This window comes from Danio rerio, chromosome 3 (genome assembly GCF_049306965.1).
Source record: "Danio rerio strain Tuebingen ecotype United States chromosome 3, GRCz12tu, whole genome shotgun sequence".
In the NCBI taxonomy this organism is placed as follows: Eukaryota; Metazoa; Chordata; class Actinopteri; order Cypriniformes; family Danionidae; genus Danio; species Danio rerio.
Window position 1 is genome coordinate 55,939,652 of NC_133178.1, and position 113,142 is coordinate 56,052,793.

General features: G+C 36.7%; 5 protein-coding genes across 24 annotated transcripts in view; 2 read left to right on the top strand and 3 right to left on the bottom strand.

Annotated features, from left to right (window-relative positions):
- The window catches only part of camsap3 (calmodulin regulated spectrin-associated protein family, member 3), an 84,533-nt gene extending 48,657 nt beyond the window's left edge, over window positions 1-35,876 (top strand). Inside the window, exons 3-18 of one of the 16 annotated variants that reach the window (XM_021474746.3) lie at window positions 17,221-17,361; window positions 19,065-19,148; window positions 19,372-19,404; window positions 23,215-23,353; window positions 23,443-23,582; window positions 27,966-28,056; window positions 28,182-28,227; window positions 28,381-28,445; window positions 28,826-28,898; window positions 28,983-31,029; window positions 31,108-31,232; window positions 32,121-32,404; window positions 32,495-32,588; window positions 32,676-32,788; window positions 33,484-33,602; window positions 33,721-35,876. In XM_021474746.3, the coding sequence (XP_021330421.2) occupies window positions 17,221-17,361; window positions 19,065-19,148; window positions 19,372-19,404; window positions 23,215-23,353; window positions 23,443-23,582; window positions 27,966-28,056; window positions 28,182-28,227; window positions 28,381-28,445; window positions 28,826-28,898; window positions 28,983-31,029; window positions 31,108-31,232; window positions 32,121-32,404; window positions 32,495-32,588; window positions 32,676-32,788; window positions 33,484-33,602; window positions 33,721-34,023 (3,897 nt within the window). In that variant the 3' untranslated portion in view covers window positions 34,024-35,876. The remainder of the gene's footprint in view (window positions 1-17,220; window positions 17,362-19,064; window positions 19,149-19,371; window positions 19,405-23,214; window positions 23,354-23,442; window positions 23,583-27,965; window positions 28,057-28,181; window positions 28,228-28,380; window positions 28,446-28,825; window positions 28,899-28,982; window positions 31,030-31,107; window positions 31,233-32,120; window positions 32,405-32,494; window positions 32,589-32,675; window positions 32,789-33,483; window positions 33,603-33,720) is intronic. The other 15 variants (XM_021474747.3, XM_021474748.3, XM_073945041.1 and 12 more) reach the window with 15 other exon arrangements.
- Window positions 35,877-42,594: 6,718 nt separating this feature from the next.
- nr5a5 (nuclear receptor subfamily 5, group A, member 5) lies at window positions 42,595-52,712 on the bottom strand. Of its 3 annotated transcripts, none has more exon segments than NM_001077272.2 (7): window positions 42,595-43,173; window positions 43,251-43,398; window positions 44,820-44,939; window positions 46,999-47,738; window positions 49,796-49,937; window positions 50,014-50,124; window positions 50,632-50,858. In NM_001077272.2, coding segments are annotated over 7 exon segments (1,536 nt in total). In that variant the 5' UTR covers window positions 50,659-50,858; the 3' UTR covers window positions 42,595-42,925.
- Window positions 52,713-61,520: 8,808 nt separating this feature from the next.
- soul5 (heme-binding protein soul5) lies at window positions 61,521-71,572 on the bottom strand. The gene is made up of 8 exons (XM_001921984.8): window positions 71,526-71,572; window positions 71,350-71,409; window positions 69,153-69,237; window positions 68,946-69,066; window positions 65,354-65,493; window positions 62,219-62,382; window positions 62,038-62,133; window positions 61,521-61,961 (listed from the first exon to the last, which is right to left on the bottom strand). Coding segments are annotated over exons 1-7 (651 nt in total). The 5' UTR covers window positions 71,528-71,572; the 3' UTR covers window positions 61,521-61,961; window positions 62,038-62,054.
- Window positions 71,573-77,484: 5,912 nt separating this feature from the next.
- On the bottom strand, window positions 77,485-93,436 carry shfl (shiftless antiviral inhibitor of ribosomal frameshifting). Its single transcript, NM_001105527.1, is given in 10 exon segments — window positions 77,485-77,890; window positions 78,402-78,559; window positions 82,465-82,568; window positions 86,478-86,633; window positions 86,736-86,771; window positions 86,872-86,931; window positions 92,517-92,555; window positions 92,713-92,762; window positions 92,889-93,030; window positions 93,314-93,436. Coding segments are annotated over 10 exon segments (984 nt in total). The 5' UTR covers window positions 93,341-93,436; the 3' UTR covers window positions 77,485-77,678.
- A 2,234-nt stretch (window positions 93,437-95,670) lies between these two features.
- Window positions 95,671-109,677, top strand: zmp:0000001048. Of its 3 annotated transcripts, none has more exons than XM_679384.7 (7): window positions 95,671-95,782; window positions 96,755-96,859; window positions 97,245-97,406; window positions 103,432-103,611; window positions 103,695-103,788; window positions 107,211-107,394; window positions 107,484-109,677. In XM_679384.7, exons 2-7 carry the CDS (start codon window positions 96,763-96,765, stop codon window positions 107,697-107,699), a joined length of 933 nt encoding a protein of 310 aa, XP_684476.2. In that variant the 5' UTR covers window positions 95,671-95,782; window positions 96,755-96,762; the 3' UTR covers window positions 107,700-109,677. The 3 variants fall into 3 exon arrangements, with proteins under 3 accessions (XP_684476.2, XP_005163825.2, XP_009298065.2); XM_005163768.6 differs by having other exon boundaries at window positions 95,671-95,778; XM_009299790.5 differs by lacking the exon at window positions 97,245-97,406 and having other exon boundaries at window positions 95,671-95,778.
- Window positions 109,678-113,142: the final 3,465 nt, after the last annotated feature.

Sequence of the window (113,142 nt, forward strand, 5' to 3'; positions counted from 1 at the left end):
TAAATTTGTTATGTTTAAACTGTGCTTTAAGCATCTTCAGTGTAAGAAAAAAACTATAGCTACAAAAGTCCTTCAATCAATAGCAGTGAGGTATTTTCTCCTTTTGTTGTTTGATTAATAATAAAAACAGGCTACAGCAGGAATATTGAGAGCTGTCACTTTAAGAATAATGCGGCTCTGATATGGTTTCTCTTTCTCGTATTTTGATTCTCAACTTGTTTGTTTATTACACAAACGAGGGTTATTATGAATAAGCACTAAACACTGCACTCTGACACAAATGTATTTGACCATTAAAGCACTCACATTAATATGGCATTAGATGTGTGTGCTCTGCTCTTCTCTAAGCCTGTCCGAGGCTAAGCGCGGCGTCCCGTGCTGCAAAAGTTACATTACAGCACATACTTTTAGTCATTTTCACGTGGAACTGAGCTTCACAGAGCAATAAATGTGTACAACTGGAAAGGGGGCGGTATATGATGCAATAATCATTAATCTCGATGAATGGTTTTTCATAATCGTTAGAAGCCGAAATCGAAACAAGATTTTCGATTAATTGCACAGCGTTAATGTGCGTAATTTGGCTTTTGCTTTCTGCTGCTGTCTTTCGCTTATGTTGTTCGCACTCACAGAGCAAGAGAAACATTCTATAAGTTATTCTTGAATCTAAATGACACTGAAAAACTTTACTATGTACTAGGAGAGGACGAAGTGACTGGTCTAAACTGGCTGCAAAATATACCTACATCGTTAGTAATGGTTAATCAACACATTTGCCTTATTTAAATCTACACATTGTACAATCTTGTAATTATTATAATTTTTTGAGATATTGTTTGTTTTTATTGCTTTTTCTGTCATTTATTTCTCATTTGCTGATTATTTTATTAATGATCAGTCAAGATATCATTAGGCTATATTACATAGGCTATTTTATATACACATCTAACATGCTTTGAACTTGGCTCCTGAATAGTCTAAATTGTAAGGTATATAGTCTATTTCTTTTTTATTTTAGTAGTCTTTTTATTAAACCTGTTAAAAAAACAGTGTATAACAGAGTAATATATATATAATATATAAAAAATAAAATTGTGTTTTGTTTGTGGCAAATAGTTAACTATTTATATGATGTGGGTAAATGGTTTGTTCAAGTCCGGCTACCACCGCAAGTATATTTCAAACCCGTGGGAAGCACTGCTCTGATCATCCAAGATTAGATTTACAGTAGATTTTTAGTAAAACTGTTCTTTTTAGTAATTCATAAATGCAAGTCAACAGTTACATCCACTTTGAGTGTTAAACAAAAACATAGAGGACAACTAAATTAATACCCGTTGTGTTTGATGATACAATGTTTGTCTTATGAAGTGAATCAATTGGTCTAAGCAAGAAAAAGCAGCATTATTACCTGTTATCCACAGCCTCTACACTACTGAGCTAGGGCTGGGCCATTTGGCAAAAAAAAAAAAAAATCTAGGTTTTTTTATAAAGTTTGACCGATTCACGATTTCGATTTTTTATTTTTTTAATTTTTTTTTTTTTTTTTTTATTGTGTTACTAGTCAAAACATTACAACAACCTGACTGAAGTTACGTTCTCATTAAAATTAACTTAAACCATCTGGTTAAGGAACATTGTAGTTTTAATGGCCATGTCATACAAAAATCTGTCAAGGTGTAAATAAATGTAAAACAAATTCACGAGTTAAATAGTGTTGCTGAAGATTTGAATAAGAAATATTTGTGTAAATATTGAACTTGCAGAAATTCAGAGGTATTTTTTGCAAGTTTTGCTGGGCCTAGGAAAGATTGGCTGTCAGCTCGGCTTTGACTTTGTCTTCTGATTTAATGACAGGTTGTAATGCTGCTGCCTTTTCTAAAAAAGATACAGTGGAACCAAAGGACTGAACATGGAAACTGTAAAGCCTAATTTAACCCAATGTGTGAAGTTGTGGACGTATAGCAGGAGCAAATACAAGCACCAGATGTTTGTCTAATATAAAATAATATATTAAATCTATTTTTCTTTTTCCCCCTTTTAAATACCGATCGTTTGATGCGCTTTGCTCCACTCTCTATTATGCTGGCTGATCTGTCTGGTTTTCAACTAGGTCCGCTAAATGACGTCATGGGGGCGGGTACTTTCATTTTCACTGCTACAGTCCCTCACCTCTGCTTGTGTTCAAACCAAAAGATCAGCGCGGTTTTTCACATGGCAGGTTTTTAACGTTCTTCATACATGTTGAGATCGAGTTTATCGACTTGATAAGGGACTATGTCTTGACAATCCACACAGACGTGCAACAAGTAAAATCCTACATGACTTCACGCTTTAACAGGCAGTCAAGCAGGTCGCACACCAGAAGCGCCGCGACACGGCGCGCAAATGACAGATTAAACTATCACACATCAAACGCGCACATTCGCATGATATTTACATGAAACTAATCAGATGGCGCTCTGTGGCGCGGCTGAAATATGACCTGCGTCCTGAATCGTGGTGATGCGCGGCGCGTCACCAAGAGGCGCTTCTGGTGTGCTTCCTGCTTCATACAGAGTGAACCAAAGCGCATTGGTGCCATTATAATGTATTAAATATATATATATTTTTAAATCTCGATTTCTCGATTTGATTCAAAATTAAATTGTCTGAAAACGTAAATTCGAATTAATCGGAAAAATCGCCCAGCCCTATATTGAGCTTTACAGCAGTCTGTACAATTTCTTGCACAAACCCAACATTTTACTTCATAAGACCTCAATGTATTGCCGAGAGCCACGGGTGATCATTTATTTTGACCTGTATATGTTTTTTAGCCTTTGACTTGCATATTATGAATCAGCATGGTCCATACTTTCACCTAAAATTTTATTACCATTCTTGGTTTGCTATTGGGATGTCGGTGAGCACCTGTCAGGCTAGTTTTTTGGTGTTCCACCCGAGCCTGAGAGTAAAAACTGAACTGAAGAAACAAAACAAAAAAAAAGGTGCAAGTTAAGAGGGAATGCAAAAAAACCGTCTGTGATTTCATTTATATATTTGCAAACAATATGGATTATCCAACATTTTTCACAAGCAAAAATGCTATATAAGCTGCTTTGTTTACGGTTTGTATGTGTGCAGCACTAGTTCCAGTGTCCTCTTGTAGAATGACATTACAGATACTGCCAACTGCTGGTGCGGAGAGCTACATCCTCTTTTTTTAGTAAGCTGTCATCCATTTAGTGTGTTTTTTCAAAGTGAGGAGACAACACAGTTGGTTTTTTATCACCACTTCTTTCATGTTGGATCGGTTTAAAGGTGTAGTTCACCAAAGAATTTAAACAGTCATAATTTACCCACCCTCAAATTGTTTACGTCCTGTATAAATTTCTTTGTTCTGCTGAACACAAAGGAAGATATTTGGAAGAATGTATGTAACCAATCAGATCTCGCCAACTATTTCCTCTCATAGTATTTATTTTTCCAGCTATTGGAGTAAATGGGTGGCAAGATCTGCTTGGTCGTTCTTCCAAATGCTTTCCTTTGTCTTCAGCAGAACAAAGACATCTATATAAGGGCTCCAACAGTCCAAGACTTGTTAAATTAATAGCAAATTCGAAATTACCCCCTTAAAATATTCTGTTATGAAATTCATTCATCAGGAAGCAGATCTTGTTTAATGAAGATCATTGAAAATTAATGCTTTAGCTGCATCCCAAATCGCATACTTTTGCACTATTCTACGCCATTTTATAGTATAAATAGTGTAAGTAGTGCGTTCACACTGAAAACTCTAAAAAATAATAAGTGCACTTTAATTACCCAGATGATGCACTCATTCAGCCGCTAAAATGAAGTGTGTAATGATGGACACTTCACGCACTCAACGACCGCAGGTTTGCTTTCGTAGCGGAAGGGGCGGAGCTATCGGACGCACATGTTGAATAACTTCATTTATTTTGGATGGTGAAAGCAAAAATTTCCTACGAGAGTGATTATAGCGCCTCCCGATGGTGAATGCAGCAATACTCACGGCAGGTATTATTTGATAATTCGGTCGTTTATTTCACTGATTTGGCAACCGTCAAACGTCATCAGGGAAACGGTTTGAATTTCCGCTTAGTAAAAAAACATTAGTGTGCCATTTGGGACGACACTACATACATATACTATCCTGTTGAGTGTGTAAGTGCATAAGTACATAGTGCATGAGTGCATACTGTATAGTGTGCCATTTGGGACGCAGCTTTTGAGTCCAAAGACATGCAGTACAGGTGAATTAAATAAGCTAAATTGGCCGTAGTGTATGAGTGTGGATTGGTGTTTCCTAGTACTGGGTTGCAGCTGAAAACGCATCCGCTGTTTAAAATTTATGCTGGATGAGTTGACGGTTCATTCTGCTGTGGCGACCCCTGATGATTAAAGGGACTTTTTAAAAGGGGCTGAAGGAGAATGAATGAATGAATGATTTTGTGTAACCAGAACTGCAAGTCAGATCCTCTGAGAGCTGCACTCTGTTTATTGTATGATTGCTTGATTTTATTAATAACACAATTGATTTCCACATCAGAGATGTTTGTATACATCTGTGTGTGCTTGCTGAATGAGTTAATACCGTCCCGGGCTGCAGGGCTTCCTGTAAATCACCCCCCGCTGTGCCTCTGGCCCTCTTATCCCCCTGTTTGTGGCACACAGAGGGCCGGGGGTTAGAATAAGCTTTCATTTTCCAGCCAGTTATAATAACCACGTTGAACTCTGTTTGGCTTTTGTCCTGTCAGTGGAGAGTGTTTTGGGCTTGTGGTCACTGTAGAATGTCATCAGGACTCTCTGCTGTGTTACCTCAGCATCTTCAGCCTCTGCGCTCTAAGCTGCGGTGAGGTGCATTGTGGGTCATACCGGTTGTTATGGTGATTTGGCAGGCCGCTTGTGCTCTGTGTCCCAGTGTTGGTCCCGCTCCTCTCTCATTAGGGAAACTTGTGATTCGGCTTAGCGAGTCCTGGAGTGCCGGGACGGGAAATCCAAGCCCCCTCCCGTCTCCTCTGGCTTTCATTCCTCTCTTTTGTTGTGAGCCTCTCTCGACTCCCTCTTTAGTATAATTACGATAGCGCATAACACAGCAGAGCTGGTGACCGCCGCAGCTCAGACTGGAGAGATTCTCAATGATCGCACAGAAACATCTGAAGAATGACTTTGATTTTTTTAATTATTATCATTGTTCACTTGTTAACCACAGCTGTAGGGCAAGTGTAGTCAATTTTCCATATTTATTCATATCCAGGTTTGATTATTATATACATTAGCATTCTGAGATTTATGGTGGGTTTGATTTACCTTTGATTTGTTTACCTTTTCATTATTTATTTGATTTGTGGTTGTTTTTTGTATATCTCCTAATCAAAAGTCTTTATCAAAAATACATTTAGTTAGGATTTTGTTGTAAGGAATTGCGCCTGCTTGTGCAAATAAAACTGTAATAAAATTAATTTAATTTATTTTAAAGAGAACCTATGGTTGGCTTTTTTACAAGATGTAAAATAAGTGCACTCTGTCCCTATAGTGTGCGTTTAAAGTTTCAGCTCAAATAATCTACAAACAATGTTTTATAACTCTGAAACTACTTTTAGGCTTTGATTCAAATTATGCTGTTTGCATGACTGTCCCTTTAAATGCAAATAAGATTGTGCTCTTCTTTCAAACTGTGTAAGCATAGTGGCAGATTCAAAAACAAGACTACTGCTGCGTTCACACCAGACGCGGCACGCACGTCAAGCGCGAGTGATTTACATGTTAAGTCAATGCAAACGCGCGAATAGACATCCTGCGGTGCGATACACGCGAATGGTGCGGCGCGAATAACGCAAATTGCGCGAATGGCATGGGGCGAATTGAGCGTTTTGCGCGTTTGACGCGCTTAACTAGCGTTTCACGCGAATCTCTCAATTTCGAAAATCTGAACTTCACCGTACATTCGCTCCGCGTCAACCAATCAGAAGCTTGCTCTTGTGGGGGCGTGATTGTGACGTAGAACCTGTTGTCGGTTTCTATTGGAAATCCTCCAGCCTTCACCGACAACAGTTCATCAAACTCGGCTTGGCTTAGTCAGAAGCACCGCTGAAAGCCTCTGTCATCCAGGTTAAGTTTCTGGAGGAGTTTATGAGCTCACAGAGCTGGATGCACCTCTGAAAGAATGTAGTGGACTCAGACACAACCCTAAACGTATCGACGCTGTTTTTCAGTCTTCATAAAGCACATAAACACTGTTATTTTCTTCATTAAATCCATGTTAGCCATTTAGCTATGAAGCTAGAGTCTTCGGGCAGACAGAAGCCTTGCCCATCACGCGAATCTGCGTCTGTTCTGATGTGAATTTGACACGCGAATGAAGCGGGGTTTGACGCGCGTATGAAGCGAGTTAACTCAAATGTTCACGCAGCTATTTACGCGCGAATAGCGCGATTCATCCGCGCGTTCCGCGTCTGGTGTGAACACAGCATTACATCCTATGCTGAGGAGGGAGAGATCGACCCTCATGGGCAGAGCTTTCACTCTGATAACACGGACAAATGGAGAAAAAAAACATTACTTCGAGTCAAATAATGTCAATTTTAAAACTATAAACTTCAAAAGAATTATAACTGTAGTTTAACTGTTTAAAATAATTACACAAAAACAACATTAGTGACAAAAAAATGACCCTTAAATGTTAAATACGAAAAAAAAATTATGGAAGCATTTATAAAAACCATAACATTATAAAAAATGAAACTACATGTAAAAACTGAAAATTATGAAAGTGGCACAGGTTATAAAAGCTACAATATGTAATTTCACCTCTTTAACCATACTATTGCAAATTAATGCATTTCAGACCATCCCGACACACTTATTGCCACTAAATCTGGTACTTCCGTCACGGTCCTGTTTGGCAGTGCACCAGAGCATCTGTTCTTACACCGGCACAGAGATCTGCTGAAGCCTCCCGCTGTGGCTCATCCCTAGAAACATGGGCCCCTGACTGAGGTATAAATGCCCTCTGACAGAGGCGCTCTGCAGACCTCAGCACATCAGTTCATGCTCCAAACACACCACCGTTCAACTCTGTCACTACACTGGACTCAACAAATGCAGTACTGGGTCATCGCAATGGACGAAACTGCGTGTATAGGGTGTACCACTGGCTGGGACAGATTAACATTAGCTGCATGTAGTAGAAAGGCGGGACGCATAAGGGAATGTGTTCGTTTGACCTGTTGGAGAGTTAATGATTATAGCAGACTAAGCGTGGCCAATATAGAAAATAGAAAGCAGCGTTTACAAAACAGCACTGGATTATCATGATTTTCAATATATAGGAGTGAACATTTGAAGTAGTTCAACTTTTTTTTTTCATTGAAGTTGTCTCAAAACCTTTAAACAACACTATTCTTGTTTTAGGGCAATTTTAAAAAACGTTTTTCAAATGTTGACTACTGCAAATGTCCTAAAGTTCAAAATCATTTTTAAAAAGTGTTAAATTAACTTTTTTTTTTTTTTTTTTTAAATGACATGTCTACAGTTGAAGTCAGAATTATTAGCCCTGCCTTTTTTATTTTATTTATATTTTTTTTCTTCAATGGTGTTTAACAGAGCAAGGACATTTCCACAGTATGTCTGATAATATTTTTTCTTCTGAAGAAAGTCTCGTTTGTTTTATGTCTGCTAGAGTGAAAGCAGTTTTTAATTTTTGAAACGCCATTTTAAGGTCAATATTATTATCCCCTTTAAGCTAATTTTCTTTCGGTAGTCTACACAACAAACCATTGTTATAAAATAACTTGCCTAATTCCCCTAACCTGCCTAGTAAGCCTAATTAACCTAGTTAAGCCTTTAAATGTCACTTTAAGCTGTGTAGAATTGTCTTGAAAAATATCCAGTCAAATATTACTTACTGTCATCATGGCAAAGATAAATAATCAGTTATTAGAAATTAATTATTAAAACTATTATGTTTAGAAATGAGTTGAAAAAATATCTTTTTGAGTAAAAAAAAAATACAGGGGGGCTAATAATTCAAGGGGTTTAATAATTCTGACTTCAACTGTATATTATAGGATTGTGCTATGATGTTGAAAAGTATATCATATTGTTTTATTTGTCTTTCCAGAGACTTTGTTATTGTTTTGTCACCAATATTAATACTTGTAACTTGTTTGTTGTTTTCCTATCTATTCATTTATTTACTTGTTTTCCTATTTTAAGGAATACTATAATAATCACTAGGGTGGTACCTTTTTAAAAGCTACACATTTATACTTAAGGGGGTCCCTAATAAAACCTCGAAGGTACATATTAACACCTATAATGCACTAAAGTGTACCTCTTAAAATGTTTAGGTACAAATATAAGATTTTCAGGTAGCAATATAGACCCTTTAAGTACAAATGTGTATCTATTACAAAAAGGTACCACCCCAGTGACCGCTCTTGTACCTTTATCTTTTTTAACTAAAAGTCTAGTATTCAATTTTAACAGATTTAGATTGATTCTAAGGAATCTGACAACGTTTAAAAATAACAAATTAAATTAAGTCAAGAGGTTACAAACAATAATAAGAAACTTCATCATTATTATCATTTTTGAGAGCGTAAAGCTACCTCTAAAACTCACTGAAATGCTCCCTTTTCACAAATAGTATTCACAGTGTGCACAAATAAGTCCAACGTTGTAATGCAGGTCTTTAATTCATTCAGAATGTTCTTAAAAAGGTCTTAAGTCTTAAATTTGTCAAATGTCTTAAAGTTTCCACTATCTACATGTTGAAGTCAAAGTGTGTTCTATTGATTTTCTTTCTTTTGTTTTAATCTTAAAATCGTGAAGAGAAGAAATCAAATGGTTGTGGCATTGCTCCAGCTGATAGTGAATGATTGGCTCTGGCTTTGTTTATCTTAGTAATAAACTGAGAGGAAAACTGCCGGTTTTGTCCTTGAACGTCCTGTGCGTACTGTAAAAAGCCTCAGGCTAGTTTTGACTGTAGAAGGAACATTCACTCTTGTATGGAGTCAAATGTCCACTAGCCATAACAAAAACACTCTAGTGAACTTGATGAATAGCACAAATAAAATGGGTCAAAAAAATCGTATCAGTCAGCTAAACCAGTGCTTAGTGCTGTGCTGAACAAAAGACAAGAATGTAGAAGATGCAGCACTGATAAACCTATCCCTGTGGAGATCATCTGTCTTTTTAAAGACACAGCTCAAAACATCTTACCTTTTTAGAAAGAAAATATCAAGTTCAAATTGTTCATTGTTAAATAATTGAAATAACTTGAATATTTTAATTCAAATTTTGTATGTATTTAGTGTAAATTCTATGTTTATTAAAGTCCTTGAGGTGTCTTGAAGAATTTTTTTGCAAATTTTGAAGTTTTAAAATGTGCTACTTCTCTCTTTATTTTTAAATCCAGGCTTAAGAAGCATTGTTATTCTAACAATAGCCTTTCCAAAGCTATTAATCTTTAAAGTGTATTGGTAATACTATGATTTGATTACATCTTAGATTTTATTCTATTTTTTTTTGTTTGTTTTATTGGTGGTGGCACGGTGGCTCAGTGGTTCACACTGTCGTCTCACAGCAACAAGGTCGCTGGTTCAAGTCCTTTCCGGGCCAGTTGGCATTTCTGTGTGGAGTTTGCATGTTCTCCCTGTGTTGGTGTGGGTTACCTCCGGGTGCGAGAGTGTATTGATGTTTGCCAATACTAGGTGGAAGGCGGCTGGAAAGGCATCCGCTGCGTAAAACATATGCTTGAATAGTTAGCGGTTCATTACGCTGTAGCGACCCCTGATATATTAGTAACTAAGCCAAAGGAAAAAGAATTTTGTTTTGGTTTTGTTCAGTGCAAAACAAGTTGAATGTGCTTTAGAAATAAACTTCACTCACTTGCTCTACTATTTTACAGTATATCAACACCTTAAAGGTCTAATAGTGAACAATTTATGACATCTTAATCGCAACATTAGACATTTAGCAAATTATTTCAGCAATACTGATCTCCAGAGAGAAATTACAGTATTACAGTCGCTGTTTTCTGTCTAAAGCAGAGAAACTTTGTGCTTACAGTTCATGCAGTAATGTTTAATTACTCACCATATTCCCACCTAAAATGAACAGCTGCACTGCTCTGAATGTTGCGCAAAGCTTTTTATGCTTAACTTAAACAAGAAAAGTTGTTTGTGCCAAAATATGAAAAAATTGTTAAAGGAGTGGTTGTTAAACCACTTTTATATTTTAAAACAAGTGTGTAAAATATTTATTCAAATATAAATAAAGGGTTTGGGTTTTCTGTTTAAAATCAGTGCTTTAGTTACTATTTTGCAAGACAGAACTTTGTAATTCCAAGTCTGCATGAAACATTTACAATGTTTATTTTGTTCTTGCACAGTTATCTTTATTTTAAACAGTCTTTATTGATTTTAGGAACTTTTTCACATGAACTAAAGAAATCAAAACCAAACATACAAAAAATTAATTAATTAATAATAAATAAATGAATGCATGTACATACACATACAATATAAAGGTATCAAAACAATGGTATATCAATAGTAGGTGATACAAGATTAAAGTTATACAGATAAAAGATTTGTGTCAGCTTCCTTTAGAAATCATAATAGGGCATTCCATATTTTGAATTACTCCTTACATTTGTTATCTTTAACATGAACAATTAATTTGTGTTAATTAATCCTATCAAAATAAAAAATAATAATCATAAACTAACCATTTACTTCTGCTCTGAAATGGCAATCCTTCTCCGATGTCAGTTTGACGGCTTGGGTAAAATATGCTTAGCCACGCCCCTCTAACCATTAGTTTGCTGTGAGTGAATGATAAGAGGAGGAGTTAAAAAATAACCCCCACCCCCTACTCAATATTCAGTTTCAGTTGGAAATAAATCATCATGCTGAAGTAAATGGGCTCTATTTTGACGATCCAAAGTGCAAAGCGCAGGGTGCAAAAGCATTAAGGGCATGTCCGAATCCACTTTTGCTATTTTAAGGACAGAAAAATCCGCTTTGTGCCGTGGCGCATGGTCTAACAGGGTTGAGCTTATTCTCTTAATGAGTTATAGGTGTGTTTTGAGAATAAACCAATTAGAGTCTCATCTCCCATTGTCTTTAAGAGTCAGTTGCGTTGAGCCATAGCGCATTTGCTATTTTCATGACGGACTTTGTAAGTGAAAAAACTGAACATTTCACTAGCAAGAAAACAGTTAAACAGAGCATCTGCAGAGCGAGAATGAGAGAATGAGCCTTCTCATTATTTACTTTCACTCTTGTGGATAGGGGTGTTTTGATTAAAAATTGAAATCGATCTAAATTTATGCTCAATTTCGATTATTAAATCAAAAAATAGAATCGTCGATGCTGCCACGCCCCCATGTCACGTCAGCTTGGCTTGCCAAGCGGGAAAAAAACAGGCTTGTTGAAGTGCTTGTTAAACTACAGAAGCAGGAGACCTGTCCGATAGACAACACCGGCATTGCAATCCTCCGCCCGCCCCCGTTGCAAATCCGCTCGTGAAAAGTACACACTCAGGCCCTGTTTACACTGTCTTTGTTTTTAAATGGCATTTTAGAACGACAACGATTTGACATCCACAGTGGCGTGTAGCATTTCTGAGCAGCCCTCCTTCCTCTCTACCTCCGAAAATGCACAGCACTCGAGGCAGCAGGTCCAGGCAGTCAGAGGACTGCTTCAATCTTTCACTCACTTGTACTTAGTCATTTTAGCGAATACCTCAGATACTGTTGGCTGGTTCCTGTTGGTTGTGGGTCTTTTTTACTGACGCCATTATAACGACACAGATCACTGCCTATTCATGAGTCCCGCAGAAAAAGTGATTGACAGGTGGTAATTCAGTGTGTAACTTGCCTTTATTCATTTACTGTATGGTTTGTTTATGGGTAAAACAAAGACCATGCAAGTCAGGTAGTTTAAACGGTAGGCTACAAATAATTAATTGGTCATTAATTAATTAATTATTCATAATCGTAAATCAAATCGTGCCTTTAGAATCGCAAATGTAATCGAAACGAGGATTTGGAGGATCGTGACACCCTTTCTTGTGGATAGGGAAACGTGTTGTCAGACATCCATTAGCCTATACATAATTAGTTTTGGTTGTTAAGCGCAAAGATCTGTTTCAAAACTATTTCTAAATTCAGTTCTAATTTCCAGCAAACGAATAAATGAACAAAAATAACGGAGTGTGTTTAAAAAACTGAGTTATATCCTAATACACATGCTTTGCCCCATACGGTCTAAAACCTGACAGGTGGACAAATCTAAGCTTGCTTTAAATAAAACAAATATTAATATGCATATAATAAATAACACTACTACTAATAACATTATACAAAAGCAAATTGTTATGAATAAACTGAATGAAAGTTCAAAAGTTTTTGAAGTTTTTTATATTTATGTAGGCTAGAAAATAATATGTTTTGTAATATTTTAATTCTTTAATTCTTTTTCATTTTTAAAGATTTGCGTATTGCTGTACATCCTGTGTGTTTTAAGCAGCACTCTACGCTGGACTTCAGACCTGCATTAATCTGGTCTATTTTAGTTTCTCAAAATCGTGCCAGCAATGCGCCTCAACACACCTCCTTTTTTAGACCAGAACGCCTTTGGGCGCACACATGAGCGCAAATGCATTTGCTATTAAAACAGCGTTGTGCAAAACGACAAAATGACTCTTGCGCCAAGCTGAAACTAGCAAACAACAATTGCATCATGCCTTGCGCTGTATTGCACCAGGTATATGATAGGGCCCAAAGTCTTCAGCAGCTTCCTGCTCACGTAGAGTTTGCCACAATTGTACAGTCATTTACTGCAAAAATGCTCAGATAAATACTACATGCATTCTTTACAGTTTATTACTGGAATATGCACTGCATTGTGTCATTTTAAAACTTCTACAGTAACTTACTGCATATTAGGAAATTGCGGTGTTCTCCTGTAAGCAAAGTAGTCAAGTATTGCTACTGTAGGTAAAGACAAAAATTAGACTGTTAATGAAAAAATAGTAAATACTAAAAATAACGGTTTTTTACATACTGTAAAATTAAAATGTGGTAAATGGCATCTTACTATAAAAAGAAATTGCGGAAGGGGGTTTTACTGTAAAAAAAAAGGAAATTGCAGTAAGGCCCTGCTACTGTAAAACACATTTACAGTTAAATTACTGTAAAGGGGCTGTTGCGATAACTTGCATTGCTTTAACAATAAATTGTCTAACAGTGTAGACTCTCAAGATGAAAATTTCATAGCTGCTTTAAATGCTGACAGAACCATATTATTCCAAGATGGTGGTTTATTCAATTTAGCAGAAATTAAAATTAATTTTAGCATCAAAATTTAACCTAGACTGTTTTGTTCTCTTCACCTGTTTGTTAGACGGTAAATTGCTGTTGATCAGTGGTTTGGGCTGCAGGTACTAAACGTTGTCTTGATGTTGGCGTAGTAAACGTTCCTCAGTAAAGCGTATAGAGCAGTTAATGGCTTAACCCTCTTATCTGAGCTAAGGTGCTCTCCTGACTGAGCTGATAATGTGGTTGGCTTGTTTTAATGGGTTTGGGTGTAAGTGGACTCACTGTAATAGGCTGGGAGGATGAAGGTTATCCTTTCTGCTACAGCGTCTGAGATGATGCTGTTATTGGACACTGTCAATGTTTGGAGATGGCTTTGTGTGCAGGGTCATTAAGTTAACTAAAACTAAATTGTGTGATGCTTGAATATATATAAATGTAAAAATTAAATGCATATAAATGAGGGGTTTAAACTCACATGGAATGTTTGCACAGTAAAAGGCCTTTAAAATGCATGCAAATTCTAAAATTTTATCCTGTTATTGTTAAACACTAAAACTAGTCCAAAAAAATCACATGCGTTCTGAACTGAGGTGCCTGGTCAGCTGTGTTTCCTACTTTCGCAGTGTTGAGCTGAAAATATACACAGTTGCCATACTAATTAATAACCTATTAAAAATACTAAACACAGTTAAAGAGTTAGTAATAAAAATGTTAAATACCACTAAATAAACGAATAACCAAAGGACTGTCTCAAATGTTTATGATATAATTTACAGTTTTCGATGAAACTTGAGACAAGTACTCGGATATATATTTTTTGGCAAAAAATCTATCACAAAATTCTGTATTTATTCAAAATTATTTTTTAAATGCATTGCTATTTCCTCTTGAATCGATTCTGAGCTTAGATTTTTACAGTAGACGGCGCTCTAGGCTAGTTTTTAACAGAGGATGACACTTTAGGCAATTGTTTTTTTGTTTTTGTTTATATATATATATATATATATATATATATATATATATATATATATATATATATATATATATATATATTTTTTTTTTAACAGAGATTAGATTGCATTCTAGGCTAGTTCTTAACAGAGGATGACACTAGACTAGTTTTTAACTGTAGATGGCATTCTAGTCTAGTTTTAACAGAGGATGACACTCTAGACTAGTTTTTGACAGTAGATGGCACATACTAGGCTAGTTTTTAAACATATGATGACATTCTAGACTAGTTTTAAACAGTAGATGTGCTCTAGGCTAGTTTTTAACATAGGATGACATTCTACACTAGTTTTTAACAGTAGATGGCATTTCTAGGCTAGTTTTTAACATGACATTCTAGACTAGTTTTCTAACAGTATATGGCATTCTAGTCTAGTTTTAACAGAGGATGACCCTAGACTAGTTTTTAACAGTAGATGGCACACTCTAGGCTAGTTTTTAAAAGAGGATGACATTCTAGACTAGTTTTTAACAGTAGATGTGCTCTAGGCTAGTTTTTAACAGGGGATGACATTCTAGACTAGTTTTTAACTGCAGATGGCACGCTTTAGGCTAGTTTCTAGCCGTATACATCAAATGCAATAATGTAGACTGCTTGTTATAAAATTCGTTTTATTTTTCTTCATTCAGAATTTTCTTAGATTTCATGTATTAATGTGTTTGATTTTGTAAAAAAAATTATAGAAATTGGTTACATTTATTTTAGACAAAACTGGCCAGAAGCAGGCTTTTATAAAATCACATATGAGCATTCAAAAGCGGCTTTCTACCATGCAAATTAGCTATAATCTTGCTATAATTAAATTTAAGTAGTAATAATAACTGTATAATATAATATAATATTCATTCATTCATTCATTTTCTTGTCGGCTTAATCCCTTTATTAATCTGAGTTTGCAGCACTGGAATGAACCGCCAACTTATCCAGCACATTTTTACGCAGCGGATGCCCTTCCAGCCGCAACCCATCTCTGGGAAACATCCACTAACACTCATTCACACACACACTTATACACTACGGACAATTTAGCCTACCCAATTCACCTGTACATGTCTTTGACCTGGGGGGAAACCTGAGCACCCGGAGGAAACCCACGCGAACGCAGGGGGAACATGCAAACTCCACACAGAAACGCCAACTGAGCCAAGGACCGAACCAGCGACAAAGCAACCTTCTTGCTGTGAGGCGACAGCACTACCTACTGCACCACTGCTTCGCCCATAATATAATATAATATAATATAATATAATATAATATAATATAATATAATATAATATAATATAATATAATATAAAATAATATAATATAATATAACATAACATAACATAACATAATATAATATAATATAAAATAATATAATATAATATAATATAATATAATATAATATAATAAAGTTCCCTCACTGTGTGTTTTTTTTAAACAATTCACACACAATATATACTTGTTTTAGTGGCTTATGAGGACTAATTGGCATTTTAATTTATGTATTTTATACTGTAATTGGTTTATTTTATCGGGGGTTCTTAAACTTTTCAGCCCACGACCCCAAAAATAACAACTCCAGTGACTCGCTATATATACAATATATACAAATATTGCACACAATGTTGCACACACACCAATAGGAATTATATAAACACAAGCATACTGACAACTCAAAGTGCAACAGTCTAACAACCATATAATTTTTTTATAGTCATTATCTGTTTCTTTAATTTAATATTAACCTCACTTAATGAGAATAGTGGGCACAATATTTACAGCACAAGACTATTATTCCTGATACAATTTTGAAGACCACTACTTGGACATCATCCTCCATGTTCAGTTGGGGGCTTTATTTTTAATGTTTGCGAGTGCCTTAAAGGTGCCAAAATTTAACATTATACCATAAAATCAATCTGCAGTAACTCTATTGCTGTTGCGTTAATCTATCATAATAACCCCAGGGGTCGCAATCCATTCGAAAAAAATATAATTTATTTGCATGTTGTTGTTTTTTTTTAAATGGAACTATTAAATAATAAGTATATATGAAATATATTTCCAGTTAAAAACTATATCATCTGTAGGTTATGGATACAATATGGTAATTCTAATAGTTTAATAACATATGTGAGTGACCAACCACCCAAATACCTCCCCAATCAAACCCTCATTGCAATTTTTGGATGTCAAAAGACACTGCTAAAGATTTTTTCAAACGTTTTGAATTACAAGGACACACATGTTCTCATAAACCACCTCAACATTGTAATACAAGTCATACCAACAGTATTATACAAATCCCTCATAAACCACAAAAACCAGTTCACACACACACTGACCCGCACACACAAACTGACCGCAACATAAATGTGGAATGCTGAGGGTTTGGAATTGCAGTCCCCATTGAGCTGTTCTGCAGCACAGCCCTGTATCCTGGAGTCTGTCACCCATGAGTCATACTGCAATATATCATGAGAGGGAGGGGAACAATACCGCTGCAACATTTAAAAAGAGAAAAGGCACAACAGGAAGTCAGTGCTCAATATTGATCCACTTTTCTTGCTGCTTGACTGCACTTCTTCAAGGATGAGTTATGAAGCAAAACACTGCATATGCATGGTAATCATGCAAGGTTTCTATTGCTCTGAGTAATTCACCCTGAGTACTGTCTTTTGCTCTTGTGTCACCCACACTTGTGCAGGAAACAAAAACACTCATCTTATTTCTGCAGTAGAGACTCTTCTGTGCTGTAGCCTCGTTTGCTGCTGTTCTGAATGTTGCCGGACAGCGTTATTGCATTAAGCGCATTAGGTCAGTGTTCATAATGACAGCTGGGTTTTCTCCATGCTCTGATCGTGCTGTTTGTTTCCTCTCATTGGTACAGAGTGCCCACTTGGAGTTGATAGATGCCTTAATGGCAGTGGGTGCCATGGAGACGGTGAGCACAGTCTTGGCGAGGAGCGGATCGGAGTTATTGGGTACAGATACGACATGGGACAGAGCCCTGCTTTGCTGGGTGAAGACGGTGAGTCTGGTAAAACACAGCCACAGCGCTTCTTCAGCAGCTTGAACATGTCATAAACTAATAAGCTTATCTTAACTTCCATTCACAATCTTTTAAACTATGGTAAAATGTACACATGATTCATTTTTATGATATAAAGATGCAGTAATGGTATATTAGTGTAGGCCAACCTTCATTTTATTGAAAGAATCCCAGTATTGATTTTCCTTTGGCTTTTAGTTTATGTGACCTCCAAAAGTTTACAATTCTTGCATGTATACAGTTAATCTTCCCAAAAGAACACATCTTTAGCCAAATTTTGAAGCTTAATTACAATCGCTATGAATTAAAAGTTAATTGCAGGGTAATATAAACTCACACCACTGACCACCATTGAGCTTCCAACAATATTTCTCCTTAATATTTGAGTTAGTCTTGTTTGAAAGACTGTAAATGCGGCTATGAAGGTTAGATGAGGTTTGACTTGATGTGCCTCAGCACTCCCATTTAGACACTTATTAACGATCACCATTTTGAAAACCTTAGTAAATGCTTAATTAAAATCTTAAAAACATGGGGGTATTACTGAAGTAATTTATATATTTTTAATAATATTTTTGGATCTGGAGCTTGTTGACCTCAAGTCTATATTTGGGCATTTAACTAACTAACTAACTAACTAACTAACTAACTAACTAACTAACTAACTAACTAACTAAATAAATAAAAGTATAATAATAAAATTGAATTAAATAAAAAAAATTAATTAAAAATAAATAAATAAATTAAAAATAAAATAAAAGTAAAATAATAATAATAAAATAATAATAATTCTAATAATAATATTAAATTGTGTGCATATATATATATATATATATATAAATATAAATATAATATAATATATATATATATATATATATATATATATATATATATATATATATTAATAAATATATATATATATATATATATATATATATATATATATATATATATATATATATATATATATATATATATATATATATATATATATTAATTAATGAATAAATAAATAAAAAATGAAAGAATAAATGAATAAATACATTTACTAGAGGACGATGGTGCCACAATAGTAACTAATTTTTGGGTTGTGGCCTACAAAAACATGTCATGCATTCGGCACTTTATCTGCTCACTGTCATGCTTTACCAAACTTTTATGAGCTTCGTCTTTGGAGGGCACTATTGGATTCTTAATTCAATCTAAATATTTTTGAAGAGAGAATGTATAAAGTTAAAATAAAACTCTCTCTGCTTACCAAAAAGCAGTCGTTCCCTAAAAAAACCTGGATTACTTTTTTAAAACCTTTTTATACCTTCTTGGAACTTGAGGGTCACATTGACTTTAATTGTATTAAGAAAGCTATTTCTATTAAAGCTCTGCCCCATGTAGGAAAGTTAAACAGATTTGAAACTACATGAAGGTTGGTAAATTATTCCAGAATGTTTATTATCAGGGGAAACTGTACCTAAAATATTTACACTGTTTATATGTTGGCTTACTAATAATACAAACCCATAATATATTATACAACTGATCCTAAAATAGAACCCTGTGAACACCTTCACAAAAATAAAACCCCACAGTGGGCATGACTCTCAGCAAATAGCGTCATGTACACTTCTTTGACTTCTGGTGTCATTTCATTTTCATAACATGTCTTTTTTATTCCTTTTGTGTAGCTGAATCAAAAATTGAAGGAACAAACTGAAGGTACACAAATCGACACATCTCAGTCTGCTGAACCACAGCCTGTTCAACCCTCGGTAAGAAACTAACAAGCTTGACAGACTTGCCAGAAAGCTCAAAGGCCACATGTGTACGATAACTTGACCCCTGTACCTTTACACAAAACAGTCACTCATTTCCTTAGCAGCCTTATCTTTTTCCTCAAGGTCTGCTTTGCTATCTAATACCTATCCTATCTTCTGTCGTCTTCTCACTTCCCCTCGTGCCTCTTTCTCTTGTTCCTTCACTTCTTTCTGACAGTGTCCCACCCGCTGGTACTGGAAACTTGTTCCTGTAAGTCTTTCTCTGGTCTTCCATTCCATTTTCCTTTCCTCCATTTTCCTGTCCCAAGCCTATATCAACCTGTCCTCTCTCGCCCCCTGCTGACTGCATAGCTTATGTAGGTAGAACATGATTCAGCTGACCTGAAGTCAGGTTAATCACATTTTATGACCTATACATTGGCCGACACGTTATCTCCATGGCCAGAAATTTGCAGAATTTTAGCCCATTATTTATTTACTTGTGTAAATGTATGTTTATTCAGCTTATAAATTAATTTCAGTAATATTATTGACTAAAATGAACATTTTCATTTCATTTATTTACAATACAGGTCTTTTAGTAGAGATATTATGTGAGAGACTTGCTTTGTTCATCAAATGAGTGAATCTAATTGGATTTGGATTGTAAACATTTAATAAAAGTTAAAAGGGTATTACTTTTTATACAAAGTTTTTAGTTATGATACTCCCAAAAGCATATCACCAATAAGTATGCATATTTTTCTCAAAATTCTGTGCAGAAATGGACGCAGATTATTTTTGGCCATGACAAATGAAGTATAATGATTGTAGCCTAAATATTGTTTGGATTTTACTTCTAGTAATGCAAAACAAACAGGCTGGACAATATTTAAAAAATGTGACATTGCGATTTTTTGTTTTTCTACGACATACTTTGCAATATGAATCACCTGTTTCACCAATTTGACTTGAATAGCTTTAATTTTAAAGAGTTTAAATTTTAGATTGATTAGCATGATACTGTAAGGGAGTGCATCTCCATAAAATACAATAAATAAACAATCTACAAACACAGAGCAATTCAATTATAACATGTATTATTAATTTTTTTATTCATTCATAATATTGTGTTTATTTATACTTTGATGCATTTATATAATTTAGTATAATATTTGTTCATTTTCGCTTTAATCTGTGTTTATTTGTTTTCCTTTACATTTTATACATATTTTAAATCTTTTGAAATAATTATTAAATTGTTATATTTAATATTAATTTAAATGACTTCATTAATGGTAGTTTGTACTAACTTGTCTGGTAAAAATGTGTATTTTTATATTTTCTATTAAAATGTATTAAAGTACTTAATTAAAGTACTTAATATTAAGTATATTCACATTAAGTACTATCATTATGGTGGTACTTGGAGAGACAATTTTTTTCTGAGGTGTACTTTGTGAAAAAAGAACCACTGCAATAGAGCAAAAGCAGTGTTGGAAAAAGTTACTTTTGAAAGTAATGCATTACTATGTTGAGTTACTCCCCCAAAAAGTAACTAGTTGCTTTACTTAGTTACTTGTTAAAGTAAGTAATGCATTAGGTTACTTTGGAGTTACTTTTGTGTTACTTATCACCTTGCTGAGGCTTGATCTCTTTCAGAACTTGTTTTTTTTTTGCATTGTAATAGAGGAGCTCTGCATTTAACACTGCACTGTATAACCAACACATACATTTATCTTTAAAAAATACACTTAAAAAAAATCCATTTTACGATAATGTTATCTGAGAACTTCCTCCCCGGAGCTATACATGCCATACATACAGATTAATGAAAGTTTAAAACAACGTGTGTTTGCTATTTTTGTACTATTTGTAAATTTATTTTGTAAAATTTGTCTATTTTGTCTAGTAAAATCACTGTTCATTGAGACGATAGCAATTTCCTTTTCTTCAATGCACCCAAAATAATGAACACATTCTCTCATTGATGCATTGTGACTACTTAAATTTTAATTTAGCAATTTATTTTTTAAAAGCTCATTAATCAAACTAAAAAGTGACTAGCATTACATTTTTAAAAAAGTAACAAATATTATTACTATTTTTTTAAGTAATGCGTGACTTTACTCGTTAATTGGAAAAGTAATATTATTATGTGACTTGTGTTACTTGTAATGCATTACCCCTAACACTGAGCAAAAGATACAAATGAAATAAACTTTGTTTTATGGTTACAGGTACAGAATTTGTATAATCAAATATTAAATGATATTGCATAGTCTTCACTGTATAGATAAAGTCAATAAAGTTACACTTTCAAATGCCTGAATGCTTTTAAAATGTGGATGATAAACTCAACAAATATATACAAAACAAATATCACACACACACACACACACACACACACACACACACACACACACTCACACACACACACACACACACACACACACACATATATATATATATATATATATATATATATATATATATATATATATATATATATATATATATATATATATATATATATATAACGTATACGTAAACAGTTCTCAGCATATATAAGTACACCCCTCACAAATCTATCTTTTATTTATTTTGTATATATTTACTTTTGTTATTCTCAGAAGTGCTTTTATTGAACATGTTAGTTATGAAACATGCAGTGCAAATAACAAAACAAACAAAAGCCGTCACACACATATACAGTACACATTTAGGGTCTATAAAATATCTTAACAATTTTAAAATAAAATACAAAAGAACAATCATTTTAAGTCAAAGATACAAAAACATTTTGAGAGAGAGAGAATTTACCTCATTTTAACAAAATTTACCTCCATCAGCCTTTTTTTTAAATGTATGTATTATTGGTATCTAAAGGAAGCTAATATTATATTTGTGCATCTACAATCAGATTAGTCAGTACTGATGGCAAATCTGCAGCTTATCTAACAAAATAACTTAAGATAATAGTCTAAAAACAAGTACAGCCAAATTTATGTTATAGAAAAATATGAAATACACAATTTCAAAAAAAGATTAAAAATCAAGAGAAGCAAACAATTTGAAAAAAGTTTTTTAAATTTTGTAGGTTGTAATTTATTTTTGCAGTATTTTGCTTACATTTAATTGTATTATATTTCTATTTCTAAATAAGTTTGATGACTAAAATATTATTAGAATAAAAATATCTGTTTATTAAATCTGTTTTGTTTAAATGCACTAAAATACATTGCCTATATTCACTGAGAAATTAATACAGATATTCATTTTGAAAATGGGGTCTACTCAATTATGCTGAGCACTGTCTACTGCTGTTTTTGAGGATTATGTAGTTTGCAGTCCTTGATCCAGCACTGTAAATATAAAAAAATACACAGATCTCTTAGAGGACATGATGTATAATTAAATATATAATCTAAGTAAAAACAATATTGTTTAGTTTAGTCTTCTGAGAATATCTTTTAGATTAGAGGGCGTCTATTGTCTCAACCTTCTTCATCATCATTTGCATTACAAAGAATACGCCAGAAATAAACATGGCATGTAAATTCTGTCGATAACCATGGTCATCGGTGGTTAAGTAAATATAGTGTGTCTTTGTGATATTAGTGCACTTCTCTGCTGCATGTTGTGTGGATCATGTATCAGGTGTTCCCTGTTCACACAGCTGCCTCTGTTCATTTCTCTGACCTGTTGAAGACTAAGTCTCTCGAGTGTTGGCTGTCCCACTTCCCATTAACAATGTCCTTGCTGTTTCCACAGCTTGCATCTCGTTCGCCTTTGCTGCATTTTTGTCTTCAATGCACTGCTCGCATGGATTTTTTCATTTTCATGTCTAAGTGTTCAGTCATTTAGATGTTTGCTGCTGTCTCTGTATGCATTTCTCATGTAGGATTTGGACTCGCACACAGATTTGCTGATTGCAGATTTGTAATATTGTCCTGTTATTGTATAACAAATGCACTCTGTCAATGAAAAGCAAACAATTTCACAATGTCAGTGTTGAGTAACAGCCAGCATAGCACTTTTTTCCATTCCTGGAGTTCAAGCCAATATTTCTCTTGTTCAGATCCGGTACAGGAAGGACAGGATGCAGTCTAAGCTCAAACCTTGTTTTCCTGTGGTAAACGAAGTGAAGGATCTCTCAAACGGATGTGCCATTGCTGCTGTTATTCACTATTACTGTCCTAGTCTACTGAGATTAGAAGGTACGCTCGCATCTCAGATCTTCATCTGTTAGCTTATAAATGAAGAAGAAATACATTTCAGGGATTGTTTTGTTTATATGTGTTTTCAGATGCATGTATGAAGGACTCCATGACTGTGGCTGACAGCTTGTACAACCTACAGCTGATTCGAGAGTTCTGTGACAGTTGCCTGAAGAGCTGCTGCCCTCTAGTGTTGGAAGATTTACTCTACAGCCCCTCAGAATTAAAGGTAAAGAGACTGACATAAATTAAAAGATTTAGAACAACGTAAAATAGTACAGTTAATTCAATTCAATTCAATTCAGTTACTAAAATACGCTACTCAAACTTTTTCTAAAGTGCGTGTTTTTAAGTATGAAGTAGGCCCCTGCTATGTTTTTATTGTGGTCATGAATCATTTATTTTTAAATACTTTGTATGTCACTTTTAAAAGGATTGTTCACCCTATAATGAATAGTCTCGTCATTTACTCACCCTTTTATACAGTTAATCTAGGGCCATATATACTTGCAAAATAAAATAAAGTTTTGCAAACAAAAAATATTGTATTGATTAAAAAATAAATGCAAATCTCCAAAAAATCGCAGAGTGAAAATGTATTTTTGAGAAATAAAAATTTATTTTGCAAAAAATCAAAAATAAATAAATAAATAAAGAACTGCAAGGAAAATTAATGTTTTAAAAAATATAAAATAAATTTGCAAAATAAAAAGCAAAAAAGCTAATAAAAATCAAGCAGAGCAATAAAAATCCAAAATATTTGCCACAAAAACCCCATACATATATATATATATATATATATATATATATATATATATATATATATATATATATATATTTTTTTTTTTTTTTTTTTTTTTTTTTGCAAAACATTTTTTATTGCATTGCCTTTACAAAAAGTCGATTGCAGTGGTCATTTCGATTTGCTTTTTCGTCAACCGTTTGCGATGCTGTTTTCACTTTGCATTTCACTTTGTGGCCCAGGGGTCCGTTCTTCGTACGTGGATTACTCAGTAAGCTGGATTTGGATGTTGACGGTTTGACACAATCCAGGATCGTTTCGTTCTTCAAAGCTGATCCGAGAGTTGTTGTCATAGCAACAGTTCTGCTAGGTCAAACCTGATCGGGAGCAGGTTCAATTTATATAAACAGGATTAGATCGGCTCAGTTCAAGCAAAGATAATTCAGAAAGTATGTTCCGAATTCTGATATTTTCTTACAGTAGTAATATATACACTTGGGAAAATGGTACATATTTTTTAACTAAATATATAAAGTTATAGTCATTAATAAAATAAATAAAGTTATACATATTAATAAAACGTATGCAATCTGCACCCTCGAAATGAAAGTACAAAGACTACCTGGTGGTGCACAGAGATAACTTATTGAAATGAACTATTTAGATCGCTTTAGTACAAATTGTGTATAATAGAAATGCACAATATGTGACTTTTTTTTAAAGCAATAATACATTTATGCAGTCATAAACATGTTTTGATAGTTAATATGACAGTGATTTGATGCTTCACAAAAGTTGCAGACGCCTTTACCAATATGAAAATGCTTTTGTAAACAACCAGTTATTCTTTACACCGATTAAAAAAACGGCTGCTATAATAAAAAAAATCTTTTCTAATTGTAGAACTAAATACATTTGCATTGAAATACATGATGAATACTCTTGTCTTGACACATGAAAGTGTAAAGCCTGCAGCTCACAACAAATGTGGAAGGTTATTGCGTGTCATATTCAACAAACTGTTTACTGCTAATTTGATGTAATTTTGCTCACATGGATAATTGAATATTAATCAGATGATGTCATTACGCCGCTATGCCGTCAGCCAATCGTTGCATTGCTGATCATGATTTCGAGGATCGATAGATCTGTCCTTCATAACACACGCAGCGATCTCAGATCAGTTTATCCAGACATTCTAATCTGATTCGCGAACTTGTTTAAACCAAATTAGCGAGAGATCAGTTATCAAGATTAAAAGATCCAGGATCTGCCAAATCATCTTAGATCATTTAAGCGAGGTACGAAGAACGGACCCCTGATTAAACAAGGGGGCAGTGTTAAGGGAACTTGAGTGTTTATGGCAGACCTGCCTCCATTCAAGCGACATCATCACCTGAACACAGTATCACCGAGGTGGTCTTACAGCCCAGTAGGTGAACGCCTGATGTAAACGGCCAAGTTCCCTTGACTCCGCCCCTTTGTCAAATCAGGACCACAGAGCGAAACACGCAGAAACGTGAAGTGCAAAAAGCAAATCAAAACGAGTATTGCAATCGACTGGACAGGTTTTGTACTCCAAATTTTTGGAGACTTGAATTTATTTATTTTTTTGCTCAATACTTTCTTTTTTGTTTACAAAACTTTATTTTAACCTTATTTTGCAATAATATACAGTTGAAGTCAGAATTATTAACCCCCCTGAATCATTAGCCTCCTGTTTATGTTTTTCCCCAATTTCTGTTTAACGGACAGAAGATTTTTTTAACACATTTCTAAACAAAATAGTTTTAAATAACTTTTAACTTAACTGGGTTAGTTAGGTTAACTAGGCAGGTTAGGGTAATTAAGCAAGTGATTGTACAACAATGGTTTGTTCTGTAGACTATCGATAATATATAGCTTCTAGAAAATATAGCTTGAAGGGGCTAATAATTTTAACCTTAAAATCTTTTTTTTTTTAAATGCTTTTATTTTAGCCGAAATAAAACAAATAAGACTTTCTTCAGAAGTAAAAACATTATCAGACATACTGTGAAAGTTTCCTTGTTCTGTTAAACATCCTTTCGCAAATATTTAAAAAAAGACAAAAGGGGGTTTAATAATTCTGATTTCAACTGAATGGCCCTGGATTAACTTCATACCCTTCACTTGTTTCAAACCTTTATGAACTCCTGTTGAACAAAACAATATTTTGAATAAAGATGAAAACCTGTAGCTAAATTATTGACCTGGTACATAGTGCTACTTAGTACAGGTTTACCACGTCTTCAAGATATTTTCTTTTATGTCCAACACAAGAAAGAAGCTCCATAATAGTTTGAAGCCACTTGAGTGTTTAAAAAATCTTAGAAATAATTGTGTTTTCAAGATTAATAGTAATAATCAGACGTGCATTTCCTTAAACCATTGTTAGCCAACTAAGGTCGCAAGTTCCATAATTACAAACATAGTTCATTGATTTGACGTTTCCCAAATCCGTCATTCCAATGAACATTTGCAAACTGCGTCGCAAACTTGTATGCTTGCAGCTACGCCTCTGGAGCTGTAGTTCCTGGTTGTGTTCTATTCCCAGTGATCCCCCCTATGCCTATCATTTAGAATGTTCTAGCATTTAAACTTGGAGTGCTTAAAAGCATTAAAGTCATCTCTCTTAGGTGTAATTTGCTTTCAAAATATTTATACAGTTCGGTTTTAGCGATCTTCATGTTTACAATTGTGTTGCCTTTGTAGTGCGCTTCACTTTGAAAACATTGATGTCATTTTAAACACAGCCGTGGCTCATGATGAAAGCTACTGTATATGTGACCTATTATTTAAAGGCGTAATTAATGTTACGTCTTCAAACCTTGTGAAAACAAAAATATATAGCATACATTACTGGTTTTAATGAATAGTTAATATCAAATAGTAGGTTATTTATTAAGTATCTTTACTGTAGATAACATGGGCCTGCTGGTTAGAACATTTCTGCAGTGGTTTGCATGTGCCAAATTGTAAAAGTAGACTTAAAAAAATTAAAATAAACAATATCATACTTATTAATGATAATAATCATCATCATCATCAGATATTATTAATATTATTATTAAACTATGATTTATTCATTTCCTAATAAATAAGAAATATAAAATTTTATTTAATAATAAATAGCCTCATTATTTTTCCTTTTTATGATTTATATATGACATTAGAATATGTGTTAGCTTTTGTAAGTGATGTTATGTTTAAAAATATAATATGTAATGTTTTCAATAATATTTGTAAAGGAAACACAGGCTCTATATGTTCCATTTACATATATTTCAATTAATATGGAAAATGAGTGCATGTTTTTACCAAAACTAATATTGGATTTTTTTAAATGCGTGTAAAACAATATAATTTGCACAAAGAAATTAAGGGGTTCTTCTCTAAAGAAGTTGTTACCAGCCCATTTACAGCATCATCTTGGGCATTTTATGTTATAACTAAGGTGGTTTAAACAGATCTGCAACAGAGAAACTACAGTTTTGCAAATCACTCATCACTACATTGTTCTTTACCCAAACGATGCATCATACTATAATAGTTCAGCAACAAGTTACCTCGTTGTTTGGGAAACGCACCCCAGTTTAGTTTGTTGCTGCATAAAAGCCACTAATACAAATGGTAAATTCATTAAAATACTGTTTGCAACTGTTATGATTTGAGGCACTAAACCCACTTTGTGTATGATGGGTAGAATGCAAATCGAGATTCAGAATATAAAAATTTCTTCACCTCGTTTTTGTTCAAAGACTTTGCAGATAGAATAGATGAGGCCTTTCCTAATGTTTGTCCTAATCTTATTCCTGTGGTGTTTTTTACACTGTTTTCCCCTCTCCCTAGACAAATATACTAAGCTTTCTGGCAGAGCTCTTATATTGGTTTGAGGTCTCAAAGCCAGAGTTTGTTCAGCCCCTGCAGGACTCAGTGACTGGTAAGTGAATGTCTCAATGATTGAATGAATGCTTTACTTTCCTCTTGGTTTTATTTTTAGTTTTGGCATTTACATTGACTATGTAAATAATGGAAATGTAAGATAAATACTTTTTGTTGTTGCAGAAACTTCTGGAAAGATCAATAATGGGAACAGTGGATCCAGCAATGGGTATAACAGAAAGCAATGTTGTTGTTTAAAAGCTTTATTTATGATATTTATAAAGTATAAAGTAGTTTAATACACAAAATTATAATTTAATTATTTCTAAAACTATTATAGATTTTATAACTAAACATTATTAACTTGTTTTTTATATGCTAGTGGATCACCTTCTATCTTCAAAAAGCCTTTCCTCCCCATCTCTTCCCCTGTGACTGTAGCAACAGGTGAGGCCAACATGCAGTCACTGTGTCCTGAGTCATCAAATGTGTCTGTGCTGTTCTTTCATTGTATATGTGTACACACTGTTTATTCTCATTCAAATAAAGCAGGGGTCACCAAACTTGGTCATGGGGAGCTGGTATCCAAAGGAGTTTAGCTTTAATGTCTCTCAACACACCTGCCTAGAAGTTTCAAGTATACCTTATAAGACCTTTATTCGCATGTTCAGATGTGTTTGGTTAGGGTTGAAGCTAAACTCTGCAGGACACCGGCCCTCCAGGACTGAGCTTGGTAGATCCTGACATAAAGGAACAATCACATGGTCTGTGTTTGCATGTTGAATGTGTCATCCAGTCTTGTGTGTTTGTGTTGTCTCTATGATTAGGATCTCTGACTCAGTCTACCTCAATGTCTCATGTAGAGGCAGCAGGACGATCATGGAGTAAGAAACCACTTAGGTAAGGTATTTCCATGTCGCTTGATGTATGTAATTTTTTAAAAATAACACTTTGACTTAACAATATTTTTTTATGGTCCTTCAGTCGTCCGCTGTCTGCTGTGTCCTTCAGTATCCCCTTTGGTCTGGATAGTGATGTGGACATTGTAATGGGGAACCCTGTTATTACTCGGTCTGTCAGCTCGGACAATCTCAACCCTGGTGGCCAATCCATGACACGTGTCCCCTACACGCCTCCAGAGGACCTTAGCCACTTGCTGAGTAAGGCCCCTGGGCCTAATGGCCCTCAGAGAGCTTCCTGGGGTACTCGAACTCGTCCAATGCTGGCTGAAGAGAATGGCATTGAGGAAAGTGAGACGGGAGAGCTTCCAACCATTGAAGAGGCTCTGCAGATCATCCACAATGAAGAGAAGATGGAGCCTCGCCTTCACCCTGAGGGGGCACCCGATGGTTTCTATCTGCATTCACCAGATGATCCAGCTAACGCAAGACTCAATGGCAGCCCAGTGACTCTCAGCTCTTCAGCCCCATCCCGCTCAGGAATGCTCTACCACAGAACACCAGGAGTCCCCCCAGAGCCCAGCCGCACCAGACATCCCTCAGAAGGATCAAGAGATGACGACTCTGTATTAAGAGATGGAAGCGTGGATTCAGATGCTTCCGAAGATCTTCCAAAAACCCACTCCACCCCTGTCACACCCGCTTCCGGTCCTCGCATAACACAACCTCGTGGTGAAGAGACGACGGACAGCGGTGTGAAGATGACAAACTTTGCAGAGAGAAAGAAGAAGCTGGTTCCAGAGCAGGTACGGCCCAGTGAGCCAGAGGCACCACAAATGACAACGTGGGCCAAGAAATCAGAGGAGAGTCCCAGTAAGAGTCCTGCTCTCAGCACTGAAATGTCAGAGCTAGGGGCCAGGCTGGAGGAGAAGCGGAAGGCCATAGAAGCTCAGAAGAAACGTATTGAAGCCATCTTTGCCAAACACCGGCAACGGCTTGGAAAAAGTGCCTTCCTACAGTTAAAGAAGGAGCAAGAGGATGGAGATGGTGAAGAAGGACATCATGGGGGTGGCAGTGCCACCTCCGTAGAAGACGACCTTAGCCGTTTAGCACTGGAGGAGAAACTGGCACGTTTGGAGAGGGAGGAACAGCAGGAGGAGCAACAGGAGGAACAGTTGAACAAGGGCCCATTAGTAGAAGAAGAGGGGAATGTTAAGCCTTCTGTCAAACAGGACAAGCATGGAGAGAAACAAAAACCTGAAGTAGAAACTCCTGGAGGGAAAGGCACAGCCCCACTGGGTGAATATAACAATGCTGTTTCTAAACTAAGTGCTGCACTCAGTTCTCTTCAAAATGATATGCAGCGCCTCTCAGAGCAGCAGAACCAGCTGATGAAGAAAAAGGCAACTCCTACCAAGCAGGCTTGGGTCATCCCACCCAGCTCCAAACCTTCAACGACTACACCTCGTTTGTCAAGAGAGTCCACTCGTGACCTTTCCTCAGCCACCTCCTCTCCTTCCCCCTCTCGAAAGATTTCAGGTCACACCGGTCCCCCAAAATCGCCTGGAGCCCATCGTAGGGCACAGTCTGCACCTCCGAAGAGCCCCAAAGTGCATCACCACCCTCGACCTGCAGAGCTCAAGACACCCATTTCCACTCGAGTCATAACTCCTCCTCAAAGTGTGGACAACATTCCTCATTTACGAAGAGTGTCTCCATGGCACTGCAGGGATCAGAACTCGTCCTCCTTCAGCATAGGTACACCCAGTCAGAGTGAGTCCCGCTCTGCCTCATCCCTGGCCAGACCAGAAGATAATTTCTCAGACACAGGCTCCAGTGAAGACCAAACCATCTTCAGTATGGACTTAGATGGTGGATCCTCACAGGTTCTGCCCCGAAAGGAGCGTCAGGGTGGTGGCAGCAGCTCAGGAGCTCCTTCTGAGTGCTCTTTTGAGAGTGATATTCCTGTAGCAGCTCTCAACGGAAAGCGCGGTAGTCTTATCGAGATATCATTGTCATCTCTCAAAGCATTAGATGGGGAAGAGGCAGATCAGAGCCAAGATATCTTCTCAGACTCTATGAGCGACCAAACAGAGCCAGAAACAAGGGGTGGAGTTGGATTCTTCTTTAAGGTGAGTGCAGAATCAATTGTTTAACTTGTAGCCTAAAAGGTGTAAACATTTATTTAACAGTCTGAAACTGTTTTGTAGCAGGATGAAGCTCGACCAGAGGATGAGATGGAGAAGAGAAGAGTCGCATTACTTGAGAAACAACAGAAGCGAGCAGAGGAGATGAAAAGACGAAAACAGGAACAAGAGAGAGAAAGGGAGGCAAGGTGAGGCTTACCAAAAACCAAGCTTGAGGATTTTTTTGCTTCAGCAAATCATTAGGCTTACTACCTTCCGGCATATTTTAGTTGCAACCATGACCAGGCACACCTGAGGCAATTAATTAGGACCTGAAGCAGCACTTGATAATTATAAACAGGTGTGTTTGATCAGGGTTGCAACTGAAATCTGCTGGAGGGTAGTTCTCCAGGAACAGGACTGGTGACCCCTTTTCCTACACATAAAAATACCATAACATGTATGCAGATATTTGAGAAACATGCTACGTGAATACACCTGTTTATTCAAAAACATTACTAAAATCAGTTATTTTCCTTTGAGAAAGTGCACACTGTGTCAGAAAGTCTTTTCTTTGGTCTGTGTAACACCACACATTGCCAGTTTCCCATTTATAATTCTGGGTTGCCTTGATAGAAAACACAGTAATTTCAACCACCTGGTGTCAACCCTACACACTGCACCTTTAACCTTGACAAATAATACCAATTTAAATGGCATTTGTGCAAATCTAAAACAAACAAGAAATGATGTGCTCCTAGAGCAGTGTCACCCACATGACGGAACTCATCGTGAGAATTGGGGAAAAAACTAAACGTGCTAGACTTTCTGCGATGGTGTCGTGAGGCGTCGCAGGGATGGTATTTGTTGTCATGGACTATGACACATTACATGAAAAGAAACAATTAAATCTTTATTTACGATGCCCATTTGTCATTTACAAATTCCCATGAGACCCTACGTCAAGGAAATCATTCCCAAATAGTAACAAATTCATGTGAACTGACCGGGGCTTTAGTTATAACAGTGTAATAACCAATTGTGTCCATAATCAATGTTCTGATAATGAATGTTATCAATATCTATAAATGCATCAGCAGGTCATCTTCAGTGGATGAGCCTCGCAGAGGAGAGGAGAGACCCCAGACACCTTCTACTCCCCCACCTCCCCGCACCCCTCCACCAGAGGGCACTCCTCAGCGGCGTGGTGACTTCACCCGCCAGGAATATGAACGGCGGCACCAGCTGAAAATAATGGAGGATCTAGATAAAGTCCTCCGCCAGAAACCCACTACTGTCAGAGGGGTCAAGAAGCAGAGGCCCAAAACTGTGTTTAGAGATGACTCAGACCTCTCCCGCAGCCCTGCCAAAGGGTTTATGGGTAAGTCATAGGTCCATCGTTAGGTTTCCTTCCCTTTGATTTGTATATTAATAAAGCCCCACATCACGTGTCTACTTGCCTCTCTCTCAGGTTCAAGACTAAATAAAGTTTACTCCCATTCAACAATGAATCTCTCCTCTATGGCCAATGACAGTGGGACATTAACTGTCAGAAAATCTCCAAGGTAAACTGATCTGCATGTATTCTCTTGATAAAACACGTCTGTTCCTCCTTTGTGAACTAATCTACAAACATTAAATTATTTCCACAGTCGTTCTCATTCACCTTCCAGACTGCTGTCTCCAGGACGTCTTGCTGCACAGAATGGGGACTGGGATAATGCATCTACTATTTCATCCCCAGCCTCCATCCCAGAATACACTGGTAAGCTCTAAAAAAGGACACCATTTGCAGTTAGTGGTGCTTGCTATGAGAGTTGTTTACAGTTGTGATTAGGTATTTGAACAACCTCGAGAATTTAATTTGATTAGCTATGATTTGCACTAATTTAAAGGTCTGATTTCTGAAGCATGGCTTTGCTTAAAGAACCACCAAACTAATTATGCAACTCATGTTTAACCATTTAATGTCTCTTACTTTCCTTTTGTGGTATTGTAAACAAAGAGGAAAGTACTTCAAAAGCAGTAAAGCAACAGACTTCTAAATAATTCTTCTCAACATGATCTGTATGGTCAGTATGTTTTGACGGTCAAAAAGGATGCTTGATTTCCCTTTCTTCCTACACATGTAACTAATCAGGCACAGTAAATAAATGACTCAACATGTGTTTTAATACAAAACGGTGACAGAATACTGTGTTTAAGTATGCTTTCACACAACACATCCTATAATTTTCTCATGCCTGTCTAAACACTTTCGGCCGTTTGAGCAAAGCAATCAGATCTAATGTAATTTTAGCTACCTCTGGAAGTGGTCAGGGGTGGACAAAACCTTGTTTACCCGCTTTATTTAGCTTAGTCCACTAGCATAGGGATTGGATTGTGGAAAATATTTCTTAATGCCAAATCTAAACAGCCCATAGAAAGATCAAAAACCCTAATGATGATCCCTTTTTTCAGGACCTAAACTCTACAAGGAGCCAAGCTTCAAGTCCAATAAGTTCATTATCCATAATGCCATCTCGCGCTGTTGTTTGGCAGGAAAGGTTAACGAACCACAGAAAAACAAGATTGTAGAGGTGAGTGACCCATCAGTCAACATCTTGGTGCACTCCGGGCTCTCAGACTCCAACAGATATTTGCATGGCGCATTTGAATGCATGATGTAATGGTATGTTGTTTCTTCTATGCTAAAAGGAAATGGAGAAAAGTGCTGCAAACCATTTCCTCATCCTGTTCCGGGACGCCAGCTGTCAATTCCGGGCAGTTTACACCATGAACCCTGAGACAGAGGAGATGGTTCGGCTCGTTGGTATTGGCCCACGGGTAATCAGTCCCATCATGGTGGAGTCGATCTACAAGTACAGCTCTGACCGCAAGCAGTTCACAGCCATCCCGTCCAAAACCATGTCCATGAGTGTGGATGCCTTCACCATTCCCAGCCACCTCTGGGAGCGCAAGCGCCCGGGAACCCCAAAGAAGCTCGGGACCCCAAAATAAACCTTGCTGGAAATACCAACAATGCCTGAGCTGGCCACGTCACGCCGGGTTTCTGTCCCGTCTTTAGTAGAGAAGCAGGGACACGGTGACGTGCTTGCCAGATGAAAAAGTGGGATAACAAATCAAACAGACCCTAATACAGAAACCCTAAAATGAAGTGCCCTCAGAGGTGACCGTGCAAAGCCTCTTTGCGCATAACTACACGTCAGGTTACAAAGATCTGTTCATAAAACTCCATTGCCATTTTCTTCAGGTAACTCAAGAGATCTCAAGTCATGTTTAGAAGAAAACAATACTCAGCGTTTGAACTTGGCGAATCTTCCATTCTCGTAATTTAAGTACCATGAATGTCCTCCACAGCGCAAATAAAAAAAAGAAACGCTCCTCTTGTTTGCTCATTGAGCTTAAAGGTTTGATGTGTGAAAGGATGCCGCGGATGAAATCAGATCTTTGATGAATGTAGGGCACAAACCAACACAAGCCTTCTTATCGTCTGTTAATTGTCAACAGCCTCTCAGTCTTACCTGACTTGACTGTTGAATTGTATTACAAATGGGCGCAGCAACTTAACCTTTATGTGACGTTTTAAGAAAAAGTCCCCTGCTGCTGTGCGTTTCGTGTCTGTCTAGCTCTCTAACGAAACCGCCCCGTTATTCTGCCTTCCTAAAGTCAGTCATAGACACCTGGATGTTTGTTTTCTTACTTGGGAACTAATCAAACTGGATCTCTCAAGCTTTTGGAACTCAGGAGAGAGCATGTTGAAGATCTTTCCTCCCCTCTTGCTTTAATTAAGAATGAATGAAAAAAGAAGCAAAAAGATGCCAGAACGTGCTTTCGATTTCCACTTATATAAAAAAAAAAATGAAGGATGTCTTTGTATTCTGTTTAGCTGTACCTGAAATAATAATATAAGAAAAAAAAATTCCAAGGCTGATTTAATATACTGTATATTTGAATGCTGAATTCTTTCCTTTTTGACGATGATTTGTATATTGTGGAGATTTGTAAGACATGAATAAGCTACCCTGCTGCTTCACTAGTAGAGCTGGATGTGCTGTTGTGAATGGGAGTGTGAGCGGGACGGAATGAGACAATAATACGCAAGTCTAATCTTGATTCTCGATTACGGACCTAGAGCTGAGTGAACAAGTGGTCTTGTTTGGCGTAAATTAAATGTACACACTGAAATGTGACATACCAATAGCAAGAAACTCTTAACAGAAAGTGAATGATTGGGCAGATGAGCCGCCTTTCTAATGAAGGTCTATTAATTGTCTTCAAACTGTCTAACTTGGCCTTATTGGTTTCTTGAATGGCTCTAGTTGTCTTTTTGTAAAGAAAATAGTGGCATTTAATCTGTTCCTCCTCATCAAAGCACTAATAGAGCTGATTCGGTTAGGCTGCTGTCTCCTGTCGAGAATCAGACTAACTTTATGTACATATTTTTGTAAAGAGCAAAAAAAAAATCATTTTTGAAATGGTTGAATGATGTTTCTGTGTCAAATGAGTGGGAGTTGTGTAGTCTGCATGTGATTGTCTGCTGGGTGGAACGTGATGGTTTAACGTAACTGGATTCTGTGCAATTTTGTAGTATGTTAGGTCACCTGAGGTGTATTTATTTGGGTAAGGATGAGCTAGAGTTTTCTGTTTAGTCTCAGATTTATTATTTATGTTCTGGCAATTGTGGTGATTCACTCGTTCATTTCAGAAAGCACATTGATGTTTTGTATATTTTCCTTTTGCTGTTTCCATGTTCATGTCGGTAGATTTTGTTTTCTCCTAAGTTCTTTTGATTATGGATCATTCCCATCTGACAGGATTAGAAAAATAAAATCATTTTTAAATAATCTCAATTATTTCTCACCATCATCACTAAGTTTACGTTTTGTAAGTTACGTTCATTAAATCAGCTTTTGCCATTTTATATACATTTTCATTTTACTTATAAACTAGGGCTGCGTCTGAAATTGCCCACTCAGTAGTTACTGCATTTGAATTTAAATGTACCACTTGGCCCTTAGAAAAGTATCTTCTATACCAGAGATGCTCAAACTAGGGCTGGTGGGCCAAAGTTGCCCAGTTGTAACCTTTGATTTGGCCCACCATCCCATCTGAGAAAGGTGTGCAAATGATGGGCAGGGTTGGGGTGAATACTTTGAACCGAGATTGTCATTTTAAGTTTAAAGTAATCTTTTTTTTTTTTTATTGCTGAGCTACAAAAAAAAAAAAAAAATCCAACTGAAATTAAAGTTTCTTTCATTAATTCATTCATTTTCTTTTCGGCTTAGTCCCTTTATTAATCTGGGGTCGTCACAGCGGAATGAACAGCAGCTTATCCAACATATGTTTTACGCAGCGGATGCCCTTCCAGCTGCAACCCAACACTGGGTAACACCCATACATTCTTGCATTCGCACACATAGACTAGGGGCAATTTAGCTTATTTAATTCACCTATATTGCTTGTCTGTGAAGGGAAACCGGAGCACCTGGGGGAAATCTACGCCAACACGGGGAGAACATGCAAACTCTACACGGAAATGTCAACTGACCCAGTCGGGCCTCAAACCTGCGACCTTGCTGTGAGGCAATCGTGCTACTCACTGCTTCACCACAAAATGGCGCAAAATGTAAACAATGTCACTCGACAGATAGAAGACAATGCTGAAGACATCTGCTAGCAAATCGAGGCAAAATCAGGTGCAGCTCTACTAGGACTAACTCCATTTTGTTATAAACGAGATGTACTTACTGTAATAAGTTTATTATAAAAACATAAAGAAAAATGTGTTTTTCATTAGTTAATACAAAGCAATGTTTTCTAGTTATTTTTAAATGTTGTTGGATAAATTAGGAAGTACCTATTGCAGCTATATTTACCTTTGTCCCACTAGCCCAGGGGTGGGCAAACTCGGTCCTGGAGGGCCAGTGTCCTGCATAGTTTAGCTGAAACACTAATCAAACACACCTGAACATGCTAATCAGAGTCTTCAAGATCTATAAGCAGGTGTGTGTGATTAGAGCTGGAGCTAAACTGTGCAGGACACTGGCCCTCCAGGACCGAGTTTGCCCATTCCTGCACTAGCCTCAATTTTGTTTGGTTTTTGGCCCTTCATAAGAAGAAGATTGGGCACCACTGTTCTATACAGTATAAATGTGAATAGTATGAATGGAGGGCGATGCAGTGGCGCAGTGGGTAGTGCTGTTGCCTCACAGCAAGAAGGTCGCTGGGTCACTGGTTCGAGCCTCGGCTCAGTTGGCGTTTCTGTGTGGAGTTTGCATGATCTCCCTGCGTTCTCGTTTCCTCCGGGTGCTCAGGTTTCCCCCACAGTCCAAAGACATGTGGTACAGGTGAATTGGGTAGGCTAAATTGTCCGTAGTGTTTGAGTGTGTGTGTGGATATGTGTGTGTATGTTTCCCAGGGATGGGTTGTGGCTGGAAGGGCATCCGGTGCGTAAAAACTTGCTGGATAAGTTGGCGGTTCATTCCGCAGTGGCGACCCTAGATTAATAAAGGGACTAAGCCGACAAGAAAATGAATGAATGAATGAGTATGAATGGAACTCAGACACTACACCTGCCATTTTGTCATCAAGTGATCTACCTGCTTCAGTTCCGTCGATTCACTCCTATTCGTGAAATATCTCACAGTGCATCATGGGATAGCATAACATCTGGAAGCAGTAGGTCATTTGAGTTTCACATGCTGCTTCCCAATTCGCATACTATCCCAAATCCAAATTTCCTGTAAAAATTTTAAGTGTAGAAGCGCCCATACTCCAACTGCTGATATAGCCCACAGTACGTTGCACGCTGGACATAAATTTGATTAGAACTACAGATGCGGGTGAAAAGTGATGATAAACTACAAACCCGATGGACGCGCGAGACCAACCGTCAAGTAGAGAGGTTTCGGTAAAGATGTTTGCATCGTGGGATAGCGTAGCATCTGGAAGTAGTAGATCATTTGAGTACTTCAATTGGTCATCAGACCTTTAAAAGTAGTAAAATTATCTTTTCTAAATAGTATTTGATGTCCCAAATCTGAATTTCCGATAAAAAAATTAAGTGTAGAAGCGTCCAAACTCTAACCGCTGATATTGTCAAGTAGAGAGGTTTCAGTAAAGATGTTTATATGTTAATATCTAGCCAACTGGATAATATTTATATCATATTTTCTGTGTTATATTTCATCTGCAACAACAATGCTGAACTTATGTGAAGACATGTTTGACGTCTGAATGCAGAATTATACAAAGACCTGAGGAGATTTCTCTGCATGAAAGACTCGCAAATGGGAGATTAACCTGCTGCTGCTTCTCCAATAAGGTAGAAAATTAAATCTAAAAGAAATGTGGATGACGTGTGGATGATTGACAACAGGGCGACTAAGCAACACAACGATCTGTTAACGAGGAAGTCGTATGTCCTAAAGCTTGCATAATCAAAAGTATATATTTTTCCTTCATAAAAAAAGTGCATACTTTTAGGGCATAGGATAAGTATGTGAATTTGGACGCAGTGACATACTGTTTTTTAAATTCTATGAATACAGTTATACTACTCGGCTTGCATGCTGTTTTTAGTATGTGAAATATGCTATTTAAGACGCAGCTTAAGATTTTTTTCATCTCTTTGGTACAGGGTTTCTACCAGGGACAATTCTGTGTTTCATCTCTATTTTTATTGTCTGACTTCTTATTGCCTACATTGTTAGCTTTCTTTAATACGATGGCTTGAAGCAATCTTCTGTTATGCGCAAGCCTAATTATTGCCCTAGTATATTTTAAAAAACAAAACTACCATCAGTCATATTTCAATATTGACAGACTTGTGGTCAATGAAGGTGGGATCCTGGCCATCCGGTGAAAGAGGGACAATAGCAAATGCAAGTCGAGATTGCATGCCTCAGAGATGCAACATCCTGACACAATGCACTCAATGGAGCTAGTGACGTCACTGTGAGGGGTAGGGGCTGGGTTAGGTGTGCGCATTAAAAGCATTGCATGCAGCTCAGCTAACAACTGCACCTGCTCTGCAGCCAGACCTTGAGAAAAGGGGGAACAGTCAGAAGTGAGAGCGATTTGATGCTAATTAAAAGCGTGTATAAGCATTATAAGGTACATCACAGGTCTCGAACTAGATTCCTGGAGGGCCGCAGCTCTGCAGTTTTGCTCCAATTCTAATTAAACACAGCTGATCCAACTAATCAGGGTGTTCAAGACTGCTAGACTAATAAGCAGGTGTGAGTTAGAGCTGGTTGGATCTAAACTATGAAAAGCTGTGGCCCTCCAGAAATTGAGTTTAAGACCACGGGGGTACATTGAAACAAACAGTAGGACTTACTGAAAGGTCATGTATCCCTTCAAATGTCATATATATAATCACCAAATCAGCATTTCAACTTTGGAAACATGCTAATATAGCCTACAAGGTGAAAAAAAGATGCATTCTTTGATGTTTTGGTTTACAGAAATGAAACTGGCTGAATTAAGCAGACTACCTGTTATTCATCCTCGAGACGGCACCAAACAGTCAAGAAGTGTGGTGTGATGGACAAGCAGACATGTGAATGTGGATGTAAGTATATGAATTTAAATATGTTCACAGATGGTTGAGGTGATTTGAAGTTCCTGGATGAGCCTGTGTTGTTAACTGGGGGTAACATAACTTGGAATATCGCGAGTGACCAATCAGAAGGGAGTATTCCAGACAGAATTTCAACAGGTCCAGATCAAAAAGAAATCTTTTTTTTAATTATTATTATTATTATTATTTATCTATCATTTTACAATATAACAAATAGCACAATTGACAAAAAAGAATTTTTAGCATTAAGAAGCATCAGAGTGTGCAAATATAAAAAACATGTACATCAACAAATCCAGTTTATGTTACTAGATTAAAACAGGAATCAATACCGTAACGTTTTTAATCTGCACAGATTCCAAATCCTGTCTTCGAGCACTTGAAACTTCTAAGTGTGATCACATAATTTCCATGATTGTAAAGAAAACGACAACCTTAGAAGATAAGAAGTTCAACATTATCTTCTGTTGGATATGGGAATAGGTGGAAATGACCTGGCAGAAGAGGCAGCAAAAAAAATCTCCTTCAATGTGACTGTTTAATTCTGCCTGAGGACTTGAAACCCACAATTAATTTGTACATAATTGAAACATGCCAAAGAGAATGGGATAACTGCATAAATAATAAATTGCATAAAATTTACCTAAAAAAATAAATGAAAGACATTTAGCAAGTTATCATTTTGATACCAGGCATGATCAGACTGTCTACTAGATGTCAAATTGGACATTCTATGCTGACACATTTATGTGTCACATAAATTGAACAACGTCGCACCACATAAATGTAATAACTGCCAGGCTGCTCTTACCATAAAACATATTTTGTTGGAATGTGGAAGTTTTAATACCATTAGACAAAAATTTGACAAAAAGCCCTAGGCAAAAAGTACTTTCATGGACATTTAAAAAAAAAAAAAAAATTTTAAATGATCAATATTCAACTGAAAAATCATATTTAACTTTGACTACTTTTGTGTGAATTTTCTCTTTATTTTTATTTTATATATTTGTCTAAGTCAACTTTTTTTAGTTTAATATGAATTTGTTTTTATCATGTAATATTTTATGTATATCCATTTTGCCACAAAATAGCCATACAGTAAGTTGCTGACGTGGCAATAAATAAATAATAAAAACAGGAATCAAATAACAGCTTGTGTAAAGTCAGTGTAATAACAGTAGGTATTATGTAGGCAGAGGTCAACAGGCTCATAACATTATTCCAGGTTTCTAAAAAATATGTGTGTTTTGTTTTTTAAGCTATTGGTTAAATTTTGCATTCAATGGCCGTGTCATTTATGATATTTTTAAATAATTCAAATGTTGGAGGGAGTTCCTGTTTCCAGTTTAACAGAATAAATTTCCTAGATACATAAGAAATTAGACCTGTCCTTTTCGTAAAAAAAAAGGGTCTGATACCTCATTCAAGTCCACCCCAAAAATATGTATTTAAGGAGTCTTGTGATATTTCTTTCCCAGGATCATCACAGAGAGCTCATGTACAGAATCCCAAAACTCATTTAGTTTTTTACAGTTTCAAAATATATGCATGATGGTGTCCTTATGTTTCTTACATGGGTTACATAAAGGCGATGCACCGGGATATATCCTACTGAGGCGAACTGGGGTCAAATATATTCTTTGTACAAATTTGTAATTTTGTTCAATTATTTAGTTACTAGAAAATGTAAAAAGATATATATTTGTTTACAACATCCCACTGATCATCAGCTTTTCACCATAAGTTTTTATATGAGATTAACCCTCATGTTGTGTTCACATCTTGCCTCTTACTTTAGTGTTCCCGGTTAAAATTGACCGCTCTATTTTAACTGCTTTTATATTAGCACTAAAATCATTTTTCTTCACCAAATTTTAATTTAGCATTCTTTAGCGGTAAACAATGTCTCAAAGTAGTGTTTAACATGAATTTACATAACTAGACATAAAATAACTGCAATGAAACTGCAAGAAAGAAAGAGAAATTTGACACACAGATGTCAAATAGTTATGTTTTCTTGTGAGATCAGGCTGGAGGATCAGCACATAAGCACGTAAAAGAGATGTGTACCTGCCAAAGACATTGTTCAGTCTGAAGTGAGTGAGTGAGTGAGTGAGTGAGTGAGTGAGTTGGGGTAGTGTGTGTTGGGATGTTTTCTGTCTGATGAATGAATATAATCTGGATACCCATTTATTTCCTATGGCGGTCACTTTTGACCGGGAACACCACAGGTGTAACAAGGCCAAATAAAACACTGGAAATTCAATGAAAGAGATGATCATCACTTTTATATGTTCAAATGCATAGTGTGGAGGATATCATAAGGCCTTGAGGCAATCAGATGTAAAACACAATATTCATGAGTGCTTTAAGTTGTAAATCGGTTAGATTTGACCCGAACACGACAGGAAGGTTAAAGAAGAATCATCTATGTCTCTTAAGATTGCATCTATCTCAGATATCGTTACCTTCACCACTGAAGTAATCTCTAGAACAGGGACCACCAAACTTGTTCCTGGAGGTCAGGTGTCCTGCAGATTTTAGCTCAAACCCTTATCAAACACGCCTGAACAAGCTAATCAAGGTCTTACTACTTGAAACACCCAGGCAGGTTTGTTGAGGCAAGTTGGAGCTAAACCCTGCAGGGCACCGGACCTCCAGGAACGAGATTGGTGACCCCTGCTCTAGAATGTTTTCTAATTTAGATCATTCCAGTGAAATATGACCCTTAGGCGTCATATTTAGGCGTCTAAATAGTAGGTACAGTTAAAAAGAAATCTTTTATAAAACAAAATAAAAAATAAACAAATTTGAAATTATCAATATACATTGATTAACATGTCTTGAAGTAGTTCTGGATGCTTAATCATAATAAACAAACATTCATTTTCTTAAAGTAAAATATGTATTTTGGAGTTAAATGTCACCCTAATGGGTTGCTGTAGCTTCATACTTGACACAAGAAAAATATTAGACCGCAGAAATGTATACAGAGACACTTTAATTTCAACTCCATTTCTGTAAACAATTTGACATTATTGATATGAGATGGGCATCTGTGATTTAGAGAGGTTAGAAATTTGTGCTTTAATACAAGTTAAAACGGCACATTCTTCTTGACCAGACATGATCCGTAACTGTAAGATGAGTAGTTAAATGAGTAACAATATCCACAATACTAGATATTGTTCCTCTTGCTTGGACTATCACTGCCAGCCAGCGATTAAATGAGCGACTTGTTCAAAGCTCAAAAGATAAGATCCCAAGGTCAAATATACAAAAGCATTCCCAACATCAAGCATTGCGATGATCTCATGTGTGCTTGGCATGAAGCATTTCAGTCAGCAGTGAGTTGCAGGGAAGATCTCCCAGCAGGTGGCGCTGATACAGGTATTCCTCCACCTGCAGGCTGATGCTCCGCACCTCTGGCAGACGGAGCAGCAGCTGTCCGAACTTGTCAGAATGACCTGGGTGGGTTTGCATAGTGTGGTCCATCAAAGCCTTGTTTACACGCTCTTGTGTTTGTTCTACCTGCCTTCGGTTCTGTACTGATTTAACATCTGTTAACAAAACAGAATCTTGAAACATGAACTTGAGCAGGAATATTTCAAGCATTTGGGCCTCAAAGGAACCTCACCTGGATTGAAGAGAACCAGATATTTTAGACACACAAACTCCTCTCTGTCCAGCTGTAGTGATCTAAGCTTGGTGACAAGGTCCTGGGCTCTAGACACCAGACTACTGAGGGTTACTCCAGCCTGACTGAGAATGGTTGATGCTTCAATCTGGTAAGTTAAAAGCAAGTCAAAGAAAATTTTAAGGAATCCTAAAGTCAGCACCGAGCAATTAAGACATCTAATAGAAGTCCAAACATAAGTTTCTTGGCTAAAACAAGGCTAAATTTGGGCTGCGTTTAAAATCGAATAGATGTCTAACAGTCCAAATATATATAGTCATCAACAGATTACACAGACTTCATGTGTTCATTCCAGGCGTTCATTCCTGTGTATATGATGACTACTGTATTTTTGAACAATTGTTAGACGTCTATAAGACGTCTGACTACTCAAATGTAGCCTTGTTTTAACCAAGATGTCTATTAGAGGTGTTATAATGTTTGACAACCCTGTTCCTGGATGCACACTCTTCATTATTCCTGATTGAACTCATCAGCCATGCTATCCTGAAATATATACACTACCTGACAAAAGTCTTGTTGCCGATCCCAGTTGTTGGAGCAACAAATAATTAGTTGACTTTTAGTTGATAATTTGGAAAAGTGGCAGAAGAAAGATTTTTCAGATGAATCATCTGTTGAACTGCATCCCAAATGCATCATAAATACTGCAGAAGACCTATTGGAACCTGCATGAACCCAAGATTCTCAGAGAAATCAGTCAAGTTCGGTGAAGGAAAATCATGGTTTGGGATTACATTCAGTATGGGGGCTTGCGAGAGAGCTGCAAAGTGGATGGCAACATCAACAACCTGATATCAAGACATTTGTGCTGCCCATTACATTACAAACCACAGAAGAGGGAAAATTCTTCAGCTGGAAAGTGCTCCTTCTCATACCTCAGCATCCACATAAAAGTTCCTGAAAGCAAAGAAGGTCAAGGTGCTCCAGAATTGGCCAGCCCATTCACCAGACATAAATATTATTGAGCATGTCTGGGGTAAGTTGTAGGAGGCATTGACGATGAATGTAAAGAATCTTCGTGAACTCTGGGAGTCCTGCAAGAACGCTTTATTCGCCATTCCAAATGACTTTATTAATTGCAGAGTCATTGCTGAGATGTATGGATGTGGTCCTTCAAGCTCATTAGTCTCACACAAAATTAATTCTTTTTCCACCGCACCATGACTTTATATTCTATGCTGTATTATTTCTGTTAAGTGACAAGACTTTTGTCTAAACAAAGTCAGACTTTACTGTCCTAATTAAATCATCAAAATCAAGCCATGATCATATTTTATTTTGGTAAAAAGTGTAATCTAGAGGCTTTTGCCTTTCATATAAACTACTTAAAATACCAAATGATCAACTTGAAGTCAAGTTATTTGTTGTTCCTAAAACTTGGATAGGCCACAAGACTTTAGTCAGGTAGTGTAAGTCTGATGAGGGGTGTGTGCAAACTGTCAAATGTTGGTGTGGCTCCATCAACAGGGTAGGGAAAGACTGGTTTAGTGACAGAGGAAATGTTACCTGTTGTCCTGTAATCAGACAGATGCTGCCATCTCTCCCATAAGCCACTTGCCTGCACAAGTGATCCAGGACAAGAAGCTCACTCCAGCAGCTCTGCAGTAACACCATTTGATCATCCACCTGCACAAGATCAGGTACCCTGGTTATGCATTTATAATATTTGTAAAATTAAACATTTCCTTTTGAAAACACCTACAATGATGAACTTTGTCTCTGTTGGAAATTCAAGAATGTATGTTTTTCTGGACACTTTAACAGTGCTTTTCAAGCTTGGAGGCATACAAAATGTGCATAATGTAGTGGGTGCCCAGGAGCAGGATTAAAAACCATTGCATTGTAGTACCAAGCATGGGATGCTGGTGTGTTCTCTAGGCCTCTATAACAGTAAGATTTATTTGTCAGACAGTCTCACCATAAAGACCAGACTAGTTAATGACTTTTATCAAAAATATTTGCTGTTTGTCAGCGCCAGTGGTGTCGGGGTTAGTGCGTCGACACATGCACTCTGGTGCCCATGGTGACCCGAGTTCAATTTCAGCCTTGCGGTCCTATGCCGATCCGTTTCCTCTCTCTGCTCCTCATACTTTCCTGTCAATACTCTACACCAGTGGTCACCAAACTTGTTCCTGGAGGGCCGGTGTCCTGCAGATTTTATCTCCAACCCTAATCAAACACACCTGAACTAGCTAAGCAAGGTCTTACTAGGTGTACTTGAAACACCCAGGCAGGTGTGATGAGGCCAGTTGGAGCTAAATCCTGCAGAGACACCGGCCCTCCAGGACAGAGATTGGTGACCCCTACTCTAAACTTTCCTATCCATTAAAGGTGAAACCCCCCCTAAAAGTTATTTAAAAATAAATGAATAAATAAATAAATATGTATATATTTGCTGTCGGACTAAATTTCAGAGTAGCTCCATTGCTTAAAGCGGTGGTTCTCAATTCCATCCACGGGTGCCCCCTGCCCTGCACATCCTGTCTCTCTTATTTGACACAAGATTCAGTTCATGGATCTCTCTGTTAACCAGCTAATGATCTGAACCAGGTGTATTAAGGAAGACATACAAAATGTGCAGGGCAGATGGGCCCAAGGACTGGAATTGATAACCATTTTGTTAGAGCAACATCTGACCAGCTCAAACCATCTGAAATTAGGTTGGATCAGTGACCATGCTTCTATTTATTTATTTATTTTTTATTTATTTTTTTATCAAACGGTAAAGTGCCAACAACATTTTTGTTGTTGGGGTTCCTCCAGGGTTAATCTGGAACTCTAATTAAATACACCAGATCCTGCTAATTACTCTCATTAGGATACATGTGCAGCTATAGATGTTGGTCAGAGTGGGAGTGGGACTCTACAAGACAGCTGATCTCTGGGGCCAGATCTTTCCAGTTCTAGGTAAGACACTTCAGACTAGTTCAGTCTGTGGCATTTAGCTGAATATTTGTTTCTCTGAGGAATATTTTTGGAAAACCAAAATATTACTGTAATTCCAGGCTAAAATCTGTGGTATTTGATAGTTGGTTTGACGGGTTCAGTGACTGTCAATTGATGTCAGTTGCAATCAGAATTTCCCTGCTACAAAATTCTGGCAGTGTCTGAAGGTTTGGAATCCTTTCTTGGAGGCTTTACCTTCTCTCAACTATCAAACCAAGAACCAGTAGGAGCAGTTAAGCTCACTGAAACAACTTCAAACCACAGTAAAAAGTCAAAACAATTGAACACATGGTTGTATTATCAAGGCATGTTATGAGCAAATGTAATTTGTGATTGTTTATGCGTGCTGTGAAGAGAGCATTTCAGAATGCAGGGTATTGAATGTGTCATGGATGGATGACGTCAAACTAAGGATGAGTCTTGAGTCTGTGTTTGGCACGTCTAGATTGTTTCTCAGTCTGACATTATGACAACTGAGAAAGTACAGTGTGACATAGGGATCATCTGACAAACTACAATCAAAAAGGATTATTAAAAATCACTGTGTAAGTCTGGCTGTACATAGTTTTCTCTCAACCGGCAATTTCCCTTTGATTTTAGAGAGATTATTGCATGGTTAGTGTTGAGGTTAGGGGTAGAGTTCTAGCAAAATATTACACCAGCACATTACACAAAATATCCTCTTTAATTAGATCCTATTTTTAGATGAATGTGTGTGTGAATACATGCAGTCCTCTACCTTAAGCTCCTTAAATAATTCACAGTTCCTTGCCCACTCCACCAATCCGAACAAAGTCTGGTCAGCCATTTTGCACATGATGCTGAAGGTGTTGAGGCGGTCATGTTTTCCTCTGCAGGCTTGTTCTCTCTGGAGGCTTGCTAACACCCGCATGCAGAGTTGCTTCTCATCTGGCTCGGCTTGCAGGAGCTGGTTTAAGAAAAAGGAACTTGGGGCTGTGGTTGAGGTGGGGGTCAATCTCTGTGATGGAGTTGGGGTGGAACTCGGAGTTGAGGCTGGCGTGAGAGTAGGTGCAGGTGTGGAGAGAACTGTAGGAGACATTGGACCAGGAGGCGTCACAGAAGCAGGGTTGTAGTTGAAAGGGATCTCTCTTTTGTCTGGAGGGTATCCGTGGATGCCTGGATAGCACAGTGTGTGAATAGGTAGGGATGGATCTGAAAATGTCCGGTCTCTGGGCATGGTGCAGTCCAGCAGCACTGGAAATTCAGACTGGCTCATATTAGGGTGGAAGTGCTGGGTTGGGTGGTAATGGTCAGTGCCAAGAGAAGCAGGGTTAGGGTTGATGACATGAAAATCATGAGGCAAAGCAGGCACCAATTGTTGTGGTCCCTCAATTTTGACTCTGTATGGGGCAATGTTTGCCTGGTGATAGGTCCCTCTTTGCTGTTTCAGTTGCCTGTCCCGTCGGTATAAAGGTCCAAACTTGTTTCTGCCACCTCTCATCCTGTCTGCACGAACAGCTGTGACACATGATTTCATAAAAAGTGAATCACACATTGTGAAGTTCAGAAACTAAGGATACGTTTTTAGACAATTCCTCAGTTCCCAAACAAGTTGACCAATCCTAGAGGCGCAACACACCTGTCCTACCTGGCTGTTTGTTTTAGAACCTTGTGTATTCTGTTTGTTTATGCCAGGCTTTTTTAACAGTCCTAGAGAGTTTTACTCCAACTTGCCTCAATGTGCTTGTCTAGGAGTCCAATTAGGATAGCTAAATATGCAGGACAGTGGCCTTCCAGGAACAGGATTGGACACGCCTGGTTTAGGTATATTTGAACATGGCAATCATGATCGGACCCTCACCAAACAATCAGCCAGAGATTACCTGAATGAGGGGGTCTCAGCACACTTGAAACTAACTTTTGGAATTGTTTGTGGGGATAAAATGAGTTAAGCCTATATGAAAAGGACTGATATGGTTTTCATGTAGATTTCAACAAGGCTATTTTGTCAAAACTATTATACATTTTCAGTCTATATACATGGATGAGTACTTAACCAAAACAGCAAAAAATAGCAAACTACAGGAGTGACTGTATGTGTGAAGGTCCATGGTGTTTTTAAAATTCCCAGGGTTTTCCCAGTTGGTGTGCTGTGGAATTAAATGTATGATCTTGATTTGGCACTGATCAGTAACTCTGGACTTTGGACTTACAGGCAGTCTGACAATACCTGGCCACTTCCAACATCCATTGACCACAGCATATCCATTCAGTCCCCAGTTGCCTAATCTGATTAGCCTGTCAAAATGATTTATTTTTTGCCTTGCCATTAATTTATAGTTTTCTTTACAAGGTGTGCGGTATAGTAGATGTTTTTGCTAATTAGTTTAAACTGATCATTTTGGCAATGTTGTTGTCTGAACTTAAACTTTTTAAATTCTCAAAAAAAGTCACAAACTATGGTAACACTTTATTTTGACTGTCCACTTGAGTATTAGTAGACTGTCTGCTTAATATTTGCTGATACTTCTACTTCAACAGACATTCAACTGGCTATAAGAAAAGTACATGTCAACTTAACCCTAACCCCAACCTAACAGTCTACTTACAATCTACTGAGAATTAGTTGGCATGTAGATGCAATGTTAATTAAATTCAACAAATTGACCATCAAAATAAAGTGTCAAACCCAAACGGTTTCACACTGTCACAAAAACGTACAAACTTGTGGTACACTTTTAAACGGTTCCTAATTAAACAGACATAGCTTAACTCTTCATCTAGAGGTTTTTAAACCAGAAGTGATGAAATCAGATATGTTATAATTTTAAAATGTGTTCTCTTGGAGTGCTTTCAGGAACAAGATTGGGAAACATTGCTCTAAATCAGCGTCCAAACTCGGTCCTGGAGCACCGGTGTCCTGGTGAGTTTAGCTCCGACTCTAATCAAAAACACCTTAACTTTTCTGAACTGAATTTTTCAGGACACTTTTGATACAGCTTAAAGGGGCATTTAAAGGCTTAACTAGGTTAATTAGGTTAACTAAGCAGGTTAGGGTAATTAGACAAGGTATTGTATAATAAAGGTTTGTTCTTTAGACCATTGAAAAAATATAAAGCTTAAAGGAGCTATTAATTGTGACCTTAATGTTTTAAAAAAAAAAAAAAAAAAAAAACTGCTTTTATTCTAGCCAAAATAAAACAAGACTTTCTCCAGAAAAAAAAATATTATCAGACGTACTGTGAAAAATGTCTTGCTCTGTTAAACATCATTTCAACATCAACTTCAATTGTATAAATTGACTTTACATGAAGATCCTCACCTGTAAAAGTTGTATAATGGTACTTTTATTTTGCTTGTGTGCATGTTACAATTGTAACTTTACTGGGTCATCAAATATTGCTTCTGCAGTGGTTTATGGTTTCAAAGATAAGTGGAAACAGGATCAGAGCTATCTTGGATAGCTAGCCATTAATATCTCGCCATATCTCCAAGACAACAACTCTGTTTTCCTAGCACATTGTCTTAACTTAAAGAACAAGTAATCTACCAAACTTCATAAACACTGTGTGTACCTTCTTTCTTCATGCCGACAGCTACACATTTCTGGAAGCGGCAGTAAGGGCATCGTTTCCTCTGTGCCAGGTCCATGGGGCAGTTCTGTGCCTCTGCACATGTATAGCGCTTGTTGTTCTGCACAGAGCGCTTAAAGAAGCCCTGGGGGAATGTTTGTAGAGTTTATTATCTCAAAACTACCGCTGCATACTTGTCTCTGTCTTGCTTTGACACGTACCTTGCAACTTTCACAAGTAAGTAGACCATAGTGATATCCGGACACCCTGTCGCCACACACAGGACAGCCCTCTTCTTGAGTCGCACTACTCTCTGGGTCTGGCTTTAACTCCTGAGCTATGGGATATCACAATTATTGCACGAATGGAAGGGGTGATGGTTCAAATTTAAAGCAAACGCAAGTCTGGAAACGGCCACTCAGAATCAAAGAGATGATTGTCTAGAAGTGGGCTGAACAGTTTTATGACCGGTCTGTCTGATAATCGCACGGAGCAGTCTATTATATCTCAAACAGTCTTATCACTAGATTGATGAAATCTGGAGATATGGGGCTTACATAATCCTTAAAGTCGAACATTCAGTTTTCGTAAGATAAATAAACTTCTTCTATATACTATAAGTGTACTTTTTTGATTTGCTGAAGCATTTATCTTGGCATCTAGACATAACAAATCTTTTTCTTAAACGATTAAGCTGTCCCGATCACAACTAAACACCAATCAAACGAAATGATTCCCCTAAAGATTTTATTCTCAAGAACCTTAAATGTTTATCTCTTAATATCCTTAACTTTCATTCTGAATGTGGCCAAATGTCTAAAATCTGAAGTTCTACTTACATGTTGACGGTCTCTCTTGTGACGCATGGTCTTGTGTGTATTCGGCCGCCAGATGAACCGAGGGCTGGGGGGGATCCAGGGGATAGCTTGAGATGTTCATGGTCCATAGGAGAAGGGGCGGTGTGGGTTACTGTAAGCTGTCATTCATACCTGTGTGGGCCTCCGGGATTCAGGACAGGGAGGAAAACAGGCGCAGGCTGTCTCTGAGATGGTGCCGTGTAAAGGCCCTCAGTTGGACTTTGCTCCATGTTGAGGGTAATAAACCTGAGTCTGTCACACCTTCCCAACCAGCAAGACCTCACTCTTGCTGGAAACAAAGTGCATGAGCTTAGCAGAAGCCGCATACATGAAGGAACCCACTCACCATAAGATATTAAACACCAAATTGGATCTAAAGACAAAGTTAAAATACAAGAACCTCTACGAGTACTAAATTCCAAGTAGATCAGCATTCAATTTTACAGTCCCCTTTTGGTCACACTTTATTCTGATGGGCCGCTTGTTGAATTTAAGTTACATTGCATTTACATGCCAACTAATTCTCATTAGATTATAAGTAGACTTGGGTTGGGGTTAGGGTTAGTGCAAGTTGACATGTACTTGCAAAGTGTCCTATAGTCATTTAAAGGAGCAGTATCAACAGATATTAAGCAGTCTACTAATACTCAAATGGACCATCAAAATAACATGATACTCCCCTTTGAATTGAGTGAAGATAATACTTAAAACAATTAAATATGATTATTCTTAAGGACATGTGCGTATCATATTGTTTTGCTAACCGATGTATTGTTTATCAATGAGTGACTTCCAGCACCTTTGGAATCAATTACAAAACATCAGTCTAATAACAATGAAGGGAGCAGGTAAGTTCAGGGATGTGGGTTCTGACGTCAAAGGCTTTAAAGCAGTTCAAGGGTGATTAATTAACCTGAGTAATGGAAATCAAATGTTTGCGTGTGTTTCCTCTGGGGGCTCCGGTTTCCCCCACAGCCCAAACACATGTGGTATAGGTGAATGTATGTATTGATGTTTCTCAGTGGTGGGTTGCAGCTAGAAGGGCATCCGCTGCGTAAAACATATGCTGGATAAGTTGGCGGGTAATTCCTCTGTGGCGACCCTAGATTAATGAAGGGACCAAAGCCGAAAAGAAAATGAATGAATAAATCATGGTGACCTGATGTCCCTATGTAGTTCTGGTGCACTGCTGGAATGTGTGCTGCTGTTAGTTATTAGCCCCTTTCACACATACAGACCTTTCCGGAAAATTACCGTAACATCCTCGCCTGTGTGAACAGCGCTTTTTTTGTATATACCGGTAAAGTCGTTCCGTAAATTTTCCGGATATTTACCGGTATCACTGTGTGAAAGGGGCTAATGCATCATCTCATCTGCCTGAATACAGTATGGGGAGGGGTAAGGATTAGGTGTGGGGTGGTTAGGATTAGGAAGTTACATCAGGTAGATACTTGAGCGAGGGAGTACAAAATCTGTGAGGTGAATTTTTCATTTTGATCCCTGCTTCGATTTACTGGGTTACACATACAAGTTGTTTTTGTACCTTTTGAAACATGCTTTCGAGAAATTTCATGTTTATTGTCCAACTTTTACACTGAAAAATTAACACCTCTAGTTAATCCCATTTGTGGGCAGCTGGTGTCCTGTGTTTTCCCACTGACACTTGCTGGTGCAGGTTTTTCCTTCACAAATGTTAATTAATATTACAGTGCATCTGGAAAGTATTCATAGCGCTTCACCTTTTCCCACTTTTTTGTTACAGCCTTATTCCAAAATAGATTAAATTAATTGATTTCCTCAACATTTCACACACAACACTCCATTATGACAATGTGAAGGAAGAGTTTTTGAAATTGCTGCCAATTTATTAAGAATAAAAAAGCTGAAAAATCACATGTGGAAAGGGTGAAGTGCAACAAATACTTTCTGTATGCACTGTATATTTATATACTGTACAGTGGGTAGGGAAAGTATTCACACCCTTAAATTTTTTACTCTGTTTATTGCAGCTATTTGCTAAAATCATTTAAGTTATTTTTCCCTGTGTACACACAGCACCCTATATTGACAGAAAAACACAAAATTGTTGACAATTTTGCAGATATATTAAAAAGTAAAACTAAAAGTAAACTAAAATGTCACATGATCATAAGTATTCAGACCATTTTCTGTGACTCTTCAATATTTAGCTCCAGTGCTGTCCATTTCTTTTGATCATCCTTGAAATGGTTCTACACCTTAATTTGAGTCCAACTGTGTTTGATTATACTGATTGGACTTGATTAGGAAAGTCACACACCTGTCTATATAAGACCTTACAGCTTACAGTGCATGTCAGAGCAATGAGAATCATGAGGTCAAAGGAACTGCCTGGAAAGCCCAGAGACAGAATTGTGGCAAGGCACAGATCTGGACAAGGTTACAAAAAAACTTCTGCCACACTTAAGGTTCCTAAGAACACAGTGGCCTCCATAATCCTTAAATGGAAGATGTTTAGGATGACCAGAACCCCTCCTAGAAAACTGTTATCAGGGGATCTTGGTGAGAAAGGTTAAGAAGAACACAAAGATCACTGTGGCTGAGCTCCAGAGATGCAGTCAGGAGATGGGAGAAAGATGTCGAAGTCAACCATCACTGCAGCCCTCCACCAGTTGGAGCTTTATGGCAGCGTGGCCTGACACATACAAAGCCTGCATAGAGTTTGTTAAAAACAACAGAAAGACTACAAAATGGTGAGAAATAAGATTCTCTGGTCTGATGAGATCAAGATAGAACTTTTTGGCCTTAATTCTAGGTGATATGTGTGGAGAAAACCAAGCACTGCTCTTCATCAGTCCAATACAGTACCAACAGTGAACAGTGTGGAGGCAGCATCCTGCTGTGGGGGTGTTTTGCAGCAGCAGGGACCGGACGACTGGTTACAATCGAAGGAAAGATGAATGCGGCCAAAAACAGGGATATCCAGGATGAAAACCTTCTCCAGAGTGCTCAGGACCTCAGACTGGGCCAAAGGTTTGCCTTCCAACAAGACAATGACCCTAAGCACACAGCTAAAATAACAAATAAGCTTTAGAACAGCTCTGTGGCTGTTTTTAACTGGCCTAGCCACAGCCCTGACTTAAACCCAATTGAGCATCTCTGGAGAGACCTAAAAATGGCTGTCCACCAACGCTTACCATTCAAACTGACAGAACAAGAAAGGATCTGCAAGGATGAATAGCAGAGGCTCCCCAAATCCTGGTGTGAAAAACATCTTGCATCTTTCCCAAAAAGACTCATGGCAGATCTTCTACTCAATACTGAGAAAAGGGATCTGAATACTTAGGACCATGTGATATTTCAGGTTTCTTTGCATTTCTATCAATATGGAGAGCTGTGTGTACATTATTGAGGGAAAAAACTTCTGTAACCCTGTATAATTGGATGTTAATCTTTTTCTTCAAAATATAATGACTGCCTGTCATTTTTACGCTAGTTATAAGGGAAAAAAAGTCATTGTATTAAAATAAAATTAAGAAAGATAAATACAAACCAGGCGACTTGGTGGCACAGTAGGTAGTGCTGTCGCCTCACAGCAAGAAGGTTGCTGATGTATGAGTGTGTATGGATGTTTTCCAGAGATAGGTTGTGGCTGGAAGGGCATCCGCTGCGTAAAAATGTGATGGATAAGTTGGCGGTTCATTCCGCAGTGTCGACCCCAGATAAATAAAGGGACTAAGCCGAAAAGAAAATGAATGAATGAAAATATAAACCATGATTTTAAATTTTTGCTAAAGATAGAGTTGAAATACAGGATCGTCCTAAACCCTGGGATTTATGCTCATTATTAACTATTGTTCATATCAAGATAAATTCATGAATGAATAAGGTACTATTTTAAAACAAACAGTACAGTTTTCTGAAATGCATCTAGTCTCATGTAATCACTTTATCAAATGTCAATAAGATGCCAATAAAACAGCTGTTAAAGTCACGTGATGCTTTAAATAAATCAGAAAACTCAATACTTAGCAAGAAAATAAATATAGCATCAAACTAATCTTTAAAATGCTACATCGTTTATCTTAGCTTCTTACTGTAAAAATGGGAAGACATAGACCACTCATTCATACATACATTTTTACCTTATAACTGATCTAAATCCTTTAGGAATTATGTATAATTTGTATTATAATCACAAATTCTGTAATATAACAATGTTTGGCTTTGCACATATAATTTTGGATAAATGCAATATATTTTAAAATGACATTTCGTAATAATGAACTATAATAAATATATTGTTATAAAATCTAATTGTGATGTGATTTACATTATTATACTGTATAAAAGACGACTGACAGTAAATATTTTCAAAAAAATAATTGATTGACTCTCAATTACATGTCTTACTGAAAAGATAATTTGCATATTTGGCACATTTTATCTTGATATATAAGAACCACATATGAATAATAAAGAAGTAGTTCTCTCAGTAGATTAAATGCTTATCCTGAAATATTAACGCCCACTTGATTTCACCATGTAAGACATGCTCCTGGATTAAAATCTATCCAATCAGCCAATCAGAATTAAGTAATATGTTTACTGTTTATGTTGTTTAGACATACACTTAGGCTTATGTACTTCTATGTGATTGTTATCAAACTATTATTCCCCTCTGATTTTGGGAATAATTTACAGTTATGGTTGGGTGTAGGGTATGGATTATATTTTTGAGGAAAAATGATATTCCAGTATCAACATCGATATTAATGCAGGATGGCATCGTACTTGAAAAAAATCATGATGTACAAATATTAACAGCCATGTTATTAGCCTGAATCTAAAGTTCTGTCATCCTGTACCCATTATTCACTTGTCACAAGCCTGTGAGAGCTTATTTTGTTCTGTTGAACACAAATAGTTTTTCCAACAATGAAAGTCAGTGGTTACATGATTCTAACATTTTTCTAAATTTTATGTTTAAACTTTTATTTTTAACAGAATAAAAGAAACTCATGAAATATTGAAACCACTTAAGGGGAAAGTAAACGTGAGCACATGTTCAGTTTTTGGGTGAACAACCTCTTTAACTTATTTATACTACATTTTATAAGAAATGGCCACAAGGTGGTGCAGTGTCTGCTGGCACCGTATATTACAGCTTCAAAATATACAGCATCTGCACAAATGATGAACCTGATCACGCTAAAAATCAACAATAAACAACACTTGTTTAGCATTTATCAATTACACTCAGGGCCGGCCCAAGCCTTTAGGGGGCCCTAAGCAGAATTTTATTTGGGGCCCCCTTGGTGCAGGCAATATGACAAATTATCGTTAATCCTTGATTATTTGCACACTTTAAATTTAAAACGCCCGTTATCATTTTTATTTGCTGTAGCTGTGTTGCTTACATTATAAAATATGCTTTTTTTCTTACATATACTTTTTGTATTTTCTAGTTCAAATATCTAACAAAAATCACTTTAAATCAAAATCAAATTAAATCAAGAAGCATTTTTCACAGAAAATCTGTCTAGAAAATGTTTATTCTTTAAGATTTTTTACATATTTGGACTAGAAACAAGACAAAAACAATAAAAAGGAAAGAATTTTTGCAGTATTTACCAACTGTCAATGATGAGTACATGGCTTTGAAATTTGATCACAAGAAAACCAACCATGATATACAAAAATTTTTGCAAATGAAGAGTAAAAAATGCATCAAAAAGTTATAAGATGCATTTCTTTCATTAAAAGCACATGTTTTTAGTATTGCAACTGTGTATAAAAGCGCACAACTGTTCAACAAGCTGAAAAATGCAGAGATAGAGGGCGCATCTTTAAATTAGTCAGAGCAGCAGCATCACAATTAACCCAGTTAAGCCTTTAAATGACACTTTAAGCTGTGTAGAAGTGTCTTGAAGAATATCTAATCAAATATTATTTACTGTCATCATGACAAAAAATAAAATAAATCAGTTTTTAGAAATGTGTTGAAAAAAATCTTCTCTCCGTTAAACAGAAATTAGGAAAAAAATAAACAGGGGGGCTAATAATTCAGGGGGTCTAACAATTCTGACTTCAACTGTGCATGTTAGAAAACAGTTAAAATAGCAATTTATTGCTTTCTAGTTTTCTTTAAACTAAAGACATTTATTACAACTTGGCCAACCTATTTGATGTATTTTATGCATTTATTTTTAATCATGCAAATTTTTGCATTGCCACTAGATTAATATATTTTCTTCAAGAACAGTAACTGATTGGAATACTCGGAAAGGTGAGCACAGACTCCTCTGAGCACTTATAATGCCTCCAGCAGTGGAGAACATTAGTTATTTACTCATCAATTTAAAAAGAGCATTATTTTTAAGCTTTTCTTTTTAATTTATCTAATATTTTCAGCAAAAATACCATCTACAAGACTTTGCAAAGGTCTGCAAGGGTTAAATGAATGAAAAACCCTTTATGTGTTCTTGTCCTATTATTGATATCTTTATATATTTTGACGGAATTAAATAGTGTGAGCCCATATTCCTGTATGAAGTTTCACAATTGCAATCGCTCATCTGTCAGTGGTTAAAAAGGCTGTTGCGTCTCTGATGTATTGTTGATCCACCATTACGGGAAGAGCCACCTGGTGGCAGCTGGGTGTACTAATTAATTAATTCAGATCTTTTGTACATTTAGATAAATATCGATTCTTGGCGCCAGAGCATATTGATATATTTGCACCACCCAATCTATAACCAAACTCTCCAACAAACTAAAACAAAAACGAAAGTTAGTAATTTATTGCACTCTTGGGGGCCCCCTGGTGGCCATGGGGCCCTAAGCAGCCGCTTAGCTCGCTTATGCCTTGGGCCGGCTCTGATTACACTTGATGTTAATTTCAATTTACTCATGCATTATTGAAATTCAAAGTAGCGCTTGTCAACCTTACTGTATTGTGAGTTAACAAGAACAATGAACAACTTTTTTTTCATTAACTAAAACAAACAAAGATGAATATATAGCGTAATAAATGTACCGTTCATTGTTGTTCATGTTAGTAAAGTATAAATGAGTTATTTTGAGCAGATGCACTCCACATAAATATATGTCATAAATCAGAATGTTACTGAACTGTATAAAATGATATGATTACTTGGTCATGGCAACTTATGTTTATAGTTAATTGTAACTTATTAATCTAAATTAACCATGTTCTAACTTCATTTTATAGGTTACACAAGCTTTATAAGTTATGTTATATACAATTTTTAAGCTAAATCAAATTAACCCTATGAGTCCATTGTACTTACGTTATATTAAACTGACTTAAAACAGCTTAAGGCAACCAGTATTTTTTACAGTGTACGCCTAACAACAAATGCAGTGATAAAATGCTGTAAATACAACCGGAAAGCCATGAGAAATGCTCCTGGTGAAATGCTCCAAAGTCTGGTGATTCGCATAACGCACTGGGTCAGCATGATGGGAATCACCAGATTTCTCTGAGTAGATTTAACTTAATTCAATTACTTTAATATTTCCTCACACAACACTTGTAAACATACACAACAAAATACAACATCGTTTCATTTCTAGATGCTTGAATTGAGTACTACTATATGTGACCCACCAGTCTTAGCTGGGATTGAACCGGTGATTCTTTACATGGGAGTCAGTTGCTCTTACAACGTCTGTCGCTAGAGCACATTTAGAGGTCAAAATGTGAGGTTTACCTGCATGGCACTTCGTTCGCTATCCTCTGTTACACTCACCCCCTAAACTTCACTTGTATCCCGGACGAGCCCCCACATGTATCCCACCGGTCCTGCTGCATCAAATTCAGTCTGAGCTGGGATTGAACTGGCGATTCTTTGTATGGGAGTCGGTTGCTCTAACAAAAGGGGGTAAAGACCATGGTCTCTAGCATCTGTCGCCAGCACACCTTTAGAGGTCAAACGAGTGAGAATTACCTGCATGGCACTTTACTAGCTGGCCTGTTACACTCACCCCCCCTAAACCTCACTGCCATCCCGGACGAGCCCCCACATGGATCCCACTGGTCCTACTGCACCAAATTCAGTCTGAGTTGGGATTGAACCAGTGATTCTTTGCATGGGAGTCGGTTGACTGCTCTAAAAAGGAGGCTAAAGACAAAGGCCTCTAGAGTCTTTCACTAGAACACCTTTAGAGGTCAAAGGAGTGTGTTTACCTACATAGCACTGCACTGGCTGGCATCTGTTACATATAGTATTACTTTATATATTTTTTCTTGTTGAGTTAAATTTAATAATAAAGTTGTATTTGTTTTTTGTTTTTCTGTAGCGTTTGTTTACGGCATCACAGAATCATTAGAATCCGTGCAACAGACATCAACTGTCTGTGTCCATAGCCTTAAAGGGTAACAAATCACCAAAACACATTTTTTGAGCTGTTGACAGTCGTTTATGTGTCCCACACTGCTAAAAACACTATTAGGACACATATATTTCACTAAAACGTAAAAACTGGTTGTTTTTGCATTATTTCGAGCAAATTTGTACTTCCGCTTTAGAACGAATTTTTGAATCTGCGTCACGGTCATGAGATCCTAGCGTGTATTCCAGCATGTGGACTGGATGTCTGTACCTGGGAGTGCCTTATTACATCTCTAAGTGTGCTGCATTCATTCATGAGTAAGACTTGGTTCAAACCAATCAGCGCGCTCTATTGTGTATGCGGCGCAACTTCATTAATATGCATGATAGCTTCGAAGAGTGTTTGTACCTGTTACAGTGTTTAGACGGCAGAGACGCCAGGTTGTGTTGCCAAAACAAACGTGCAGTGTTGCTTTTATAATTTGCAGCAGTGAAGGTATTGTTTTCATTTTCTGTCTATAAGAGCGCAGCTGGACTCATGTGTGGATTACAGTGCACGCAACGCGCCATAGAAATATGTGTCTAAGGAACATTGTTTACCCGAGAGCTTTTCTCATCTGGAAATGGTGAGATCCGGATTTGCTGCTCGTCTCCTCTTAATAAAGATACAGATTTGGTAAGTGAGCGACCAGTGGTCTTTGTTTGTTCATTCAGAGGCATAGTTAGTTCGTATCATCAGCAGCACTCTTTCAGTGTTTAAAGACGGACCTTAGTCAAATGATTTCTAAGTTACTAAAGTTTACCGTACGTTAACATCACTACAATATTATGGACTGAAAGATCTGCTGTAAATGCTGCTCTCCGAGTGTAAACATGTAAGCACCACAATCATACATACCGTCGTGTAGGATTTTCACTGCATTTTGTGACAGAAACAAAACACGCGGCTTTATGATGTTATCTACCGAGTGTATCTAAGTTTCAGAGAAATGCGGAGGTTTTTTTTCTCTCATTCGCCGTGCGGTAACAAACATTGCATGAAAAATACATGCTTACAGCAATTTCTCGAATCAAATATCTAGTTTGACAGAAGGGGCATGAATGAAATTCCTGAATGAAAGAGCCAAACTGCAGTTAAAGTCCACCATTTAATAATTTGGCAAATAATTTGATTACTGATGTCCATGTAAACACAGTCACTGTCTTTCTCCCCTGTGTGTGTGTGTGTGTGTGTGTGTGTGTGTGTGTGTGTTTTGCGCATGCCCAAACCAAAACTCCCATTTTTATGCGAATTTTTACAACGCTTCCCTCTTTTGCTTCTCCGACACTCCCCCTAAACAGAGCTGGACACGCCCACTTTCCTGACTTTTCCCGAAGTAGAGGTGTGAAAAAACCCTGGTGAAACACGGGGGTTTCATGGCCCTTTAAGTCTGTCAAATGTAGCAAATGGCCTTTGTCAACGTGTATCTGTTCTATGGTACACTCTCAGAAATCAAAGTACGAGAGCTGTCACTGGCGTGGTACCTTTTTAAAAGATAAACATTTGTACCTAAAAGGTACCTATTAATACCTCAAGAGTGTTCCTCTTAAAATGTTTAGGTACAAATATAAGCTTTTGAGGTAGCAATATAGACCCTTGTTGGTGCTTTCACATCTGTAGTTTGGTTAATTTGGTCCGGACCAAGGGCAATAAATGATACATTGTTGCATTTTCAGGCGTCTTTGGGTCGTTTTCACATCACAGTGACCACACTGCTGGCTATGGTCTGAACCAGTTGAAAATAACCAAAATGCAGTCATGTGACAAAATCTACATCACTCATTGGTCAGATGTTGTTGAATACAGTTCTTAAACTGCTTAGCAATTGGTCAGAATTTATGTGCGAAAGTAAACTCCCGCAAGTAAACAAACCGGCAGACACAAAATGTCGCTTTTTACTCTGGAGGGACGACTGCACTGACTGATTGTATCCCTGCTTTAGACAAGCTATACATTGAGAATGAAGCGCGGTCGCGGCTGGAAAACACTGTTTTAATGCATCGCACGTCACTTCAGGAGGTGAATTAGTTTAGCTAAACTGCAACATGGTCATCTTGCGGAAATATTATCAACGATTTGTTGATTACCAAAGATGTTGGTAAAGCACTTTTAACAAATATTTTTCCTCCATATCCTATAATGCACAGCGCATCAGCCTTTAGTTCCAATCGTATTCTCACCAAAAACCAACCGCTCCAGGGTTCGTTTGAAAACTTTTTTTTTTACGCTTTTTTGGTCGGTTTTTGGTGTGCACTCGAGTACGATTTCTGCATTCAAACCTGCCCAAACAAACAATACCAAGAGGGAAAACGAACTCTAGTGCGATTACACCAAACTAAATAAGGCAGGTGTTAAAGCAAGTACACACGTGTATCTTTTGAAAAGGTACCACCCCAGTGACAGCTCTTGTACCTTTATTTTCAATGAGTGTAATATACACACAAATCTAAATTAAACACGACACTTATATAATGTAATAATTACAATAATTATACAAGTGTTAACAGTTGTTTTTTATTTTTTTTATATATAACACATGCTTACAAACAGAATGCCATGACTTGTTGTTTGACATTTTATTTGATCTATATTTGACCTAAAGTGAATGAAAATTCTGTAATTGTTCCTCTGTTGAACCCAAAATAAGATACTTTGAAGAATGTTGGAAATTCATTGACTTCTTTAGTATTTATTTTGCTAATGGCTTTCCAACATTCTTTAAAATATCTTTAGATTTTGAAGCACTTGTATTTTTTTTAGTTTTAGTTAATGCTATGCACATTTTTTTGGTGTACCCGTTAAAATTGTAAGTATTTATGGTGTAAAATCCAGTTAATGCTGAATAAAATAACACACATTTTAAAAATGTATAAAAAGAGGAAGGTTAGTTTTCAGGGACTGTAGTGTAGGGTAATGCACTGCTGTTCTTTGTAGCTCTGAAACACAAGTGAATCTCTATTAGACATTAAACACAGTTCTTCAATTGTTTCGTTAATCAGAATTCTTATTTACCTCTCAAATACTTGAAGTTATTCACTCTTAGGACACACAGGCTCACCCTTCACAATAAACCACACTTCATTGTGCCTGTTCGTAATCTTCATTGGGCTGAAACACGCACAGAAGAACAGATTAAACATCAGATTTAAAGGGAAATTGGGGAACAGAACTGACTGAAAGCTCACGCACACACCTGTTATAGCCCACATTATAGTGGTAGTCTGTCTCATATGTAGCCTGTGCATTGTCCAGCGCTGTCTTCAGACTCTGAGTCTGATATTTGGACACGAGTGAAAACATCCAGCCACCGAAGCTTTTGACGTACACCTTCATATCTGGACTGTCTGTGAAGTATACCTGCAAATAAATTCAATTCTGTATCATTAGATACTATATACAAAATAAAGTTCAGTCCTTTAGGCAAGACATTTAGGGCCCTATCATACACCTGGCGCAAGGCGCATCACAAATGTTATTTGCTAGTTTCAGCTTGACGCAAGTGTCGTTTTGCTGTTTTGCACCACGTTGTTTAAATAGCAAATGCATTTGCGCTCATATTTGCGCCCATAGGTGTTCTGGTCTAAAAAAGAAGGCGTTCTCAGGCGCATTGCTGGTGCGTTGCTATTTTGAGAAACTGACCAAAACAAACCCAGTCTAAACTCCAGTGCAGAGATGCTCCTCGCTTACACACTCCTTAATACACACAAGATGTAGAGCAATATGCAAATATCTTTACATATGAAAAATTTTTAATATTAAGGATATATACAGGATATAATAAGAATATATATATATAGGATATAAATATAAAGGATTAAAATATTACAAAACATATTATTTTCTAGTCAACATAAATATGAAAAATCACTGCTTTTATGTCTTCTTCATCTCGGGAGGCTTTTTCAGTTCATTCATAACAATTTGCTTTTGTATAATGTTGTTATTATTATTAGCAGTATTATTTCTTATATCCATATTTATATTTGTTTTATTAAAAACAAGCTTAGATTTGCCCACCTGCAGGTTTTAGACCATATGGGGCACAGCATGTTTTAGGATATAACTCAGGTTTTTGAGCACACTTCATTATTATTGTTCATTTATTAGTTTGCTGGAAGTTAGAACTGAATTTAGAAATAGTTTTGAAACAAATATTTCCGCTTAACAAGCGAAATGAATTATTTATAGGCTAATGGATGTCTGTGCGTACAAGAAGTTTACCTATCCATTTCTGTTAAAAAAAACTGTTAACTGTTTGCTAGTGAAATGCTCAGTTTTTCCACTTACACTTACTTTATGTCATGTATATAGCAAATGTGCTTATGGTGCGATGCAGCTGACTCTTAAAGGGAATCGGAGATGAGACTCTGATTGGTTTATTCTCAAAAGACACCTATAAGCTCAACCCTTTTAGATCATGCGCCACGGTGCAAAGCGGATTTTCCCGTCCTTAAATTAGCAAAAATGCATTCTGACACGCCCTGAAAGCGTTTGCACCCTGTGTTTTGCGCACTGCGCATGGACCGTCAAAATAGAGCCCTCAGTCTTTTATTCATTCTCAGAGTTCTTGATGTCAACAAATCATTCTTCACTTTCACATATCAGGAATTATATATGTACAATAGTAACAATGACAGTCTTTGTTACCTTAAATATAAAGGCGTTAGAATGTTGGTATCACTTTATTTTGATGGTGCCTTTAGCACGTTTTGATGAATTTAAGTTACACTGCATCTACATGCCAAGTAATTCTCATTAGATTATAAGTAGACTGTTAGGTTGGGGTTAGGGTTAGTGTAAGTTGACATGTAACTTGTAAAGTGTCTTATAGTCAGTTAAATGTCTGTTGAAGGAGCAATATCAGCAGAAATTAAGCAGACTAGGGTTGGGCGATGTCGACCAATTTGGCATTGTACGATGTCTAATGCCGAGTTCAGACTGCATGATTTTCAAAGTAGTCGTGTCACAGATGTTTTCACACTGCATGACTATCTGGGCTAGCGTTTCGTCGCTGCTTTGTTTACACTGCAAGATGGATCGGCGACAGGGGCTTTCACATTGCATGACTTTACTATAGGAAGAATCGCCGACAACTTCGTCCAAACTACGTCTCACAGCCAAAAACACGTAGTATATCTTTTGTTATTAACTACATAATGAGAAAGAAGCCTTTAATGGGGTAGAACATGAACATGTTTGCTCACCTGTGTTTAAAGGGAATTAGCCATTTCTCCTCAACGCTGATAATAATCTAATTTCATTTAGTATGAAACGTCAAACAGACACGGTTGCTCCTGAGTCCTGTCAAACCTCCACTAGTTTTCCTCCATTTTGTGGGTCCAAATAAACCGAAAAGATCGCTTTTAACTTCTCCCTCAGCCTCCCGCTGGCCTGCAGCAGGTATACACACACGCACACACAAGTGAAAGCTGCTCTCTCATTGGCTGTCGGCGATCGCTAATGTTTTTTTCAGTCAAATCTCAATCAATGATTTGATTCGCCGACAGCTCCAGATATTTAGCATGCCAAATATCTCACAGGCATCAGCGACTCATCAGCGATTCTCTCAGATCGCGTCTTTGAAATTTCATACTGTGTGACTGTCACTCACGTGCACGAGCAGCGATTTGCCTGTGATTTCAGGCATTTGTCGGCGATTTCTCAAAACCTGTCGGCGAGCCAAAATCGGGGCTAAAATCACGCAGTCTGAACTAGGCATAACGTGAAACATCACAATGGATGATGACATCGTCATCATAGGCGGAGGTGAATAAATTATATATGAATAAATAATTTAATCATAACGAATTAATTATTTGTAGCCTACCGTATCAACTACCTGACCCGCATGTTCTTTGTTTTACCCATAACCAATTTATAAATACAAATTACCACGTCAACCACTTTTTCTGCGGGAGGTTGGTCGGTAAAAAGATGCACAACCAACAGTATCTGAAGTTTTCACTAAAATTACTAAGTACAAGTGTGAGTCATTAGAGACAAGATTAATTAAATATCACCTTTAACAACTATCGTGAGATCCAGTGGTACATCCTTGATAAACTGTCCGACGTGCACTGCTCTCTGGAGCTCAGACGAGCGCCTGACAGTGTGTGTGTGTGGTCACGTGATATGCGTTTTCAGTGTTTTGGTGTGGACAAAGAGCAGTTCAGAAACGTTGGGTGAAACGCTAGTGTGGACGTGGATCGTTTTCATTCTAAAACGCCATTTTAAAACTAAAGCGCACTAGTGTAAACGGGGCCTAAATAGAAGTCAAAAGCATTAGTTTGCCATTAACACTACAGAGAGGGTTTGGAGAATGACTTACAGATGGATCAGTCGGTCTGGGTGGTTTGCTCTGGTAGTTGGAGGGCAGGAGGAAGCTGAGCACATACACTGACGACTGCAACATGTTCAAGCTCCCGTTGACTTTTATGGTGACTGGCCCGGTCATGTCAATCTTAGCACCTAGAAAACAAGAGTATATAGTGAGTTTACTTAATCTGAATTTAGTAATTTAGTGAATCTCGGTTGACTGCAAAAAACATAAAGGTTCACGCTTTATTTTGATGGTCTGTTTGTTGAATTTAAGTAAAATTGCATCTACATGCTAACTAATTGTTATTAGATTATAAGTAGACTGTTAGGTTAGGGTTAGTGTAAGTTGACGTACTTACAAAGTTTCTTATAGTCAGTTAAATGGCTGTTGAAGAAGCAGTATCAGCAGATATTAAGCATTAATACTAATACTCAAATGGACCATCAAAATAAAGTGATACCAAATAAAGTGTGCATTTCTTACATACGCATGCTGTTTTGACAACAAAATTCCTATCAAATCTACTGCACGGTGACGCTGGTGTACGTGTTTAAAGTGTATGGTTTTAAATCTTTACATGCGTACACTGTATGTGCATGTCGTAAATGCACATTTAAAAGTCCCCATTAAAGCAAAACTTGCAATAACTATTTTTCTAGCATGCAGTGCTAGTGATAACCTTTGTGCACTGTTTAAATTGACTGCCCTTTCGTTATGTTTAGGATGAAACATCCACCGAATGAAACTGCTGTAAAAATGCATCAGATATTTCTTTGCATAAATCAATCAACCTCAGTCCTGATCAAATCTACTATGTTTAGAAAATTAGAGGATTTTAACTCTTTAAATGCTAAGTTCACAAATGATGTCACTGATTTTGTGAAAGAAACACACATGAAGTATTTTAATATAAAAAGTAACTGTGGACTGGATTTTATCACACTTTTGTACATGTGAATGATTAGTAACAGCATTGGCTTTGATACATTGTTAGATTTAATTTTTTCCCCCTAGTTTACTGTTGGTGCCTGTTTTTGCCCCATTGACTTCTACTATAACCGCATTTGATGGTGCATAAATACACAGACTTTGTTTTTGTTTACTCCATGTAGTTCTGAAAGCTAAGATGCATATTTCTCAGACACATCAAAGTGCGTAAAGGTCACTCGCACACTCTCACAGACACACATACACACACTTCATTTGCTGTTATACTCCATATAAAATCCAAAAACGTTTTTTTTTTTTTTTTGCACAGGCCTATCCAAAGGGCTAATGGTGCCAATTGATGATCAACAGTAAAAATTGCTAATTTGACCTCTTCCAGCAGGGAAAACCACTAACAATCAAAAATGCAGGATTATATGGTGTCATGGTTTTGCAATCAAAAAACGTTGTTATAATGGAAGTCAACGACGCAAAAACTGCCACCAATAAATTAGGGAGAAATAAATTAAAATTGATCAAAACACATGCATTCAAGGCAACATTGTTTCACATGTCCAAGACTTTGATAAAAAGAAAATCCAGTCCACAATTACTTTTTATATTGAAAATACATCATTTTGTGTGTTTTTTTTCCACCAAATCAGTGACATTATTTGTGAACTTGACAATTAAAGAGTTAAAATCCTGTAATTTAGTAATGTTGATCGGGACTGAGGTTTATTAACAGATTTATGCAAGAAAAAAAATCTGATGCATTTTGACAGCATTTTAATTCCGTGGATGTTTTCATCCTGAACATAACAAAGGGTAGTACATTTGCTTAGAGTGTATCGCTGAGGTTTAATTTTAAATTTAAACCATTTTCTCAAAATATGTGTCAAAATAAGATTTGTCACATCATTCTGCTAGCTGAAACGCAGTGAAAGTAATGGCCAAATTAGGACTCAAATCACCTCAGAGTGGATGAAAACATCCCCAACAGCACATAAGTGTTAAGGTGAAAAAAGTGAATCCACTGAAATGTAACGAGGACCGTGTCAGTACAGTCCAGACATTTCCCAATCACGTCCTCTCTCTCTTTTTAATTTCTTACTTTATTTCACGTCCTACTACTGTCGCATCTTACTAAAGGCAAAACAAATCTGATGATTTCCATTTCATGACTTGGGTAAGATCTGCTTAGCCATGCCCCTCCAACCATTTGTTTACTGCTAGTAAAAGTTGAGAGGAGGAGTTAAAATAAATAAATGAATCACCCTGCAAGCTTTAATTAAAGAGCTGGTAGATTATTACTCCTCAGATCAATGTTTTGAGTCAAATTGTTTAGTTAAGAGTTAAAAAGTAGAGTTATGATGTACATCCATCCACTTGGTATTGCAGAATACAACTGGGCTTTATTCTGAAATAAACAATGGACTGGATGTAAAGTACATCACGCCTTACTTAAAGGGCACCTATTTTACCCCTTTTTAAAGATTTAAGATGCGTATTTTGTGTCTCCAGAACGTGTCTGTAAAGTTTCAGCTCAAAACACCCATCGGATTATTTGTTATTAATTTTAGAATATTGGGATTTTCTGCTCTGAACACAATGTAGCTGTGTTTGTGGCCTGTCCCTTTAATTCTAGTGTTCCCCACCCATCGTTCCCACATGCCTGTTAGAGTGTGCCTCAATCTCTGCCTCAGCTGCGTCAGATAAACAGCACAGTGACAGACTTGAAAGTACCAGATCTCACATAACATTTGTGAGAAATACTACAAATAGAACTTTCCCAATGATTATTTGATGTATTTGTTGGGGAGTTAATTCAAGTCTTTCTGCAACGATGAGTCGCACACAATGTCGTTACAAAGTTCATGCAAGCACAGTGGACACACACACACACAGTGCACACCTTTAACTTTGCACTGTTTTTGCATGGCAAATGTGGCAGCATACTAATTATTAACTACTGCTGTATGGATATCTGTTATATTAATGTATAAAATAATCCTGATTTAACGTCCACAAACCAGGATTGAAGCATCTTCTTTTATAATTGTACTGACATGCAGCTGTGGTGTTAATGTAAAGATAGTAAAATCGCTGTAATTACAAACATGCACTGTTTTAAAAAAGTTTTAAACTTGTAAAACTCATTCTTGATCACATTTGATGATGATTGATGATCACAGAGAGCTGAACAGATCTTTTAATGCCAGTTGCTTTGCGCATGTCCTGTCTTGTTGATATGATTATACATGTTACTATTAGACAAGTTAACACGCGGCTGTCAATCAATTTGGTGGAAACCGCACTTCTACATCACATTACGGTGGGCCTCAAAATGGGAGGGATTTGGATCCTGTCTTTATATCATTTCAATATAACTGTGGACACATTATACCTACTCACAGTTCTGTCCAAACAGCTTACAAAAGATTATTTTCTTCATAGTGCCCCTTAATAATCGCTAGTACAATCTCAACAGCAATAATCAACAATAGTATTGTAATATTGCAGCATATTCCTGTGATTGTTTCTGTTTTTTATATGTAAAACTAACAGTTTGATCTTATTATAACAGTTCATTTGTTCACTGGTTTTCAGAAACTCCTTAGAGAGACACTTGCCCCCCACAATAGGCAAAAATCTGACCCCCGTGCAGACTCACCAGCCTCGTTTTCTCCGGTGATGTACTTAAAAAGTTTCCTGAATGCTCTTGAAACCGCAATTTCCATGACATAAGATTCAGCTTCTGTGGTCACCCACTTGGCAGCATCATAGTGGCGTACCTGCAGGAGCACATTTCTCATTACCATCATCCCTCTGTGTTTGACCTCATCATTTCATTTCTATTTATTCTTCTTGATTCTTGTACCTCATAATCACTTCCCGCACAAACCAAGTCAAACAGCAAGCACTCTTTCGTCTCGGAGCAGTAACTGGATTCACTAGTGGAGTCTCTGAGAAATGCAAATACATCACATTTAACGTCACATACATGTAGTGCAGGGGTGTCCGATCTCAGTCCTGCAGGGCCGGTGTCTTGCAGATTTTATCTCTAACTTGCTTCAACACACCAGCAAGGATGTTTCTAGAAAGCCTAGTAAGAGCTTGATTAGCAAGCCCACGTGTGTCTGATTGGAGCTGGAACTAAACTTTGCAGGACAACAGCTCTCCAGGACCGAGCTTGGACATGCCTGATGTAGTGTTTCCCAGTTCCTAAAGGCACACCAACAGAACACATTTTCAACCTCTTCCTAATTAAACAGACCTGGGGCCTGTTTCAGAAAGGAGGTTAACTGAAAACTCAGAGTATTTTAACCCTGAAATGAGAGAAACTCTGGGTTTTCCGTTTCAAAATGGCAGGTTTGTTAAACTCGAGAAATCAGGGTAAGTCAAGCCTGTTTCTGAAAGAAAGGTAACTTTAACTCAGAGTCAGTTACTGTGGTAACTTACTCTGTGAATCTAACCTGGTCAGAAGCAGGTTTTATTCTCTAAACTCAGTCTCCTCCCCCTTTTTAAAGATGAAGCAGTATTTCTCGCCTTAGCCTTACGTTTCCACCCACCTATTTTAATGCTCATTTTGGATACGTGCATAAAAACGATTGATAGAAACGTCATGATGCACATAACTTTTTAAAATATGCATAAAAAACGCGCATAACTGAGTAGGATAAACTTTTATTCGATAGAAAATGTGCGCATAAACTACGATGGAAACACTTTTACTGAACAAATTACAGTATGTACATTAAAAAAAAGATCATGATCATATGATTATGAAAATGTGTGTAAATGGACAAACCAGCAGGCTGGGCACACTGTAACATGTCTTAAATATTGTTTTAGTCATTCTAAAATGCCTTTACTGTTTCAGTATTAGTGTATATTATTAATTACCTCCGAACGTCTGGTGCGTGTCAAGAGTCTCCGCGTCTCATGGCTACAGACGCCCCCACGTGTTCATTGTGTTCGAGGCGCAAGTACATTAATTAGGCTAAATAAAGAATTAATTGACGCAGCTTCTTCTACCACAGTAAATTCTGTTTTTACTGTTGATATTTGGTGCCAGTTTAATCAGGAAGTGACAATTTTTTTCTCTTTGACTCGTTGGATGGAATTTTATTCGCATCTTTTATGCAATATTCCAGTTTTGCACAGACATTTATGTAATATATTTGGATGGAAACATAGCTATTGCCTACATTTTAGTCACACACAGAAGAACTGTACTTGAATGGCTTATGCTTTTTTAATAAATAATTAAATTGAATTCACCTTCGATATGCACTGTAACTAGATTAATGGGATTATTATTCTTTCTAAAAAATTATTTTTAGTACTGCTTACCTTCTAAATGTTATATTAACCTCTATCACTTGATCAATAAAAAAGGCAGACACACAAGTGCACTGTTAAATCATTTAAAACTATAAATGTATAAAAGAAAGTTTAGAAAAAAAATATATAAACGTCACAAATTACATTACTTATTTTATTATACTTAAATATTTAAATACTTAAAAAGTTAAATTAGGCATTAACTTGAGCAGCTGTTTTCCCACGCTAACTGTCTCTTCTTCACTGATGGTTGCTTCTTTTCAAATATATACACTCATATTTGCTATAACTTTGCATGAGAACATCAAGTTCAGCTGGAGAAAGAAATGGTGATCTCTTTTATAAGATATTGCCATAGTCACTCGTGATGTCTGCGCTCCATTGATAATGCCTTTTTAAAGTCACGGTGTGCGCGCTTAACTCTGAGTTGGTCTACTCGAAGTTGATTGACCCAACTCAGATCAGCTAATCTGAAACCGAAAACTCGGGAGTTTTTAATCTCTCGGTAAATCAACTCAGAGTTCAAGTTTAAACTCTGAGTTGTTTGAACCTCCTTACTGAAACAGGCCCCTGAATAAGTTCATCAGAAGATTAGAAAAGACTCCAAAACATGATATTAATGAGTCAGATAAGAGAGACACACAAAATATGTACTGCTGGTGTGCCTCCAGGAACATGGTTTGGTGTAGACGAACATGGAGCAAAGTAACAAAAAAAAAATAGAATCTCACCCAATTCTTCCATCTACAGTCACTGCAATGAGCAGCACGATCACCCCTGTCAAGCCAATCCTTAAAAACATGAAAGCAGAAAGAATAATCTCACATCTAGGATACTCCAGCTTGTTTAAACTGCTTTAAATGGTGTTTTTGCAGCAGTGCAGGAAAGTAAAAGCTTCTGTACTCACATGTTGCAGAATTTTGTAGCTTCAGGCTGAGCAGAGAGGAAACGTGTGTATGTGTGCCTGCAGGCTGATACTTATACTGTACATGCAATGTTATGAAATCTGCTCCCGCCTCCAAAACACACCCCAGCTCTGCTGTCATATAAGCACGTTAAGTAAGAGTTTTCTAACCACTAGGGGCAATATTTCTTTCTTTCTTTTTAAATCCCTGTTGTGTAGTTTTGTAACAAAAGAAAAAAATCACTTTTTATATGTATGTTTAATGTCAAATCACATTTTTATATGGTAATTATCTACTTTGAAAGTAAAAACATAATTTTTATTGGTAAAAAGGGTTTTATTAAGGTATAACAACTTCCGGAACCAAACTGGACACTTAAAAGCTATGAAAATATTAAGAGATCACTTTAAAATGATTTGTTCAATCAGTCAGTTACTGTAAATCTACAAAATGTATTACTGTAGCTATGGGTTTGACTTTAATTTTAATGTTTATATATATACAGTGTTTAGGTACACCATACCCATATCTTGTTGGACCCCCTTTTGCCTTCAGAACTGGCTTAATCCTTTGTGGCATAGGTTAAACAAGGTACTGGAAATATTCCTCATAGATTTGTCGGCTGATGCGAATCTCCTGTTCCACCCCATCTTAAGGTGCTCTGTTGGATTAAAATCTGGTGACTGTGAAGGCCATCTGAGTACAGTGAACTCATTGTCATTGTCATGTTGATTCACGCTTTATGACATGATGAACGAGTGGTTATTTGAGTAACTGTCGCCTTTCTATCAGCTGAAACCAGTCTGGCCATTCTCCTCTGACCTCTGGCATCAAGGCATTTGCGCCCACAGATCTGCCACTCACTGGATATTTTCTCTTTTTCAGAACATTCACTGTAAACACTAGTGATGGTTGTGCGTGAAAATCCCAGTAGATCAGCAGTTTCTGAAATACTCAGACCATCCTGTCTGGCACCAACAACCATGCCACATTTAAAGTCACTTAAATCACCTTTCTTCCCCATTCTGATGCTCTGTTTGAACAGCAGCAGATCATCTCGACCATGTCTACCTAAGTTGCTGCAATGGGATTGGCTGATTAGATATCTGCATTAACGGACAGGTGTACCTTATAAAGTGGCCGGTGAGTGTATATGTATGTACAAATATTTTTGTATATACATGTGGTACCATTTAATTGTGATTTTTAAAAATTTTAAAGAATAAAAAATATTAGTCAGAATATCTAATGTTTAATTTATGTGATGATCTTGTTCATTTATAAAATGTTAATGTGTTGTGTAAGATATAATTGATATGGTTAGCATTTCTTTGAAATATATTAAAGCATTCTTTTAAAGCAAGCTTTTGACTACAGACTGACCACAGCATTGTTGATAGCTGAACTTGACGGTCATCCAGATGTTTAAGTAGGCTAAATGTCAAAATTCCTTAACTTCTTGGAGCAGACAAGGGATATTTTTTCAGGTGGAAAATCTTTACTCCTTTTCTACAAAGATTATAGCCTAAATACAGTTATAGAAATTAAATGTAGTCCCTTTTGCTTTTGAGTTGTATTATTTTATTGACCACAATGATTGATTCTAAATTAAAAACCTAGTCCGTGTATGTGGCCCAAAATAATACTGCAATCAAGATTTATATGAGGAAATAGTTACGAAAACATGTTCATTCAGACATCAGACAAAGATTGTCCAGTTTGGCCTTGATGCTATCTTAGATCTATTCTTTTGGGCTTTGTGATGATTTAAAAGGTGTTGGGTGTTGCCTGGTTTCTTGTTTCATCAATTGTACAGAATTATATTATTAGGTACATTTCCTGCTATTAACAAACTATTAACTCAAGACTTTTAGCTCAATAAAGAACTAATTTGCTGCTTATTGATAATCAGCAACGTAATAATTGGGTTTAGGTATTGGGTAAGTTAATAACAAAAGACCATATACACTCACCTGCCACTTTATTAGGTACATCTTATTAGTACAAGGTTGGACCCCCTTTTGCCTTCAGAACTGCTGTAATCCACCGTGGCACAAATTCAACAAGGTACAGGAAATATTCCTCAGAGATTTGGGTCCATATTTACATGATAGCATCACACAGTTGCTGCAGATTTGTCGGCTGCACATCCATGATTCGAACCTACTGTACCAACCCACCACATCCCAAAGGTACTCTATTGGATTAAGATTGGTGACTGTGTAGGCCATTTGAGTACAGTGAACTTCTTGTCATGTTCAAGAAACCAGTCTGAGATGATTCATGCTGTATGAAATAGTGCGTTTTGCTGCTAAAAGTAGCCATCAGAAGATGGGTACACTGTGGTCATAAAGGGATGGACATGGTCGGCAACAATATCAGGTAGGCTGTGGCGTTGACACAATGCTCAATTGGTACTAATGGGCACAAAGTGTGTCAAGAAAATATCCCCCCACACCATTAAACCACGATACAAGGCAGGATGCCTTTCATGTTGTTGACACCAAATTCTGACCCAATCATCCGAATGTCGCAGCAGAAATCCCGACTCATCAGATCAGGCAACATTTTTCCAATCTTCTATTGTCCAGTTTTGGTGAGCCTGTGTGTATTGTAGCCTCAGTTTCCTGTTCTTAGCTGACAGGAGTGGCACCCTGTGTGGTCTTCTGCTGCTATAGCCCATCCTCTTCAAGGTTGGACGTATTGTGCATTGAGAGATGCTCTTCTGCAGACCTCGGTTGTAACGAGTGGTTATTTGAGTTACTGTTGCCTTTCTATCAGCTCAAACCAGTCTGGCCATTCTCCTCTGACCTCTGGTATCAACAAGGCATTAGTACCCACAAATCTGCCACTCACTGGATATTATCTCTGTTTCAGACCATTCTCTGTAAACCCTAGAGATGGTTGTGGATGAAAATCCCAGTAGATCAGCAGTTTCTTAAATACTCAGACCAGCCCGTCTGGTACCAACAACCATGCCACATTCAAAGTCACTTAAATCACTTTTCTTCCCCATTCTGATGCTGGTTTGAACTGCAGCAGATCGTCTTGACCATGTCTACATGTGTAAATGCATTGAGTTGCTGCAATGTGATTGGCTGATTAGAAATTTGCATTAACGCGAAGTTGGACGGGTGCACCTAATAAAGTGGCCGGTCACTTTAAGTACTATATAATTTAATGACTACTAATAAACCGCCAATTATATCTTAATATTGAGCAGATAATAAGCCAGTAGTTAAAAATGGAAATTACTTAAACTAAGGTTTTACCAAAAATCAATTTCACATCTGTTCTGATTATATACTGTTATGCAAAGGCATGATTACGCATATTTATGATGTAAAAGCAAGAAGAAAAAAAAAAGGTCAGCTCATTTAATCTATATCCATCTTTTTTATTTTGGCATATAAATAGAAGGTTTAACAGTTTGTCTTTGGTTTCGTCTCTGAGCTTTACATTGGGGAAATATTAGAGGTCATCATGCTACATTTATTTACAAATGACACGTGTGTTACGTAAAGCTGACATAACAGTGAATGTTTGCAGAGGTCTGATTTTTTTACCTTCTTGAGTTCCAGTGTGTCGTTAGTTGTGTAAAGTGTAAACTCAAAACACAGGATTTCATATGTCATGCCTGCTGGGACACATAAAACTGGAAACACTTCAGGAGATTGAAAGTTATAATATCATTGGATAGATTTTACATGAATGCATTGTACAATCACTCATTCATTTTCTTTCAGCTTATTCCCTTTATTAATCTGGGGTCACCACAGCGCTGTACTGGGAAACACCCATACAGACTCCTTCACGCTTATACACTACGGTCATTTTAGCTTATTCAATTCACCAATAGCGAATGTCTTTGGACAGTGGGGGAAACTAAAGCACCCAAAAGAAAACTCACACGAGCACGAGAAGAACATGCAAACTCTACACAGAAATGCCAACTGACCCAGCCGAGACTCAGTAATACCAGTAATAAACTTAATATTTTATTGATGAAAATAAATTATTTTAGTGGAAAACTTTTCATCCTGAACTGTTATGCTTTGTAAAATAGATTTATGAAAGATGAAATTAATGCATTAGACAGACAAAATCATTACAAAAAACAAATAATATTAATAAAAAAATAATTATAAGGTTTCACAAGGGTTAAAATCTGTCCATGAGTCTTACATGATAGTCTATTATTATAGAGTCATTCATTCTCACACCCTTAAATGCTGCACTCAAAAAGAGACGCTCGGCTGCTCCTTGTTTAATGAAGTATGTTTCGACCTTCCGCCATTCATGTGTGACTTTGCAAAACAAGAGCTTATTACAAGGCGGTGCTGCTGATTGCTAGATTCTGATTGGTTGACATTGATTGTTATGCCAGTGGGTACAGTTTACAATTTAAAAAAAAACTGGTGGTCATTTACTCTCCCTTACGACAGTGTTTTAGTGTCATGTAAAAATAAGGATCTAAAAATACAAGATTAAAGTCATAATATTTTGAGAATGAAGTTGAAATTGCACAAGAATAAAAGAGAAATATTATGAGTCAAGTCAAAAATGTGAGAATTAAGTATAAATATTACAAGAATAAATTTGAAAAGGTTCAAGAATAAAGTTGAAATATCCTAACAATAAACTTTTATTATAAACAATATTTTCAGGGAAATAATAGGATTGCGAGAATGCATACAACGGATGTGGATGATTTGGTAAAATTCTACTTTATCTAACGATAAAGAAAATATTGTCTAATAAACATTCTTTTTCAAAATTTTGAGAAGTTTAATTTCCACATTATTCTTGTAATGTCACAACTTTAATAACGTATTAAATAATATACATACACATACACCGGCCACTTTATTAGGTACACCAGTCCAACTGCTCATTAATGCAAATTTCTAATCAGCTAATCACATGGCAGCAACAATGCATTTAGGCATGTAGACATGGTCAATACGATCTGCTGCTGTTCAAACATCAGAATGGGGAAGAAAGGGGATTTAAGTGACTTTGAACGTGGCATGGTTGTTGGTGCCTGAGAGGCTGGTCTGAGTATTTCAGAAACTGCTGATCTACTGGGATTTTCACACACAACCATCTCTAGGGTTTACAGAGAATGGTCTGAAAAAGAGAAAATATCCAGTGAGCGGCAGATCTGTGGGCGCAAATGCCTTGTTGATGCCAGAGGTCAGAGAAGAATGGCCAGACTTGTTCAAGCTGATAGAAAGGAAACAGGCCACGTCCATCCCTTTATGACCACAGTGTACCCATCTTCTAATGGCTACTTTCTGCAGGATAATGTGACATGTCATAAAGCGCGAATCATTTCAGGCTGGTTTATTAAACATGACAATGAGTTTACTGTACTTAATTGGCCACCACAGTCACTAGATATCAATCCAATAGAGCACCTTTGGGATGTGGTGTAACGGGAGATTTGTATCATGGCTGTGCAGTCGACAAATCTGCAGAAACTGTTTGATTCTATTATGACCAAAATCTCTGAGGAATATATACAGTACAGTACCTTGTTGAATCTATGCCACGAAGGATTAAGGCAGTTCTGAGGGCAGAAAGGGGTCCAGCCCAGTATTAATAAAGTGCACTTAACAAAGCGCCCGGTGAGTATGTGGCTGTGTATATATACATACTTAATGAATAATAGCCATTGACACTAGACAATATAAAAATAAGACTATGGATGTTAATGGCTACAGGCTTCCAACATTCTTCAAAATATCTTCTTTTTTGTCCTTTTCTTGTTAAAGAGAGAAACTCTTAAATATAAAAGCACTTGAGGGTGAGTAAATGATGACAGAATCTTTAATGTTGGCTGAATTATTTTTTAGAATTGCTGAGCATGTTACACTCTCTCTCCCATACAACCGGCATCATGTTGTGGTAGCATTACCATTACTCAGCCTGTGCATTAATCCATTCATAATTCAGCTGTTCGCCGTCACAATTTATTATCTGGATTTTCGACTATATTACAAAACATATTTAACCTGCATTACTTATGACTGCTTACACCTTTACACATTTGTTACCTGTTCATTTGAAATCCTAGCAAAAAGCTATCATTCACAGCAGCAGCTGCACTGAGGTCAGTGGTTTTACCCTGATTTCTTTCTGCTGTGGTGGTCTCAGCTGCTGCTGTCAGAGTCGTCCTCGGACTCTTCTTCAATGTCATCTAGAATCAGCTCATTGATGCTTTCTATCAGACTGCCCTGACTCAGACAGGTGTTGACGGTGGATCCGCTGCTGATGTGAGCAGGACTGGGGTAAACCACACGAGGCTTCCTGTTTTTCTGTCTGCTGTGCGGGTGAACGCATTCGGTGCCAGGAACATGGGGCTCTGGGGAAGACGAACATGCAGCTGGTCAGGATGCTGTATGTAAGAATGTCTATGTTTTGCCATTTTTTATATTTACAACATGTGAAAGGCTTGCTATGTAACTTGTAGAGCAAGACTTTCCCTATAGACTCTGGATGTTTTTACCAGGTATGTCAAAGGTATATGATGTTTACAAGCACTCCTGAGAGTCTCTCATCTACATTCGATGACACAAGAAAACCCTTGAGTTTTACACTTTCTTAGCTTATTCCTTGCTTCAACAGGGGTTGCCACAGTGGAATGAACCACCAATTACTCTTGCATATGTTTTTATGTGGCGGATGCCCTTCCAGCCACAACCCAGCACTGAGAGTACACTAACCTCAGGGAGACACATAACTTTGCTACATATTAAAGTTTTGCCCATAAAGTAAGCAGGTCCACAAAACCAACAATTACTTTTTTAGGATCTGACAACTTAAGCTAGAGAGAAGACTTTTAGTGGGCACTGTCATGAACAGCAATATATTACCCATTCGATGATAACAGTCTTCAGCAAAGCAGCTGTGCTGGTTTCGTTGTCTCGGCCCAGGCATCATGTTCTTCCTTCTTGGTGGTAGAATCTTCATAGGGTAAATGGCTGAGCGACAGCCATAACAAGGGGATCGTCCATCCATCCGTCCAAAACCCCTAACAGAAACATAAAATGATTACACAATGCCCTTTCATAAAAACGTTGTCATAACTGCCATTTATTCATTCATTTTCCTTCAGCTTAGTCCCTTATCCACCTTATGTTTTACACAGCAAATACCCTTTCAGCTGCAATCCAGTACTAGGAAACATCCATACATGAATGTAAACTTCACAGAGAAATGCCAACTGACCTAGCCCGGACTTGAAACAGTGACCTTCTTGCTGTGAGGCAACAGTGCTAACCACTGAGCCACCGTTTCACCCTAACTGCCATTTAAAACTGAATAAAAACACTGTACATCAGAGGTCAGAATGTATTTAGCATTTATATGTATGTATATATAATAATAATAATGACTCTAAAATTAGCTAGATGCTAATCAGACCAGCCTTTTGTTGCCTAACACTAAACTTGCAACTTTGAATACTTGGGTCACCACACACAACCACCACCCCTTGCTCAATACCCCTCCACAGCCAATGTAACCATACACATGTAGAAATGTTGAATATAATGATTGGACAGTGCAATCTTTTTTTACAGTATATGTCACATTTGTTACTTGTGGCTTAGGTGGAGTTAACCAACAGCTAATTTTAAGATAAAACATGCTAGTCTCAAAACCACTGACATGACGGAGCCAGAAACCAAAACAAAGAAACCAAAGAGAGAACAATATCAGACGACCTTGTCTTACACTCTGTCGCATCTAAATAGTTACTTAAATAAAGAGCCTCTGTTATTTTACAGTGTTATGTAGAGGCTATGAGGACATTATGATGTCATAATTTCCAAATGAGGTTTTTAAACCAGTGTTGCCAACTATTTTCAATGAAATGTAGCTAAAGCCTGTCTTAGAAGTAGCTAAATGTTGCCAGATGACATCAAACACTAATTTGCGTATCAGTGACGTCATCATGTAGTATCTAACAAGTGTATGGAAGGCTGTTGGGGCCAAAACGTCTGCAACAAACAAGTGTGGAATAATGGTCAAGCGCCCTCTAACTTTAGAGCCTAATGATTGGATATTTAATTGCGGGGAGGAGTTTCATGGACTTACAGGCACACAGTCAATTCGGGGAGATGTAAAACGCACATAAATTTTTAAACACAAAACCGAGAACACCGCAATTCACAAGTACGTATTGAATTGTGGAGGTCTTACCGTACGGTTCAATATTATATTGAGAACCGTTGCATCCCTAGTTGACTCTAGAGTCGTTTTGCCGTTAATCTGAATCTTTTGCCTGTTGGTAACGACATAATACCAAATACGAAGTGTCGGATTTGTGATAAAACGTGAGGGCGCTTTTCCCTTTAAACACTAGTGGAGTGCGTGTGTCTGGGATTGATGACGACATGGTTTTTTTGTTCAGTGATAAAACAGAAGGCTTCAGACAGAAAATAAAAGACTTTAAACTCTTTATACCATCTTATAGTTTAGATTTATTTAACATTCCACTAAATTGAAATTAATCTACAATGCTTCAAAATGAAAGGACAGGAAAAGCTAGATAAACTTAACATTTAAAATCTCTTGTTCAAATTCATTATACAACATTAAACATTAGCAGCTATGCAAAATATTTTCTTTCTTTTCTATTTCCACCTGGGAATGCCCATCCCGAGTTAAGATTCAAGACCTGTGAAGAGATGAGGCTAACCATCGAAGACTTTAAAGGCAACAAATACTCTTAATACAAAAATGCAGTTTTTTGAATATGTTCACATAGACATCACCTACAGTATGTACTATGTACTAGTTATTAGTAACTAATAAAGTTATGGTAACTAATATCCTCAACTTTATAGAATTTGACTAATGTAATAGTGTGCACCTTCTGTAAAGCTGCTTTGAAACAATAATTATTGCGAAAAGCGCTTTACAAACAATACAAATAAATAAAATTAAATATATCAACTCTTTTCTTTTTCTCTCTCTTTGTCTTTCTTTTACTTTACCTTTTTAAATTTATAAAAAAATTGTTACATTTCTCTTGCTGCAAAAAGTAATACTTGTATTGCTTGTACTATACTTCTGTCAGTTTTTTTGTGCTTCTATTTGTTGTAATGGCCTGTTGTTATTAAAAAAAAATGTATCAAATTTCTGAGGCGCCGTGTATTATATTATATTATATTATAATAAATTACAACATTAAATCCAGAAGCACAATAAATAGGTTCTTATTAACACATTATTTTACTCCATGATGTCATTGCGTAATCGCAACTTAAAACTACATCTTTATGTAGTTTACAAAATAATTAATGTTTTCTTAAACAGACTGGCCATCTCAGCAAAAATTTACATTATTTGAAACATTATTTTTACGTCAATTTAGATTTGTATGAAAAATATAGTTGACTATTTGTAAAAGTAATGCAAATATTTATTGATAAGATCTTTTTTTTATTTTTAAATATAACACAGCTATATTGTTTTAAACGATCACAGCTTGTGTATCTTTTCAACTTGTGAAATTGACACATTTGTGACAGTGACGACAATTATAGCACTATTGGAATTTATTGCTACCTAATTACCAAAAATTATACATGTTAACAAATATCAGTAAATTAACAGTTATGAAAAACAATCTGAGCTAGCTGAGTGAAGCCTGCAGCCGCTGTTCTTTTGAGTCACTTTTTAAAAAATTGCTAAAAGTAGCCACATGAATGTTAAAAATTTCTAAATTTGATGCTAGGATAGTACGAAAAGTTACTAAATCTAGCAACAGAATTGCTAAGTTGGCAACTTTTGTTGGCAAGTTTTGAACTCAGCCGGTAGCAGACAATTATATCAACCACAAGGGGGAGCCACTAGCAATAGTTACATATAATGTTGCTTTAAGAAATGAATTGATAAATAATGCAACTAGTTTTGCTTGTGACAGACTGTTACCATGTCTTTTGTAACTGGCAGTGCGCTATTAGTCCTAGTAGGACAGTCATTAACAAAAAGCCACATGGCTGTGTATAGATTTTACACTGGATAAATTAATATAGCAGCATAGAGACACCCAAGTTGGCAAGTATCTTCATTTACCAACTTGCAATCCAGACTGCCTTGCTAAAACACATTTGGAAGATGCGGCACGGATACAAATACATTAACAAAGAGGACTCGAATGAGCTAATAAATGGCATCCTACACTCTCAGAAATAAAGGTATGTGAGTTGTCACTGGGGTGGTAGCTTTTCAAAAGGTACAAATTTGTACCTGAAAGGTCCATATTAATACCCCAAGGGTACATATTTGTATACAAAAGAGTTCCTCTTAAATTTGTAGGTACTAATATACAGTTCTGAGGTACCAGCATGGACCCTTTAAGTACAAATGTGTACCTTTTGAAAAGATACCACCCCTGTGACAGCTCTCGTACCTTTATTTCTGAGAGTGTAAGATATAGAGTGTAGAGTTATGCTTTAAAAAAAACTGTTTTATTTTCTCTTTCCATATTGTGTATAATAGATCATTAATGTATCATAATAATTAACATGTTACATAATGGAGCCTAACTTACTTTAAAGCAGGCTGCTTTTACACTATAATAATTTATTAGAATAGTTTCTTGGCATCATGTGCTAAAATACATTAAAAAAATGTTTGCATGCTGGGGATATGCTATTACATGGTATAACGAGTGATGTTAGCCTTTTAGATATAGCCGGTTGAAAAGAAACATTTCAAAAAGGAAAACTGACAATGAAAATTGGTCACACAAAAAAGAATAGAGGCAATATGCATACATCCTAGCTATTTTAGTGGATGAAAAGCAAGTGTTTCTTATCCACTATTAAATTAAGTGTCAGTGTATTGCTATCAAAATAATCCAAGTTATTGTTGGTTTGCTGACCACTGCTATACATTATTCTACAATTAAAGGTAAAATCTTACTTGAAGTTTCGAGTGCAGTTTGGGCAGGTAAACTCTGCTATACCCCACATTCTGTCAGGTGGCACAGGGTCGTACTTCTTTTTGCATCTGTGACAGCGTGACACCTGACAACAGGTCACATAGAAGAATCCTGAACATTTTGTATTGCTTTTCAGTTTAAATGAATGGGAGAGTTCACGCGACATTGACTATTTAAATCTGTTGCTAATTTACATTCCCTTAGGTCATCAAAGATGTAGGTATTTTTTATTTAGTAGAACATTAAAGATTTTAAGCCATATCCTTTTTTGTAGCCAATACAGCACCAATTCATCTTTGAAAGTGTCCTGTACTGTGACCAGAGGGACTTTGGGCTATTCTTCTTGCAAACCAGTGGCTAGGTCACTACATGATGCTGGTGAAGGAAACGTTTTCTAACTCACTCCACCAAAACACCCCAAAGAATCTAAATAATATTTGGATCTGATGGCTGTGCAGGCCATGGGAGATGTTCAACTTCACGTTCATGTTTATTAAACCAATCTGCCACCAGACTTGCTGTCTTGCTTCAGGATACAATGTCTGAACCATTGGGTGCACATGGTACACCAGAATGGTTTGGTAGTCCTTGGCAGTAATGCACCCATTCTAGCACTGGGCCTAGGAAATGCCATGATATTGCAGCCCAATTCATCAGTAGTCCTCTCTGCTTCACTCTGTGCATGCAACAGTCTGGATGGCGCACTTCTTTGGGGAGTCTCCACAATGTAACTCTCCCGAATGTGGAACTGACTGTGAAGGTGGACTCATCACAGAGCAATACATGTTTCACCTTGTCCACAGCCCAAGGTTTTCAAAACTGGCACCACTGAATCTGACATTTGGCATTGGCATAAATGACCAAATGTTAGGCTATAACAGGGGTACTCAATCCTGTTCCTGGAGATCTACCTTCCTGCAGATTTTAGTTGCTACCCATATCAAACACACCTGAACCAATTAATTAGGACCTGAACACCACGTGATAATTACAGGCAGGTGTGTTGATATGGGTTGCAACTGAAATCTGCAGGAAGGTAGATCTCCAGGAACAGGATTGAGCACCCCTGGGCTATAGCAAGCAGCCATGTATATTGACCCTGTGGAGCTCCCAATGAACAGTTTTGGTGGAAACAGTAAAGTTGAGATGCACATTTAAATCTGCAGTGAGTTGGGAGTTGGCAGCTGTGGTTTTATGTTTTTTGAATACAATCCCTTTCAGTCAGATTCCTCTTTTGTCCTCATTTACTCCTGTTGGATGTGGTTCATCCTTCTTGGCAGCTTGCTGACATTACCCTGGATACTGTAGCTCTTGATACATCACCAACATTTGCTGTCTTGGTCACATGCTGGTCAAATTTAGCCATGAAACATCCAACACTAAATTGGCCAGTGTATTAGTTTCATTGTCCAAACCCCTGTATATTAGATGTCTAATAAACACAAAGTTGTTTGGTGGGTTGACTTGGATAATATGAATCACCAAGGACCACAGATGTAGCCAAAAATCTTCTTTATTGTTCTAATGAAGAAAAAAGTCACCTTCATCTTCATAAGCATTCTGTGTAAAATTGAGAGTCCAAAATTGTGGGTCCAATACATTTGTGGTCCATGTGAACTGCAGCTTTAGCATTTGTTTGAAAGTAGGAACAAGTCGCTTCAAATTATAGAGGCCATTTGATTGGGCAGAAAATTTCAAGAGAAGCTGCATTGTGAGGTCATCACAATGGTGGATCCATATTGGAACAAGTGAGAGAGTGCACGTTTTGAATGCATATATTTTCTAAATCCAAATTTTAGACAACCTTACAGCAAACTGGCAATGCATTCCAAGCAGGATGTATCATGGCCGCCATAATGAAGTGTCGTTACAAACCGAAGTGCTTAAAACTGGCTACTTCGAAAGAAGGGTTTTGAAAGGTACAACTGATAGACGGTGGCTTTACATGCACATTAGTAATCAAATTATTTGCCTTAAACTAATTAAGACAATAAAAAGATTACGGCGTTTAAACGAGTTGCTTTTTGAATGTTCCTTTCATGATTCCGTTTTACATGTTATAGCACATAGTTCAATTAACATCATTGGGTCACTGCGCTATCCACATTTCTTTGGAGTTTCATGAAATGTTTTATTTTTGATTAATCCGATTTGTAATGATTCATCAGACATTTCTGGATCCATATGCACACTTTAATAACAGTAATAACTCACAGGTGGAAACTCATTTAATATCAGATTAAATAGGAACTTTCCAGTAGTATAGTCGAAGAGCAGGCGTGGGTCGAGGTTAGGAGAGAGTAATCTTTAACGAGAGACAGGCGGAGATTAGGGGCAGGCGGCTGGCAGATGGAATCGATATAACTATGCAGTGGTCAGGGCAGGCAGATAGCTTCGGAAACGGTAAGACAGTCCAGGTCAATACACAGATAGGCAATAATCAACAGGGTAACGTTTAGAGATGATGGTGATAATCAAAACTTCGCACCGAGTGAAGGATGTGTGCGTATATATAGAGAGTCTGAAATTGGTTTCAGCTGTATGTAATCAATCCCAGTTGAGCATTGGGGAAATTAGAACTCAGGCGATGGCTCCCTCTGGTGGTCAAACGAGGAAGGTTCATGAGTAGATTTCACAACACGGTTAAAGTCATAATCGAACTAAAGAGAAATCGAATTAAGACATGTGGAGTACGTCGATTTTAGTTACATTATTGACGTGCAGTACAGACATGTAAACACCGCAATCAAACTATTACTGTCGTGTAGGGTTTTTGCTGCATTTTGTGACAGTATGTGACTATTCTCTGCACCTACCGAGTCAGTAAAGGATCACAGACACACACACCGTGAAGCTTTTTCCTCCACATGGCATGCGGTATCAAATTCCATTAAAACTACACTCTTCCAGCAGTTTAGTCGCATCCAATATCTTGTTTGTCATGGGGGCATGAAAAAAATGTACCCAGATGAACGCAATGAAGCTAATCCAGTTATGTGTTGTAACATGTAAAACAGAATCATGAAAGGAACTCATGTAAACACCTCAATAATAATAATAATAATTCCTTAAATTTATATAGCGCTAGATACTCAAAGTGCTTTACACAATAGGGGGCAATCTCCTCATCCACCACCAGTGTGTAACATCCACCTGGATGATGCGACGACAGCCATATTGCGTCAGACCACACACCAGCTGATTGGTGGAGAGGAGACTAATGAATGAGTAATGAAGCCAATTATGATATAGGGCCATGATGGACAGAGGATAGTCGGCAAATTTGACCAGGATGCCGGGGTTAAACCCCTACTCTTTTATTGAAGGACATCCTGGAATTTTTAACAACCACAGAGAGTCCGGACCTCGCTTTAATGTCTCATCCGAAAGACGGCGCTCACTGAGCAGTATAGAGTCTTCATCAATGTCCTGGGGCATTAAGACCCTCGCAGACCACAGGTTGGGCGCCCCCTGCTGGCCTCACTAACACCACTTCTGACAGCCACCTAGCTGTCCCATGTGGTCTCCCATCCAGGTACTGACCGGGCATGGCCCTGCATAGCTTCAGTGGGCGACCATGTGATAGTTGCAGAGAGCTAGCTGCCGGCCAACAATAATATTAATCATATTATTGTTTTATTCATATTGAGGCAAATAACTTGATAACTCATGTCCATGTAAACATAGCCACTTTTTGGCTGTCTTAATCCTTTGCACAGAGAAGTTGTTTAGTGTTGAGCAGTTTGTTCTATTCAGAAGGGCTCATCGCTATGTCCCTATGCCTTAATCCCACATACCAAATTTCGTTTAGATTTCATGAGATCTTTAATGTTCTACTAAAGACAAAAAGACCCTCATTTTTGATGGCCTGATGGAACTGACTGCAGATTTTCATTTATTTACTATCCCACTTCAAACCTCTGACATTCACCAGCACAGCCCTTGATTTAACTGAGCCTGATTTGAGTTTTAAGGGTGTGGTCCAACATCTTACCCTTTTCCTCTGGGGCACACGTCGCCACCAATCCCTGTCACATGACTCACAGGCAAACTGATGTGTGTCTGACGGGATCTGGTTTGCCTGCGCCTGGTCAAACATTTGCTTGTTTTCCATTGTTAATGGCAGAACTCTTAGACGCGTCCCAAGCTCCTGCAAGCATGTCTGTGCATGTTAGTCCACAATGCTCATACAGTACTGCAATATCAACTGTGGCAGGGTTTAAAACTAAGTACATAATGTAAAGCAACTAACCGTTATATCCCGGTCATCACTTGGTTGTTTCTTTGCCTGAGAAAGAAGGGGAATTTGAGTCATGCATAAATACTACAATGTAATGCAATGATTTATTCATCCTGTAGATGTTCATACACTGAAAACAACATCTTACTTTTGCGGATGGTCCTGCACCACTGGATCCAGAGGACGATGACTTGGCATGTTTCTCCACCTATAAATTTTTGACGACCACATCTTGACTATCATCATTATACAATTAAAAAACTGTAAGGTAAACAGCAATACCTTCTACTTTTGTTTTCAGAAATCATGTAACAAGACATATTTATATTTACATTTACATACAAGGATATTTACGCTTTGTAAAAGGAATAGTTCAACCAAAAAGTGAAAATTCAGTCATTATTTACTCAACCTTCACTTGTTCCAAACTTGTTTGAGTTTCTGTTGAACACAAAAGAAGATTAGAAGAATGAAGAATGTCGGAAACCATTGACCTTCCTGATAATAAAAACAAGTACTGTACAAGCCAGAGGTTACTGGTTTCCAACATTCATCATAATATCATCTTTTGTGATCAACAGAACAAAAGAAAACTAGTTTAAGACGAGCTGAGGATGCACTGTTAAAAATGCTGGGTTCCACACAATCGATATGTGTTGACACAACATGAAGAAATGAAGTTAACTTGTTAGTTTTTACCAATTTAAGTGGATTTTACCAAAAATAATTAAGTTATCACCAAAAACACTTTAAGGGGCCGATCACAAAGAATGTGCTTTATGCATTGAGAGGCGCCTTTTTTGAATGGTTTACTAATGGCCGCGAGCGTGTTGCACACTGCTTATGTGCCATGAGTGCCTTGCTTTTTAACTGCCTGCTTCGCCTTGCGTTTTTGCCCTTGCGCGCTGTGCGCTCTCCCTTGAAAAAAGTCAACTTGGAGTGGAAAAAGCGTGTTACGTCACTCGCGTTTTTTTCATTTTCTAATCAAATGAAAGCAGAGGCTGAGTTTCCGTTGAGGTGCCTGCAGTGTTTATGTTGTCAAGACAACAAGGGAGACTTTTGAAGATGGAGGAGAGACTTGTGGTTGCTGTTATCTGGAGCTGTATGACTTCACAAATCTTGAATATCACAATATTTTTAGATTTTAGAGTTATAGGCGATGCAGTGGCGCAGTGGGTAGCACGTTCGCCTCACAGCAAGAAGGTTGCTGTTTCGATCCTCGGCTCAGTTGGCGTTTCTGTGTAGAGTTTGCATGTTCTCCCTGCATTCGTGTGGTTTTCCTCCAGGTGCTCCGGTTTCCCCCACAGTCCAAAGACATGCGGTACAGGTGAATTGGGAAGGCTGAATTGTCCGTAGTGTATGAGTGTGTGCGTGGATGTTTCCCAGAAATGGGTTGCGGCTGGAAGGGCATCCGCTGTGTAAAAACTTGCTGGATAAGTTGGTAGTTCATTCCACTGTGGCGACCCCAGATCAATAAAGGGACTAAGCCGTCAAGAAAATGAATGAATGAATGAATTAGAGTTATATTAATATCAACAGCAACGCTCTCGCAAAATATCTAGCTGATTTAGTTGTTGCCTAGCAGTGCAGTGCGCCTCGCGTTTTTGGAACGCAAATGCACATTCAAGTGATTCAAGTTGTTTCTGCTCATTTTAAATAGGCTAGGTGGTTTGAACAAGCAGCAAAAGAAATTTTGGAGTGCGTCAAAGATTGGAGAATTTCCTTTTCTGTGAACTATCCCTTTAATCCTTTAAGGTGCACTTCTTGAAAATAAATTTTTGGCTCACATCTTGGATTGAATAATTTACTTACACTTCTCTTATTAATAGTAATAAACAATTAAAATATGTAAAAATAAGGATAAGCAGGGTGTGAATTACAGGGGCGTTTGGGAGGATTGACTGCCCTAGTATACTTAAAGGGACACAATACTGTCAGTAGGCGCCGTCTTTCAAATGAGATGTTAAACTGAGGTCCTGACTGTTTGTGGTCATTAAAAATCCCAGGATGTCCTTCGAAAAAAATAGTAGGGGTTTAACCCCGGAGTCCTGTCCAAATTCTACCCTTGGGCCTTTATATATACCATTTATATAACCATTATAGCCTCCCAATCACCCCCATCCACCGAACTAGCTCTATCACTTTCTCTCCACTCCACCAATTGCTGGTGTGTGGTGAGCGCACTGGCGTCGTTGATCTGTGGCTGCCCTCACATCATCCACATGGATGCTGCATGCTGGTGGTGCTGTTGAAAATGCCCCCAATGACTGTGAAGTGCTTTGGCTGTATGGCCAAACACAATAAATGCACTATATAAATACACATTACATTACATTACACTTAATCCTCCCCGTGAGGACATCAAAACAAAATCCATGGGGGGTCAGTTGTTTAAAAGTAAGAAATAGCTTTCTCTGATCTATATCTTAAATATTAATAATTTAAATTGTATAATATAAATTTACATTTGAGCCCCTCAAAGGTTTATATTATTGTGAATGGATAATCGAGCCAACCAATGCTAGGACAAATACAATCCAACTGTCTGAAACTTGGCGTTCTAGATGTTTGTATCTGCATGTAGCCTAACAAAAAAATAAAAATAAATTAGACACACAATTTGTATAGTTTAACCTACAGTAGCCTCTAAAATAGTTACTAAATAACCCTCAAAACACTGAAAACTTTATTCATTCATTCACTTTCTTTTAGTCCCTTTATTAATCAGGGGTCGACACAGCGGAATGAACCGCCAACTTATCCAGCATATGTTTTACACAGTGGATGACCTTCCAGCAGCAATCCATCACCGGGAAACACCCATACACTCCCATTCACATCCATACACTACGGCCAATTTAGCTTATTCCATTCACCTATACCGCATGTCTTTTTACTATGGGGAAACCCGGAGCACCTGGAGGAAATCCACACAAACACAGGGAGACCATGCAAACTCCACACAGAAATGCCAACTGACCCAGTCGGGGCTTGAACCAGTGACCTTCTTGCTGTGAGGCGATCATGCTACCCACTGCACCTCGGTGATGCCCATTTTATTAATAAATTTGAAGTAATTTAAATACATTCATAAATTTGATTCACTGAAGCGTGTATTACCAAACTGCTACTGAAAAACAGTACTGACCACTCCGATTGTCAATGTATAATTCTCACGCTGATGATAACCTATGGATAAAAGGTCGACCCCGTGAGTATGATGCCTATTAAATTGTTAAGTACAGGCAATATGTGAGATTAAAATGTAGAAATTGCCAGCTTCTGTAAGGAAAAAAAACCTCACCTATGGGAGTACGGGGCCCAAAGTAACGCGGGGTAAAATGTAAGATAAAGTTTTAAGGTATTTGCTCAGGGTTAACCATGGCAAGCTTTCGAGGTTTTCACCAGTGTCGGCTCACCAGTGTCGGCTGACGTCTTCTTGCCAGTTATTAGAAAAGAAAAAGAAATTTGGATGAGAAACCCAGGAAAAAACATTTTTGCAGCATAAAAGTATTTTTTATTATGCTGTGTGTATGATACTTATGTGTATGATACTTTAAACTGTCATGTGCGCGCCGTTTCGTTTCTGGTGTGCGACCTGCTTGACTGCCTGTTAAAGCGTGAAGTCATGTAGGATTTTACTGGTTGCATTAGTCTGAGTCACGTCTGTGTGGATTGTCAAGACATTCCCTCATCAAGTCGATAAACTCGATCTCAACATGTATGAAGAACGTAAAAACCTGCCATGTGAAAAACCACACCGATCTTTTGGTTTGAACACAAGCAGAGGTGAGGGCCTGTAGCAGTGAAAATGAAAGTACCCGCCCCCATGACGTCATTTAGCGGACCTAGATGAAAACCAGACAGATCAGACAGCATAATAGAGAAAGTGGAGCAAAGCGCATCAAATGATCGGTATTTAAAAGGGGGAAAAAGAAAAATAGATTAAATATATTATTTTATATTAGACACACATCTGGTACTTGTATTTGCTCCTGCTATACGTCCACAACTTCACACATTGGGTTAAATTAGGCTTTACAGTTTCCATGTTCAGTCCTTTGGTTCCACTGTATCTTTTTAAGAAAAAGGCAGCAGCATTACAACCTGTCATTTAATCAGAAGACAAAGTCAAAGCCGAGCTGACAGCCAATCTTTCCTAGGCTCAGCAAAACTTGCAAAAAATACCTCTGTATTCCTGCAACTGCAATATTTACACAAATATTTCTTATTCAAATTTTCAGCAACGCTATTTAACTCGTGAATTTGTTTTACATTTATTTACACCTTGACCGATTTTTGTATGACATGGCCATTAAAACTACAATGTTCCTTAACCAGATGGTTTAAGTTAAAGAGAATGTTACTTCAGTCATGTTGTTGTAATTTTTTAAGAAGACTAGTAACACAATAAAAAAAAAAATCGAAATCGTGAATCGGTCAAACTTTATAAAAAAACCCTAGAATTTTGAATTTTTTTGCCAAATCGCCCAGCCCTAACCACAGGATCAGGTCTCACTATAATTGTTAAAGGTGATATTTAATTAATCTTGTCTCTATATACGTAACAACTCTGCAGTCTTTTGAATCTATCAAATAACCTGTAAACGTATCAGGTAAAGTAAGCTGCTGCAATCTTTCGCTTTCACGCTTGTACTTAGTAAACGAAAACTCCAGATACTGTCGGTTAGTTCCTGTTAGTTGTGCACCTTTTTTACCAACCAAGTTTGTCAACGTCATTATACCAACACAGATCACTCTGCCTATTATTCATGCAAGACTCCTGCAGAAAAAGTGTTTGACAGGTGGTAATTTGTGTGTAGCTTATTTATTTATGATTTGGTCTTGGGAAAAACAAAGACCATGCAGGTCAGGTAGTTGAAAAGGTAGGCTGAAAATAATTAATTTGTTATGAACTAATTATTCATTTATTCATTTTCTTGTCGGCTTAGTCCCTTTATTAATCCAGGGTCGCCACAGCTGAATGACCCGCCAACTTATCCAGCAGGTTTTTATGCAGCAGATACATACACATACTCTTACACTACGGACAATTTAGCCTAGCCAATTCACCTGTACTGCATGTCTTTGGGACTGTGGGGGAAACCGGAGCACCCGGAGGAAACCCACGCGAACACAGGGAGAACATGCAAACTCAACACAGAAACGCCAACTGGGCCGAGGTTCGAACCAGCGACCTTCTTGCTGTGAGGCGACAGCACTACCTACTGCGCCACTGCTTCGCCATGACCTAATTAATTATTTATAAATAATTAATTAACCGCCGCCTATGACGATGATGTCATCGTTCATCGCAATGTTTTACATTAGACATCGTACGATGCCAAATCGGTGGCCATCCCCTAGCCCCTATTTAGAAAAAAAATAATTTTAGTTAAGTACTGAGGAAATAGACCATTTAAAGTAAACGGAATAAAATTTAATTGTTCGAAATCTGGCTTTAAAAGCACGTGTTACAACTAACCCTCTGTCTGTTACAACTTGCCCTGCAGGTGAGGTAAATGGTAACATTTATACTCCTGGCACTTACTGCACAGAAACCATAGGTCCGGCGATCATACAACCAGTGCTCATTTGTATGAAAGGCTTGTGTGTGGTTGGTAAAAAAATACAGTTTGTCTAACCCCACTTCTTTGTTCATTTTTTGACCCAAACCAAAAAGTGTTATTTTGTGCCTCGCTCTCCCCCTACTTGTTAAACGGCCTGAGGGTGAGTAAACAAAAATAAAATCTTTGAGTGAACTGTCTCTTTAAGAGATTGTTGGGACATTACCTGTTGTTGTTCTTCAGCTTTGAGTTTCATAATCACGTTCTGTATGAAAGCGGAAAATGTGTTCATCAAATAACCCAATACAAGCAGTGCTTATTTAAAATCCATTGCATTAAATAAGAAACAAGCATTTAAGGTGTGCTCTCTTTCCAAAGTTTGCATAAAGTGCTTTCTGTCACCTGAATAATAATAATACCACCTTAGCTACTGGGTCATTATTCAAAGCTGCCTGGTCTTCCTCGTCCAGCTCTACATATAAAAGATATAGCAGTTAAAAAATTCAAAATAACTTGAATAAATGGAAAAGGCATTGACATGACAAAGAAAACAGACTTATACGACATGTTTTGTTACGATAAAATGGTTGCACTTTACCCCTGTCATTATCTGCCATCAGGGCGATCCACATTGCAACCATACGATGGTTTTTCACATATCGTCGCATAAGCAGCACAGCCGTGTCGATTTCTATTAGTCCATGAAACTTCTCTCTCAGTCGCCTCACACTTTTTTCCAACTAAATCAAGAGAACAAAAACAATTGACATGTATTTATGTTTATTGAAAAATCAGCTTCGTTATATGTCTGCTTTTAATACTCAAGGTTGTCGCCCTGTAGATATATCAAATAAAGAGAAATTAGATATCTAACAGCAAAGGTGTCAATCTGTTTTTAGCCTGTATCAAATATAGGACTGGTAAGGAAGTTACTGCACTGTACTTCCTTTGATAGCATTTCATATTGTATCAAATAGCGTACGCCATTCAGCTGTAGGTTTACCAGAGTAATAAATACCGTACCTCCACTTCTTCGTGCATTCGACTCATTTTTCAGGCGTGTGCTTCTGTTTAGGTGTCAAATACAAAAACACTAGAGCTCCTTTAGTGCTGTACCGTTTCCTTAGCGTTATACAGAGGAATATTACTTTCAGTTTGACCAGGAATGTCACAACATGACCACTAGAGGTCGACAGACCACAAACCGAGTACTAAACAAGAGCACTCATGACTGTAGGAAGATTCATCGCAGGGATTCGACTCTTTGTTCACTAAAAATTATCAGTTGGATTGTCTTTTTTTTTCTTTTGTTTTTTTATAAACAATGCGAGACAATAAACACAGTTCAGTATAAAATAAATAAATAGTATATAAATAAATAAGGGGTATCGCAGTGGGTAGCGCTTTCGCCTCATAGCAAGAAGAACACTGGTTCGAATCAGTTGGCATTTCTGTGTGGAGTTTGCATTCTCCCCGTGTTGTCGTGGGTTTCCTTCGGGTGCTCCGGTTTCCCCCACAAGTCCAAAGATTTGCGTATTGGTGAATTTGGGTAAGCTAAATTGCCCGTAGTGTATGTAAGTGAATGACAGTTTATTTGTATTTATTTGCCAGTGATAGTTTGCAGCTGGAAGGGCATCCGCTGTGTAAAACATATGCTGGATAAGTTGGTGGTTCATTCTGCTATGGCGACCCTTGATTAATAAAGGGACAAGCCGAAAAGAAAATTTATGAATGAATACGCACGGGATATATTATTGTACAATGAATTATATAATTTACAAATTTCAGTTTTTGTTTTTAAAGTAAAAACTTCTTTGTTACATTTATTACATTCTTTATTAGTTTTAACTTTTGATATAATAAAGTTAGAAAAAAGTTTTGTAAATTTAAATTCATGTATATACAATTTTGATTGTGAAATAAAAAGATTAAAAAAAATACCTTTTATTTTTATGTTGAAGTCCCTGTTTTCCAATTAACAAAACCAAATAAAAAATTTTCCCACAGTAAGGAAAAGTCTTAATTAATGTTCTTAATTATAAAAAGGGAAAAGTCTTTCCAACGCAAATTAGAGTAACTGCATTGCCAGAATAAGTAAACTAGAGACTCTAGGTGTTGCTTACAAAGGAAACAGTTAGTATTGGTATCTGTTTTGTATTTTACTACAAACGTATCGACTGAATATGTACGAAGGAGGTCTGACTCTTGTTTCAGAGAGTTTGATGTCCTTACTTGTGTCATTTTAATTTTGTATGGGACTATAGTGGTAACTCCAAAATAGTCTAATAAAATCCAGTTTGCATTGTCATTATTGCAGGTTTGTTTATAGCCTAGCCCTGAACCAACAATTTACATAAATTGTATATAATAAAATAGTTGTCTTATTAACATTTAAAATGTTATATTAGTTATGAATTTTGAAATATATACCAAAATTATTCATTCATTCATTATTCATTTTCTTCTGGCTTAGTCCTTTTATTCATCAGGGGTGGCCACAGCAGAATAATTCAAAATGAATGCCTACCAAATTTAATGAATTCGACAATTCTTCTTTATTATGTATAATTATATAATTATATAATTATATGTAGCCTGACAACATTATTATCATTATCATCATCACCATATTCATTAACAACAATAATATGAAAAACATTAATAATAATAATAATAATAATAATAATAATAATAATAATAATAATAAGTATATTATTATTGGTATTATTATTATCATTATTATTACTAAAAAATAACACAAATGCCCATCATGCACATTTTCTTATAATGTTAATAAATATTAAAATTATGTAAATAAAGAAAATAATATAATTTTACATTTAGTTTTTTGTTTAGTTTATTGTTTATTATTATTATTATTATTATTATTATAATTATTATTACTATTATTATTTTTACTACTACTATTATTATTATGTCAGCTTTACTATCCTGTCGGTGAATTCAAATCTTTTGAGCACAAACACCCATCATAATACATCATTTTGTAGCATTGAAGAAACATTTTATAAAATGTTCATATTTTTTAATGAATTATTCATCCCAAATTAAATTATAGGATTAATCATTTGTTTTTACCTTAATATTAAATAAATAAAAAATATTATTTTAAATATTATTATTGGTTGATTATTAAAATATAATAATAATAATAATAATAATAATTATTATTATTATTATTATTATTATTATTGTTGTTGTTGTTGTTATTATTATTATCATTATTATTATTATTATTATTATTATTATTATTATTATTATTATGTCAGATATGCTGTACAGCCAAATAATGACTTCAACTCCCAGGGTTCTCTGTCTGAGGAGCAACGTGAGCTCTGCAACATGATTTGTTTTCTCTCAGAGGCGCTCGAGCAGAGCAGAACAGGTGTCTGTGGGCGACAGGAGCAGCTCTGTCAGCGGGACACGGGTCTGTACCTGCTAACAAACAGACGGTTTACTCGCATTCAGTAAGTGCGTAACCCAGAACACTCCAAACTGGTTTCCTCACCACTAAGCTTTTGTATCTCTGTTTAGCTTTGCACGCGTTGAAAATAACTGTCAGAGATGTTTTGAATGCTTAACATTACAACGTGTCAACAAAATGAAAAATAGCACTTGTCATGCGGTTTTACATTTGAAATTGCGTTAAACCCTTATTAAATTGAGTTAAAAGCGCGCACATGAGAGGTGCGCTCTCTTGCTGAGATAATCTGATTAGGATTTAATTTGTAGTCCAGAAACGCTTCAGTGTAGTGTGTGCTCTGTAGAGCTATGCATTTTAAATGTTCACCGTATAAAATGTGACCTTCCTCATTTAAACTTTACAGTGACTATAACTGTAATACAGTTTGCCTTATTTAACGGCCATATAAAATTAAGCACTTTTTATTATTGAAGTAGAAGTTTAGCAACCATGATTTTGTGTGTGTGTATTAGGGTTAGTTGTGCATTGTGTGTGTGTGTATTAGGGTTAGTTGTGTATTGTGTGTGTGTATTTGGCTTTGTGTGTATTGATTACCATTTGTATAATTACAGATTTACAACAAATAACATAGTTGAATTATGGCTAATATAGCAGGATTATGTTTAATGTGTGGTTAAACTACACTTAAAAAATATTAATTTGAATTTACTGAATATTTTTTGGGTGAGTGGTAGAAAACAATTTATTTGGATTTTAAGTTGAAGTTCAAATTAAGTTGAACATTGATAACTTTAATTCGTTTAAGTTGAGCCCATATAAAATATTTTGCAACTACTTAACTTAAAAACATTGAGTAAATTCAATGAATAATTTTTTTAATGTACAACATTGTTTTAAATTGTAAAACCATGATTAATTTTTAAGCTTAGCACTGCTGTTTCAATTAATCATGTTACTGTATGTTTAATATTTGTATTGGCATATGAATTCTTACCAAAGGATATCAATTCAACTTTCAGCTGAAGTTATGGGGACAAGGAAAGTTCTGGTGACAGGTTGCTCCTCTGGAATTGGGTTGGCGGTGGCTGTCCGTCTGGCCAAAGATGAATTAAGGCGCTTCAAGGGTAACTAATAGTATTGAATAATGAATGTTTGTCATTATTTTATGTGTAAGGTTAGGTATTGTAATTTTATTACGTCCACTTATTCAAAACCTCATTAATGTAATAAACCAATCAAATAGATGTAACAGTGCATTTAGGCATGTAGACATGATCTGCTGATAATCTTTTAAAATGTCTTAATGGAACAGGATTTTTTTTCTTACATTTTTAATAATTTTGGGCAAAAGAGAAAAGTTAAACTTCATTTAGGAAATATTTGAAAAAGAAAAAAAATCACAGGAGGGCTAATACTTTTGACTTCAACTTTATATGCATTACTAAATGATAATAATAATTATATACTGTAATAATGTTATTTTAAGTGTTTCTATTGATTGTGAGTTAGTTGTGGCCACCATGAGGGATCTGGACAGGAGAGAAGCCCTGGAGAGAGCAGCTGGAGAAACGCTTAACAGATCTCTGGAGATCCGGCAGCTCGACGCCACCTGTGAGGACTCCATCAGAGACTGTGTGAACAGCCTGCCAGATCGACAGGTGGATGTGTTAGGTGAAACTGATCGTTTTGAACATACTTGTTTATCTGAAAAACAATGCTAATGTCAGATATGCTTTGAAAATGTGCATTGCGTGCTGAAACATCTGTCTTTATTTTGGTTCTTTTAACCCGGCCAATGCCAGTTTAGCTAATTATATTTCAGCGCCTCAGTTTCTCTTGGTGGAAAACCACATATTTCATTCATTCAGTCAGGAAGACACTCAAAGCATGCATCCATGAACAAAATGAGACCTCTAGTGGACAGTAGCAGACCCCAAAATGAGATGCAGATTTAGAGTTCCACATAAAGTTTTTAGTTAGTAAATACTACAAATATTACGAGCGTAAACATTAAGTGAGCAGGTTACATTGTAACCCTGTGTCCTAACAACACGCTAAGTAACAACGTTTGAAGTGATAAACAATTGGGCTGTTTGCACCAGATGAAACGGACAGAAAATTAAATGCAGCCATTCAGAAGCACAAAATAGCGCACTTACTGCATTCCAACAAAATGATAAAGTTTATAATCTAAATAATACATATTAAACCTCAAGCATTATTAAATGTACATGCTAAATCACTGTGTTGGTTTTAGTCACAGTACTAATTGTCAATTTTTTTATTTAATTTTCAAGATCTGAGGTGAACTATTTGCTGCTGCTTTCAGTATATGGCAATAAATGTCATGTAAAACGACATTAAAACTCACATTATTAGCATTTAACACCCAATTATGCACATGAGGTGTACCTGAGCTGATCATTTTCATGGTTTTTTGTTGTTCAGCTGCAAATAATGGAAACCATTTTTATAGGGGTGTAACGATACACTCAGCTCACGATACGATGTGTTTCACGATTTAATGTTCACGATTCGATATGTATCACGATATTTGGAATAAAAATTGAAAATTAAACTGAAATGCAAATTTTACCAAGTAAACTATTTTTAATGTATTTCTTTTGTTTCAACTTGTTAAACTGAACGTTCTTTAAGAAAATAAATTAAACAGGCCTGTCTCTGGAAAATAAAACAATTTAAAAACTTCTTTAAAAATATTATTGAAATGAATTAAGGAACAATTTAAGTAAAGGTGCAAAAAAAAGCTTTCTATTCAATTGAATTTAACAGTAAGAGCTTAAGGCTTTGCTTGGTCACTTGCGTTTTTTGTGTGTGCAAAAAAAAATCCACATTTCCAGGTATTTAATTCATATTTAATTAAATTCATTTAGAGATATCTCTAATTACAATTGTGACTAGTCAAAACTCATTTAGAGATATCTGCAAATATTTTTCAATGGAAGTCAATGGAGGAATATGACTAGTCATATTATATTTGCAGATATCTCCAATCTGATTTCGTACTAGTACAATTGTAATTGCAAATATCTCTAATTGTCATTCTGACTAGTCGAATTATATTTATGACTAGTCAAAATATAATTAGAGATATCTCTAAATATATTTATGGATAGTCAGAACAAAGTTTTAAATGCTAAAACGGCTTGCCATACGCGCGCGTCTATCATATTCCGCCCTCTGTAGTAACAGCTCACGGTCAGCTCACGTCATGTGTGATTTTGCGGCCGCAAATACATCATTATATGAAGACAGAATGATATTTTAGGTTGAATTGTACCTTATAAATACAGTATGTGACTCTTTCAACACCATCAGGAGGTATCCATGTCTCTGTGCAAAGTATGTAAATCACTTTGAAGACTTTAAAACTTAAGATGTTTGACCCAGTATGCGTGTCAAAAAGCGGACGAGTCTAAAGCAATGGTTGTACAACCGAAATGTTGCCAGACGTCTGATTTTGAGAGGATGGGCCATCCTCTATTTCAGCTCCACTCATTTTGGTCTGCTAACTTTACTGCTGCTTCAATCTGAACTCACGTGCAACAGCAGGTGGAACGTAGCTCACGTGCAAACAGCTCAACTAATAAGAGAAAACGGACGTCGTATCATAATGAAATCGTCATAACGCCACGATGCTTATTGTGACATTTTTGCATCGCAATTAATCGTACAATGATAAATTGTTACACCCCTAATTTTTTATATATCAATTTCAGGTGTTATTTAGAACAAAAACTCCTTTAAAATGGAAAATGTTTCTATTATCGCGTGTTGTTGCTTTTATTTAGAACACGATTTTAATCGGCCTTTAGGCTCAATAGTCAGACTCGCTGTTGGTTGTCAATCTGACAACCCGCACTTGCATTTGTTTTGATCCAGGAATGCAATACCTAGTTCAACCACTGGGTGTCAAACTTACATGCTGCCACAGGTTCGAAACTTTATTTTGACAAAATATAGAGATTATACGGGAGGATTCCGTATTTCCCCAGTTGAATCACTTCTTGCCATTGAGAAGCAGGTCAAATGTATCACACGGTGTGTCTATAACATCCTTTGTAATATTAAAACTGAGAACCTTGACTCACGTAAGTGTAAATGGGAAGCTGATCTGGATAGTGTAATTGACAATGATTTCTGGTTGGATCTGTGTAGCAACCCTCTGGTGTGTAAGTCTCAAATTCTGCCTGGGAAGGACAATTTAAAATTTTACATATACTGTTTATTACACCTGAGGTTAGACATAAAATGAATCCAGATCTGTCTGAGCTGTGTGTGAAATGTAAATTAGACATTGGAACTTTCTATCTTTGTATGTGGATTTGTCCTCATATACAGCAGTTTTGGGACTAGATTAGACTACATCTCGACGCCATATTTAAATGTACATTTCGACTGGGACCAAAGACTTGCTTACTGGGCCTCAATGATGATAAACCTTATAATTTTCGGAACAGGGACCTACTACGTATTTTGATTTACTTTGCTCGGAAATGTAACCTTGTAAAATGGATTAATGAAGAACCACCCTGTTCAAACCAATGGCTGCTTGCAGTCTGCATCATAATTTCACTTGAGGCTTTCTCCACAGCTATGAAGAACAAATCTTTTCTATTTTATCGGACCTGGGACTCTTTCTTTGATTATCTAAGAACCTTTAAGTCTCTAAGAATAAAAGTTGTCTGTTAAACTCAGCCTGGACAAAAGAAATGTAATTTGCCTTTTTGCAATGTAATATTGTATTTTTTTTGTCATTATTATTTTTATTATTATTAGTGTTATTAGTATTTACTTGTTGTTTATTTAATTACAATTTAATTTTATTTACTATTATTTTTATTTTATTTTTCATTTTTTCCTGTGGGGTATAGAACTCAAATTACATGTATGATAGATACTATCTTTTCTGACATCTTTTTGCACTAAAAATGTAAAAAATATATATATATTTGGAAAAAATAAAACTTATCAATAAAAAGAAAACTCACATATTGCACTTTTAAGGATTTATGTGGAAGGTGTAGGACCAAGAAAAGTTTGTCCGTTCAAAATGTTTGGTCCAAACAATATGATTGGATATCCTATTTGCCTGTCAAAGTTTTTAAATATTATACTACAGGCCCGTAGCCAGCCTGGTAAAAGGGGTGTTTCTTTTGCAGTCATTCACCTCATTCTTTATTTAATTAGTTTAAATAGGTTGCATTTTAGTAACATTTTAAGCATTAGTTTTTTGGTGGATAAGCTGGTTGACTGGTCATCATAACTACACTTTGATGAACCAAAAACATTTTTTAAAGATTTAAAATGAAGAAATATGAGAATAATACTTAATTTTAATTACAAATTTACATCATATGTCATTAGAAAAAAATAGGAATCTGTTAAAGTTTTAAATTAAAAACTAGCATATCGTGATTTAAATATTCATTCATTCATTTTCTTGTCAGCTTAATCCCTTTATTTATCCGGAATGAACCGCCAACTTATCCAGCAAGTTTTTATGCAGCAGATGCCATTCCAAGCACAACCCATCTCTGGGAAACATCCGCACACACATTCACATTCACACACACACTCATACACTACGGACAATTTAGCCAACCCAATTCACCTGTACTGCACCCGGAGGAAACCCACGCGAAGGCAGGGAGAACATGCAAACTCCACACAGAAACGCCAACTGAGCCGAGGTTCGATCCAGCGACCTTCTTGCTGTGAGGCGACAGCACTACCTACTGCGCAACTGCCTAGCCCGTGATATAAATATCATTAATTAAAATAACAAACTGGCCAGCACATTCAGTTTTCCTCAGTCACTGAAGCGACAGCCAACAAAGCATTATACTTGGTGTTAAAGCCTTCTTCGATTGGTTATTTTCACAACTTATGATGACATAGCAGTCAAAATAGGACAAATGAGCTCATGTATGGGACAAATTTTTGACCTTTGTCAGTGAGGGGTGGGTCTTTCAAAACAACCAAACACCCCCTGCGTACAAGCCTGTATTATCACATACAATTCAGAAAGAGCTTTAGACAGTGAAAAACAGCAAGCATTAAGAACCAACCTTCTTTTTACAGTTGGGTATTGTAATTACTGTACTAAAATATTTTTCTCTCTAGTGAATGTAATGTGATGTATTGTAGTGATGTTATCTAGTGTGTGTTCATGCGTTCAGGATTAGTGGCTTTGGTTGATGAATTTCTGTAAAATGTGAAATGGGTCATAACAGAAATTGATTTTAGTAGACATTAGACTATTTGTGTAATCACTTGTAGCACCATTCTTACAATTTAGAGTATGAGATATGCACTTGACAGCCTATTTTCACAGGATTTAGAGTTCGTGGTTCCTAATTACGGACTTTAACTATTTTAAAGTATTAAATAAGATTAATATTGTATGCATCTCCTTCTTGCTTAACTCTGTGTACACCCTCCTGTCACCATCTCATTTGCACATGTGGGGGTTGAGAGACGACCCATACTCCAAGCTATGTGGCAAAAAGGTCAGGGTGTAAAACGACTTTAACCCAGGGTTGACATAGGTGGCGTCATGACAAGGAGCTCTTGATCCTTGCTGATTCAATTGAGCAGGAGAGGCGCAAGACGAAGCATGGCAGTATAGATAAGGAAACCATCAGTTTTATCAAGAAGGGGGCAAGGCCTGGAGCTCGCAGCTTGGGCAGTAGCTAATTCATGCTGGCTACAAGCCACGGGCGATTGGGAATTGAGAGTTGAAGTTGTAAGAAAACTGCAGTTCCCAGAAGTGGTTCATACAGCTCTTCGTCCAGATATTGTCTTAAGGTCAGACAAAGACTAAAATGATTTTAATAGAGCTGACTGTGAGGGTTGTGAAGAGGCTCGTGAGAGGAAGGCCTTAAAGTACACACCATTAATTCAGGAGTGGAAAAACAAAGGTTGGCAGGCATGGCTGTTTTCTGTGGAGGTAGGGTGCAGAGGCTTTCCTGCAAAGTCAGAATGGCGACTGATGACAGCTTTAGGCATGGAGGAGAAAAGCAAGAAACATGCTGCTCGCAGGATGGGACAAGATGCAGAACAAGCTTCATACTGTCTATGGAGTAAGAGAGAGGAGAAGAGCTGGAAGCCATGAGTAGATGGGCAGTGGCTTGGCTACCACTGCCGACCCTCCAGCTGGAGAGTGTTGTGGTAAGGGTCAAAACACTCAGGGAAGGTTGGAAACCACCTGATGACATCTACTTGTGGCAGAAAGCTATGGTTACATAATAGAGTAATCGAAGGAAGCAGCAAAAAGGTGTATGTCGCAATGTAAGATAATATAAATAGATAATAAAATAGTACAAGATAATAGTGTACTAATTATATATTTTCACACTTGTGTCAAATTTACTTTGGGATGCTTAAGCACTGTTATAGAGACATAATTTTTTTTTCTTATGTCATTTTAAGTTTATATGATTCCCTTTTATCTGCAACCAAACAGGTCAGGATAACATTGATTTGTGCTTAATTGAATTAAACCCTCAACAAAAGACATTTTACAAAATATCTTCATGTTCGACAAAGACACATAAATGATTGAAATTGCATGGAAGTGTGAAAAATGTTTCCTCCCCATTTTTGGTTGAAATGTACTTTTAAACGTATGTAATTTGAATATTCTCTGACATCGTGTTTGATTGTTTTGTAGTGAATAATGCCGGTGTGGGTATGATTGGTCCTTTGGAGTGTCAGAGTATGAGCTCAATGCAGGATCTCTTCAATACGAATTTCTTTGGTCTGGTGAGACTGGTCAAAGAGCTGCTGCCCCAAATGAAGAAGCGTCAGAGTGGACACATCATAGTGATGAGCAGCGTTCTGGGCATACAGGGTAAAAAAAAAAAAAAACACAGCTAATTTATTAGAAGCCGCAAAAAATAGTTGAATACTGAAAATTTTTCCTTCCCCATGCAGGGCTACTCTTCAATGATTTGTATGCTGCTTCCAAATTTGCTGTAGAAGGATTTTGTGAGAGTCTTGCTTTACAAGCTATGAAGTTCAATGTCAAGTGAGTTCATAATACATATAAATAATTCACTGATTTAAAGGAATGGTTCACACAAAAATAAAAATTATTTTACAATTTACACACCCTTTACTTATTTAAAATCTACTTTGTTGGTTTGTTCGTCTGTCCGTCTGTCCGTTTGTTCGTTCACTTTCTTTCAGCTTAGTACCTTATTTAGAATTCACCAAGCAGAATGAACCACCAACTATTCTGGCATGTTTAACTACCGAGCCACAATGCCAACCAAACCATTTCAAAGTTTCGCTTTTCTGTTGACCCTAAAAGACAATATTCTGAATTGTTTTTCCTACTATGGAAGTCAATGGGTGACAGATCAGCAAGCATTATTTAAAATAAGAAAGAAAGAAAGAAAGAAAGAAAGAAAGAAAGAAAGAAAGAAAGAACTCAAAAGGTATAAAACCACTGGAGGGAGAATAAATTATGAGGTAAAGTAAATTTTTGTGTGAAGTATCCCTTTAAGTGCTGGGTTATCATTTGACATCACACTTCAGCCTGGGTTACTGTTATTCTAAACCATGCATTTAACCACATTTTACTCTTATTTCCATCTCTTATGTACAATAAAAGTGTAAACTTAATGATATTTTAGATTAGATTTTTTAAAGCATATTCAATTAAATTCAATTCATCTTTATTGCTATTGCTTCATTCATCTTTATTGTAAGCTTTATTGCTTAAAATGTAGATTGTGGCAAAGCAGCTTAACATAGAAGTTCTAGTAAATTGAAACTGTCAGTCCAGTTTTTAGAGTTGAAGTTCAGTTTAGTTCAGTTCAGTGTAGTTTAACTTTCACTGTTGAAAGTCCAAACACTGATGAGCAAACCCATCGATGCGCAGCTCCACAAGTCCCAAAACCAAGCAAGCCAGTGGCAACAATCACATCAATTACTGTAGCATATTGACTCAAAAAGCAAAGAGAGTTAAATTTTTTTTACATAAAAAATGCATTAAAAACTACATTACACATCAAATATAAAAAACTAATAATTACTTATTTTTAGTAAAAAAAAAAAAAGTAAGAATATTCTAAATCAAAGTGTTTTTTATAGAATAAATTTAAAAGCGAGTCAATAGATAATTAATAATTACTACTGCTTTTATGTGAACATCATGTAATCACTTAATCTATAAAATTGTACCTGTAATCTGATTATGAGCATTGTAATATTCCATATTTTATAATTAAGTGTATTGATTTTTCAGACTCATAGCCAGCCTAGTGAAAGGAGTGGTTCTTTTTTTCCTCTAAAAACTGGACATTTCTGCAGTTATTCGCCTCATTTTCTATTAAATTTTGAGTTTTAGATACTGCATTTTAGTGACATTTAAACACAATTTATAGCTGCTTTAGTCATCATTACCACACTTTCTGATGTAAATATGGATAAGTACTTTAAAATTCAAATTTATCACATATTATATCATTTAAAAAAAAGAGAAAAAGTTGTTAAAGTTTTAAATGAAAAATAGTAGCCTATTGTCATTTATTTGGCAATTATTATTATTAATATTATTATTATTGCTATTATTATTATTAATAATTATAATACAATTAATAACAACAACAACAACAATAATAATAATAATAATAATAATAATAATAATAATAATAATAATAATAACAAACTGACAACGAAATGTTTTATTTTACCAAAATGTTTTGGGCAAACATTTTTTCTAACTAAAATACAAATTAAAATAGTTTTGAGCAAAAAAAGTTAGCAAAAGGTCTGCTGTATCAATATGATACATAATAATTTTATAAAAACATGTAAATTTTATAAAAATAGATCTTAAAAGAAGTATTATTAAACATTTCAGTTCTAAAAAAGGTGAATATTCTGACTGTTTGTTCTTGTGTCAGTTTTAACAGGGTTAAGAATCGTTATAATCAAGTATATTTAATTCATATAGAGGAAATTCTTCATCCAAATAATATTTTCAATTTTATTTGAAATCTATTGATGTCTGTACTAACATAAACAAACATTTTGTGTAATCCCTCTTATTTTGGCAAAATAATTAATAACAAATAATAATAAATAAATAAAGAACATTTTTTCAGATTATTCTCATAACTTTTGACCTCAACTGTAGTGTATGTATGATTTGACAGTTTGTTTTGATAAAAATTTGTTTTTTAAATCTAAACAGTTACATCTACATGAACACTTGGCTGTGTGACTGCATGTTATTGTTTTAAATGATTTGGAATTAAACGTGTGTGTCAACGTATGTAACTCAGAATATAATTTTTTATTTAATAAAATACAATATTATACTGGTTAAAAATGCAAAATAAACATTTTTAACAAAACATATTTATTATTTTTTATTATTCAATCTTTTAATAAGGATATAAAAAAGATTTTAAAAAATAGTTTTGGCACAATGGCGCCCCCCCATGTGTGGCGTCCCTATGTGCCGTGTGTACTGCATACCCTCTTTTTGCACCCCTGTCAGTAGTGAAAGGTGACTTTATCTTGCACAGCTGGATGATGGACTAAAAAACTGTTGTTTGTATTGGTTAAAACTGGTTAGCTGAAGTCACGCCGAAGGGCCAGTCAACAAAAGATTCTACTTGGTCTTAAAGCCTTTTTTGATGAGTTATTCACAATTTACGGTGGCATTGCAGTCAAAATAAGACATATGCTCTCCTGTATGGGACAAATTCTGGACCTTTGTCAGTGAAGACGTGGGTCTTTCAAACTTCGCAAACCCCCCTGGCTGCAGGTCTGTTTTAGGAATCTGTTTACATGATACAAATTACAGTAATAGTTTGCAATAAGGTTGTTTTAGTTAATGTATTTTCTAACATGAACAAACAGTGGGCAATAAATAGAATACTGTGTTTATTCATTCTTTGTTAACGTTTGTTAATGCATAAAGTTGTTGAATGTTAGTTTGTTAACTCGTTGTGCTTTTACTAATGTCAACAAGCTCAAATTTGGATTAATAATTGTTGAACTATTGTTAATAAATGCTGTACAAGTATTGTTCAGTATTAGTTCATATTAGAAAATTCTTTAACTAATGAAAAATTATAGTAAAGTGTGATAAATGACATCATATTATAAAACATTTGCTTATAATGATGCTATAATTTCAATTAAATAGGGTCTATGTTTTATTTGAACATCCCCCTCCTGACCAGCACCCTCTTCACCACACACACTCTCTCATAGCAGCATAGTATAGACTCAAAACTTCATTAGACCAAAACTACTGTTTACATAATGTACATCAATCTTACACCACTATTCGTGAATTTAGGGCTGGAGATTACTTTTGGGCAGTGTTAATATGTTTCTTTAATTTGCAATAAAGTTTCATATTCTGTTATATATTTAAAACCATGCATGCGCTGTAATCTTGGCTTATATGCAGCACATCTCCTGCAGGATGACTTTAGTGGAGCCTGGCCCAGTTGTAACTGAGTTTGAGAGGAAAGTATATGAAGAGGCAGAGACGATGGATCTGTCTGAGACCGATGAGGAGACAGCTCAAATCTTCCGACAGATCTACCTGCCATATTCACGCAGAGTTTTTCATTCAATCGGACAGACGCCTGAGGAGGTTGCAGAGGTAGGAGTGCACTGCAAATGGGTTGTTTTTTGATCATTATGAGTCCCTATTTAAATAAGTAACATAAAACTGTCTTTTCTGTCTCACAGCAAACTACCCGGCTGATTTTGTCTAAGAATCCTCCATTTCGTCATCAGACCAATCGTTTGTACATGCCACTGACTGCCATGAAACATGCTGATCCAACCGGACGACTACCCATAGATGCGTTTTATAAAATGATCTTCCACCATGACCGCATCTTCAGTGCTAGTTTAAATATTATGCGCATACTTAACAGAAAAATGGGTAAAAGTGCTGCCTAAAACACACTTTGGGCCCTATCATACACCTGGCGCAATGTGGCGCAAGGCGTGATGCAATTGTTATTTGCTAGTTTCAGCTTGGCGCAAGAGTCGCTTTGACGTTTTGCGCCAAGCTGTTCAAATAGCAAATGTATTTGCGCTCATATGTGCGCCCATAGGCGTTTTGGTCTAAAAAGGAAGGCGTTCTGAGGCACATTGCTGGCATGTTGCTATTTTGAGAAACTATAATAGATTTTTCAATAGACCAAAACAAAGCCGGTCTATTGTCCAGTACAGAGCGCATTAGTTAAGCGCCTCGCTTACACTGCTTAAAACACACACGATGCAAATATCTTTACATATGAAAAAGAATTAAAATATTAAGGATATATAGGATATAATAAAGATAGGATATGAATATAAAGGATTAAAATATTACAAAACATATTATTTTCTAGCCTACATAAATATAAAAACCACCATAACAATTTGCTTTTGTACAATGTTATTATTATTAGCAGTATTATTTATTATATCCATTTTTCTATTTGTTTTATTACAACAAGCCTAGATTTGCCCACCTGTCAGGTTTCAGACCATATGGGGCACTGCATGTGTATTACGATATAACTTCATTTATTCGTTTGCTGGAAATTAGAATTTAATTTAGAAAGTTTTCAAACAAATATTTGCGCTTAACAAACAAAATTCATTATTTATAGGATAATGGATGTCTGTGCGTACAAGGTTTCCCTATCCACGGGAGCTAAAATAAAAAGTAGATAGTGGAGGCTTATCTCTCATTCTTGCGCTGCAGATGCAATTTTTAACAGTTTTATTGCTAGTGACATGTTCAGTTTTTCCACTTACAAAGTCGTCATGTAAATAGCAAATGGCTATGGCGCGACGCAACTGGCTCTTAAAGGGAATGGGAGATGACACTCTGATTGGTTTATTTTCAAAACGCACCTATAACTCATTAAGAAAATAAGCTTAACCCTGTTAGACCATGCGCAAGGGCACAAAGCGGATTTTTACTTCTTAAATTAGCAAAAGTGGATTCTGACACGCCCTGAAAGCGTTTGCGGCCTGCGGTTTGCACTTTGCACATGGATCGTCAAAATAGAGCCCTGAGAGTCTGAGCAAAGAGCTTTCACATTCATGAAGTCTTGTTAATGACACCTATGGCATTTCAGGGTCACACTTGCCCCAAAAGAAGGTGTCATTTGTGATATTTAGCCAATTTAAATAACTTACTCCCAGGGCTGTTTTATGTCGAAGTTGATATTTAGCTGCACCATATTCGTGTTTCATAACATCTAGTTTTTATTAGGTGAGTTGTTAGCTCAGTGCTCAACCTACAATCTGGAGGACCAGGACATATACACATACACTATCGACAATTTAGCTTCACCTGTAGTGCATGTCTACAAATGTGGGAAACCAAAGCACCCAGGGGAAACCCAGGCAAACATGGAGAGAGCATGCAAACTCCACACTGAAGTGCCAACAGGCCCAGCCAGGGCTCAAACCAGCTATTCTTGCTGTGGGGTGACAGCGCTACCCATCATGTCCCCGTGTCGCCGCAATGTAAATAATTACAAATAAAAAAAGTCTGAATTTTTTTGTACAAACAGTTTCCAAATATCCACCTTGTGTACTTTTGCAAAGTGTGTTTTAAAGTTTTTTCTTTCTTTGCAGTGAGTATTTTATAATGTTATTCCATCACCATTTTTGAATGAATGAATGAACTGCCAATTACACTGGCATATGTTCTACGCAGAGGATGCTCCTCCAGCAGCAACCCAGCATTAAGAGTACACTAAGGCAAGGCAAGGCAAGGCAAGTTTATTTATATAGCACATTTCATACACAGTGGCAATTCAAAGTGCTTTACATAAACAGCAATAAAAAAGACAAGTTTAGGAAAATAAAATGCAGACAATAAAAAATAATAAAAACAGATAAGAACAAATTAAAATGAGTTAAAATAGGTTATAAAAGAATGAAAAAGAAAATGAAAAACATAATAGTGCGATCTGTCGGACGCAGCACAGTGCTCATTCAGTAAAGGCACAGCTAAACAGATGTGTTTACAGTCTTGATTTGAATGTGCCTAATGTTGGAGCACATCTGATCATTTCTGGAAGCTGATTCCAGCAGCGGGGGGCATAGTGGCTGAAGGCAGATTCACCCTGCTTTGATTAAGCTCTTGGAACTTCTAGTTTATATGATCCTAAAGATCTGAGTGATCTGTTAGGTTTGTATTCAGTCAGCATATCTGTAATGTATTGAGATCCTTGGCCATTTAGTGATTTATAGACCAGTAATAATACTTTAAAATCTATTCTGAATGTAACTGGCAGCCAGTGTAGAGACCTGAGGACAGGTGTAATGTTCTCTGATTTCCTGCTTCTGGTCAGAATTCTGGCTGCACCATTCTGAATGAGCTGCAAGTGTCTGACTGTCTTTTTGGGAAGGCCAGTGAGGAGTCCATTACAGTAATCCACCCTGCTGCTGATAAAAGCATGAACAAGTTTTTCTAAATCTTCACTAGAAACAAAGCATCTGATTCTTGCAGTGTTTTTGAGATGATAGTATGCTGATTTACTGACTGCTTTGACATGACTGTTGAATCTCAGATCTGACTCCAGAGTCACACCAAGATTCTTGACCTTATTTTTTGTCGTTTGACCTTTAGAGCCAAGGTACGCATTCACCTTGAGAACCTCATCTCTGTTCCCAAACGCAATGACTTTTCTCTTTGTTTAACTGAAGAAAATGTTGGCACATCCAATTTTTAATTTCATCAATGCATTGGCAAAGGGTGTCAATGGGGCTGTAGTCATTAGGCAGTAAGGCTAGGTAGATCTGAGTGTCATCAGCATAGCTGTGGTAGGAGATTTGATTCTTTCTCAGTATTTGGCTTAGAGGGAGCATGTAAAGGTTAAACAGGAGAGGTGCCAGAATCGAGCCTTGTGGGACTCCACATGTCATGGGTGTCCACCTCGACCTATGATCACCTATACTGACATAGTAACCTCTCCCTTCAAGGTAAGATCTGAACCATTTGAGGACTGTCCCAGACTAACTCATGAACCCGCAGTACTGGAAACATCCATACACTCTCTCATTTACACACACACACACACACACTCATACACTATGGCCAATTTAGTTTATTCAATTCACCTGTAGCTCATGTGTTTGGACTGTGGGGAAAACTGGAGCACCTATAGGCAGGGTGTGAATTATAGAGGGATTTGGGGGGGTCTGACCCCCCTAAATAAGTCTTAATCCCCCATGATGGACATCAAAACAAGATGGATGTGGGGTCTGCCCTTTAAAAAGTTAAGAAATGGTTTGCTCTGATCTGTATCTTTAATAATATTAATAATAAAAATAACTGATATGAATTTAACAGACCACCGCTATTATGGTTCATACCATTGTGAATGCATATTTCTGCCAAAAATAAAATGATTAAAAAAATATTAATTAATTGGTTTGAAACCGGCAAATCTAGAGCACCAACAGACAACAAGTGTTCACAAAACTTGTTTCTTTAAAAAAGGTGTTGTAGAACTTGATGCATAATTTGTATTTTATTATACTATGGCTGCCACAAACAAGTGAATTGTGAAATAAAAAATATGTGCAGTCTTTCATGGTGATCTTTTAATAGGTGCAGGAAAGCAAACCTGTTACCATTTATTTAAAATCACAAATGTCATTGAGAACCACTCAACATAAACTAAAAAACTTGACCCCCCAATTGTCAATGTATAATTCGCACCCTGCCTAGAGGAAACCCACGCAAACACAGTAGAACATGTAAACGCCACACAGAAAGGCTACTGGCCCAGCTGAAACTCGAACCAGTGACGTTTTTGCTTTGAGGTAACTGCACCAATTAAAAAAAAAAAAAAAAAAAAAATATATATATATATATATATATATATATATTTTTTTTTTTTTTATTTTTTTATTATTATTTATTTATTTTTTTAATTAGTGCAGTTACCTCAAAGCAAAAACGTCACTGGTTCGTATTGTACTGGTTCGTAAGTATGTATGTATGTATGTATATATATATATATATATATATATATATATATATATATATATACATACATACATGCATACATACATTTTTTTTCTTTTTTAAATATTTCCCAAATGATGTTTAACAGAGCAAGGACATTTTCACAGTATGTCTAATAATATTTTTTCTTCAGGAGAAAGTCTTATTTGTTTTATTTCGGCTAGAATAAAAGCAGTTTTTATTTTTTTTAAAAACCGTTTGTCTTATATCCTGTTAAACTGCATATATTGCATTCAACCTTAACAGTGTCATTTTAATTACCTGACCTTTTGAGATGATGCAGGTGAATTGCAGAACTTCTAAATACATCTCTCAAATATATAAATAGATCCATGATACATACTTGCAAAAGTCCATTCTTATCTGCTGTTTTCTCACTGCTGTATGTTGTGTGTTTGTTTCTGAGAGAATAAAGCACAGCATCTTAAAGTTGGTGTGAACCATTTGGATGTTCATTTTCAGTATATCTATATTATATTTATATACTATCTATATACTATTCATTCAATATTATAGTATATTTTTATAACTGGGTCTTTTCTACCCCAAAAGGCTAAAAACAAAGCTGTGCTTACTGCATATGCAATTGTTCAGTTGATTATTATTTTTTTCTTTTCATTTTAGAATGCCATTTATCTACTTGGTATAGTTGAGATGCATTTCATTAACGCTATGTGCAAAACATCAAAACTACATACTATTTGTAGTTCACAAGGATGCATTTTTTTATAGTTATAACTACATTTAAAAGAGCAAACAGCTGCAGCTTTTAGAGTATCATCGTCACAATGAGTATAACTGTCGCAATTTTTTTGCCTTCAAAGTATTCATCTGACTAATTTAATAGAGACATTTCCTAATATCCACCTAAAATATCGAGAGGAAATACTAAACCTGAAATCCGACAGAGGGCGCGTCGAACTTTCGTGTCACGTCTATGAAGGCCACACTCCACGCGAAAGGAAGTTGTTCATGAACATCACGAATTCAGTAAGTAAATTTTCATCATGAACATCGATAAATAGATGTTTTGTGTTTGTTAGATGTCTCAGAACATCCAGAAACGTTTTCCACATTGTGAAAAGTCATTTTTCAAGATGTAAACTCTTACAGGAATTTTGTATTGATTCTTGGGGCAATTGTGGCGTGATAATGGCCGATTGAGTTTGCTATTGTGTGTTTGTTATTGACAGAACAACAGAGCACAGCAAATAGACGCATCGTAAAGTTAGCATGAATCATTTTGATGTTCATTTTCAGTAGCCTATATCTATACAAATATTAACAATGTCAAATAAAATACAGAAATGTGAACCCTGGGTCATGATAACCTGGGTAAACTTTTGAAAGTACCACTGC

Bases quoted from the DNA above. Each gene is read 5' to 3' on its own strand.
- soul5 (XM_001921984.8), bottom strand. The intron at 69,238-71,349 runs GTGAGATTCTAT...TGCATTTCTCAG, and splicing joins ACTGTAGATGGAAGAATTGG to AGACTCCACTAGTGAATCCA. The intron at 62,134-62,218 runs GTGTGTGCGTGA...TGCGTGTTTCAG, and splicing joins TATAATGTGGGCTATAACAG to CCCAATGAAGATTACGAACA.
- zmp:0000001048 (XM_679384.7), top strand. From the start codon at position 96,763: ATGGGGACAAGGAAAGTTCTGGTGACAGGTTGCTCCTCTGGAATTGGG. The intron at 103,612-103,694 runs GTAAAAAAAAAA...TTCCCCATGCAG, and splicing joins CAGCGTTCTGGGCATACAGG to GGCTACTCTTCAATGATTTG. The intron at 103,789-107,210 runs GTGAGTTCATAA...CATCTCCTGCAG, and splicing joins GCTATGAAGTTCAATGTCAA to GATGACTTTAGTGGAGCCTG.
- nr5a5 (XM_068216450.2), bottom strand. From the start codon at position 50,731: ATGAACATCTCAAGCTATCCCCTGGATCCCCCCCAGCCCTCGGTTCAT. The intron at 47,739-50,631 runs GTAAGTAGAACT...CATGTGTCACAG, and splicing joins ACAAGAGAGACCGTCAACAT to CTGTTCGTGCAGACAGGATG. The intron at 43,399-44,819 runs GTAACATTTCCT...TTAACTTACCAG, and splicing joins GTCTGATTACAGGACAACAG to ATTGAAGCATCAACCATTCT.